At 42.5% G+C, this 139,380-nt stretch overlaps 13 protein-coding genes across 18 annotated transcripts; 6 read left to right on the top strand and 7 right to left on the bottom strand.

Moving 5' to 3' along the window:
* Positions 1 to 1,539: 1,539 nt before the first annotated feature.
* Positions 1,540 to 11,704, bottom strand: tada2a (transcriptional adaptor 2A). The gene is made up of 15 exons (XM_028419604.1): positions 11,587 to 11,704; positions 11,036 to 11,142; positions 10,893 to 10,952; positions 10,722 to 10,813; positions 9,566 to 9,723; positions 9,094 to 9,182; positions 8,756 to 8,828; positions 7,855 to 7,918; positions 6,154 to 6,197; positions 4,043 to 4,153; positions 3,640 to 3,711; positions 3,172 to 3,304; positions 2,776 to 2,819; positions 2,404 to 2,483; positions 1,540 to 1,964 (listed from the first exon to the last, which is right to left on the bottom strand). Exons 1-15 carry the CDS (start codon positions 11,609 to 11,611, stop codon positions 1,779 to 1,781), a joined length of 1,338 nt encoding a protein of 445 aa, XP_028275405.1. The 5' UTR covers positions 11,612 to 11,704; the 3' UTR covers positions 1,540 to 1,778.
* A 27,126-nt stretch (positions 11,705 to 38,830) lies between these two features.
* On the bottom strand, positions 38,831 to 66,864 carry traf4a (tnf receptor-associated factor 4a). The gene is made up of 7 exons (XM_028420433.1): positions 66,722 to 66,864; positions 45,816 to 45,867; positions 43,615 to 43,719; positions 43,356 to 43,517; positions 42,580 to 42,741; positions 41,768 to 41,923; positions 38,831 to 41,156 (listed from the first exon to the last, which is right to left on the bottom strand). Exons 1-7 carry the CDS (start codon positions 66,862 to 66,864, stop codon positions 40,524 to 40,526), a joined length of 1,413 nt encoding a protein of 470 aa, XP_028276234.1. The 3' UTR covers positions 38,831 to 40,523.
* Positions 66,865 to 69,325: 2,461 nt separating this feature from the next.
* Positions 69,326 to 78,062, bottom strand: nek8 (NIMA-related kinase 8). Its single transcript, XM_028419579.1, has 15 exons — positions 77,977 to 78,062; positions 76,614 to 76,819; positions 75,816 to 76,048; positions 75,606 to 75,737; positions 75,017 to 75,225; positions 74,853 to 74,932; positions 74,590 to 74,765; positions 73,517 to 73,664; positions 72,958 to 73,034; positions 72,645 to 72,762; positions 72,368 to 72,518; positions 71,963 to 72,126; positions 71,430 to 71,582; positions 70,021 to 70,179; positions 69,326 to 69,363 (listed from the first exon to the last, which is right to left on the bottom strand). Exons 1-15 carry the CDS (start codon positions 78,021 to 78,023, stop codon positions 69,335 to 69,337), a joined length of 2,082 nt encoding a protein of 693 aa, XP_028275380.1. The 5' UTR covers positions 78,024 to 78,062; the 3' UTR covers positions 69,326 to 69,334.
* Positions 78,063 to 81,566: 3,504 nt separating this feature from the next.
* tlcd1 (TLC domain containing 1) lies at positions 81,567 to 86,260 on the top strand. The gene is made up of 4 exons (XM_028419099.1): positions 81,567 to 82,143; positions 82,840 to 82,922; positions 84,268 to 84,350; positions 84,609 to 86,260. The coding sequence occupies exons 1-4, from the start codon at positions 81,938 to 81,940 to the stop codon at positions 85,011 to 85,013; spliced, it is 777 nt and encodes a 258-aa protein (XP_028274900.1). The 5' UTR covers positions 81,567 to 81,937; the 3' UTR covers positions 85,014 to 86,260.
* Positions 86,261 to 87,491: 1,231 nt separating this feature from the next.
* On the top strand, positions 87,492 to 92,136 carry rab34a (RAB34, member RAS oncogene family a). Of its 3 annotated transcripts, none has more exons than XM_028419097.1 (11): positions 87,492 to 87,699; positions 89,506 to 89,585; positions 89,657 to 89,748; positions 89,835 to 89,903; positions 90,021 to 90,122; positions 90,202 to 90,266; positions 90,339 to 90,390; positions 90,464 to 90,545; positions 91,162 to 91,252; positions 91,325 to 91,432; positions 91,507 to 92,136. In XM_028419097.1, the coding sequence occupies exons 2-11, from the start codon at positions 89,511 to 89,513 to the stop codon at positions 91,572 to 91,574; spliced, it is 804 nt and encodes a 267-aa protein (XP_028274898.1). In that variant the 5' UTR covers positions 87,492 to 87,699; positions 89,506 to 89,510; the 3' UTR covers positions 91,575 to 92,136. The 3 variants fall into 3 exon arrangements, with proteins under 3 accessions (XP_028274898.1, XP_028274899.1, XP_028274897.1); XM_028419098.1 differs by having other exon boundaries at positions 89,489 to 89,585; positions 89,838 to 89,903; XM_028419096.1 differs by having other exon boundaries at positions 89,489 to 89,585.
* On the bottom strand, positions 91,047 to 94,084 carry LOC114444492 (adenine phosphoribosyltransferase). The gene is made up of 5 exons (XM_028419100.1): positions 93,890 to 94,084; positions 93,712 to 93,805; positions 93,304 to 93,450; positions 92,462 to 92,557; positions 91,047 to 92,386 (listed from the first exon to the last, which is right to left on the bottom strand). Exons 1-5 carry the CDS (start codon positions 94,010 to 94,012, stop codon positions 92,244 to 92,246), a joined length of 603 nt encoding a protein of 200 aa, XP_028274901.1. The 5' UTR covers positions 94,013 to 94,084; the 3' UTR covers positions 91,047 to 92,243.
* Positions 94,085 to 97,262: 3,178 nt separating this feature from the next.
* On the top strand, positions 97,263 to 100,583 carry proca1 (protein interacting with cyclin A1). The gene is made up of 4 exons (XM_028420048.1): positions 97,263 to 97,823; positions 97,902 to 98,034; positions 98,573 to 98,707; positions 98,806 to 100,583. The coding sequence occupies exons 1-4, from the start codon at positions 97,298 to 97,300 to the stop codon at positions 100,454 to 100,456; spliced, it is 2,445 nt and encodes an 814-aa protein (XP_028275849.1). The 5' UTR covers positions 97,263 to 97,297; the 3' UTR covers positions 100,457 to 100,583.
* A 4,248-nt stretch (positions 100,584 to 104,831) lies between these two features.
* LOC114444687 (dehydrogenase/reductase SDR family member 11-like) lies at positions 104,832 to 127,822 on the bottom strand. The gene is made up of 8 exons (XM_028419428.1): positions 127,703 to 127,822; positions 107,132 to 107,414; positions 106,031 to 106,240; positions 105,626 to 105,720; positions 105,410 to 105,539; positions 105,239 to 105,331; positions 105,084 to 105,149; positions 104,832 to 104,996 (listed from the first exon to the last, which is right to left on the bottom strand). Exons 2-8 carry the CDS (start codon positions 107,294 to 107,296, stop codon positions 104,955 to 104,957), a joined length of 801 nt encoding a protein of 266 aa, XP_028275229.1. The 5' UTR covers positions 107,297 to 107,414; positions 127,703 to 127,822; the 3' UTR covers positions 104,832 to 104,954.
* On the top strand, positions 107,978 to 110,204 carry ca4b (carbonic anhydrase IV b). The gene is made up of 8 exons (XM_028420085.1): positions 107,978 to 107,999; positions 108,179 to 108,223; positions 108,300 to 108,464; positions 108,645 to 108,790; positions 108,865 to 108,957; positions 109,396 to 109,462; positions 109,693 to 109,856; positions 110,019 to 110,204. The coding sequence occupies exons 1-8, from the start codon at positions 107,978 to 107,980 to the stop codon at positions 110,202 to 110,204; spliced, it is 888 nt and encodes a 295-aa protein (XP_028275886.1).
* On the bottom strand, positions 113,059 to 114,608 carry LOC114444688 (RIMS-binding protein 2). The gene is made up of 5 exons (XM_028419429.1): positions 114,352 to 114,608; positions 113,954 to 114,110; positions 113,693 to 113,814; positions 113,543 to 113,614; positions 113,059 to 113,468 (listed from the first exon to the last, which is right to left on the bottom strand). The coding sequence occupies exons 1-5, from the start codon at positions 114,571 to 114,573 to the stop codon at positions 113,403 to 113,405; spliced, it is 639 nt and encodes a 212-aa protein (XP_028275230.1). The 5' UTR covers positions 114,574 to 114,608; the 3' UTR covers positions 113,059 to 113,402.
* camkk1b (calcium/calmodulin-dependent protein kinase kinase 1, alpha b) lies at positions 114,628 to 135,717 on the bottom strand. Of its 4 annotated transcripts, none has more exons than XR_003671582.1 (17): positions 135,492 to 135,715; positions 134,088 to 134,400; positions 133,956 to 134,003; positions 133,819 to 133,872; positions 133,683 to 133,734; positions 133,472 to 133,605; positions 132,712 to 132,748; positions 132,607 to 132,628; positions 132,446 to 132,534; positions 132,030 to 132,229; positions 131,825 to 131,878; positions 131,668 to 131,741; positions 131,273 to 131,360; positions 131,071 to 131,199; positions 130,777 to 130,880; positions 127,703 to 127,876; positions 114,628 to 114,752 (listed from the first exon to the last, which is right to left on the bottom strand). XR_003671582.1 is itself a non-coding variant. In XM_028419424.1 (17 exons), exons 2-17 carry the CDS (start codon positions 134,331 to 134,333, stop codon positions 128,710 to 128,712), a joined length of 1,461 nt encoding a protein of 486 aa, XP_028275225.1. In that variant the 5' UTR covers positions 134,334 to 134,400; positions 135,492 to 135,717; the 3' UTR covers positions 128,141 to 128,709. The 4 variants fall into 4 exon arrangements, 3 of the variants coding, with proteins under 3 accessions (XP_028275227.1, XP_028275225.1, XP_028275226.1); XM_028419424.1 differs by lacking the exons at positions 114,628 to 114,752; positions 127,703 to 127,876 and adding exons at positions 128,141 to 128,788; positions 129,145 to 129,195 and having other exon boundaries at positions 135,492 to 135,717; XM_028419426.1 differs by lacking the exon at positions 114,628 to 114,752 and having other exon boundaries at positions 124,064 to 127,876.
* Positions 116,993 to 122,336, top strand: ywhag2 (3-monooxygenase/tryptophan 5-monooxygenase activation protein, gamma polypeptide 2). The gene is made up of 2 exons (XM_028419431.1): positions 116,993 to 117,118; positions 119,650 to 122,336. The coding sequence occupies exons 1-2, from the start codon at positions 117,032 to 117,034 to the stop codon at positions 120,304 to 120,306; spliced, it is 744 nt and encodes a 247-aa protein (XP_028275232.1). The 5' UTR covers positions 116,993 to 117,031; the 3' UTR covers positions 120,307 to 122,336.
* Positions 135,718 to 137,742: 2,025 nt separating the features above from the next.
* LOC114445122 (vacuolar protein sorting-associated protein 37D-like) lies at positions 137,743 to 138,961 on the top strand. Its single transcript, XM_028420084.1, has 5 exons — positions 137,743 to 137,765; positions 137,807 to 137,933; positions 138,098 to 138,269; positions 138,347 to 138,420; positions 138,533 to 138,961. The coding sequence occupies exons 1-5, from the start codon at positions 137,743 to 137,745 to the stop codon at positions 138,959 to 138,961; spliced, it is 825 nt and encodes a 274-aa protein (XP_028275885.1).
* Positions 138,962 to 139,380: the final 419 nt, after the last annotated feature.

Genomic DNA, 139,380 nt, shown 5'->3' with positions numbered 1-139,380 from the left:
CATGCAGAGTGTCGACACCGACATCTGCTCCATCTGCTGCCCCTGCCACTTCAGCATAGACTTCACAGAGCGGGGGAGAGAAGGCTGCAACATGTGCCGGGTGAGACGTCTACAGAGCAGCACCTCTGATTATTAACTGTGTGGAGAAAAATATCTGCTCAATACAACATTAGATAAGGTTAAAAAAATAAAAAATAAAAAATGTAGATGTTTTACCTGAAAACTGTCATCTGCTGGTGTCTTCATTTACATCAACAGGTGCATCCTTCACTGCGCCACATATCCCAGGATTCATTGCCTTCAACTGGATCACCTTAGACTTTACATTTTTCCCACTGTTTGCTTTTCTGTCACATTTGTTCATGTGCTTCAGCTGCAGACAAAGCAGCTTTAAAATAAAAGGCGGAGAGGACAGATGTGGTCTGTTGAGGTGGACTGGAACAGTTTTCAGTGAAGCCATGGGGAAAAGGGTTTCACTGCTGCTCCTCGTTTGTGTTGTTACATTGATTAGATGAGGCACAGAGGCGTAATAAATAAAAAACACCACCTCCTCCTTCACATATTCTTGAATCCAGCTCCCTGATTTTCAGTGTGTTTCAGCTCAGATGCCTCTCTGGTCGTTGTGCCCTTATCATCAAAGGTTTAATCTGCCTTTATAATCAAGCTGTTAGTGGAGGTTGATGCAGTGACTGTTCTTTGCTCGGTGTTACATTTGTTACAGATTTCCCTCATAACACTGGGCCCACACATTTACAGATGGAAGCGGAGAGATGGAGGATGGAGATGTCTCTAAATGTCTGTGTCACTGGAGAGCCATGTTGTTGTTGTCATTCATTAACCACTTACTCTAAAGGAAGACTGTTTTTAGGATCAAGTTTGTGTTGTCAGAACTCATTTATGAACATGAAATGTGAGATCCTTGGAGCAAGAACATCTTCTAAAAACATTTAAGAATCTTTTCCTCTCTGATCAAAGCACACTTCTGAGGACCTCATACAAACAATTGTTGTTGCTGATAAGGCTGCCAAAGGATACACAACCCTTTTAAAGAGTTTGGATTCCACAAATTCACAGACAGGCTGTGTACCAATGGAAACATTCATTTGAAATAGGAAACATTGTTCTCCAACACTGTACATGAGCTCCTTCACCATTCAGGCTCTGACTGAATCACAGGCACACAACAAGGCAGACCTTTGTCAAAGAACTCTTTCAAATGCAGGCTTCTTCTGCCAGATTGTGAAAGATCCAACAGGTGGGTCATTCAGAACTCAAATATCCAAGGCGCTGTACACCACTTTCTGTGCGGACACAGCCTGAACTTCAGTGTCTGTAAGAATCACTGTGAGAATCGGCTCTGGCAGTTATAGTTGCTAAGCGACAGTAGCAGCACTTCATGACAGCTGGTGATGCAAAAATGAAATATTCTGTTGGCCAGAATGTCTCATTTAACAAGTCTGTTCGACTTTGTTCTATCTTTGTGTAATTTTATAGAAATATTACTGAAAGGGTTTAGATGAAAATATTATAATACATATCGACATGTCCACATTTTTTTAATGACAGAAGAAATAAATACATCCTTGGTTTGATATGAGTCTGTTCTTCTGACAGATAATACAAAGACGCCATTGTTACATTTCAGACTGAAAAACACAACAAATTAAAAATAAGCAGCATTAAACTAAACCTCCTGCAAAACACAGGCGGATGATGTTAGGAGATGTTAAAACAAATGAAATACCAACAAAAGTCCAGCTCCCCCTGTGAGCAGGCTCCTACGCCTTTGTGATGGAGCCCTCTTTGATGAGGAAATCGTAGATTTTGCGCGTCTTGTTGACGTCGATCTTGATCAGAGCTCGGGCCTGCGCCAGCCGCAGCCCACCCTGCCGCCGGCACTCGTTCAGTAAGGCTTGCTTGTACTCCAGGTATGCTCCTGGCACCAGCCGCACCACCTGACACAGCTACAGACACACAAAAATACACAAAGGTTAGCGGCATTTAAACACAATTCGTGCATCACGTATATGCCATATTCTGAATATGCTTAAAACCAGGAGGAGACACTGATAACTAATACAGAGCTGAGGATTTTTCTGTACAATAACTGTGAAGTCACACTTCCTGGCAGCTCCTGTAAGCTATTTTTACACCTGCTTTTCAGAGGTGGGAATTTTTCCAAACACAAATACAGACCTCATTCTACCAGCCTCCGCTTGTTGTTTGCACAATCCTTCCTCACACAGGATCAGGACACAGATACACTTGTTTTTCTTATTTTAACGGCATTTAAACTGCAGCTCCTGCCTGGTGCATCTGTTATGTGTGTTGTTGTGTGAGAAGCCCACAACATGGCCACAGTCTGACATGACCACCTGAAGCCTTCCTGTGTTCACACTGTACCTCCTTCTCCCGCTCGTTCAGCTTCTCTGTACCCGGCAGTCCGGTCAGGTTGAGTGGAGGGGCGCTCCGCCTGCCTGTTGCTGTGCAGCAGGAATACAACAACAGTCATACAGAGACATTCAGATATGATAATAGCAGCCTGACAACATGCAGTTAATTCCTCTGCTTGGAGGAGACAGTGGAACAAATATTTACAGTGTCACAAATTGTGTAAATACAGCCATGTGGGTGGCATTTGTGCTCTGGAGGATGGGGGGGAAGACAGAGAGAGAGGCCCTATTTTTCAAATGTGTATTTATGGAGGCGTGTGTATTTATGACTGTGCCTGGGGCCACGGCAACACAACAGAGAGGACAGAGGGAAGCTTCGTACCTGACACTGTGATTGTTGTGACAGCTGGAGTGATGCCAGCGTCTCTGTAATCAGAAAGAAAAGCATTATTATCTCTGCTGAGTGTTTACACACACACACACACGTTCCACTTACACACAGCATCTCTGGGTTTTGCTCACTAGTCTTACTCCAAGATCATCATCCAAAAAAAGATCATCGCATTCAAGTTTTTTGTTTTTAAAAATAATTAGACTTGGAGAAAACCCAAAGAAATGGAAAAAACAAGAGCAGCTGCACATTAAAGAAGCTAAAAATACAGCAGAGAATGAGGTGGATGCACAAATGTCTGCTTGATTCATCTGCGCATGTGACGACAAGAGGTCAGCGTCTCCAGGGAGCAAGCCTGTCTATTACACAGAAAGTCTGGAGCCTCACATTGCAGCCTGTTTGCTGAGCCACTGCTGACAGGCTCTGCCGTCTGGGATGTACTGCAGCACGTCGCACAACATGGTCCTCTTCCTCCGCTCGTCCTCGCGCATTCGTTTCACCCGCTCATACACCTTTGCACCTGATGAGATGATGCAGAAAGGTCAGCAGAGACATTCAAATCAGTGCTCTGAAGATAATTCCCTTCATTGTTCTGCCGATAAAATGTCAGAAAACAGTGAATGTGGCCTTCAAAATGTCCCACAGCTCAACCTAAAGTCTTTCTTTTTCTGACTAGAAAAACAAATGTATTCTGTTTACTATCAAAGAAAAGCTTCAGGTGAGATATTAATAAGCCACACTGGTCAGACAATAATTACATTATAACTGAACATGATTGCATTTTCCTGCTTAGTCATGCCGCTTTAAAATACGGTTTTGTTGAACAGGGAAGGGAAAAGGTCAAACATGACTCACTGCAGAAAGACCTGATCCCTGCTTTCCTGTACTCCTTCAGCCTGCGGATCTCCCTCCTCAGCTCAAACTCCACTGCAAAGAAAAAACAAGATGGCGGCAGTTTATAGCAGATCTGTACTACACCTGAATATATACATATATAGTATATACATTTAGATCAATAGCTGACAATACTGATACAGAGTAGATACACTTAAAACCAAATAATTGAGGTTGCTTTCTCCTTTGATACAGAAAAACCGAGCATCTATAAGACAGATCAGCAGTCTGACATTAACTTCCTATAAACATTATGAACGATCTCATTCTGAGGCCACAGTCATCAAGACAGTCTGGCCAGAACTGGGTAAATGAATCCTCTGTATCTGTGACAGTTGCACATGATCATCAGCCAAATACTAACGTGCGTGACTTTCGATGAATTTGTCGTGTTCAATTGGTCCAACCACCCTGGCAAAGCGTCTCATGACATCATACAGCTCCTGCACCTCCTTTGGGTAGCACCGCTCCAGCACTGACAGAGAGAGAGAGAGAGTAGAGAAGTGAGTGGGCAGCAGATACAAACAAATATAACACAGAAATATGAAAGAAAAATCCACCCCCTGTAGTTACTTTTAGATGTGAGACATTTGTGTTGTTTGGTGCATTCTAGAAGTAATCTTAGCTTGTTTTGTGAGAACAGCTGTTGACATGCAGCTCTGAAGCTGCTCTGAGCCTACAGGCATGTAAATATTAGTAGCATGTATGACCACATGAAGTGATCTCCTGGGGCTGCAGCACAGACAGAATGTAGCCAGTAGCTATAAGATGGGACATTTTATCCAAATCATTGATCACACCAAAGACTCACTTATTTCTGCACATGTGCTGTACATTAAACCAGTTAGAAGAGTCTAACGCCCTCTGTGAGATGTAGGCAGAGATAACTATAAACCTAAAGGTTGTCATCAGATGGCATTATAGAACAGTTTATAACTTTTAAAGATTGACAAAATGCAGATCCAGTCTGAGCCCCTCACGGATTTCCTGACTTCTCAGAGTTGTGGTGCGGAGGAGAGGCTTCTGTTTGTGAGCTTTTTTCTGATTACAGAAAGTTCACAACTATAGCTGTGAGTAGTCTCAGCTCCCGACACTCTTTAAAGTGCACTTAACACCCCATGGTTCAAACTCATGTCTCAAAGTGTTTGGTTTTACAAGCTTCACATTCAAAGCTTACAGCCATTTTAGTTAGAGAGTTTGTGCCACAGAAACAAAAGCAGAATTCAGCTTAATAAAATCATATCTGTGCTGCATCAAAAAACACGCCTGTCCCTGTGATTTGTCACAGTAACGCTCCGTTGATGTGTATCCAACACACTTAACTCAATCTACAAGCATACACACTCTGAAGAGCTTGTTGTGTTCGTCTGAAAGCACCTGCCGCGTTGCTGAGTAACAGACAAGTGTCAGAGCCAGGGAGGAAAGCTGCTGTGGGGGTGTGGGTGTGAGGATCGGCTGCCAGTGTGTGTGTGTGTGTGTTGGTCAAGTTCCATTATCAAACTCCAGCATGTGAGCGCTAATTAGCGGCTGCCATCCCAGGCCGAAGACATGAAGTCTGGCTCTGAACAAAACCATGGACACGGACACACACAGCCCACTGCTCTCTAAGGACGCACTGGGCCTGTGTGTGGTTTCATAGCAGCACACAAACAACAACACACCTGAATCATTTAGCGAGCTAGAACAGACCGACCTCTGCTACTGGTCATTCTGCCCCCAGCAGAGACATGATACTGTGAGCCTCCAGGGCTCAGATACTGCTTCCATTATTGCATGTGACACAGACACACACAGTTGAGACGCACAATCTTTGACAGTCTCCATGACAACCAGTCTGCGGCTCCACAGCTACTCCGAGCTCCCTTTTGTCTTGAAAGATGGGAGAGATAAGGGAGAGGAGGGAAGAAAGGAGGAGGGCTAACTGGATGCTGGACGGTGCATAAATAAAACATGAGGAGAGAACTCTTCAACTCCCAAAGCACAGACAATTTCAGCGAGCAACATGTGGAGACATAACCGCGTGCTGGGTGGCTGCACGTAGTTCAAGACAGACGGTTTAATTGGACAAATCCATTCATAGCAGCCCTCACCATCTAATGCAAAATAACACGAATCAGATTACTGAGCATACTGAAATCCAGCCGGTAACAGGTGGATCAATAAAAGGACCACCACACGCGCACACACACACGTCACGGCCATTATGGCAGCAGTTCTTGTCACACGGGATTGAAATTATGCTGTGACACACAGCCTCCTCCGATCACACCTCAGACAGACTATTTGCAGCCTCGTAAATACAAGCTCTGTCAGTTGCCACACTTCAGCTACCCGGCGGTTCACAGAGGTTAATGGTGGTTATTACAGTGGAGTTGTTTGCGTGCATCCATAGAAACCTTCAGCTGCGGTGTGGCTGTAACAGATCATGTGCCTCTCTGAGCTGCTATGAATACATATCACACAGAGGGGACTCACTCTGGAATTTCCGAAGGTTGATTAATCCATGGTCTCTGATTATCCTGGAAGAAAAACAAAGATTTATAATTACTGATACATAAAACTTGATTATTTATTAATTATTGTACTCTGAGTATGGTCGCAATATTTTGTGTGAATCATTATCTCGTCTCCTACATAAACGTTAAACGTTAAAACATGACTCTTTCCAGTCTTTCCAGTGTAATACAAAGGGTGACTGTGATAAGTTTGTGGCCTAAGGTAATGGGACAATTTAACATGTTGATTGTGTGCTGGTGATTGTTAGGCCACTATAGCAGCACTAGTGACAACAAAACCAATTGCAGCACAATCAAGTGACAGTGAAAATCAGTTTAGAGATGCAAATTGCTACCCAACATTTACTTACACAGACATTTAAGAACTAACAATACCGAAAACTGTTAAGTAGAAAATTATCTAACAGTTTTATGCCTTCTAAAGTTGACAGGACAGACTGATTTCCAGACCTCTGAGGTTCAGAGAGCTTAGGTTCAGATCCAGAAAGCCTCTCTGACAAGCGTCAAGTTAGTGGACATAAAATAGGAGATACGGACATTCGAGGGAGCTAGAAAACGCACATGCCTGCCCAGCCAGAGATGCCATTCCAGCATGCTCTGAGAGCTGGAAGATGATTTAGTGTTTAATGCTTTGTAGCTTGGGTTTCCTTGGCTGTGCATGAGCTGAGCTAACAGGCTGAAGGAAAATCTCAATGAAAACGGACAAAAACTCCAAAAATCAATGACTGGGAACAAAAATATGAATGTTGGTAATTTTAAGCTGACACTGATGATTGCAGACTGCTTTTTCACAGCCAAATTTTGTTGTTTCAGGTTTAGTTTAGCTGCTGCTTTACTGAGTTGTGAAAGTTTCTATGGTCCACTCCAATCAATGAGCTCATGCCAAAACAGAGAGAGCAAATAAAAGTAAAGACTGTAACAGTGGAAGCAGGATTAACAGCAGGACTGTTATCTGTGTCAGCAGGCTGTACAATCCTGGAAGCTCCTCAGACGGCATACGAGTTAACAGAGATAAAACCGGCAGCATCAAAAGACGTGAAGCAAAGACGCCGTCCTCTCTAAGGTACAACTACATGCTCATTCGATAGGCTTTAAAAGCAAACTCTCCTGCAGAGAGGACTCTCTCTGTGCCAGCTTAAAACTGGGCAAAATGTCAAAAGGTTTGGCCTCCACTCTGGTCGCCAGGGGACAGACACATTTTCCCCTACTCCAAAAATATTCTAGGTTTGAGTTGAAGCTCCTGCAGCTTGTAAATTGCACCTGCAGAACTCCCTGTGGCTTGTAATGAAGGCTCAAAAAGGAGCACTTAAATATATGGTTTAGAAATACACTGCTAGCCCTGTGACAACCCCACCCTCTCAGTACCCGTGTCTCTACTGGGCTTTTAACAAAACAACAATTAAGAGTAAATGTATATGAATATATTGGCATACATTATATTTTTAATATTCTAAGAGGGTTGAACTTATCAGCCTTGTACATTTTAAATTAGTATGAAATGCATTGATTCAACCTCAAAGCATCAACATTTATCATAGAGAATTGACTATTGACAAAATGTTAATAAGGAAGCTTATGGTGCCTCCTGTTGACAGACTGAAGTCATTACATGATACATATCTCATTCTTCATCAATTTATGAATTAAAATAAACTCTTACTTTTTCCTCCTTTGTCTCTCCTTTAATCTTGAATGATATATATCAACAACTGCAAGCTTGAGTGCTGAAAAGAACAATATATAGGTACAGTTACTGAAAAGTCACATAATCAAATGGTAATTAAGACTTAAAGCAGCAAGCAGTATTAATTAAGCCCTCACACCCCTGTGAGCTGTGTATTGGTCACAAAAGTCTGCACACACTGATGACCCTGTTTTATAAATATGCTCTCTCTGTGTCTTGATGGCGCCCTCTATACATTTTTGACAAAGCAGCTTCCAGACTATGATTTTCCTACAGGTATGAAATTCGGTAAGCATATGTATCATTGAAGTATTATATGTGGGATATCTTATTTTATACAGAATAATACAGACCTGATCAAAATCTTTGGCCCAAGGAAACATTACGTAATTACTTAAGTATTTGAATTTTGCTCTGGTGGATGGAAACCAGGTTGCAAGAAGAGCATCAAAATGCAAAAAGAAGAAGCAGGTGAGAAACAAAATCTAGTAGGCTATTTATATTTATTTCATCGTGGAAAGTAGATTCTGACTTTTAAAGGCTATGGTCCTAACATTTTGTTCAGCTGCTGAACAGCCCGTTTCAGTTTCAATTAAATAAAAATAAATTGCCTAAAAAATTAATTTGTCTCCTGCTTCTTTTGCTGTGTACTATATCTGGTGCATGTGGGTCAAATGTGCACCTATTCTAATGGACACTGCTGAGGCATTTAACAAAATCCATTTGTGATAACACTAAAAAACAATTTTTTTGAGACTGAATTTTGAAAACAGTTTAGTGCCCTTAAGTTATTAAAAAAACAAAAAACATAATAATAAATTCTTAAATTTCTGTTTTGGTAGTGGGGCCCTAACAATGTTATTAAAATTCTACTCACCACGTAAAATATCTGAATCATCATCCACAAAGTCAATGTCTTTCAAATCCCACTCTGCATAGTTGTCAAACTCCTGGGTGAGAGGTGAAAAACAATCTCAATACTCTGCTACTTTGACCTAAGTTTACACGAAGCCGATCAATGATAGATTATTAACCAGAAAATCAAACAGTGGTATCAGTCACTCGCTGTGAGACAACAGTGCAATTCCAAGCGCAACAACAGGGACAACTCAGTTTTATAACAACATTTTCGTATCGAGACCTCTAGTGATGGTTCAACAGAATTATTTCTGAACACAGACATGAAAAAGAATGGAATAAATCCATCCCCTTTACCTCCATGAAGTCTGCTCTGGCAGGCATGTATCCAGCCATGTCTCGAGACAGCACAGAATCAAATGTGGGCCGAGGAGGGTCATCAGTAGCTGTGGGTTCAGACGGGTAAATGCTAAATAATTCTGTTGTCTAAAAAAAATGCAGCAACACATAAAAACACCTCCAAACATTTACTGAAAAGATTAAACTCTATAAAAGTTAGTTAGAAATTATTCTGTTTGCACATTTGTCAACTGCTACATGAATATGACAGTGAAGCGTTGAGCGCCCAAACTGCGACAGATGGAGACCTGGAGCTTGTGAGGAATGGTGACAAGTTCCTGACTCACCAACTGCTCCTGCCCAACTGTCAGAGCTAAGAATCTAAATACAGCTTAACGTCTGTAGAGGACAAAATATGTGAAAACTAGAGTTTTGTCTGCGTCTTCTTCCTACTTTAATAGTAAAGAAAAAAAAACTAAGTGACACTCACGTTTGAAAGGAATAGCGCCCTCTGCAAAGTGGGAGTCTTTTGTTTTCCTCAGGCTGAGTAAGGTGGAGGAGAAAAGCGGGTTATTTATGAAATTCTTCATGTAGTGGCTCTCGCATTCCTCTTTGGTTTTACTGCGCATCTGGTACGCCACATCCTGCCTGAGGAAGACAAGCGGGGAAACAGAGGAGACACTGTGTTTGTCTTCTGCAACAGTAGAGAGCAGGTTTGTACAAGTTTTGTGATTGAAACACCGGGTAAATATGGTAAACAGGATTTTTCTAAGTCTTGGACTGTGGGCATCACACTGAACTGTGCACCTCATCTGCACAGTATATTTATGATACAACTGCAATATTTGATACACCAGACATTAAAAAATGATAATATACTGTTTTATGTAACATCACATAAAGGCTGGGTGATTAAATGGTTTACACTGAAATAAAATTAAACAATGATTCTGACCAGTTTTCTTTCTATTTATAGATCTACAAGACAGTCAGGAGCTTGTGTGTTTAAGTACATTTTGTGACATGAAGAGTTTTAGCAGAGCTAGAAGTGATGTAGAAAAACAAAAAACATTTTTTATTGGATCTCTTTTTTGCCCAAATCAGGCATTTGAAGCTTCTCTGTTATCTCAGAACTAATGAATTATATGCTCACTTCTATTTACTGAAGCTCCACTGAAACTGTTCCGAGTTCCTGCTTCTATCTTTAACAATCCTTATCAAACTCAGTGGTTGTTTGACCCATCCTGTGTCTTTCCTCAAAATAAAAATCTAGTGGGCGGCAAAAATTTATTTATTTATTTTTTTTAAATTTAAAGTCAAAGTTTCAAAAGTTTAAAGTCCCATTTTCGATGCAGCCACCCACCAAATCTCTGCAGTTTCTCATATATACTTGAAATTGAGCCAAGAAAGAAAAAAAGGATTAACTAATGAGCAAACAGAAGCAGTTCTTGAGCACAGTGATGCAGAGAGGTGACAAACAAAAGCCGTTTCAACCTCAAGGCTATGAAACTGACTGTAGAGCTAAAACAATACACTTTTTAATCAGTAACTACAGAGAGTGTGGGAAAAGATCTTTCTCAGAATGAATATTAACAGGAAGAAATCACCTGCAGTAGAAACCCACAAAAAAGCGATAAAACACTAACCAGTTCCCAAACCCACAGTCCATCACTGCCTCCAGCAGGGCCATCTCTTCCTGCGCCGTCCATCCAGGCTCCAGCACAGGGAAGTCTGAAGTCTGTGAAACGTGAGGATACATAATGAAATAGTGGACTTGTACGACACAAGAGACCTGCAGATCTTTTTATTTTACGTACCATGATTTCATATTTGTGGTCACTCTGATGCTTCTTGTACTCAAATCCTTTGGTGAAACACTAAAACAAAACAGTGTTTAACTTCACTCAGACTGATGGGTATGGAGAAAAAAGAGCTCTAATCATATTTGTCACATACTAACCTGAAGGCAAAGTAAAAAGGGTGATGGTCCACATTCGGCACACTTGATGTAAGGCTCAGTTAGATAAGAGGAACAGCCTCTGCATGGTGGTTTATCAAAAGGATCATCTGAAATGTTTTAAACTCTTGATTAAAGTCTACTCATCAAGTCAGAAAATGTTGAGAACATTAGAAAACATCGGAACATGCATGCACAAACAACACAAAGGCAACACAGTAACACAGCAAGCCTTGATCAAACAATAATGAGCTGCACATAACGCTAACATTAACATCAACGCTAGATGCGGTAAGGCGCTTTATAAATTACCGTAGCCGCCCCCCGCGAGATTTAAATCACAGTTTGCCTGAAGCTGAAAGACATTAATTAATAAAAGCACTTTAAACTATCACGTCATATCTTGATCTTAATTCTGCTGCTAACGTCGCTAAAGCTAATGTTAGCAAAGCAAAGCAAAGCTAGCTAATGCGTCCGACCACAGATATCTACGGAGAAGATATTAAAACTGAAAAAGCTACGTCACGTATCTATATCATAGTACTAACACATACTTGAAAAAGATGCTAGACGGTCCATATGAGGATGGTTCGACAAAAGTAATGGCAGAATCGATGTTGTTTCGTTTCAATCTATTTTTCAGAGTTCGTAAATAAACCTGATAACGAAGACAAACCTAGTCGATCTCCGAGCGATCGATGGGACCCTCTCATAGCCTCATGTTATGATTTTGACGGCTTTCCCCCAACCCTATTCACATTTTTATTATTACGCACCCAGCAGTGGATACATGATTATAATGTACATGTAGAAGATTTAAGTGACTGAAAGCTAATGTTTCACAAACGGCAATTTTACCATATACAATGGTAAGAAGATAATGGACATACAGTAGCTGCATGTCATTTAATCAATCAGGCATGCCCTAATATTAATATAAGAAACCAATTTTTAAAAAAATATAAAATATTTAATAATGTCACTAAAATAATTAACACATTTTGTGAACTTTATTATTTCCATGTTGCTCAAAGGACAAAATTGACTATGGTCATTCTCCATCTTACCACAGGGTGACAGTCTTGTAACATTTCCTCAATGAAAACAATGAATGCCTTACATGTCTTTGTCCTCCTCTGAGCATTCACAACACCACCTGAGCTTTCTATGTAGGATGACAGCTTCAGCTTCACTTCAGTTACACCCACATACTGTTTTTGCCCTCCACAAAATTCTTCCAGAAGTGCTGCTTGCCCTTGGAATTGCTTAAAAACATCATATAATACACAATGGATACCTGACCATTCCTGTGCCTGTGCTAGCTTTGGCCCCTGAATCAACTCCAGCAACTCAAGGACGCCCCCTGTGGCTGCACATCAGGGGACTTGGCAAAACAATATCCAAAAACCTTGATACATAAAACAGCAACTCTGCATGTGTCAAACCCAATGAAAGTAACAGAGAAAGAAATGTTTTTGTGAATCCAGTGAAGTGACCCCTGATTCAGTACAGATGTGACAGCAGCAGCAGCTGGCTGGAAACAGCACTGGCATCAGGGTAATGGTGTTAAAAGAGGCCTATCACTTTACCTAGGCTGCTAGTTATGAAATTTACAGAGGAATTTATTACCTTTGACACTCTGATTTTATCATACTTGGTGTGCTTCATTTCAGTGTGCACACGGGGTTAAATCTGAGTGTTCTTTCCTCTTATTACCCCGAGCCATCTCTGTGAGGACGATCCACAGTGACAGTGCATTCAGTTGCAGCGTCCCAGCTCCTGACCCCGTGGAGCTGCATTAGACCTCTGGGGAGAGACTCAGTCAGCATGAGAGCCCAGAGCCACGCAGATTCATGAGTAAGGACGAAGTGCTCGCCCCGACAGGCTGCCCATAGCTACACGTTCCCTCTCAGAGAAATTTCCAGCTTAGTGCCAGAGCAGAGTGTGTTTAACGATCTTATGAGAGCGTTATGATTTATTTATCTTTAAAAGGGGAACTTCTCGTTTCTGCGTGACAGTTTGGAGTGTAAGTGGATGATGCCAAGCTTCAGCCCCTCATAACCACTGAACACTTAACCCTTTGTTTTGGCACAATGCACACTATAAAAGTATATGAATGGTCAAACATAAGTCACACTTAACATTGTAAAGTATGTTGCTCAAAGGAGTATGGGACAGCATATAGGTTCACTGTTTATATGTACAAGACCATGTACAGTGCAGGCCAGAATCCCACTCAATGACACATCTACACCACATTTCAGACAGCCTTGGACTTAAATATAAGGAATTAGTCTGAGCTGTGCAACATGACTGATGTCTTGTCATGTTAGGTGATAAGATCTGGTGACATCAGGTCACGCTAAAAATGTGGCATTATTGGAGGCCAGTCAAGATCTCTGTGGACTTAAAGCATGATAAACCAAACAGATGTTTGACTGAGCTCTTGTCATCAAGTTAAATAAATACAAAGACATTTGACGAGGTAGAACTGACATTTCTTGTAGCCCAGTTATGTATGAGGACAGAGCTGTGGTCTCCAATGAATTTAATTAGGCACAATTCTCACTGGAAGCCAGTCTGAAATGCCAGGGTCAGCATATGTGGGAGCATACTGTAAAAAATATCACATCTTGGCAGTAAATATGGGTAGAATTCATTATCCACATGGAGACTAACAAAGAAAATAATGTCAGCTTCGCATTGTGACATGTGTGCTCCCCTACAACGGCTCCTGCTGCAGCATCGCTGCCTGTGGGCAGACAACCTGCTGTCTCTCTAGCCACATGCAACCCCCCACCTACCCACAGTCCTCCTGTCTGTCTCTCTCTGCTGCCTGTGGCTTCACACCCAGAGTAAAAAGGCCTGAAAGACCAGGCGGACCTCCAGCCTCCAGGCCTCACACTGCTCGTGTGGATGAAAGACTGAGAGCCTTGGGGTTTCTCTGTGTTATATAGATGTGTGCCAGATTATACACTGGCCAAACAAATGTACCCCCCCCCCCCTCACCCCCATTACATCTTTAAAAACTCCCCCGGTCTCTGCCCACTCCTTTTTCTCTTACTAAAGCACTTCCCAGCTGCTGTGATTTGAATATGAGGGCCCCGCTGAAGAAAAGAGGGCATCTGGCACACGCCTTAGAGGCCAAGAAAAAAAAAACTGTTAAACTGCTCCTGTCATGGAAATGTTGTGAAACAAGATTAAGGCTCCTTAAAGAGGCAAAGAGGCAAAATGGACACACGCCCTTAAATAAGTGGATAAAAGACAACATGAGGGGACACCTGGCTAATGTCAATACCCGGACTACAGTAGGTCAGTGAATTCTACCAATTTAGAGCTTTGCTTTTGAAACTATAGCATTGAATCATGTCAGCAGAAATTGACTAATAACTCTTTAAAGGGTGCTTTCAACTCAGATTTACTAAACAACCTGCCCCCATCTGTCACTGCTTAGCCCAGCTTCTTCAGAGTGTTCACAAGGACCAGAAAGTGGGCTTTTGTTGCATCATTTAATTCATCTCTTCTCTTTTGAGTGTTTGTGGGTTGCACACTTCAACCAGGAGGAACACGTGGAGAAATATAAGAATATAAAACTGTTATAATGATGAAAATGTGAAGCAAGCAAGGGGAAAAAACCCAAAACAAAAGACCTAATTCACCAAACACCATTGAATTCCATGGACTCCCCTCATTGCATGCTGCCAGAAGTGCAGTATGTTTACATCACCAGTTTCATCCATCCATCGTCAACCGCTTATCCGGGGCCAGGTCGCGGGGGCAGCAGTCTAAGCAGGGACACCCAGACTTCCCTCTCAGACACTTCCTCCAGCTCCTCTGGGGGAATCCCGAGGCGTTCCCAGGCCAGCTGAGAGACATAGTCTCTCCACCGCATCCTGGGTCTTCCCCGGGGCCTCCTCCCAGTTGGACATGCCCGGAACACCTCCCCAGGGTGGCGTCCAGGAGGCATCCGAACCAGATGCCCGAGACACCTCAGCTGGTTCATCACCAGTTTCTACTTCTTATTACTGGTAAGGTAGTGGATCGACTCTACATGTGTAATCATTACAGTATTAACACATGGTCATTTGACAGAAACGAAAAGCAACCTCTTCTGAAGAAAGGGTTTTCAATTCACATATTGATCAGGCGCCGAACCCATAGCGTTGCTGTATTTGCAACATGTTCTTAAATATTTGATTTGTAGTTGCGCCTAATTGCATTGTTCCCATGTCCTCCACATTACTGTCCCCCTGCTGTGTAGTGATGCATTTTATTACTGCTGTTAATCATAAACCGGTCTTTGCAGGGTTTATCACACCACAGTGACCCTAATCTCAACGGAGGGAGCTGCCCTTTGCTGGCAGGAAACTCTCACGTGGTGACTCAGGACAGAAGTATGTGAGAGCTCATGTGTTGATGAAACTCCAGATAAGAATCGTATTTCTCATCGTAGCAGCAGCTGTTAAACTTTATTTTCCTGTTGTGTAGAGTTTTGACTGACATTAAACGACATGCAGGACAGCATGAACCCTGAGGTAATAAACAAATTAAAATTTATGTGCATTCAGTGTCAATAATGATAGAAGCTGACCTGACTTACTTCCTCAGTTCAAGGTGAATAAATTAATTAAAACAGATGACTACCCCACAAATGTGTCATCAGTTAATTTTTCGCTGAATGAGAGGTTCCCTCCTCTCTGTCCTATCCCCACGGCCAAGGTAACACTAAAGAATCAGCACAGTGAGAGTTCAGGAAGGTCAACAAGTGGGTGTGGAATGCAAGTGTTTCCCACGAGGAGTACCTCGACACACAGGCCTGAGAAAACACGTGTTAGGCCTCACACAGCAAACTGGAATTCAAAGAGGTCCAAAAGGGCCGCTGTCTAATAAATCTAAGGAACGGAGAAGGGACACAAGTACACAAATAATTTGTGTTAATAAAAGTACAAAGATATAAAATGATTAATTACATGTAAACACTATGCATTCAAATTCCACTTAAAAACAAAGTGCAGAGGTGTTCTGAAGAAACGTTTCTAATTAACAGGTGATTTTATCATACATTATTAGACGGCTGATACATTGAGGGTGTGATAGCACTAACATTTTCAGATTCACTGAAGACAACATAGATGTATTAAAGTTACTGCAGCATCTTCTGTAATCTAGTCTGTATTTCTGTATTTAGTTGTGTTCCACTGTTTATACTTCTTTTTGTGTGTAAAACTAAAGCTGCAGTTGGGTACAGTTGGGGCTACAACATCAAAAAACTGCTGGTTGAACTTTGACTTTTTGTGCAAACACAGTTTACATTCCACTGTTGTTTCATATTGAAAGTTCTTTCAGTAGCTCAGTCATGTGACATAGCTTCTTTTGTGCAAGGCATTGTGGGCAAGTGAAGCCAAAGCTTAAATCTGACTGCATGTGATATCATCCTGGCACTTTGGGCATGTTGAATCTAACACACCACGATATTGGGACATGCTAATTCTTCTTTTAGCATATGAGATATATAGACATTGTAACACAAGCCCCAGTTTTCTCATCAAAACTACATTACCCACAATGCAATTTTGGTCTACGGTTCTATTAACGTGACATCTGTTACATCTAATGTAAATGACTTCATTGTGAAACTAACTGGCCTTTTTTTCTGCAATTCTATTTTACATGTCACAGTTCAGTGTGTTTTTAAGAGGTTATAACATACACAGGATTAAACAGAAGAAACACAATGTTTTGGTAATTTTTCTGATTTGCTTGCTTCAGTTTTGCAATATTCATTTCAAACAAACTTAAAAGATTAATTGGTCATTTTTTCCAAGAGTTCATAATCTGCATCAACCTGCTAAACTATAATTACTAAACCTGAATTCCAGATTATACAATGTGAAACACATGTGTTAGTTAATAACAAAAAGATTGTGGATTACCTAATGATACCCAGACCCTCACCTCTTAAAGGACGGATTTATAACAAAAAGAAGGATACAGTTTGTAAAACAGACACACACCTCGTGCTACAGCAGAGGCTGGTTTCACTGTGTTATTTTAGCCATCTGACTGAGACGGGGAGGACGGTGTGAGGACTGTCAGCGAGCAGAGGTAGAGTGGTGCGGTTGCCACGGTGAGCATGCTCCATTCCACCAAGGTGGCCTCTGATTGGCTGCAGCCACAACTGAGGGAAAGACATTCTGCCAATTGGAAAGAGTTGATGTTTTGTTGCCGGGCCAAGCTGTCCTGACACAAAGCTGATGTTTATTGGCAGTAGAATTGCTCCTCAGGTTGGAAAAGGTGGCACTTTTTTTTAAACACATGCTAATTTGTGCTGCAGTTTGAAAAGATGCAATTAAAGTGACAGATGATCCAACATCAGAGGTGGAAGATGTAGACCTGTACATTGTGTAACATTGTGTGGTTGATGTAACCATGTCAATTAAAACAATTAACATAAATACATGCACCTCTGCTTTGTGGGCTGGGCTTTATTAAAAGATTTTTTTGTAATTAGTTTGCTATTTTCACTTTAATTCAGCAGTTCTGTCATCCAGGAAAAAAAATCTATGTTTATTTATGAAAAAGCAGACTAATACCGATACTGATACATCTAAAAGTAGTTTCTATCACTTCAGTTTAGTTTTTTCATTGGACTGCTCGAAAATAAAAGAAAGTTCCCAAATTAACACTTATTTTTCTACTTTATGGTGAGCATATTTCAATTTAAAAACCATAGACATACCCTCACTGCAGCTATGCTACAACTAGCTGCCGAGCTGCTGCTCAGCGTGCATGCAAATCAAATGGTAAACATGGCATAGAAACATTCAGGCAGTGCAATATAATAATAGTTTAGGACAACAAGTAATTGCTCTCCAACATACACTACCAGTAAAAACACGAGTTTCTCACAGACCCACCAGAACTGTTCACGTGATTTACTATAAGTCTACTGTAGGCCGACTGCTGAATAAACAAATGGCAGGCCCACTACTGCTTAAACAAAGCCTGTCCATCATTAAAGCTCAAGGGATTAACAGTGATGGTTTGAGTCAAATACAACTGTTGTTACAAATCTGACCGATTCTTTATCAAAGTTATAGAATCTTTCTAAACATACTTTATGACTGCTGAGCAGTTCATACAAACAGATCCTCCCTGTTTTTAATAAAACTTGATTTCAGCTCAGCTGTTTAAAGCGGTGGGACATCACTGAAAAACAATGAGCTCAGTATTCTCTGTGGTGGTTTCTGTTACTGTTAAGTATTCAGAGTTTTTATTGAATCCTTTATAAGCTGGGTGTGAGCAGGAGCACATACTCAGCAAAGATTCTTACACTGTAAAGTTAAGAATAAAAGCCTCTCGAAGTTCAGCTTTGCTGGATCACACACTGAAGTTAAGTGACAAACATCAAAGCCAAAGTGAATCCCCTCTGTTAGAGATGTGATTTCTGTTTTTTGGCTGACGTCAGCATGTGTTGGGCTGTTATTTTGATGACTGACTTGTGTGGAAAGTGAGGCGTGCAGTCATGCAAGGTGGCAGCATGTCCTGATGTCATTCATTAGTCGTGCATCTCTAACAGCCAGACTATAATTGTCAGCTGCACATGAGTAATTGAAAGGGATGGGTGTGCTTAGACAATTGGCTGTAATTACATTACTCTTCTGGACCATGACAACAATTGTCAGGCTGAAATGTGCCCCTTCAGCACTGCTAATTGCATATGTAAATCAGCAATATTTGGCCCCTAACAAGAGGAGAGAGTTAATGTGATAAAGGAATTCCTCCTCTGTGGTTGATTTACAGCTGGTCTGGCAGGCGTCCATGGCTGGAGCCTGAGGCAGACAACAGAGTGTATGTCTGCTTGTTTCTCAACTAAAACATCACAGCATCAATCAAATTAGATGCTTTTAACGTCTTTGTGTGGGACCTCTGAATGGGTCTATACAAAGCTAATTGGAGTGCCATTTTTTTGCAGGTTTAGAATCATATACTGCAAAGTCCCTATTTTAAATACCAACAAAAGAGAGGATGGCACCAATATTTTTTCTTATTCTGTTTAAAAAATGCCTGAAACAGCACATATAGCACATATAACAGCTCCTTAAGCAGCTCCCACAATGGCCAGTTTTTCCAAAGTTGTTCATACATTTTTATTTAAAACTTTATTCTATGGCATCAGTTGTATTTTAGAAATCTAGATAAGTGTCATTAAGAATATTTTCTCAAAACAACAAATGTCAGCCTCATTCAGTATCCTCTTGAGGGCATGAGTGTACATTTTATGGAAATCAATCAGACAGTTGAGATATTTTAGTCACCGTCAGTGCTGTGCAAGCAGAGGGTTAAAAACATGTTAACCTAGCTTATCTATGCACAGATAAAAACACATAAGACATCACTGTTGAACTATGGATTCCCACATGACTACAGTTTTAAGATTTTAGGGTGTTGTCAGTTCAAACTATCCCCCTCCCTAAAAAGATTAATCAGCCAATTGTGTGCCTTTTCCACATATGTAATTACCCATCTGTATGTGGCCTGTATTATTTTCATTCAGCTGGGTAAATCTGAAATAATCACAACTCTGAGCATTTCAGTCGGCCAATCAAGACAATAGTTTCGGATCCCGCAAAACCCAGAAAAATGTAGCTCAGATCTGTCTCAGCATCCCTCATCCCACGAGTCTTAATCAGAAACAGGCAGACTGGATCAGGTCCCACATGTGCAACACTGGATTAGAAAAGCTGTGAACAATTAACGTGCATGAGGGTCTGCCGTACTTCAATAAGAAAAAAAAATGGTATCTACTTATGTTAATTTCTCAGGATTAATTTAAGAAGCTTTTAAGGGCACTTCAGTAGGAGAGATTTTTTTTGCTGAAGTAGGGTGACTCTTTGCCTTGACGTCAAGTACTTTAGTCCCTCTGTTTGAATAAATGACGAGAGAGAAGTGTCTTCGTTGACACCACATGGCATCACATTCTGGGACATTCAGGGACGAGTGTGTTTTTCCTGTACGTGTGTGTGTTTGTGGTGTTTGCTCAGAGATGGGCTGGCGCCATGTTTGGCCCCATGGCTGCAGCTCCAGATGGGCTCTGTCTCTCTGTGAGGGACGGCTCAACACACCCAGAGGAAGAACGGGAGGAGGAGGAGGAGGACATTCTGCAGCAGGAACAAGAGGGAGGAGGGACGCTGCAGGAAAGTGAAACATGACCTCGTCCTCCTCCTCTGCCCCATCATCCTCAACGCTGCCTCCACCGCCCCATGTGACACATAAGTCATTTTCAAACATCTGAGCTTAAAGGCACTGACTAAAAAATGATTTTTGGTTTGATTCAGATTTGGAAATAAATAAAAACATCACTACCAATCTGGACTAAAGAATTACTGGAGAGTGTCAAATTTATTATAAACACAGAAAAATGGTGGATCCCAGCCACTCTGCATTTTTAGCATTGCCAGTAGCTTGGTTCTGTTAATGTTAAATGTGCTAAATGTTAGCATATTAGCATTGTTTTTAGCTTTCCTAAACATCTGCAGAATCACACTTTGGGTTTATCTTTACGTGGCACAAAACTGACAGACAAGTGCATTTAGATGCATCCACTTTACAGTCTAGGTCTGTGACACATAATGGCTGCAAAATCAAATCACAAAACTTAAAAAAATGTTGCAGTGTACAAGAAGAAATACATCTGAACAGAAGCCATAGATTTGGGAAGGAAGTTGTGAGTTCATCTTTGAGCCAGTCATTCATGGTAAGAGTGTAAAAAGGTGATCACGTCCTTTGAACAGGTAATCTATTGATGTCCGGATGGAGTCCCCTGTGGTGTCAAGCTTTACGGTCCCTGCATGCTGGTACGGACCCAGCTGCAGGTCTTGGGGGAGGAGGTTGATGAATATGGTCATTAGGCAGTGCTGCATCGTATTGATGGGTCACTGGGGAGTCCTCCATCACCGTAAGGTCCCCGTGTCTTCTTGTGAGTCTGTTCTCAGTCTGTGTGTCAGGTTTCAAGCACATGGAGTGGATTAAATGGCCAATATGTGGCGCTTAACCAAAATGACATCCACCACACCCTCACTACAGGCAGCGACTGTTCTGTTAGGAGGTCCTGCTTTGTTTTGTCAGTAAACACAAAGTACATTTGAGACTTGTTGTTGCAGGATGGTGCCTTTTTTTACTGCTGTTGTCAAACGGTGTGAGGAATGCTGTTGGAATTTGGTGCCCATTGTAGAGAAGAAAACCAGCTCAGTTTCTCGTGTTAATGTAGGTTTGCCTTTCAAAATATTGAATATCTAAGTCATAGCAAAGTCTTTTCTAAAGGCCAAGGGGAATATCTGGGACATAGAAATGAAGCCCACGTGGACATGTCAAATATGTGCCAATCCCTGCACACCTTCATGTTACAATGCCTGACTTCACAGCAGAAATCATATTTACAGCCAGCGTGGTTCATTGTCACATTTTAAGAACAAAACATTTTCAGTTTTTTTAGTATATGAAGTCTTTTGTGACACTGTTAAAGCTGCTCAGCATGAATCACACATTCCATTTATATAGACGTAGACTTTCACACCCAGAGGAAAGTAAAACATTAAGCCACATTCTACAGTTTGCATCACAAGCAGCCAATAACAAACCACTACAACTATTTATTAGCACAACCTGTTCAAAGAAGGCTGGAATCCAAGAGCTCACAGACAATGGAGCTGAAACTAAAGGGTACTCTCCCACTTTTTATCAACAAGTGTTGGAGTAACATTGGATTCAAAGAAGAAGGGTCCCATGAAACTCCCGTAAAGGAGGAAGGGGGAGGTGAGGGAGCTGCGAGAGCTGTTGACTGTAACACTGGGTGTCCAGTTTCAATGCATTCAGACATGCCTCTAAACACACACAAGACTTTGCCTGGTTAGGTTGAAATCAGTGAACTGTTGCACAAGTGTTTTTGTTTTTAAAGGGCCAGTACACACAATTAATGTAAATTAAAAACAGGAGGAAAAATCAAGCAGGCCTTTAGCGTAATTAACATCATAAATCATTAGCAAAGAACAGAATACGCTGATGACAAATTCCAGAAAGGACCTAGATCACTGACTGCAGTTCCTTGCGTGGCCACTTAAGTTTAATTCCTAAAGTGAGGCGATTCTTTTAGACATCAATGTTATAAAGCCAGATTTTACAGGTTTTAGATGACACTAAATTGTAATAAAAAACTCAAAAATGTTTTCCTTTGGCTGCACGTTTAATCTCTCTTACTGTGCAAATCTTGGTACATTTTTTCTTTTTCATTCTTAAAGTTATATTAGCTATAGAGAAGGCTGCAGGAGAATGTACAAATAATCTAAATTAGGCTTTACCTAAGCATTAAAAAAGGCAACATTATTGTGGTGTTTTGCATTAGTGTTTTGCAACACTAAAAGAGCTGATTACTGTCCAGGATGTGTAATAAGCAGCAGTAAAGAGGAGTTTTGAAAATGTAGCACCCAAACAATGAAAAACTGTGTCACATTCCTGTCTGCAGCCTTCTCCTCCACATCTCCACGCTGCATACATAATAACAGAGTCAGAGCAGCTCGGCAACTGAAAATAGATAATGATGTGTTATCTCAGTCGCTGAGGATGTACAGTATGTAACGGTGCCAGTATCTCGAAGATCACGTCAGCAGGGATGTCTCACTTTTCCATCATGTTGCTTTAGCTGCAGCCAGGCTTCGGTGCAGTAATATTAGTACTGTCTTATCACGTCTTATACGTCTGTGACAGTTTCACACTGACAGGATGCACAGGCAGAGGAGGTCACAGTTAATACATGCTGGCATGGGATCTGCTTCATGAGTGCCTGAAAAAAGGATATCTTTAGTCTGGAAAGTACACATGAAGATGAGCTCATCCAGACTTTTACTTTTGCAGCAGTGAACCTTCGGCAGCATCAAATTTTAAAGGATGTATTCACCCTAATTGTTTGTGGGTAATGCAAACAGGACACTATGAGTACCATAGTCTGTAGACACTGATGTGTTTATGGGTTGTGCTTTATAAATTGCACTCTCCACCTCTCTCTCCACAGGCTGCTTCTTTCCAAAACTACATCATGACAGAGGAGTTGTATAGGATTATAAGTAAAGGTATACCTGATAAATTGGCCTCCAAACTACAGGTAGTATGTTAACCAAGAAGTAAACAAAGTAGTTTTGTGCCTAAACCAAGTCAAAAAGTTATTCACACCAGCTAAAAAGTTCTTTGCGACTCATCTACCTCTAGGTGAAAGCACAAACTTATAAAACTGCAGCTGTGAGAACTTTAAAACTTCAGACTCAGCATGTGTATAAACTGTCCCCCTCTTGCTGTGTTTTATACAGATATGACCTGAGGTTCACTCTCCAGTGACAACAACAGAGTGCATTACACAAAGCACCCACTGTCCTTTGAGACAAGAAAGATCTCCTCTGAGAGATGAATGACTCGTCTTTAAGCCACAAGGTAAAAGGATGTCCTCTTCAGCTCCAACAGGGCCCCTACAACGGGTTTCTCTTAACTATGGGCTCTGAGCATGCTAATCAAACCAGCAAGTCGGGTTTTAAAAGGTGTATAAAGATCCAAGTGATGTCACTAACTGTGTTGTGTTGGGTATAAATCAGCTGGCAGGGCCTTGACACAGCTGAATACAAGAGTGGTGTTCATAGTACTGTAAACTATGTTCAATAGCTTTGAAATAAAGACAGATGATAGGAAGGTGGCTCACTATTCAATCTGTCAGTGCCAGCCACAGACATTCAAATAAACAAGTGAATTAGTTTTTATCAGCACTAAACCTCTCAACAGGAAAACAAACTGAAGAGGGGCAGGAAATATTTTTAAAAACACTGACGTTCCACTGTAAACAAGAAGGCACGTCTGAACAATAGAGGGAGGGCACAGATGGACAGAGGCCTCTGTTAACGCTTCTCTACTCTGACTGGCAGGGAGGGCATTGACCTTTGACCCCAGACTGAAGGCCTAAGGGCTTTCTCCCTGCTGCTGCCTTTTTGACAACATAAGAAAGAAGTCTTTCACCAGGGGAAATGGCCATGTGTCTTACAACAAAGGAAGCACTTCACATCTTCATCTGCTTTGCTCAGGACAGTATTGATCCCTCCCCGAAGACAAAATGTGGATTAGATTTACGTAATGGTAGTCCAGTGGCCACTGACCTCTGCCGATGAATAAATATCACTGTGAGATTCACACCAACCACGCGTCCCTATAATCTGCTGGTAAAATATTGAACAACAGGGTTGGGATTGAGGAGATAATGCCTCAACCTCATAATCCCCACCTGCAATTTAGAAATCCACTCGATTCCAGGAAATCCTGGTTATAATGTGGAGCTGTCTGCACTGCATTCAGCTAATATAGACACAGTTGTTATGTAGTAACCTGTTTTGATCATTCAACCTTAAATTTTCCTCTTAATTTAAGCATTAAGACATATTTACAACACAAAAGTACATTTGTAGTTGTCACAAACTGAAAAATAAAGATTATAGACAGAGATCTATTCATGTGCTGATGGACATGCGCGAACAAATCAAGTCAAGTTTAAGGGAAGTTGCCCACTCAGGGCTGCTGTTTGAGCAAATACCTGATACTTGCTGGACCCTGAAAAACCTCACGTCAGAGCTTGACACTTATTTACTAAACATCGTGGTTACCTCAGGGTTAAATTACCAAAGACATGCAGCATATTAAAAAAAACAGCAACAGAAGAACCTAGGCTCATATTCCCACCAGGAAGAGTTCCAAAATTTGAAAGCAACTTAAACGACCCGTTATCAAAGGGTCTGTTGTGACCCACACTATGATCTTTTATCCTAAACTTTCAGAATTTCATATTTGTTACTAATATCTATGGCAGTTAAACCCAGACTGACCATGTTCCTTCCAGTTTGTGTACTTTGGTGACATTTCTGTGTTTTATGAAGGCCTAAAGCTGCCAGATTACCTCTTCTGTGAAGCACTGCTTCACATGAACTCAGGCCAACCAGCACTCAGTGAATAACATCATCAGTGACACAAACACCTTTCTGCTTGCAGCTCTCACAGTTTTTTTCACTGAACAAGCTTTTTTTTTGCTTTCCACTCTCCTCATCAACCTCCAGTGCTGAATAATTGAGGTGGACACATTTTGGCATGTAGTAAAGGAGTTGTTTTCTCTCCTCTGATACTTTTAACTTGAGTGTTAAAGCATCAGCGGCAGTCATGGCCTCTTCATGAATTAAACATTGTGCCATCAAAGCCCTGAGGGAGTGTTACCTTGCTACGTGCAGCAGCCAAATAACAGCTGTCTGCAGAAGAGTCTGAGAACTTTAAAGTCTGGGAAGCACTTTAGTTGCATCATCTCACCAACTCTATTTATAACTCACTACTGAGCATCCTAAGGCTGATTGAAACATTAGGCTTTATGAGCAGCCTCAGCACTTCTCCCCCCCGATTAACACACAAGATCAGCACTTTTATAACACTCTCCAACTCTTGGCACACTTTCTGTCTGCTCTTTGTTCTCCCAAATGGAGTTTATTGTAGTGGAGGTGGTGCTGTAAGTCCTGATGACCCAAAAACTGTGAGGTCCTCATGATCAGCGTGAGAGATGAACAGAAGCCAAACCAGGAGAGCTCTGTCAACACTGTGGTCATATGTCAGTGTTAATAGATACAGGAGCTGGCACTTAGACAGTGGGGGAGTATGACAAGGAAAGCTTAGAAGGGAAGAGTCAGTTTGAAACTCATCAAAAAGCAGAAGATGGTGTCTAATATTCAAGTCAAAGTAGTGTTTTTAAACTGTTTGTTTTGTTTTAGTATGTGTGTGCCTGTGAATCTCAAGCCCATATTTCTGTCAGGTTGCAGAGCAGATAAGCATGCTGTTGAAAGATTTAGTGCATCCAGGAAATTGTGAGGGAAATCCTTTGGCCTATACAGGAAGCGAGGAAACAGGAAGTGAGAGACGGACTGCAGATCTCGTTAAAACAAGAGGAAAAACTCAGGAGTTCCTCAATCGCCCCGGCACATGGCCGAGCTGTTAGAAAGCTGTTAAACTGTAGGAAACAGAAGTTCTGTGCTTGAGTTAAGGTCAGAAGGTTGTATTATACTGGTTTTTAACAGTCAATGTTATTGTCAGGTTTAACCATTTTCTGCTGTACTGTTTATCAAAGCCACATTATTACATTATGGAACAGAACAAAATGAAGGTAATGAAGGTAGAAATTTACTACAGAGAAACAGGGAATATTTTATCCACAAAATTCCAACAAAAGAAAAGAGAAAAGCCCACATCATTAAAAACTTTTCACCTCCCACCAAGTCCTTAACTCTAAGAGGTCTCATCAATAACCTGATAAAACGACAACACAGCATCTTGTACTGGTAACATAATTTGCAGCCAAAGTTGGATAGATGTGTTATCATCCCACTGTCCACTGTCATGGAGAAGCTGTGTAACTCTCATCAGATCAATGTTCTAATTGCAAATCTACCTTTGAGAAAGGTTGTTTATTTCAGTTCTCTTAGTGAGGTTCATACACTTTGACAATGTCTGCCTCGTTGATAGAGTAGAAGAACCAACCAACCCAGCACTTGTACTAATAGTCACCAGTTCTTGGTGGTCTCTGAGTTGGGACCCCCTGCTGTAGTACAAACAGGTGCTGCCACATTATTTGCTGTCTTGCTGCATCTGTTGCACACAGTCCACCTCTGACTAAAAGTACTGATGGTTCCTACACACGTTTGTTTGTCAGGGTAAAATGTCCAACTGGCTGTGATCACCAAGCAAACCACACTTTAAGAACCTGTAAGGAGATAAATTACTGAGCAATGGCACATAGTGTGTGGAATGTGTCGAAATGCTGTAATACGGGAAAATCAAATCAAAGTTTAGAATTTTGCTGATATATTTTAGTTTATTGTCAAACTTTAAGCTGTAGAAAAGCCTGCCTGACAGACAGGGCTGTGAGTTATACCACTCAGATCAGATCCTTCATTCCTCATATCTAATCAGTAATTAATCTAAGCCGAGACAAATAATGTTAAACTCATTTAATCCGAGACATCTGACAGTTCTTCCTCTGCCCTGTTTTCTTTTTAAACTTCATTTTGATGTTATTTGTGCACTAAACAACTTCCTTTCCGCTTCAAGGACTTGACTGTTTGTGTTTAATTTGGGATATAGTTAAATTTAGTTTTTGCAGCATTTTGCTGAAAAGAGAGCAGTATCCTGAAGAAAGGGCTATCTTTTAGTGTCATTTCATAAAAAGACAGTGAGAGCATCATGAGCTCACTGAATCAACAACTGAGCCAAACCTGCTGATGAGACAAACAGAGAGCCAGGAGGTGGCTGCAGGCTTGTGATAACAGCCAAGCAGTAATCCTCTTGAATTGTAAATACACACATTGTATTAGTACACTTCTCTTTACCCCTTGACATTTAGTGTGTTGGTGGCTGGTGCATTTACCCTCTTGCAGTTGTAATGTGTGTGAAGTCACAGGCTGTTTCTCAGGCCTACAGGCAGACACCTGTGTGTCAGCTTTCTCCCATGTAGGTGATGTCTTCTTTTACCCTCTGTCAGAGAGTTCAGAGGTCAGACTGTCTCTTTTTGCTTGTCTGTCTCTGGTGTCACGTTCCTTTGAAACAAATATAGACAACACAAATGATTAAGTTTCCTCCTCTACACTTTTCCTTCACAGCTGTAGTGGGTCAGAAATAGAAAAGTTGTTCTCAGCTGACAATCAAAGCTCTCCATGGTGCCTCCTAGCCCCTTTTTGTCATCCAGTATATCTGAAAAACCCCTGAAAGCTGACTTGTGCACTATGAACAAGCTAAAGAGCCTAGAACAAAGTTTACAAACAGCAAAACTGATAAAAGTGGAACCAGCAGGCAATAAGATTACAATGTTAGCAAATAATAGTTTTGTAAAAATCTACAAGCATAGACAATAACCCCTAGACAGTAGGGCTGGGCAGTTAACCGAAAATATATCGAAACCGACATTTATGCCCAGTAATCGATGCAATGCAACACGTAGGGATTAATTGTGCGTTTTGTGGCACAGCGGGATTATCAGTAGCTTGGGAGCAACAGGTTGCAGGTTTGAAACTTCGGTGTCCAGACATACACGCACGGCTTTTGGCACCGAGCACAATAACCGACGATCGAGGACAAAGCGTCAATTAATCGTTTTGATTTCAGGCAATATCGCCCAGCCCTACTAGACAGGTTGTGGCATACACAGGTGGACAGAGACAGAAGGAGCCAAATCTCTCTTGGTAGCCCACTATAGAAATAATATAGTACTTATCCATTATGTATTTTTTAAAGTAGGTGTAGATATGGTGCTATATTCTAGATCGATTTAGAATAAACAAAAATGTGACTAAATCTAATGCATGTAAAGTGAATCTGTTGCCATATCAGTGTCCAGGGAAGCAGTATCTTCCAAATCATAATGCACACTCTCCTACTACACTGAGAAGCATAATGAGTTTGAGCATATCTGCAGTGGATGACACAGAGCAGGATATATGTGCATGTCTTTACAGTCTCTCTATAATCAGCATCCTGGCTTCTGGAGATAAGCCCCAGTGCTTCAGTGAGGCTGCTGCTGGCTTTCTGTTAGGGGTCTTCAGGGCAGCACCACAGTGAAACAACACTGTACAGTCTGATCCCTTTTCCCCTCAACCAATGCCTAAACAATTCATCTGAATGTAATACATAAGCCAACAATGACAAAATGCCTTTAGGTCTGTAATTCTCAAACACAGACGCATGTACACTACACATTACTGTGTAGTACTACTAATCCTGGATGAACAGCACTAAAACCACAATAAAAGCAGCCGAGAAGGTAAACATAGTTCAAAAACAAGCAATGGAGAAACATAAATATTGATACATAAATTATGGAAAAGAATCTTTAGCCAGAAGTAGCAGAGAAGGTTCCTTAGTTTCCTGTTAGCTAACAGAAAGCTACATACGTAGCATAACAATTAGTAGTAATTATTATCAGTAAGTTATTAAATAATACGTATATAAGTAATAAGGGTTATCTGGTCTGGCTTTTCCAGTTAACATTTATGGAATTTTGCCATCAGACACACTGTTAAAAACATTTTAACACAAAAAGTGTTTAAATGTGCACAAGAAAAATACTGAAATGTAAACCAGATGTGGACAGTATAAGACAGTTGTTTCTTTACAGAAACTAGGTGCAGCTGCATTTTTTTAGAAGTTGAGGTGTTAGCTAATAGTGGCTCTAAAGAATCTTTTAGCGCCTCTGATTAGTGATCTTTCCAGATGGCTTACGACCTTAATTTACTTTTAATAACATCCATTCTTCTCTGATTGCTGCTGGAACATTAACTCAAGGAGGGCTCTAAGAAAAACAAAGACCCACTCCATTAGATTCATTTCAGGAACAGTGTTGTACTATAAATCAGATCCAAAATCCCTGAGTCAGGGAAAAGACTCTCCATGTGGAAGTACAACATTGCATCAGCCAAAGAGTGGAAAAAAGGTTTTTAACATGCAGAGAGAGCTCTGTGTCGCCGTGTGAGCCAGGGGCCGCTCTTCAACCAGAGCTCGGTCTTTACGAGCCAACAGACACAATCGTACTGGAACATATGGGTTTCATCAGCTCACGTGCAAGAGCAAGGCCAGTTATAGCACCACTACACAACGATCACTCACTATGCTGCTGCAATGAGAACCACATGCCAGTTTAAACTCAAATGCCCTGATCCCAGTCCCTGTTTTGTGTCATGTCCTGTTGTATGGGAACTTTTTCCCACGTCCACAAACAATAGCCTTGTAGTCATGTAACTTTGTTACACAGGGAATTGTTTTCTTATATTTGATAAAATTGGCTCATTTGTTTATCATAAGAAAAATATGATGTACACAAACCTATTACAAAACTAAAAAAAAAAAAAAAAACATCTTTTATACTATAGTGTTTCAGAGATCACAGTCTGTGTTGCTTTGTATGCCTAATTCATCTTTGGCTATTGATATAACCTAACTTGATGAATCTTAATGTTATAAGAGTGGCATGTGAGTGTGCGCGTACCTGGGAGGGGGTGAGCGTGCATGAGTGTGTACGAGATGAGACAGAGGTTGTGTGTTGTGTAAAACAATACAGATGCAAGCCCGATGCGGCCTTATTTTACTGTCTATGAATGCGCGCATGCGACGTAGTCAAGGCGGGAGGCATTTGTTGTCAAGGTGGCTGACCTAACTATAGAGCACTGCGGGAAACCCTGGTTTAGTCACCAAAACATAAGACAGCCTGAAATATAAGAACATTTCAACAGTAATAGAAAAATTAAGTATTAAAGAGTGTTAAAGGATCATGAGGAATTGTTACCTTACAAGAAACAGTTTTTAAAAAATATACTGAGAGTCAGCAAGGAAAAACACTCTTTGTGATGTTGTTAACTGAGGGGAAATCCCCCCACCCAGCAGCAGCTGGTTAATCCCCCTCACAGAATACCCACCCAGACTGAGGTTATAGGTTTCTGCTAGGTAATGAACATAAGAAAGTGGTGAAGCGGACAGGTCGTAACCCTGAACTAGTGGTGGCGTCATTCTGTTGTCAATTGCATTCCTGCTCTGACAGTGGTAGCCATTCATTATGCAGTCATCAGCTCACATTTACCCCTCAAGAGCAGGTGACAACCAAGAATACTTTCACTCTTCCAACAGGCAGCATACCACTGTTAGAGGAGAATATAGTGATGACATGACACATTTTTAGAATGAGGACATTATAGATTAATGTAAGGCCCTCTTACAAATGGGGTCACCAGTCATGCTCTGAGGATATTCTTCTTCTCATAGAAGCAGGAGCTGTAGCTTGAGGGCTCAAGGTCATTTATGCTCTTGCTACAACAGATCAGCCATTTAAAAAAAAAGTTTTCATATTGTCCCGTGTGACCCCCCTCACTGTAATTTCGGTCCATTCTCCCATACACTGCCACAGATAAAGAATAATGCTCATCACTGTTCTTAACCCTGATTAAACTGAGAGGGGATATTTGTGTTAGGGAGCCCTCTCCAGTGGGCTAATACCCAGGTCGGTGGGGAGCAGGACTAAAGCAACAGGCCTGGAGTGTCTCCCCTCCAGAGCTGTGGTGGGAGAGCCTGAGTGTGAAAGCCATCACGGCTCCAGCAGCTGATGTGTTCTGACAGTGTTGTGGTAGATTCGCTCTGCCGTAAGAGGTACATAGAAAGCAATGGTTCACATGGGGATCTCTCCATCCACTGCTTGCCCCTGTGAGTGGAATCCGTATGTGTGCATGCATGAGTGAAGGAGTATGTGTGTTAATGGTTGAGACACCAAAAAAGGAACAGAGGTCATTAATTAATCAGAATACAGCCATAACTAACAAGCCCATGGAAATGAATGGTCTAACAAATTGTTTTCTATGAGCTATTTTAACATCCAGGTCCAGATATCAGCCTCTGTAGACTCAGAAACATACATCGATTTAAATGTATAATTTAAATTGATCTGGTCTGATAAATTTAAAACTTTATGGACTCGACTGCTTACGTTTCTAAACTGCTAAGTAACAGCTCCATGGTCTTTGCCAGTCATCAGATTTCAATCTTCTGCTTTTCAATTCTTGAGTCATTTATTGTCTGTGTAGCCAGGGGAAAACTGATGATTCAGGGCAGTGAAAGGATGGAACTATTATTACCTCCATGTCACCTGATGCCAGTGAAAAGTTGCTACTCACTAGAGATGGTACTGGAGCAGTTTGTGTGGGATATCCAGAATTTTGGCAATAAATGACTCAAGAAGGCAGTGGTCTGTGTTGCTCTCAATCCAGTGGACATAACCTCTAAACTCCAACTCTCCAAACAGGTCTTCAGTAGTCCTGAAGCTTACAGATTTTTCACCTGTGTTAATTAGTCTAGCTTAATGTTATGTGACTGGTGGAACAGAGGAAGCACTGCGGGTGTGGAACAGTTACAATACCAGCACCTTTAGACATATAATTGAAGGACAAGTCAACCCTGTCACCCATATTATGTGCAATCCAAAGTGAAAACTTTTCTAATCAGAGGTGGGCAGAGCTTTTATTCTGAAAGCATACAAAAGAATCCAATAACCAGAGAAGCTTGGAATATACACAACAATGAGTTATTCCTGGCAAATTCAGATATAGGAAAATGTCTTGGAGCAGGAACAGATGTTTTCAAAAGTATATTAACATCCCATAACATCTTTGTTGTGTGCTCTATCACAACACTTTTAATGAGGTTATCTTTGTTTGTCAGGTTAGTTTCAATTGCTCAGGATCAAAAAAGTGAGGCTGTGGAACTTTACCAATGGACACAAGCTTAACGGTTTTCCTGTTAAGGTACCACATTGGGTGACAGGCATGATCTGCAGAAACGGTAGCTTGATTGTTTCAGGACTAGACTCCAACTTTATGTTTGACTTTGACATTAAGAAATTGAAGAGTATAGAACAGATATTGGATGCATTCCTTGTGCATCCAATATCACAGATCACACACATGGACATTTGAAACTGCACAGAGACACACAAATTGCTGCATTCAGCAATAAAAAAATATTTGTGTTCGTTGTTTGTGACGTGGACATTGTTCGAGTTATCTATTACCATATATGAGTTCCAAAAGAACCCTTACAACAGTTGTGGCAGGGCCAAAGGATCAGGGTAATATCCCACATCAGGGGAAGACAACACCAATGCAAAATGCAAAGGTCAACTTCCAGATGGTATGTCTAAATACCAGAATGGTGGCTGTTAAAACAGTAACATTACTGACCGCAAGTGATGGCTACATCTGTGCATGGTCTGTCGCCATAGCCAAGGAAGAACTGATGAGAAAATTCAGGGCAGTGAAAGAGGATGAAACTATTATAAACACAGTGACTGCAGGTTCGGACTGCAATGTTAAACTATGGACAAACACAGGGTTCTTGTAGGCACATAAAACATATAGATGGCCAACCTGTGGAAACAGAGATGGGCAATTTCTGATGTTAAAGGACCTTCAGGAGCCCCAACATTGACACTGAGGAAATATGGTGGTTTAAGGAGACAGAGAAACTATGTATTGAAACAAAACAGATAGTTAATAGAGGAACTGATGGAAGATGAGGTCATTAATGTTTGTTGCAAAAGCATTATTAGGTCAGCTTTAGCAACCTTAAAAATTCTATCAAGAAGTCCACGAAGGTGAAGGTGATTATTATTTCATTAAAACTCCACCACTAAACTGCAGAAAAAGGAAATAAAAATAGGTCAAAGACCAGACATATTCTATTTTGGCCAACAACCTTAAATCCCTTTCTCTGCTCGTGTAATGTAATGTGGCCTTTTAGCATATGGCCAGATTATGGGTTGCATGGATGGTGCCTCAGAAAGCCATTACTTAGGAGCTGAAGGCTAGAGCCAAGATTATCAGTGGGCATTCAGGCTAAAGAGATTTGTTCCCACAAGCACAACACAACAGTGTCTTTTAGTGGTGAGGGGATTCTGGGATGGCAACAGCAAAATCCAAGATTAAGCCAATTCTGGTTGATAAGCACTTTGGTTGAATTTCTGGGGAAATCTAATAAGCCCGTGTGTGTGTAAGTGTGTATAGAAATCACTTCACACTAATGACTGGGTGACAAAAAAAAGCAAGGCACTAACCAATATGTGACTGAACAAAGACACAGCTCCTCCTTTGAAAGGGAATAATAAGAATATGAATGCACATGTTTTTCCTTTAAATGTTAAGCAGCAGATAATTAATGTTATCTTGTGATCACACACTTCAACACAAACACAAAGCAAATTAATAATTTATGTTAGCCAGAACTTGGCTAATATTGGACGTTTTACATCTCCCCAACCATCCCAGATAGTACTAAAGTATTTGAAAAAATAACAAAACTATGTAAAGAGATTCTTATTACTGCAAAATAAAAAATAACATTTAAGAAAAATATCCAATTTGTTTTACACAGAGCTGAACATAGCTATATATATATTTGCAGCATATATATTATTATCATCAATCAACAATCTCATTGACATGTGGGCGAGCACATGGCCTGTGAAAGCCTCCAGGTTCCTCCCCCTCAAGGTCTGGATGTGATTTTCCAGTAATTGATCCAGGCCTGGCAGCAGCGTGTATGGTGCTGGCAGGTAGCCATAGTGGGTCTGACTGACCTATGGCCCTGAGTCTTTTGTTTTTGGTTTTACACGACAGGCTTTGAAAGGAGATGAAATATATCAATTACTCACAGGAAAGAAATACATAAGAGGGTATCCATAAATCAATATACTTTAGCTTCATCTAAAAAATAATACATCATGCAGCTGGCCATACTCTGCGATTATATAACCTGATAATATAAGATGCATCTAATGCAGCAACAGGTGCACAATGACACTTTTAAGGCAGTTTTTTATTAAATTAGCTGAACTTAAAAGAAATGGGTCACACAGAGTATTAAATAATGTAAGCTATTGTTTTAACACACCTGGCTAACTGTTCAACTAGCCTCCTTCCAAAGCTGTCATTGATTCACCAAACTGCAGGATCACAGGCAATCATTACAGACACACTTTGTACACATACAGTTGGTGTAAAGTTTAGCTCAAAGTTAACACTGCTTAACAAATCAATTAGAGTTATATCATAAAGTGCACTAGAAAAGATGATCATTTAAAAAAAAAAGACAGGAATTAATCATTTCTGATCACTCAGTGGGCTAATGCTGTGCTTTGTTTGAGTTCCCAATTAGTTAGTTGGTTAGTTTGCATCATCCTGCAGTGCAGGATCACGGGGGGCTGGAGCCTATCCTAGCTTACTATGGGTGAGAGGCAGGGCACACCCTGGACAGGTCACCAGTCCATCACAGGGCAAGATGTAGACAGACAACCATTCACACTCACACCTACATGCAATTCAGAGTGACCAACTGACCTACACAACCTTTAACACGATCCAGGCCACATGTTACGTGCCGGTACTTGTTGTGTGTATGTCTGTGTCTCTGCTTTCTGTGCAGGTTCCCAATGCTTCCAGTGGACCAAGTGGATGATCCACACCTGAGTCCACTTGGTCCTCATCAGCAGAAGTATATCAGCTGGAGGTGTGCACATGGCCGGGGCCAGTGTGGGCCAACTTGTGGACGCTCACACCATGCGTCTTTGCTCCGTCCAGAGGGACGAGAGCATGATAATCAGCGCTGATCTTTTTAGTTTTGCTTTTGTGTTTGATTTACTATTTTGTTATTCGTTTAAGTTAATAAATTTAATTAATAGTCACTGTTTCCGACTGCTGTCTCTTCCTCAGGCCTGGGGAACATTATTGTTGCTTCCCCTCATCCCCTGGACTAACTGGGGAACGTAACACACACAAATCCAAGTTTAATTAATCACCATAGACAGCACACACACCCTGTTACAGGATGCTGCTAGCCTTAAGTATGACCATTTCTAATTCTGTCCAGTTATTTTCCTTCTCACAACCACCTTTTTTTAAATAACATATTAAAATAAACTGTTAGTAGGGATCTTAATCAGTTTTATGTGATTACTACATACGACCAGTATAATGTTGAATGACAGCTTAAACCTCCTGAATATTTTTAAAAATATGGATTACAGTGTAGGCTGCACAGAAAGAGGCTCCTAGTTCATACAGTTTTTCTGAATATTCTTCCTATTAGACACTTTTTGTACTTTTAATTGCATTTTGCAGTCTTTTTTTAGATAAATCAGTATTTATTAGTCAGACTCCTGTTTGCAGGTCAGAGATAATCCTCCTGCTTCATCGATGAGTTTCTTGTCAGATAGATTTTTCTGACTCATAAGGAAGCTCCTGCTGTGCAGCTCAGATGTTTACTGCTCCTGGGGAGGTTTTTAGTTGCTGTACTAGGACACCATCTCTCTCATGTACCACCCCGGTTGAGTTCAGCTCTGTGAGGCATGATTGTTTGACTTCAGTACAAGGCACGACAGCATGGCACCGCTTCATAAGCCACAGCTTCTCTTTGATGTGTGCTTTTATATGGGTGCGGAAAGCCTCATGGGTTGGGCTCTTCTCCGCCTTCACCACCTCCTCCCTGCTCCTCCTTTAACCCAGCTGGTATCTGACTTTTTAACATACCTCCACCAAAGGTTAAATGAGCTCACTAAGCAGGAGCAGCAATTCATATATGCGTGTATGCAAACAGGGCTGTACCTCTAAATTATTAAACGAGTAAGCGGTGGGTCATCTGAAGCAGAGCAAAGCCAAAGGGCAGCACTATACACCGAGCTGCACGTGACTTGACACTGTATGGGAAAAATGGAGTTCTCTAACATGTAATTAGCTGTTACTATTTTGATTTTGCATTGGCCTGAAGCAGCACAGAGCTGCTGGTTGTGCCAGGAATGTCTGGAAAGGCTGTTGGCTTTTACTTCTATCTATTAACTTTCTGTATGGGTGAGGAGAGGTCCCCCTCCCTGAGATGAATGACCTCTCTCATTTAAAATCCTGAATGAAATATAAGCAGGAATCCAAGTCAAGACCCAGAAGCAAAGAAAGGTTGTGCAGCATTCCTAAAACAGATGCTGTTTTCATTTTAAATGTCAACAGAGAAAGTTCAGATATGGAGGACTTTGACCAGCTATTGTATAGTAAGTGAAAACTGTCCTCCTGAGGGACTTCTCAGTGACTTTGACGTAATGAAAGCTCATTTTCCTCTTCCTAAAATCCTGCTGCACTGAACATATTCCAAACTGCAAACTAATGCAGACCTCTGGCATGGCTTCAAAGCAGGGCTGGTGTGTGCGCCTCACTTCCTCTGCCCCCTTTCCTCTGCTCCTTCACTTCTCTTCCTCTCCAACAGAGTAACTTAAAGAAAGGCAGGACCAAAACCACACTGAAGCCTTTTGCAGATTCATGGGTGAGGAGAAATCAAAATCCTCCCCGGATCAGAAAGTTGGGTTTTTTGTGCTGCAGAAATTATTCTATATTATTGTGGGTTCCATATTAATGAATAGCGTGAACATGACAGTTCCCTAACCTTGAATGCTTAACACCATTTTAGTGTCATTAAAAATTAATATTCACTATAGTGAATAATAATTTTTAATGACGCTAATATATATATATATAATTTTGTGGTCTTTAAGTAAATGCGCATTTTAAATTAAAAGCAAACCAACACAACACATATAAGCCATTTATCCTAAAGAAACCAAGGAGCTGACAAAATGTCCACACAACAGAGAGTTACAGTGTCTCAATAATCTTTTTAGGGTCTGCATAAACAAACAAAAGTGATCTTAAATTGAAAATTCAAAGTTCAAATAAGACTACAATTATTTCAGGAGGTGGTGCTGTATCAAATACTGATTCATGGCCATGCAAAATGAAAGAGAATTGTTATGGTGGTATCCATACAGCTTGTTTGCCAATACACATGCTTCGAACGGTGTCATCACTGGCCTCATACTTATGAAACATTCTTACAATAAAATAAACATATGTACTTCACATTTTAAACTAAACTGAACAACTGTGAAGTATTATTCATTTTTCATGTAATATTACAAGTAGCCTTTAGCTAACTAGCTACTCCTGCTATTACTGTGCACTGCACCGCAGTAAAGAAGTACAACAATAACCTGCAGCAACTGCAACTTACGCACATTCACATTTTTAAAGCAGTGTAAAAATATCTTTAAATTAAATATTGAGCTCTGCATAAAACCCCAGTATATCCCAAAAGCTTCCAACGACAAGTTCACAGGTAATAGCATTATGAGCACACAAGCTAGCCAACACATTCAACATTTTAGCTAAACTCACCAAGACATCGCAAAGAGTTACAAACTCCTGGCTCCTGGACTCTGAATCTTCTCTCACATGACGAATAAACTCCACCTCACAATGTGCTGATTATTTTTGGGGGGCTTTTCATAAACGTTTCTAGCATCTGCTGACCTAATAAAAAAATAGCGCTTGTTTTTCCGTTTTCTCGCTAGTTCCTGAGTGGGCGGAACTATTTTTTCTACCAACCAATCAAAAGGAAGCATTTGCCGATATAACCAATACGAACCACGCGTAGGTGAACTCGTGTGATTGACACATTCTTCAACAAACCAAAGGTAATAATGAAATAAACCGACATAGGTGAGTTCTCTCAAAGTGGATTTAGTGGATCCGTGGATTTAATACAGTGACTGAAAGATATCAATGGTTCTTTTTGCGCCACAGTACAAAACACAAACTGTTAAAACAACTATAATATATGGTATTTTATTTCAGTTAAGAAATTGACAAGAACTCCATCATTCAACATATTAAAACATTTGTGCCATCAGTGTAAGTTCACATGACGGCTCCTTAAAATAAATACTTTTAAGAGGAACTAATACAGACAGAATATGTGAGGCTCAAACCACACAGACAACAAATTATCCAAATGTCCAAGAGACAAAAAGGGTCGGAAAAAATTCCCAAAGTCAAACCCCGACTCTCCAAACGAAACATGTTTGTATAAAACAGTTAAGTATTTTTAAAAATACAGAATCTTACAAAAAGTTTTTTTTTTTAATCTTCTCACTTCTTTAAATCACTGTAAAATATCAGCTGGTATTATGACAGGAAATCAGGACTTAATAAAAAGACAGAATGTGCTTCTGCATTTTTACATTAGTATTCACATACATCATGAGTGAACCGTCCTCCACCCCTCTGATGATCGTGCTGTGTTGGAGACAGGTGTATAAGCGCGGGGCTGCTCCTTTTTTTTCGAGCTGCAGATAGACACTGGTGGCCATGGTAACAAGAAAGGTGCAGTCAGTCCTGCAACACCTACACATGTGCAGGGACCATTAAAAGCCTCCGTACTCCATCCGCGCCCAGGCTACGTATTAACACACTTCACAGCTGAGTGTTCATTGTCCTTATATCACCAACAACGTTCACATTTTCTGTATATAAAAAGCAAAAGAAAACAAAACTTAAAAAACTATTCTTTCTTACAATTTGTCAACTTTCAAATGGTCAAAAAAAGGAGACAGAATAGCCATTAACAGGAGAGGATTTCAAGAATACAGGTTACAGTACAAAAAAAGTGATCCAGGTGGTCGCACATGAAGCATGCATGTGTTTATTTTTGCCCTGCTCACCCTTTAAAACCCTCATGCGAAGACATACTGTATAAAAAGGCCACATGGCTTTTCCTTCACTAGTAAATGCAAGTTTACTCTGACAACTGGCCTCTTTGTCTGCTCTGCTCATTTGAAGACCGGCAAAAGGTGCTTTGTTTTGTTTTTCATCTTACTGTTTGACTCCACAAAAGATTTTTGAAGGTACATTGCTTCTGAAGCTATTTGCATCCGGGTTGAGCTACGAATAAACACAAGACAGTTCCTGTGATGGGAAGATGTTGGTCGATGCATGAAATTAACTTAACTGTTCACCATTTTCTGGGTGGTGAACAGTTTGCAGGACTTTTCTGTATTAGCTAAAAGAAAAAGGTCAGATAGTTCCTTAGCAAGTTAGCCCAGCACAGCAGTAACAGTGGAAGTCAGATAAAAGTTTGCAGGGTTCCCACAACAAACTGCTAAAAGAGATGGATAAATCCAGTGGTTTCTGAAAACTGCTTTAGGAAATCCAGCTGCTGCCATCTTATCAGCACCAGACCCCGCCTCACTCATGGCTGATCAAATAAGGGGCAAAGTGGTGGTATGCTAAGCTAACTGGCTGCTAGTGTAAAAACAGATTAGTATTGATCATCTCGTCTGAACTCTCAGCGATCCTATCTACCAAAAATAATGAGCTATTCCATTAAAACATGAATATTATAATTATTCGATTGTTTGTGTGTGTGTACACAAACCTGGCGAGTAGTTCATACCAGGGGCTGTGTGTTTGTTAAAGGATTAGTGTGTATGAGCATGTAAACAAAAGGCAGTTGGGCTTGAGCGTGAGTCTGCTGAGCTCCCTCGTCTTCAGATCACCCCCAGAATAAAGCAGGATGTATCTACACAGCTTCTAACAATCTCTCATTCTACTCTAAGTGCAGCGGCTCGGTTAAGCCTCTTATTATTATTATATCTTTTACATAATCTTTAACGTCTGTACTGTGGAAACAACAAACAAAAGTATAACTTAAGATAAACTCTCTAGGCACTGTTTGATTTCCAAGGCTTTTTGTTGTAGACTGTGATAAAAGGTCAACAAAAGGATAGAAAAAAAAGAAAACAACATAATAAAAAGAAACAGCAGAGAGTGATGGTTGTGCAGACCAAACACTTTCTCCTCTGTGTCCTCAAGGTCCTCGAATTTAGCTCACACAGCCAAACAGACTCACTTTAAGCTCTGTGGTGGAGAGGCTGCAAGGGCAGAGAGTCTAAAGGGTCAAATATGACGGTTTTCAGTTTCAGTCTATAACCCATCTTCCTCCTTCATTAACAGAAAACAAAAGTTGTATCTTAAGCCATTATCTTCTGGGGAATCTCTATAGAAGCCTTGATGAAGATGCAGTTGTCTCGGATGTAGTTTCTCTTCTTGATCTCCTCATGTGAGATGAACTTGGGGTAGCCGAAGCCCAGGGTGCTCTCGTCCAGCGAGTTGCGGCCGCTGGAGGGTTTCTGGAAGTTCTTCCAGTTGGGGTCGGGGTTGAAGGTCTCGGTGATGTGCTGGGGTTTGGAGAGCGATGGGTCACTCTGGTCCAGGATGGAGAATGTCACCTTGTAGGAGAAGGGCCACTCTAGCAGGTTGTCATACTCGCCGGGCAGCACCCGTATATAGACGGAGAGGTGCGAGCCCTCCCCGCTGCCATTACCGTTCAGGAAGGCCGACACCTGCAGCTTGTAACCGTAGCGGTGAGTGTAGAACGGCGGGCTGAAGAACTCGTGGTTGCTTCTGAGTTTGGCCTCCTGAAGTTTGCGGGAGTAGTCGTTGAGTTTCCAGATGAGGATGCCGTCATGGCTGACGGACAGCTCCTCCATCTCTCTTCGCAGTTCCAGGATCTCCTGCCGCTGGCGACCCACAAGATTACACATCATGGTCAGGTGGGACTTAGTGGTGTCCTCCAGGTGACGGCCGATGGCCAGTTTAGGGCACTGCAGAGATGCAGAAGACATTAATTATGAATAAAAGTACATTGAAAACTTAAAAAAAAACACTCATGATATATGATAAGAAAACAGCTTGTATAAATGGAAAAATATCTATTAACATAAAAACATGAACAGTCCATCATAAGTGATTTGTCCAGATGGCATAGTTTGAACATATGATCTCTTACAAGTGTGAATCAGTAAAATAAACAAAGAATATGAATAGTGTGAAATCAGAGGTTTGTCATTCTGCTGTTGTGGAAACGTGTTCTGCCCGTCATCAGGACATCTGTAAACATTACACATCAAGCGTTCCAGATGCTCTCTAAGTCTTAGCCAGCAGCACAGAGTTTGATCCTCATCTGTCCTCCTTGAGCATGTCCGCATTTCCACAAATTGATGCAAGCTTTATAAATAGACAGAAATGTGCTGTGTCGCTGTCATTAAAAAAAAAACAGACCCCGCAGCCGCAGCACTGTGTGTTTGTAAATAGAAAAATCACTACAGTGACCAAAGAGAAGACAGAACACACATACATCAATAGTACTGTTAACATAGAGTGACTCCTCCAGAGACCGGATCGATCTCGTCAGGTTAAACAAACCAGCTCTCACCCTGTGTTTGCAGCCGGCATCTTTGAAGGGGCAGAGGACGAGCGCGCTGCCGCAGTTGTCCTTCACGTGGTTAGCCAGGTCCTCCCGGGCGATGTTGGGTGTGCCGCACTGGTTCGGGCACTGGACAGGGAAGCGGGGACAGTGATACTGGTGGTTCTGTGGAGGACAGCGTGAGTGATCAGGACACAGACGGCACAGAGGGGAGCACATGGTTTAAGAATGATGATGATGATGATGCATTTGTTTTCTTATTTCAAATTAAAAGTCATTGGTTATAAGACCATGGGCTGAAAAAAAGAGGTCACTGTAGGTGTGATCTGTCATCTTTTCTTGATTTATTATTTAAAATGTTAAAACAAAAGGTTAAATCTTGATAGTATGTCCTATTTTATTTAACCACCAGTCCAATACCCACAAGTATATATTCTATAACAACATAAAACAGGAATATCTTCATTTTTTCATATTATTTGGATTTTTTTTGTCAAAAATTGGTTGAAAATGTATTTTTCTATCTAAATAAAAAATGTAATGCTACAGGAGCTGATAGAAAACAGCTCTTGTGTGTTCTATGACCAAGATTAGGTTTCCACATCTTGGCCCAGAGTGTGGGGGATGGGCAGAGTCGTACAAAGTAATCGGCCTCTGGCCAGATGTGTGCAGAGGCAGGTGCTTTCATATAGAAGCCCAGCAGCTCACACTAACATCCAGCTGTCACCCGCCGGAGACACCATGAATGGAAACTTCACCAGGCTGTGTGTGTGTGTGCCACACGGAGTACAAACAACACAACGCGAAGAATTTAAACAGACCTGGATTGTGTCGAAGACGAACTCTTTGCCACAGTACTTGCAGGGCTGCGTGCGTTTGGGACACTCGGCCATGCTGTGCTGAGAAAGCAGACGACGCATCATCCTGGCACCGCACTTGTTCTCACAGTAAACGCTCTCCTGAGGACACACGCCCTGGTGGTTCTACAGCAGAAAGAAAAGAGGTTACACTCATACCATGATATGAGCATCTGTGCTAATATAGATATAGATATATATATAGAAATAGATCTCACTCATGTAGAAGCACTGCCACTCAAAGCAGATATTAAATACTCATACTCTATGTTTGTAGGTTGTAAAGGTCATTTTAATATGGTGTTATATACAAGTGACTCACGTTTGGAGTCAGCATACAACCAAATATAGTTTATTGCCAGATTACACTGAATCCATCAGGTGTGGGTCCTGCATGAATCTGGGCGAAGACATAATGTCAGTGTAAAGGTGGATTAATGTCCATGTGACTGTGTTCAGAGGGGAGAGCAGGGTAAACAGAGGAGGGGCAGCTGGCAGGACTGACAGAGGTGTCAGTGAGAAGGCTGAGGGGAAACACCTTCAGCAGTCAAAGGCTCTGCTAACACACATGGTATTTTAAACAGGCTCTGAAGGTGCTGACGTATTTTTTCCTACTCCTTTACACAAAGATGTCTTTCATATAATATATAAGAAAATCATGAGTCGTCACTCTGGTTTGTTTATGGCAAAATATGTGTGTGTGTGTAGGGGGGTGTTAAAACAGGTTTGGGAGGTGTTACCTCGTAGGCTTCCCCGGTGAACTCGCTGCCACAGAACTCACACTTGACCTTGCGCTTGGGGCAGTCATGCTGCAGGTGGTCGGGCAGGTCGCGGCGCGTCAGCTTGACGGAGCAGCGGTTGGGGCAGGATATCACATTGAAGGGGCAGGTGGAGAAGTGGCCCTGTAGGGGGGGGGAGACACAGCGACATGTGACGTCAGACACGTGAGCCTAAGGTGAGGGGTAGAGTGAGAGGCATGACAGAACGGATTCTTCTTGCCTGCAGCTGCTTCATCTGGCCCGTCCAGCGGCAGCCCTCTTCACTGTGGATGCAGCGGATGGGCAACGCCAGGATCTGCTGCTCCAGCTCTGGGTCTGGGTAGATCTGAAGAAGAGGGGGAAGAAACTGTCTCAGACATCTTCAGATAAAGTGAGAATATTTGATGCAACTGAGATTGGTGTGAGCAGATAAAGGGTGTGGAAGAAGACATGACATTAGGCAAAAAAAGGCAAAAGGCAGAATATTTAGCTTGAGGCAGAAACTGCAGCACAGTGATTCAGCCGCAGCAGTGATAATGAGTAAGTTTATGGGTTTAAAGGACCTCAGAGAGACTGACAGACAGACTGAGAGAGAGCAGAGGAAAAGATTTATTTATCCTGGGTCATTGAGCGATAGGGATGAGTCAGTTTTCTGCCCAAACACCCCAAATCCTTTCCTACAGTTTGCTGTCCTGAGGATTTACAGCTCTGCTCAGCGTCTCCACTCCCCACCCCCCACCCCCATGCTGTCACACGAGCGGAGCACTGGTCAAACAAGAAAAGCCACTTCCTCAAAATGTCACAACAGCCCTCTAAACAAATAACAGCCCTCTAACAGCCTGACCACGCTCTCACGTGCCTCTGCACAGAAACATGGGAGCTGCTGCAGCCCAGTTAAAGATTAATCTGGAAAAACATGCATGATAATAAAACTCAGTCATCGGTTATAGTTATGTTTTGTTATGAGCTCCGACCAGAGTAGCACACAAGTATATTAAGGTATAGCAGAGAAGTGAGGCACTCTAGATGCCGTTTTGCTGCCATAATCACATTCTCAGTGGAGAAACAAAGAGAGGGAAAAAAAAATCCTCTAACGCGAGCAGAAACACTCTCTCATTGTTCCAGTCTTGGAATCTGCAGGGGGGACGGCAATAATGACCTTTTAATAACTTAGTCCCAGGCAGATCAGGGGGGTTAAGCTCTCTGGAGCTCCAACTTGGGGGTTTATTCTGTCTGCTGTAGCAATTGTTGGCTCGGCACCACCTCCACTACTACAGTGGCAGGAGCAGCACAATCCTCTAATGACTGCAACACTGTTATTCTGCAGGGCTGTGTTGCTGCATGTTTGCTTGGGAGGACACTGTGCAGTGATCCTGACAGGAGACCACCAAGATGGGCTAATTTGCAAGCAACTAGGAGACTTGGTAAATAACAACGTCTGACAGGTGTGCCATAAGCACATCCTTCCCATGGGGAGTCCCTGCTATTACAGGCGCCTCTGTTGCTCTCAGCACGGCGGGCAGACCTGCACTGATCCTGCTCCGGTCCTGGGTTAACCACCAAACCTACATGTTTCACTGTTGCTGGCCCTTTAACTAGTTCATCCTATTCCTTGCAGTGCAGAAATACTGGAGCATTAATGGAATACTTTGTCTTATTGAATTTGCAGCGCCTGACTCAGCAGCAGGTCACTGCTTCAGTGTGTTGTTGCTAAAGCTAACAGCATGCTTGTAGCTGCATGTGCTGCAGTCTCTCGCTCACAGAGACATCCGCTGTCTGAGTGCAGCTATGATTATGATGGTTATTATAATGGGTTTGATAAATTAGCCTCTGTGGAGAAATGGAACCTCCTGACTCTGGATTAAAACAGGGATTACCGTCTTTATATTTCTGGTTTAATTCACCACCCTGCAGCAGCTTCTCTAACTATTTGCCTCTCATGCTAACTATAGCTTGATCTAATGTGGCTGCTTATTTCCTTCCTGATTTGCATGTTTCCTGGTTAGACCGGTACAACTACATTTATTTACATTTTGCAGCACCTGTAAAATGATTTTATGCAAAAATCGTTTCAATTTTTTTATTCATGTTTATTACCTAGTTAGTGTTTATATATGCGCTCTTCGCTGATTTACAATCTTATTTTATGTTCTACTTTAAATTGCTCTGGTAGGCTATTGTCATTATTTAATGACTGTAGTCCAATTGGCAAGTATTAAATTACTGTATTTTCTAATAATATAAGCATATATCTTCTATGCACGAAATATGCTAAAATCAGGTTTAATTAGCACATTTGTGAATGCTAAACTCAATATGAGGACATGATACAAGTTACAACAGCTTGTGAGTACTGTCCCTTTGTGTCTGTTTGTTTACTTTCACCTAAGCCTTTAGTTTAGGATGAGCAGAGAAAAAGAGTGTGCTGTGTGTCGGTGGTACCTTGGCATAGTCTAATGGCAGCTGATCCTCTGGACACTTGAAGACGCCCTCACTGCAACAAAACAGAAGAAAAGTTTTCGTTATGACCAGAATCAAAATCAGAGAGGACAAAACAAGTTCAAGACAAACAGTCAGATATTTTTAAACCGCTGCCCCTCAGCCGGAGCTGCAGGGCTGAACTCTGACGGTCTGTGAGAGCAGCGCTGTGCTGCCCTCAGTTTTACTCATCTCTTCAAACACACTCCTAATATGAGAGGCTCTGTGACTCATCGCACCAACACACACTCACACACACAATAGAGTCAGATCTGTGAGCCGCTGACTTTAATGACATGGGCTCTGTTATCTTCTCCCCCCTCAGAGGACACGTCTGCACAGATTTATATGACCTCAGCAGAAAAAGTAGAAACTTATTTTTGCTGTTTCTCTACAATTCACTGTTTAATTTTCTTGCCTTTGTATCACAGTGTACACAACCAGACTCCACAGTCCTCCATTTTTCTCAGAGTAAAAGTTGCCTTCATGCTGGAGGCTCTTCCTCGGGAAAAAACACAGGACTTTTTGCTGATCTGCTTCTTTCTGTTCTATTCTGCACTTTTCTCCTGGAGTAGTTGAACCCAAAATAAAACCTGAACTCTTGTTTTACTACAAGCTCCCTCCTTGTGCTGTTTTTGTGGCGCCACAGAAGAAGAAGAGGAGTGCCCGCCAGCCTGTTTTAAAGGGCCAGAATGAGCGAGCGCCACGGCTCATTAGGGGCAGAGCAGCGCCGATCATCCCGAGCCTGATGTCATCATGAAATATTCACATGTGTGAATAATGGAGGCAGCAGACGCTAGTGTGTGGTATTGTGAGGTGCACAGCTGCACACCCAGACACTTAAGGGTTAATATATAAAAAAACAACACATAGAAGGAAATCAGTGGCTTATCTCTGTATGACTATGTCTCCAGCCTTTGACAGGCAAAGATGTCCTCTCAGCCCTAACAGGCTGCACTGACTCCTCAACATCTCACAAGAAGCTCCACAGACAACCAGTCACAGGGACATGTTTTGTTCACAGTCAACAGCCCTGAGGCTTGATCTGACCTCCTGTCCTAAGAGACCTACCCAACCACAACCCCCGACCATGCCCTAAATTATGCTTAACCTAATTAAGGGCACAACAGTGTGCAAACGCTCAGCGTTTGCCTTTCAGTGCTTTAATTTGGTCGGCGACGTCACCTGACTGCAGCTCTCAGAGGCACAGGAGCATGTGACAGGATGGGAGTGCATGTGCGCTTCGCCCCCCGTCTACCCAGCTGCTGCGAGCTGAGGCTGGGGGGGGCAGCAGCAGAGGTTAGGGCTGAGAGGGAAGGAGGGGTGATGAAAAGGGGGATGGGGGGGTGGAGAAGGGAGGTTAATGCATGACGAGACAGCAGTAATTCTCCTCCATTAGGGTCAGTGTGTCAGCAGGGAGCTGGAGACCAACTAACGAGCCACAGCGGGCTGTAAAAGAGGGTCAATCGATTACAGTCCCGCAGAGCTCCGTCAGCATCTCATGTACGGTGTGAAATCATTTACAGTAATCTTCACCATCACTGAGGAATCAGCACAGAGAGAGCGCTGCCTGTCCCACAACCATACAGCAAGAGGAGATGGGAGGCGACAGGCTTTCCACTCTGGACAGCGGTGATGTAGGCACAGTTCAGGGGACACAGCCAGAGGCCCCGTCCAGCTCGGGCCCTGCATCTGACACACAGAGAGGCAGACAAGCGAAAAGAGCCTAGTCACAGACTGTCAGGATAATTCCTTCCACGGTCACAGAGGAGTTCCCGCAGCCACGCATTCATGAGTTCAGCCCCGCTAGTGATAATACCGCTCCACTCTCTCGGTCACTCGTGAGTCTCACTGGGCTGCCGCTTTGTGACAGCACATTAGCAATGAAAGGTAAAGGCCGATGTGGAACTCAGTTCAAGTTCAATTCCATCCATCCTCTCTGCCGAACAATCTCTCTGAGCAGTGAGGAATAACTAAAGCATTACTATTCTGTTGCTCAGTTACTTTTATTAACTATGGCAAAAATATGGCATGGCTGTAGACCACTGGTCCTCTAAGAGTGTGTTAAGGTAGATTTTCTCTTTCAGTTAACCATGTGTGGAAGTTTAGCAAGTGGAAGACTTTGCTTCATAAGCTAATGTTAGCTAACAGTCAATCCAAAGCTGAGGAACAATGTAAACATTAGCCGACGTGGTAGCTAAAGTGTTTGTTAGCACTGTCACTGTGAGAGTGTTAGCCAGCTCATGTTTGCATTTAGCTTGTGAAGTAAACACTGTGCGCTGTGTAAACATCAAGGACCGATACTGTGTGATACTGTTAAAAAGCTAACATGCTAAACTAAGCAATAAATAGTCTGGGAAGCTCGTGTTAGCAAGAACTGCTAGCAAGACTGTTGTTTGAATTTTTTTTGGTAGTTTTCACTGCGTTATATAAGATTCAGACTAAAAATATCATCATTCAGCAAAAAAAGTGTTACACAAAGCCCAGTGGGAAACTGCTTTGTGTGCATCTGTGCACGTGGAAACGCGCCTTACAAACCTCTGTTACAAACAAGTTTGTCATTGATGTGTGTATGTGTGTGTGTGTCCTTTGACCACAGTTCACAGTGCAGTCAATGAACATCCAGGGTTAAACACTGATAAACATGGCTTCAGCAGCGTGTTAGGATGTCACAGGGGAGCCGCTTAAGACCAGATCACACACACACACACACACACACACACAATAAAACACAACCACCTCATTAAAATTTCATCACCTCCTTATGTCCGTCTGGCTGCTGCTGCAGCAGAGATGATCATTTTCAAATCACCTCAAATTTACTGCTAGACAATATCATCACACTGCGTTAGCCTGCAGAAAAACCCATTCACCCCTCAGGTGAACTGCCTTGGACCCTAAATCCCTCTCCTCACTAATTGCCCTCTCTCTCTCTCTCTCTCTCTCTCTCTCTCACTCCCCCCATCCTCAAATCTTCTTTCGGCACAGATTAAACAGGCGTCCATTCACCCCACTGATACCGTGAGGACAGCCGTCACAACATGCTTTGTCACTCTGCACGCAGCTCCTGACAGGCAGACGGTGAGGAGTACAAATCCCTCAGGTTTAATCTCACCGGTGCAGAGGACAGCGGACAGGGACCAGGCTGCAAGGCCACACACAGAGAGGGATATGTGGGTGATGGCCTGCCACACAAAAACCAGAGTAACCTTGAAACCTGCTCCGTATTGACTAACAGAGAAACAACCTAAACAACCAGCTCTGTGTTTGCCTTCACTTCGGGCAGGGGTGTGGAGAGGCACTAAACTAAATCCAACTAAAACACAAGAGCTCTGAGGAGCACGAGTCTGTGGCACATTAACTCAGATCGCATCAGGAGCGCTGACTGAGCTGCACACTTATCTCCCAGGTCAGCTAAACCCATTTGTTTTTTCAAGTTATAACCAGCATACATAAAGAAAACCTGAAGTTCCAGCAGAGCCCTCTGTGCAGGCTTTGAGTCTCACAGCTGAAAGCTAACTCCACGCTTCCTCTCAGGAAGTCGAGAGAAAACAGGTCGTTTGTTTTATCTGAGATACAGTTACTGTAATCCTCTAAATCCACCTGGGTTATGTGTGGAAGGAGTCAGGACGTCCTCTCCTGAGCCTCCAGAGTTCACAGACAGAGTGTGTGATGCTTAATAAGCTCACAGTTATGAAGGCAGGTCCATATTTTCATCATATAATAGAGAGAAATCAATCAGCATCATAATTATGATATATGTCTATATGCTTGATTATACCTTGAGTTCAGCCATGACTCTGCTGTTTGCACAGAGCAGCTGGTCTTTACATTGCAGCGAAAGCCAAGCCCTCATTGGCTAAAAATGAACACGCAGCTGGAGTTTAGAGGGTTAATTGATTTAACTAAATGATGTTAAAATGTAAACAACCATACTGTGTCCTCGGTCCTGTCGGTTTTCTGTGCAGCCTCTCGCCTAATGCTCATAATACACTCAGTGCGTGGTATATTTGGACATAAATGGCATTAAGTACAAAGAGAGGAGGAGTCAGTGAACTATGGTGTGTCTTTGGACAGCTACCATCACTTTAATTACGGAAACTTCACAAAGAGCTGAAGCTAAATGTTTTTCCAGAGCTTTCATGCTTTGTTTTGATCTTTTTTTTTCAGCTGTCTGCCCACAGACCACACTTTGTTTTCACTTCTTCTGAATTAGAGCGGCTCAAAGACGGCGTCTCTGCTGCACTACATTGTTAATATCAGCCATATTTAAAACCGACATCCTTCCATACACTCACACAGCAGTCTGCCCTTCACCCTCACAACTAGCTGAAATAATGCCCACTCAGATGTCCCACTCTGCAAACACACTTTAGTGACAGCGCTTCCACCTGGGTGCCGCCTCCACCTGTGGAACCTGATAAGACTTGGCCCACGGCTCATCTGGCTTCCAGCCCAGCTCTCTGCGGTAGGGGGAGGAGCAGCTCCTGCTTTCACAGAGTGTGATGACACACCTGCCCACAGGTGGATCAACGGCTGCTTCACAGGCTTCCTGTGTGGGACATCCACTCAGAATATCGCTGCGACAGCTCCATGTGTGGGATTTAATACCTACAAGATAAGCTGTCAATACATGCTGGAGATTATATGTGGTATAAACCCTCTGACGCTTCTGACACTGCCTCCAACTGAAGGGCAGATCTAATGTCTATTAGCATGCCTAGCTTAGCCTGGAGGCAGAGATTAGATTTATAGAATCTGACACTGAACAAAGCCTGCTGGGTAGTTCTTCCAATATTATTACCTTAAACATGTTTAGACACATGAGTGACGGAACAGGTCGAACATCTGAGAAACCCAAAAGGACAAGAACAGTCTCTTCCTTGTGCTCCTGGTTACCTGCTTTAATTTCAAACCAGGCTTTGAATCGACCACAATGTGAACACACATTACAATCCAGATTAACCCCATCTGTAACAAGCTTCTCTGACATTTTTTGGGAACAGTGGTTGAGGAGCATTCCCAAAAACAGAACCACCAGTTACCTATTCAGCAATCATTGTAACACCGCCTTAAAAGTTAGACTGCTACTGTTGTTTCCTGGTCAGTAAATCAGTCCATTATGTCCAAAAGATCATTTTTAGGGTCAAAAATTAAAACATTTTAATGTTAAAAATAAAATCTAAAGTCTGTATGTTCCTTCTCTTAATGTTAGAAAACCACATATTTGGGAATTAACTACTGTTGTGATGTTGCTGGGCCAACTTCAGCAGCCTTCACTTTAAATTTTTAACCCTCACAAGGACCCTGGTATCATCTAACTTCCTGTAATTTCATATACACACTGGTCCCCCCAATATACTATATATAACACTCCTGAGTAGATATGAGCTGTTAATTCTAGGCTGGTGCAAACAGGACGTTGCTTCCTTTAAAACCATCGTCACGGTCTGTGTTGAGCAGGTGTCAGCAGCCTGAAGCATGCATGCCAGTTCAGAATATGACACCTGTAAAATCTTCTCTGACTTCCACTGCCGGTCACTAACAGCCACTGGCAGCTGGTTCACAGGAAGTAACAATGGCTGACAGCGTGCGGGTCACGCTCATCAGCAGCACTGAAATAAATTACACCTGACTCCGTGTCAGAACAACAGGTGGAGAATTAAACTGTTTCTAAAGTTTGGTTGCACATATGGATGTTGTAGTAGATGTTTAGCTCCCATCTTGTCCACAGAATGACTGTTTCTGCTGTGTTGCTTTGCCAAAGCTGAAAAAAATGATGCAAGTGAAAGAAAGGCACTACTACTACAGAGTGTGTGTGTGTGTATGTGTGGGTGGATGCCTGGCCTCCTTTCCTGGCTTCATCTCCTGGATCCCCATGTAACACACCAAATGTGGACAAAAACCTAAAAAAGCCATCAGAGAGCTGGTTTTACTACGAGCCACACTGACACACAGCCCGACTCAGCACATTCACACACTGCCGGACTCTGTTTGATGAGACGCCTCTCTGCCCGCTGCGGATCAGGACACCTGAGGCCGCCGTCCCTGCTCATGGCGTCACTGCTTATGTAATGATACTCACTTCTCGCCGCGGCTCACTTCACTGTGCTGACAGCCATCTGTGAGCACATTCACACAGCTATGAAGCATCCAAAGGTTAACAAAAATCTCAGTTTGTTTTGGCTTTAATGTCAGCTTTGCAGTGGCACCGGCACCTGATGAAGACCAAGTGTACTGTGCGCCCATACTTAAAGGGCTGAGAGTATTTAAAATCTGACCTGAAAATTACCTGGATATTTTCTGGGATTGCTCATTTATTGCTTAAAACCTGCACATAATCCCGGATTATCTAAGGACTCGAAGAAGGCCTGCTAGGAGCAGGCGTGTGGAGATTGTTCCTTTTTCTTATATAATGACCAAATCTCAAAACTATGACATTACATTAACTTTTAATCCAGGAAATTATATTATTATAATGTCCACATTATTGCATTTGTAAAATCATGAATCCATACATGAAGGTTTGTCAAATAATCTCATCATTTTATTGGTTCATAAAAGCAGATGGACAGAAATATTCACTTCAAGAGGTGAAATCAGATGGTCGGCTTAACTTTATGATTTTATAATTAGGCGTGGATGACTCATCACGCCGCCAGCGGTGCAGTTTAGGCGCCCAGCCATCATAGCAAACTGTGGAGGGAAAAGACACCTGCCAGAGGAAGGGCTGGCTTCAAAAAACGAGCAAGAGGTGAGGAAGGAAGGAAGGATGGATGAATGGATGGATAAATGAGGAGGAGGAGCGGCCATCTGCATGCTAAAGGCAAGCCTGTGAGATGCTATAATCCATACTTAAGTGTATGAGGAGGGGAGACAGTGCTCACGAAGAGTTATAATCCCTCTTGTACTGTCTCCTTCCATCAGCGTGATCGAGCTTTGACATGCAGTCTTTATCATAGAGGGCAGGTTATAACAGGGATTATAATCCAACTCCTCCAGTTTGTTTCTTCTATATGAATTTATGAACTCAGACTTCCTCCCAGCTTGATATCATGACATCAGAGGTTGTTAAATGTTTTGGGAAAAAATTCTGGTATGAGTAAGAGATGAACAGACTGATAGCACCGTCACGTCAGCTTTAACATGCTGCTGAAGCAGGCCGTGAGTTTTTATATTTTTGGAAACACATTTGTGTTTTACTGAGTTTAGATGGCTCTCTCATGTCTGTAGCAACTATTTAGCTTAGCTTAGCTTAGCATAAGACTACTGCTAGACTGCGCTTTACAACAAAAACAGTATATAGACTCAAAAACTAATGTTTTTGCAGATGCTAGTTTGGCACAAAGATTGGTAACAACTGTTGTAAAGGTTCAACAATAAGCCTGCTGTGCAGTCTCATGGGGGGCTGGAGCCTATCCCAGCTATCTACAGGTGAGAGGCGGGGTACACCCTGGACAGGTCACCAGTTCATCACAGGGCAACATACAGACAGACACCATTCACACTCACACCTACGGGCAAGTTAGATTGACCAATTAAGCAAGCCAGAGGACCCGGAGGCAGGCACAGGGAGAACCTTCTTGGCGACAGTGCAGTGGCAGTACAGTGCTAACCACTGCACCACCATAGGACAAAATACCCAACAAATCCAAGCAAAGCCTTTGCCCCTGTATATAGTCAGCTGCAACCTTATATTTATTGTACTAGCCTGAGTGTGGCATCAGTCTTCTCATCCACCTCCTGACAAAAAATCCAATAAACCAATATCTCAAAATGTTAAACTACTAAATGCTTAAAAATCATATGGATTTGCTCTCAGTTTGCTGTGTTTGCTTTATTCTGCTGTGCCTGGCAGGCAAGCAAACAAATAAAACAACAAATATAACAGGATGCTGTAGGATCTTTTGCTTTCCTGGTCGATTTCACACAACACCCCCCCCCCCCTCCCTTCCAGATTATATGCTGTATGCAGGGAGGTGGAGGAAAATCAATCCACTTTCATTAACTGCTGCTGATCTGGGTGCAGGGTGGGGGGTTGAGAGAGAAAAGTCCCATCAATTGTACCAGGAGCTGAGCTCATGCATGCATGAGTGCAGTCTCCCTCACCCACGCAGTACACAGCAAAAAGAGAGAGAGCAAGAGAGAGAGAGACCACCATAACAGAGGCGTTTCCACACAAACGAGGGTCCGCTCTGCCTACATGAAAGGAAAGGAGAGCTTGAAAGGAGACGCTTTACGTTTGATCCGGCTGAAGGGCGGTTTGTGGAGGGGCGGGGTGGGTGGAGGACTGCATCTGGAGATCAATGAAAGTCCTGAGCTTCACCATGTCGCACATGTGAGAAGGACCCACTGCTCCGTGAGAAGCACTAAAAAAAGCTGCTGTCAAAGGTCGCAATAGGTGTGAAACACCTCACTTTCCATTCACTGCCCACTGTCACACAGCGCTGTGAAGAACCAAACAGAGAAAGAGAGCAATCTGTTATTCAGCAACAAATGGAAGCAGTTACATGCTATATATGTGTCTCCAGGCGTGTGTGAATCTTAGCTGTTTTAATCACAGATGGCTGCTCTAATTTTAGCTCAGCTTCACAAGGCAGATATCTGCTCAAAACAGCGATCTGCAAGCGATGGCGGCAGCGGCTGGCTTCGAGGAGCTGCGGCGCTGCTGCCATGCTGATCTCATGGAAAGGCCCGCGCTGGACGGAGGGACCCTGAGACTAAGCCAGATCACTGCCTGTCCCGGCGAAAGACGAGCTGCCTGCTAACTGTATGCATATGGCGTTGGAGAAAGAGCAACAGACAGAGATGCCTCATGTTTTCCTTCAAACAGCATTAATGAATCAGCTATTGGTGTCACAATCATCGAGAAGCACAGCATGAAATCGCAGCGCTAATGCAGATTAAGTGTGGAAGCAGCAGCGCGCTTCCAGCAATTGTACAAGCTGTCTGTCAAAATAAGGGAAGAGGGGATGCGACGCATTTTCAATCTGTGAGTGGAGAAAAAACAAAAACATGATCATGTGAGGACGTGTGAAGTAATTCTGTTTACACAACTCTCACCCACAAGCTATAAACTGTGGCTATACATGCTACATCTGAGGAACTTAGCTTAGCATCAAGCCTGCTAAGGGAGGAAACAGCTAGCCTGTTTCACCTTTCTGTCTGTTAAGGTAGGGTAGGAGATTTCGTTCTGATGCACTTTTTGTTAAATTAGTGTAACTTCTCATTACAATCTGATAGCAACCACTTAGTTCGGCAGTTTCGCATTAAAATGAAGAATATTAATCATCTGTGGAAGCTATAAAACGCTAAAAACATCAGCCAATCCTCCAGGACGACCCTGCGCGGAGAGTTGGCTGGTTGTCACTCTCTTCCTGCTCTGCATGCACCAGAGAGGTACGTGCTTGATGACCGAAGTCACAGACCGCAGCTCGTCTTCTGTGCGTCCATGTGATTGGAGGTGTGGCCTCGGGGTGAGCTCCGAGAGAAAGGGGTGTGTGTTTATTTTCGAAATCTGGCTGACTCTCACTGAGTTTCCAAAATCTCCTACCCTACCTTTAAGTGAAGCTGCAGTCGGCTAACGGGGGTAAACAGCTAGCCCCAAATCAGCTTACTAACACCTCTAAAGCTCACTAAATAACCACACTATTTCTTGTTTGTTTAATCCATATAAAAGCTCTTCACAGAGCTAGGTTAGCTCTGTGTGCCTCCACTAAACAAAGCTTCTAGTGTTAATGTTTAGCTAAGGTGGCCTTTCTTAAAGCTTCAGTGTGTCTTCTTATAAATATCTGACTGAACTCTCATATTGTGGATGGTAGAATATCTGCAGATGGTTAACAGGGAGGTTAGGAGGTTAATGCCCAGTAAATCCAGAGATAAGCATATTCTGCTTTATAAAGCATTCGACTTTTGAACACACTTTCTCTGATTAGTAGATGTGTAATGTGTACTTCACATAAACGGTGGATTAACTCCAGATTTAAATGCCAGGACGGTTCCTGCTCGAGCATTAAAAGGGGAGAGGAAATGTACAAGAACCCCCCCAATATGAAAGATTAAAAAAAAAACGCTCCTGCGTAACGACCTCCTTCTGCTCTCTGTGGGGTTTGTTTTACGAGTTAAAAATACCGAGATTAATTTCACCCAGACCCAAAGCCAAGAGGGACAGTTTCCAGTTTTAAAGAGAATATTCTTCTGCTTTGGCCACCAGAGGCACAGCATCAATCAGAAGCCACTTAGAGCTAACGTTTCACTGTGTAGCACCTATGGACGGCAGCAGAGCAGGCCAGGACGCAGCCTCTGCTTTGCATGTGCTCTTCATAAATCACATTTTATAGCGAGTGGTAAGAGGAGCACTTTGCTTCCTTCCTTTCTTTATGGAGTCGACTCTGAGTGCCAAAGCCTGCAGCAGACAAAGAAGACTGTTGTTTTTTAATGCACACAGATCTGCCCTTCAGTGGGGGTGGCCTCAGAGAAAAGACACAGCTCTCATCACCCTTCTATTAAAACCATTCTTTAACCAACACTCCTTTGAAAAGTTGTAAACAAGCCAAGAAGCAAAAAAAAAACAACACAGCATCAGCAGCCGAACAGACACACACACACACACATCAGCTCCAGGAAGTGAGCGACCGCCTGTCTGCAGCAGGTGGGCGGTGCAGATAATCCCTCTGAACAGTAGCATCGCTCGGACGACAGATCTTTTTTAATTGACATGCACCTGTTCACCTTGTGCCCTGGAAAAGTAAACAATGGGCAAATCAAGCCCATAGATTGTTTGAATGTGTTAACTGTGGGCTGTTCAGTCTGTCATTAGATGATTAAAAACAGAGTATAAACCTGCAAAGATTATTCATCAGCATGAAGACCTGAGATGTTGGCGTGGTACTCTAACACCAGAAAGAGCAGCTCCGCCGTCATTAACCAGCTGTCTTTGTTTCCTGTCAGTCCTTCACAGATAAGTCACACACACACACCTCTTGAGCTGACCTGCTATGTGCGAGCAAGAGATAGCAGGTGTGGGTAAACCATTATCAGCTTTGCAGTGTGAGGGAGTTATTTCAGTCTGATCCCACATGAACACCTTCAGAAAAATGTGAAGTGCCCTCTGTGACACCTCCAGTAATTAGCCAGTGACGGAGGAGTTTGAGCCCACAGAGACAAAATGGCACAATGACTCAAATTCACTGACTAAATGCTGTGAAACTGATCAGCACACTTGTTTTTTGCGTGGCTTAAACTTTGAGCCTGAGAGTGTCTGAGGTCATGACAAACTTAGGATGGTGCAGATGATCAGACACAGGACAACGATTTGGATTCTCCCTCGTCAGTGTGAGCCGCCTCGCTGTGAATCAGTGTTATCACAGCAGCAGAGCGCAGGATATGCAGCCGTGAGTCACTCCTATCACAGAAACATGAACTTTTTTCCTCTCTTTCACATCTTAACTTTCTTCCTTGATGCTGCTGGCCCTCAGAAAGCGGACACCTCACCTTCCTCTCAGATATCCAGGAAGAACATTACATAACTTGAATTTCTGTTTCCGTCACATTTGAATTTTCATTCAGCTGCGAGTGGAAAAGCTCTTTTTCCTGATTTGCCTTTAAGCTGATTCAGGCCTGTGAGGTGTGCACATCACCGGCAGTGACAATTTTAGGTCCTGTGCCTTTTGTGTCCATGGTAACTGGGAGGGAAGGTGAGGGCGTTTTAAGTTAGTGTGTGTGTGTGTGTGTGTGTGTGTGTGTGTGTGTGTGTGTGTGTACTTGATAATGAACACACACAGGAGCATGCACCGATTCACAAAAAACATAAACTGATGCTGCTATCAGCCGCTGTGATCACACCTCAGACGAGACGTGGCTCCTGTTTTTTTCCTTATCTGTCTCCATCTGTGAGGGCTACACGTAGATGCAGACCAAAACAGCGTGGCGTGAACAGGCCCTGCTGTAGACTGAATGTGAGCCCGCTCTGAGCCGGCGGCACGCCTGCAGTTGTCCACTTCTCCGCTGCTGTTTGGTTGCAGTTTCTTTGTTTGGCGAGGCGAGGCGCTGACGTCAAATCGTCTCCTTTGTTTCAAAAACGCCTCGGCTGCATTGTTCGCCTAGAGTGAATTCTTCAACCTGCTTCTGTTGCCGGGAGCAACAATGAGGAAAAATGACATGATTTCTCAATCAGAGCATAAAAGAGAGAGGAGAAAAAAGTGGCAATAAATAGAGATGTCACACGTTAAACTGTTTGTGTTAAAGAGGACTGCAGAGTCAGTGTAAGCAGTAAGGTGTCTAATGAGGAGCGTTTCCCTCAGGTAAAGAGGCGCTCCTGAAGGCCTGATGTCATTTTGTCTCTTCTGACAGAAAACACAACATTTTGTTTTTTGTGCTCCTGGGGACAAACAAGTCCAGCCTTTTCTCCTGCTTAAAGGAACAGTTCACCTCCTAATGATTTAGAAAATCTTTCCTGATTTTGGGCAGTAAGTGTCACCCCTCTTAATCTTCATTTTTTGCCTAATTCAAGTTTGGTGACCTGTGAGTCTCAAAAACAAATGCTCCTTCACCCTGAAGGAGGTGACTGGTCCATCTGGAGGTGCACCAGGTTGAGAGACTTCCTGCACAGGCCATTCATGGCTGGATCTATAGCCGGTGTGTTCAGAGGGAGGGAGGAAGGAGGAGGTTCAGAGCATTGACGCTCTGTTGACATATCTGAAAATGAGCGGTGAGCAGGATCCTGAAGTCACATCACAAGGTGGTCATTGTTGAACTTATTGGTTAAAGGACCACTGAGCTAAACAGAGCAGCTTATGAGAGGAAGATGAAGGAGGTCTTGGCAGGAAGGAAGCCCTTAATGTCCGGGGGCGCAAAGACAGAGGGGCAACTGAGCAATGACCCTAAACACTGACGGAAGCCCCTGTGGATAGACGACTATAATTCGGTGTGTATTCGCTGCAAGTGAAAAGCTTAACTGCTCCGCTGACACCTGTTCTGCTCGACAGAGGAGCCTTTCACTGAGGACAGGTGCCTCGGCAGCGAGCCGCCTTTTTCCCTGCGCCCTCCACTCACAGCTGCTCTGCTTTCAAAACCTCGGACACAGATTCCCCACATGCCTTCCTGTCAACTCAGAAAACACAGCAGAGGCTAAAGACAGATCCCTGATAGGGTGTAGACATAGGCTGGGAGTTAAAGAGCTGTGAATCAGTGAGATTAAAGACAAAATGCTTTAGAGAACCCTCCTCTTCCATTACCACCATCATTGAGTCACACTAAAGGAAAGAACCTGCTGCATCATCACAGTCACTTCTCAGGAATGTTTCTACATTCAGCTATGACAGGGAAACTCCAGGAGTTTTTATCAACCCGTTACTGTCCCAGTCATTTTAATCAATAAAACAGTCATTGTTTTATGTAAAATCCACAATATGGGGTGTCATGATTGACAGGCTAGTCTTTTGAGTCTTGAGATGGCATTTGAAGGTGGGGAGGGAGGTCCTGGGGTAGAGACTTCCATAGACAATGGCAGAGCTGCTGGACCCCACAGACGGGCAGGTGAAGTGAGAGGATGAGAGGAGGGTCTTACTGCTTTGATCACAAAAGGTCTCAAAATAATCTATTCTTGTCCAAATAGTCCACAGTATGACCACATATGACACAGATGAGCAGGAACACATCATAATTCAGACATTTTGAGTATAGTTGCCTTAAATTGTGTAATGTGCCCTAAACGCTGTGGGTGATCTAGATGTGAATAGAGAGGAGAGAAATCATTGTTCTGGAATAATTCATGTGGGAGTCTGAACACGTGTGTTTCTGTGTGCACACTGAGGCTGTCTGTTCACTGACCTGTGCACAAAATAAACACATTTGACAAGAGGCTGGAGGAGGAGGAAGAGGAGGAGGAGGAGGAGGGTGGGTCAGTTTTGTACAATAGTAGGCAAATGAAGCCACTGAGCATCAAAACAAAAAAAAAAAAGTCATAATATCTGCAGGCGAACCCAAAATTAAAGGCAGGACTGCAGGCCTGTGCGAGAACAGGCAGAGAGCATGGGTGTGTTATCATCAATGTACCTCTATCTGGGCTGCTTCGCATAGCATGCATACCCAGGCACGTGTACGCACTAGCCATGCTGTTCATATCTGGGCCAGCTGGCCGTGGTCCAGCAGCAGGGCTGAGGGCTGAGCGGCTCGGCCCCAGCATGCTCCCCGTGCAAGGAGGCAAGGTGCTTCGCTGCATAGTTGGAATGTTTTCCATCTTTGTTTGGCTCATGAGGCAGTGGGGCTCATTTTAAAGGAGCCCTTATAGGAGGGCAAGTTCAGGCATATCTGTCACATGCTCTTATAGGGGTGCAGGAACACTGAGAGCACAGTTTACCACACAAACCAGAGGAGGAGGAATTACATAAAAAATTCACATTTAGTTATTGGTTTCTGCATCCAAAAAGCCACACGCCTCATTTATGCAGAGAACACAGAGTGAGCTCAACAACGACAGGGCTGGTGGTGTTCATAAAACCAGCATCCAGCCATCAGCTGACCTTCGTACAATCCATATGGTCTCAAATGTGATGCTGCGCACAGATGTGTGCAAGTTTTCTGCAGACTGTTGATGCCAACGGAAACCACAAATTATCATAGCATTGTATTCTTCAGTGTTATCCGAGAACACAAAGCAAGCAGAATCCGAAGAGAAAACGGTAAAAGAAGGGTTCACACACATGGGATTGTTCCTGGGTTAACTTTCACCCAGCACAGCATGTGCTGCTGCGATTTGACCTGATGCACAACATGGTTTGTTTGCACAGAGCTAGCTCATAAGTGGAGACACTTTTAAAAAATACATGAGAGGTGACTGGATGAAGCATCTCTCTTCATATCTATGACATTTATTGATTTATGTGTCTGTATTGAACCTTGATTTCACTTGTACACATCAGTGCTTCTGAGAGAGCAGATGATGAAAACTCTACGACCTGAACAGTGATAACCAAGCTGTCATAAACTGATAAACAACCACACCTGTTAAAAAGCTGCAGCTAGTTTCTGTTTCAGCAAACGTGTAGCTATTAAAAGTGTCTGGGAGTTCTTTAGGTGTGTGTCTCTCTAAACCACAAATGACCTTCATCTTAATGTCCACATTCTACAAACAGCAGAAAAAACCCTGTGGGGTCAGACAGTCATGGTTCATGTACGAGTTAACGACGGCTCAGTGTAAGTACTCAGAGCCAGTGTTCCCGCGTGAACTCTCACTGCTGCTCTGCCTCTGAATAAGACAACATCTACTTCATCAACCTCAACATGCCGTCACTAATGAACTCTGTGAGAGCCGTCCCATCACGACGAGAGGCCATGAAAAAACCCACCTAAGAGTTTAAAGTGGTCTCTCCATCATCCGAGCTTCACCCCGGCACAAGCGCCCGCTCTTGTTTCTTTACATCCACACGAGCAGCTGCCACCATACGAGTCCTGTAATGACATCCCCGTCTCTGCAGCTGTGTGAACCGGTCAGGGCGCACTCTCCCAGCGATGTCATCACAGCTGCATCTCTAAAGCCTCTCAGCTTCCTCCCGGGAGACGAGCGGCTCACATCTATCTGTCCGTCTCTGCTGCACTTTGTTTTCTTTATTTCAAACCGTGCCGCGAAGAGTTTGTTTACAAGAGAGAAAGGGGGCATGTAAACAAAAGTCACATGTTTGCTGCGTGCAGATTAACTAAAGGCACTCTCTCTGCTGTTTATGACAAGTAAAAGAAAGAAAAAAACTCACGTTCAAGCATGTTTTGGTTCATGCTCTCCTGCTTAAACATGGGTAATTGGTGGGTATCAGCTGGTAACATCCATTTTCTCACACACATAAAATACTGTGATTTAAGGTAATTTCCTGTTGTTTGTTTTGATTACATTCTCAGACTCTTAGTTTATTTGCAGCCAAGTTGAAAGGCAGAGATAAGATGATAAGTTCTAAAGCTTTATACCTTTCTCAGAAGTAATTCAACACCATTATAAACCATTATAAACCATTCAGTACAACTACAGGAGTCCATATAGTCCTCTTTAAACACTGTCCACACCTGAACATTAGATATAACAATCTATAAATCATTACATTTCAATTACAGTACAGAATCAGTGACTTACAGTGTGACAGAATCTACAGGGTAAAACTCTGAGGATTTAATCATTCTTTTCAGCAGCGTGATGATGTGTAAGGTTCAAGAAAAGTTTGAATCTAAATGACTTCCTGACAGTCACAGATTGGGAGAAACGTGTGGGTGGCACAGCGTCACAGTGGCTGGTGTTACAGGTACATTTATGCAGGAAGCTCTGACTGTTCTTTTCCCACACACACGCCTGCAGCGTCCCTATTTCCTGCCCGTGTCTGTCATCTCTGGGTGAGCGGCTCCTTCTCTGCATTGATGTGTTAAAATTTACTGGGCTGTTTCCAGCTCTGTCACCCTGAGTACATCAGCTCACAGAGCCCTCAGTGCGCCGCTCTATGAGGCCTTCAAAGACCCAAAAGTGCAGAGCAGAGGCCTGAGGGCTTTCACTCAACTAAACACAACATCCCTCTGTGTGCAGCTCACTGACCACCTCTGAGGCGCCCCCCCCCCCCCCCCCCCCCCCCCCAAACTCTCCGGATCTGGACCCAGAATGCCCGTGCAGCCTTCAGACACCTGCGGAGGGGACTGTGAATGTCTCAGTGATGGGACTGAGGGATGGGAATAGCCAAGAACACAAAGTCATTCATCAGCCATCCGTGGCTCTGCGCCCATTCAGATACAGATACCCACTGAGACACAAAGCCCCAGCTGCCTCAAGTGGCTGACTTACACACAACATTGAGCACTAATGCAACACAGCTCCATTTAGTCCTTAAAGAAACGCCCTGTCACAGCGGCCAGAGAGCCTCTCTATACACCCCTCTGCACGGCTGCGCTCACAATGCACACATGTCAGTTTATCACACGTTTAAAGGGGGAGAGAGCTTGTATATAATGTAGATTAGCTAAACCAGCAGAACACATCAGATCACATGTTGTTCAGCATGTTTACCACTTCTAGCAAATGTTTAATGGAAGTTTCTTACAGAGTCACTGTAAGGCACCACTTCTTGCTAGCAGGAAAACTGTAAGACTTCCAACTTTCTAACAGTCCTTGAACGCATTATACTGCATGTGACTTCAGAAAATGTGGCTAAATGACCACTTTGAAACTTTTAGAAGTTAGAAAGACAGTTTCCAGTGCACACAAAGGACACATTTCAGCTCTCTCTACACTGTTTCTGTGGGGTTCAATGGATTAAAGGAACAGTTTGACATTTTAGGAACTCCAACACATTTTGGGACAGCTGAGCAGGAACATTAATAACAATCCACATATGGAAATTTTAACTACTAATTAGCTTCAATTAGTGCAAATACTGGAACCAGCTAGCCTAGCTCAGCATCTCTGCAGCTTTGTAATGAATAATATAGCAACTCGATTAACTGTTTAAGTATTTTAATGAAGCAAAAACTGATAACACGGTTTTGTGCTTCTGATAAGAATTGATGGTGATTTCATGAAGTAAACAGTGGATGATTCATTTGAAAAAATGCTTCGTAAGGTTTAATTTATCCGTTTTTTTTCCACTAAACTTCCCACATATGAAAAACAAAGACAGATGCTGGTGGACGAGGAGTAAGGTATGAGGCTGTAGTACTCATAGAACCGGTGTTCAGACTGTAAGAGTGTAAAGCGTGGGAGAGAAAAAGCGAGTATCGCCTACATCAATGAGGAGAGAAAAGGCTGCGCTGCACGCAGAGGATGTGTCAATCTTAAAATGAATCACATCCCGTTTCCAAAACACACTCCCCTGGCTTTCGGACAGTGAATAATCGAGCTGTGGAAAAATTCTCCCATTAGCCCACTTTGGAGTTTTCTTGTGACTCTGCGGTTGTGCTATACAACTGCACAGAGGCCTGTGAGGAAGGAAGGGGCTCCTGAGCCGAACAAACCAATTACACCCCTGTCAAGGCCGTGGCGCGGCACTGCATCATCCCCACCAGGGCACCGCTGTCACACTGCAAGGCATTACTGCGGCTCAGCAGACCCGCCACTCATGAGCCGCGAGGCCTGGAGTGTGTGGCAGGGCTGTAAGCGCCGCTATTAAGTGTTGATTCTCCTTTATTAGGGAGGCAGTGTAGCTAAAACAAAGGCCTCGCCCTAAGGCATGTGATTCACGTTTGATTGCAGCGAGTGTTAAAGCTGCAGGGCAGGGCTGCTTTTGACTCTGCCGCCAGGCCTGCTGCTGTATTTACACATTCCTCCATGACCGGAAACACAGCCCATTAACATCACATGCTAACAGAGGCACTCAGACATGGTACAGATAGAGCAACCCATGTGTTTCCTCGAGTACCCCGCAGGGAAGTTTTCCCTTTTTTTGTGCGTCTGAAGAGAAAATACAGGAGTGACCTTTTAACTGTAACTCCTCTTCAAAGCTTAAAACTGTAATGTGGTTACACTTATAAGTGTAAAGTGTATAAATGCATACTTGCTTAAAAAAGCTAACATGTGGAATCAAAGTTCAGTGACTTCTTGAGAAAGGATGAGTAAGGCTGCAGCCATGCCATGCAGCAGCATTCTCCCGCGGCTTATTGCGACACAGCGGCGGGCTCAGGAGGCGACGACAGTGTGAAAGTGTGCCGATATGCTGGCAAGCCCGAACTGAATGTGACGCAGCCCCTTCATAATTACACAGAATGGATCAACCTAGTTGCACAATGGGCACAGCATTAGCTAACTACTGTCTGTCAGCCTCAATAAACTTGAACTCTGCACACAAAAGATGCACTCGTTGGACGGCCTGGGCTGCCACGCTCAGTTAATTACAGAGGTGAGAACGGAGCCTGATGACAGCTCAGAGGATTTTTATTATAAAATGTCAGTAACAACAACTTCACTCCTGTCTTAAAAGCTAAAAGGTCACCAATAAAAGGTGGCATCATTAAGTCTGGTGGACATTAATAAGTCAATAAGTAAACAGGCCTTTGGCTTAGTCAGCAGTTCATTCATTCATTGTGTTAAGTCATTAATAACAAGATTTCAATTGTAATAACTTGCCAAAAGTTTTATTGCCTTTTACAAGCCGGATGTTTATTCTTATTGATAACTTTAAACTGATCAATACAGCCACTTATGGCTCCAGTGGAGGGTGCATTATCAGTTCACAGTACAGTAATATGAGAAGAGGCTTCCTGCAGGATTGATCGAGGTCTCTTCAGAGCAGAATCTTCCAGACCAAAAGTTACTCGGCTAAAAACTTTGCCTAGAGTCTGTGGGAGGAAGGGGACGGAGGCGGGCAGCATGAGGCAGACAAAGCGTCGGATAAACTCATTGATCAGCAGGGAGCACTGTTCCTCCTTCGCGCTCTTTGTTCACTGCAGCTTCTGCTTTTTTTCAACCAGATCGCAATTTGCCGCTGTTTAGTAATCCAGAGGAGGCATCGTGATGACTCAAAACTCTGCAAACCAGGAGCTCACGACAAACTGCTTAATGTATTCACAGCATGGCTCCACCTCTGTGCTGCCAGCCGGCATGGAAAGGTCCACTAAATAAAGAAGACGTTTCTCTGTTTACCTGTGTGAGTTCCCCCCTCAGGGTGTCTTCATGTTGCAGCAAGTACAACTAAAGACATGAGGATCTTTTTAGTTTGAGTTTAAAGCAGCGATCAGTCAGACTGAGACCATTTCTCTCAGGAAACCATCGAGAGAAGCATCTTTGTCTTTCTGTATAATCAATGAGTTACAACACTGTATCTCACCATCAGACCTCACTGCTTCCATTCACCATTCATGAATGAGTGAATTCATGTAGCTACTTCTGCCTTCAACATCTTACAACATGTAAGACACAGACAAGCATCAAGAGTCAGAGAGGGATCAGCTGTTTAAAAAATGATTATCAATGATTGATTTTCTGGCAAACAACCAATCGATCAATGAGCCAGCTGCTTGACAGCACCGTGAGTCAGACCAGAGGGTCACTAATCACTGACAGAGAAGAGCAAAGTTAACAAACATCACATCAAACAATGAGGTCTCCATCTTTCATAAAACAAGCTAATATCACCAAACATTCAATGCAGATGAATCCATAACCCTGCCTGTACAGAGGTTTACTTCCTGACAGTGGGGACAGTGCAGCAGTGTGTCAGAGGTGTGTGTGTGTGTGTGTGTGTGTGTGTGTGTGTGTGTGTGTGTGTGTGTGTGTGTATGATCTGATGATAATTAGTCTGACACACACACACTCTGACACACTTAAAACAAGGAGTCTGTGTGTAGCAGGCTGAGCAGTTTAAGGAGGTCTGTCTGACCGCTGACCTCTGAGTGAAGGGTCCCCTCAGTGGCCCCGCCGTGCCAAAGACAGACAGTCTAGCCTGATCCTGGACTCACAGCACACAAACACACACAGAGATACTGTGCAAACCGAGCCTCCCCGGGGCAGAGGCACAGACAGGATGAGGAGGCAGGGGCCCTCTGCAGGACACAATCACCACCACCACAACAACACATATTGATAGATCAAATCTGCAAATTAGCCCAAACTAAAGATCATTTGGACCCATTGAAGGAGGATTTGTGCATAATTGTGTAAAGGGGGAACACAGCTGAAGCCACAAGCTCTGTTCAGATGAGACGCTGTTCACCAGGCTTCACAGTGTTGTTGTTGCTGTGCACAAAGACTAACGTTAATGCACAGCCCCGCTGAGGAAAGGTGAGCAGGACACACCTACACATCCTTTATTTACTGCTGCAAGACCGAAACTAGACCAGAGGCTGAGCCCGAGTATCGCCTGCAGAGAGCTGGATCTCTGCACAGACACACACATACAAACACGGCGTACCTCAGGAATTCTTGCAGACAGGTGTCACAGAAGCGATGTCCACAGGTGGACACTTGGACCGGCTCCCTCATGGCCTTGCTGCAGAGCGGACACTGGAAGCGTCTCTTCGGCTTCTCCAGAAACTTGTAGTCGAAGCCGGGCATGGCTGCGGGTTTTCAGTCGGGGCCTTCGGCTGCAGGTTAAAGGTAACAACCGTCCTCTGGGTGGATGGCAGGACGGATCTCCGCCTCTCTCTCTCTCCTTGCTGTGTAGCTGAGCTGCCGTTCAAACCGTTGAGGGGTTCATATCACGCCCCCCCTCTTCCGCCACCGACAGATCGGGCTGTGAGGAGGTCGCGTCCTCCGCGGCTCTCCCCTCCTGCTGCCCGGCCAACAAAGACGCTGCTCAGTCCGCTGCAGGAACGATCCTCCCCTCCGCTCGGGTTTTTGTTTTGGCCGGCTGTGCTCACTGCTGTGCGGCTCCTCTGCTGATGCAGGACTGACACACTGAACACAATGTAAAAAACCCCTCGGTCTGTTTAGGTGCAGAGTCCCGCCTCCTCCTCCTCCTCCTTCTTCCTCCTCCTCCTCCTCCTCCTCCAGGCAGGAGGAGTCAAACAGCTGAAACGCTCTGTTCACACCATTTTATCCCTCTGATCTGCCTTTATGGATCTTTAATTGGGCTTTTGTCCGGCTGCTGTGGCCTTCAATGAGATGCATTGTTTCTACATTTGCACATTTTGTATCTACTATTCATTTCTGTTTTATTTCATGTAAATAAAAACAATTTATTAAAAAAAAATCACAAAAAACAAACATAAACAGATCAGTGTGGTCACATGTGAGGAGGGCTTGTAGTAAAGATATAAATAATATGAACATAATTAGTCTAATGCAGTCAGAGGTGACAGGCGCCCTCTGGTGGTAGAACAACACACTCACTGGTCAGCAGCAGGAGTAGCAGCAGCAGCAGTTTCATGTTAAAATCCTCCACACATGTATTAAAAGAAATAAAAATCCGACTCTTATCATCACACTTACAACAACCAAACATCTGATGTTACACAGCAGCACCGCAGCACATCACCTCACACACATCTGGATCATGTTTCACCTGCTGTGTTGCCACCGGATTACATCACCATTACATCATCACACAGGACAACAATGGCAACAGAGACATCTCCCCAGAAAAAAAGGAAAATACTCACAAACACTGCTCTGCAGTGTCAGAAAAAAACATATGAATTCATAATAATAAGCACAATGATTACGCTGATGCTGCCACAGAGGATTATACATAACAATGAGCATAATAAAGAGGACGGTGGATAATCAGCCTGTCAGTGAGAAGGCTGCTTATTCATTTTAAGCTCATTATTGTGAAAGCACAGTTTTATTTCAGTGTTCACATGCAGCATGTTGTTACTGCTAAAATGACTAATACATCAAAATAAGATAACATGTGCCACATATTCTTAATATGGTGATGTTAAGTCTGACCCTTTTTATTTTCTATAGCATAAAGTTAGAAAATATGATGAACAGTGTGGACATGTCAGCTCACCTGACAGAGACAAGCAGCAAATTTGTTTGCTTACAGAATGATTTTCAGTCACATTGCTTCAAACCAGCTAATTAAACCACAACAACTTTTAATTTTCTAAAAGGATAATGCAGACTTTATATATTCTTATTACTCTACAGTGCTCTCCAACACTGTCTGTATGCTGATCAGTTTTTTATTATATTATTAAAGTTTTAACAAATATTGCATTACACCACACTGCAGAGAATAACATTATGGTTTCATTACATTTATTTTACATTTTGATCATTGATTGAGAATATAATAGAAAAATAAATGATGATATGTGATTGGTTTTTATAGATTAAGCTTCAGGCAGTAAATGGAGTCTTATACAGAGTGAGTATGTTTACATGTGGATCTATTAGTAACAGAGTCATTCAAGGAGTCTTCATAAAACACAAAGGCCGGGTCAGAAACCACTTCTCTTGACTGTAACGTGTACTTCAGAGTGAACTGCTGAGTGTTTTCTAGAGATTAGTGAACGAGTGCTTTCAGAGCTCATCGTTATCTGGTTTGTATCAGAGGAGTAATCCAATAAAACACAAAGTGACCACTGACGTTGTGACAGATTAATATGTTCGTTTAGTGTCAGTGACGAACGCCCGAGCGGCTTCATTCTTTCTGTCTAATTCACCAGTTTGCTTAAGAGAGCTCAGACCAGTTTGACTTTTTCTGGCCTTTCGTGGTTTATCGTGCAAACGCTGCACGTGAGAGCGAGGACAATGGCTCACCACATGGGAGCTGCCTAATGATGTCCTGTAATCCAGCTTCAGTATCAGTGCTGCAGCATTCCTCCCACAGATACACACCCCGCTGCAGCACACAGGTGGTGACACTTGTTCTGCGCTTTGCTCCGTGTTATCAAGTCATCAAAGTGTAGCAGACATTCAACAGATAGAAGAGGAAGAGCAGGGTGAGAGTCTGAGGCTGCAGCTGCTGAAAGAAAGGAAACCTTTTAACAGAGGCACAGGAAGCCGTCCTCCTCCTCGTCCTCCTCCTCCTTCAGCCGCTGCTGGGCTTCACAAGCTTTTTTTTGGGATAAAATTATCGTGGGACAGATTCCTCCAGGAGAGCTGAAAGAAAAAAAAGGAGCATCATTAAACTAGTTATCAAAAATAATCAATTAAATGATTGTGAAAAAAATAACTGGCTGCTTCATATCATCTTTGTTGATTATAACAGTAAACCATCACCACTGCATCTGGATTTGTTAGACTGCTGCTGGAAAAATGCTGTAACAATAACTAAAAAAACTATCAGGATATATCCAGATACGGCCCAAATCCCGCTCTAGCTGGATTGATTTCCCCAGTGTGAACGGAGTCTTATTAAACCTCTCACAGCAGCTGGTCTCCATGTGTTTAGGTCAAACAGCAGCTCTGCAGCCTGAAGATAAGGATTACCGACACCTCTGTTAGTTTATTAAATCTTGATGGGCTTTAATCTTTCCTAATTCTAAACCTGTTTTCGATTTAGGGTGAAATAATCCCACCATCACTAGTTTATGTTCCTCAAATGCAGCCACAACGAACACACATGTAACACCAGTGACCTGGACCTTACTGTGTACTGTACCTACATCATGACTGTGCTGTCTGTGTGGTTTTTACACAGAAAACATGCCTTTATGGCTCCAATATCAGAAGAAGGTTGTCTATTAGTTTTTCATCTGAGGATTAGTTAGATTTCACCACATGTTTGTTATCAGAGGGTAATAAGCAAAATATTACGTTTCACTGCCAGCAGAGTGTTGCCATGACAACAAGCCACCGATGTCACCGCAAAAGGGTGACTCTCGTCGAGCTGCACCGCCTTAGGTATCCCAGAATCCTCTTCCTTTCTTCCGAGTCGGCCGCGGGCCCCCTTTCCCCATGTATACACCTCCCCCTCTGCAAGAAGACAAAGAAGGAGAAGAAGAAGAAGAAGAAGAAGAAGGAAGAGGAGAAGCAGAAGGAGGAGAAGAAGAAGAAGAAGAAGGCGAAACAGGTCACAAAATTCTAAACGACCCCAGAATGCATTAATCCACACAAATCTTTGGCTGACAGCTCTGTCACTCCTGCAGTGGAGGATAATGGCTGTATCTGCAGGAAGTCAGAGCCAAACAAAGACTTTCTCCAACAACAAAAAATATACAAGCACGGCTGGATCCTCCCCAGGCAGCCAGTTGCTGGCACAAAGTGACATTTTGCCGTTTTACCCTCAAACCAAACACAAACACACGTATGCACAGAATACACACATGTGACCCATACGTTCCATGTAGCCATTAGCTACAGTTTCATGTAGCTACTGTTTTAAACTGAGCTCTCATTAACCCCCCCCCCCCTTTCCTAGAATCCTATTTTTGTTCAAAGCTCAGAGGACCTCTGCTGTGTTGCTGATCTGATATATTTTAATGCAGTCACTAATTCATTTCAACCATGTTATCTGCTACACATAGCATAGTCTATAAAAGCAGCAGCCCTGTAATACAGCCACACAGGTGAGTTTAACATATCTGTGCTTCTGATGATGCAGTGAGAGTGAGTTTCTCCTTTCTTTCATTTGTAAGTGAAACAAGAAGAAACAACTCCCTCATCACATCCTTTACTTCAGCGTTCAGCCTGATTGCAGTCAAAATGGCGGCCCTGTCCAATAAGAGAGACTTTCCTCTCATTTAACGATTATCTCATTTCACAACCATCCAAACCCTGTAACAGGAAATAAAACACAGGATCATTTGTAGCTTTGTGGACTGCTGATGTTAGACATACTAGCAATGCTAGTCAAACCAGACATGCCAGGTGGTTTGTTATGTACACAAGGCTATCAACAATGTTGCCCTTGGAAACTGTTTATATGAACTTTCTGCCTGTCTCTGGGTAATCTCATCCAATCAGATCAGATCGTCACAAAAAAATCCACCCTACTGTTGTTTTGACACAAGTGCATAGCTGAAGGCTGCTGTGTGGATGCATGACAGTGTGATGTAGCTGCTTTGCAAGGCAAAGTGTTGGCGCCCATTAAGTTAACCAGCACAAATTGTTCATACTAGATTTGACTGCATCATAATCTATGTGTTTATACAAACACTTTTCTCCTTCACCCGCCTGAACAGACAAATAACTGAGGATCCGCTGTGTTATTTTTGTCTACTCACCAGATCCTATAGCCAAGGTGAAGGCGTCACCACAGGCAGCCATGGTGATGCATTGCAGGCCGGGCACCTGGTAGGGCACACGGCCGCTACGACGGGAACTGCAGCCCATCTGGCCGTGCTGGTTGCTGCCGAAGGTAAAACACTGACCCTGTTCTGGATGACAAACAGAAGGAAGTGCTTTATTTCTCTAATATAATAACAAATTGTAGACACATCTAATACATTAGCAGGCGCTCTTGGAGTTCCCAGTACTGAACAGGCACACAGACATGTGAGTGACTGCAGGTTTTTGCTTATTTGGCTTGAGTTCTCAAGTTATTTATTTATGACAGTCCTTCATGAGCCTGGTGCATCCGGCACACACCCGACAACAGAAACATAAGAAATAATTTGGTGTCCTGCAGTGGAAAAATATTTTTTGACAATATCTTTGAGTTGATCTGGTACTATTACCAAGAAGATACGCCTGACTGTATTGTATTAATTTCTGCTATAAAGTGGCAACATCAGAATGACATATGCAGATACTTAACCTGTAACAGCAACAGAATGAGCTGTCCCGATGTCAATGTACACAATCTTCTCAGTGTTGAGTGGGGCCGACTGGACCGCAGTATAAGAATGAACCTCTTCCACTTGATTTGAGGGATTTGGTTCCTCTCCAGCTGTGATTTTATCCAGGCCAAGCTTATTGAACCTGCATACAAAGAAGCAAGCATTTATCCAAATGTTTTAACACTCTCCTTAAACACACATACACACACACACATACCAAGAAGTGTTACTGAACAGCTGTTACTCCCTTTAACACACACTTCTACATCCTCTAAGACAGGGGATGAACAGTAAACACTGTGTCAGTTTCAGAGAATGCAGTCTCACAGGTTGGCCAGAGGATAAATGAAGCATGTTTCTTGTGTCTGTCAGAGAAAAAGTACCTGTTACTTCCACAGGCAACAATGCTGTGCTGTGTGCTGATGATCATGGAGCAGTCCACTCCACACACCACCCTCTGGGCCTCAAATTCCACAGGTAAACACACCTGCTGTGGACAGTTGTGGGTGTCTTGGGTGCCCAGCCCGAGGCGACCTGTCACACAGAGACTCAACCATCAGGCTGTGTGCTGCTGAGATGCCGCTGCCATAAATCAGCAACATAGACCGAACAGGAAGATAACAAGAGTGAGTCTGACAACAACAGGTTCATTTACTGTACCATTGTCCCCTCTTCCCCAGGCAAATACTTCTCTTTCATTGGTCACAGCGAGGACGTGGGAAGCACCGCAGGATACTTGAACCAGCTCATAGCCGAGGAGCGCTTCCACAATCTTAGGCTGAGAAACAGAGAAACAGGAAAGAGATCATCTGTGTAATTATATGTTTACCAAGACCTGCAGGGGTGAAGCCCTGTGTGGAGGTCTGCTGGTCAAATGTATAGAAAAAAAGCTGCTATAATAAACACTGTATTAGACTAGTTTTAAAGATGCATTTATAATAAACTGTATTCACATTCTCCTTGTAAACGTTACCTGTGTTACATCATTGAAGTTACCGTGTCCCAAGCAGCCATTGCTCCCGCTTCCAAATGTCATGATAATGCCCCTGTCTGCAAATTGAAAGTAAAAAGAAGGGATTAACAGGGCTATTAGCTGATGAGTGTAGGTGTATTCTCCAACAGAATGCTTCTAATCCCTGTCTAGAAAATGCTAATCTGTGTCATTACAGTGAAAAGTGATGAAAGAGGGGCAGCTGAGCTCAGGAGAGGGTCTTTAATCCTGCGCTATCTGCTGTGCAGTGCTGGACGGACTGACGACAGAGAAACAGAGAACAGAAACAGCACTCTCAAACTGCAAGGCAAGCACAGAGGGGTTTATTTTACACGTAGCTTCACACTACCAGGAAAAAGAGCCGGCTGATACACACTCACATATGACTGGGAAATGCTGCCTCTGTGTTTTACAGCCATTTGTTGCAGTGTGTGTGTGGGCAGAAAGCAGAGAATAAATATTGATTTCCTATAGAAGCTCCTCCCTGGACTGACTGTGCGTGACTGTCTGATGGCTATCCGAAGAGAAACAGCCCACCAACCTGTCATGCACGTAGTAAAGAGATCGCCACAGGACACAGACTTGATGGTGACTCCGGACTGACCCTCGAGGAAGCGGGAAATGAACTGTGGCTGCATCTGCTCCACCACGCCAGGAAGACTGGGCTCAGCAGACCCCACCGAAGGAGCCTGTGACAGTAAGTGATCTCTTTATGGCAGCAGCAAGAGAGAGAGATGGCAACTATTTCCTGGAAAATGTATCCTCTGGTGCAGAATTAGAAGCCATCATATATCAATATTGTGTTGTAATGTTTTACTTTCTTAAAGTTCAGAAATGGATGCTGGTACTTGCACTGAAGATTACTGAGGCAACTGCAGCTATGTGCTGCTATGTTGAAGGCGTAGAAAATAACACAGCTGTAAGTTAACAGAGAAAATTCTAATCACCCAGGAAAGTAGTGTATATTAAAGCTGCTCTGATCAGAGTTACAGTACAACACATTCTCACATATGGATGCTTGGTCTGCACTGACACCTGCAACAAACTTCACATGAAGAGGCAGGTGGTGCTGCGATGCCTTGTCACTCAAGTTTGATTCCATTGTGGAGCACTACTTCCTTGCTCCCCTTTTTCCCTTTCGTTTGGTTTAAGCACATGCTTTTGGTCTGTTTATGTTCAACCTCTCTGCCTGAATAGAAGCGACAGTGACTGCACCATCACTCATGGTGTCTATTCCTGATGCTCCCAGATCAACATTGCCTGACACGCCAGATCATTTGTTACACAGAGCAGAATGACAGAGTGGATGCACTACCTCACAGTGAACATCTATCACCTTAAGATGAACAAATCGCTAAAGAGGACACGAGACCCTCGTCTGAAAGCTAGCAAGACAGTAGCCATTTTCTGCTGTCTGCAAGGAAAATGTGCACAGCCATCATCACGCCTACAACTGCCAGTACTTCCTCTCAGGACATTGAATAGTCTAACCGGCCTTTGCATTTAAACGTAACACTCAACCTGATTCATTGCTCGTATGTAACCAGTTGAGTGAGACCACCCCTTAAGAATACAATTAAAAATGTATATGCAAAAACAGCCTTTTTTACAGACCTCCCATGTGATCAGACGTCCTGACTTTGTGACACCCATCTTCTGAGTGCGTCCCAGAGACACCTGAAGCACTTCAGTGTTGAGCATTGGTAGCCGGAGAGGTGTTGAGATCCCACTTCCCCACGTATACACGGAGGACAGCGGGAGTGGATGAACCTTACCTGATCCTGTTCCATCTGTTTCAGCCCAACAACACACACCTTTGTAATTCTAGCATAAAATGAATTTCAAACTGCATCAAACAGTTATATTTACAGCTTCACCTCTAGACCTGTTGGTAGGAACTCTCCCTCCTGGTCTGCCCTGGGGACCAGATTGCACAGTGGACAGCGGTTTCTCAATCCTGTGTATAAACAATTTGCACAAAATCTACTTGCATCAACACAGAATGTGGATTAAATATAAAACGTATGATTCAAGGTCCTACCTGCGCATTTTCACATTTCCTATATCCGTGTACAGATTTAACAGGGGCCTGATGCATATGGGTAGAGCCATGATTTCATTGAGTTGAGGCCGTTTGGATGGATCCAGGTTGAGCATGTTAAGGATCAGCTGTCGGAGTTCTGGGCTGTATCGGTCAGAGATCGGAGCGAAGGTGCCGCTCATGATCTTCAGAACGAGGGCGGGCAAATTCTGCAAGGAAAGTCAAAGAGTGAAATACTAAGATACGTGTTAGAAAACCCAAGGTTCCTGCTAAAGGGATACAGTTTTTTAGAAACCCACAGTGGAACTGGCAGTGAAGACAGATCTAAGTGTAAGCAAAAAGACTCAAATGAATTATTGATTAGTGTGAAAATCAAAAGCTGTAGCAATCTGCTTCATGTTTTAATACTAGACAACCTGCAGGCTTCATATCAAATATTCTGGGAACTGGTAAGAGTCTCCCATGGTGAACAGCTTGGATGGTTTCACTGCCTTTGTACACTACAAGAGCCAATGTATTATGGATAACTGAAAAATCAAACACAATATAATACTATTAAAGTGTTACTACAAAGAAGCTGCTTTCATACAGCAGCCTCGAAGGCTCTCTTCAGGCTTGCTAGCTCATACAGCACACAGCCCAGGGCCCAGATGTCACTCTTCTGGTTGTACGGCTTTCCCTCACACAGCTCAGGGGAGATGTAACACGGAGTACCAACCACCTGTGGAAGGAGAACAAGCGCGCTGTCAATTCATTCTAACACACATGAGCTTTAGTCTTCCAAAGCAAGTTAACACACCGTGTAAGCTTTGCTCTTGCTGACGAGGATCTTGGAGATGCCAAAGTCACCGATTTTGACAATCATCTGGTGCTTGTCGAGAAGAATGTTCTGCGTCTTGAGGTCCCGATGGAGGATGAGCTTGTTGTGCACGTGGTACAGAGCGAGCAGAATCTGCACAAAGAAGTGAAGGATGGTGTCCTCGTCCAGCAGGGAGTTACAGCGCTTCTGTATGTAGTCGGCCAAAGTTCCGCCTGCACAAAAAGAACAAAAAAAAAACAAAAAAAAAACATGAAGAAGTCTGTTTATCAAAACTGTAAAAACAGAAAATACTAGGCAGGGACGAGAAGATATTTTTTTAATAGGCTTCAAGAACACAGCAGGTGCTCACATTGCAAAAGTGAAATCATGTAGATGTGCAAATAAATTTTATGTAAATTATTTTAAATAAATTATGTTATTTCTTTTTATCTGCTAAGATAAAGCAAAAGTCTTAGTGGATTTGAAACAAATAACAAGCTAATGATTAGTACTTCAAGGTCTAAACTAAAACTAAACTCTACACACACACACAAGCAACATTCAGAGATTTACTCTAGAGATGTACTGACATACATCCCTCCCCTGAAAGGCCCGTACATTTGTGGATCAATCTAATATCTAAGTCCTGGCTGACTGATATCAGACATCCTTAGTGTCTTTGCAGACTGGTAATAGGTATGAGAAAAGGTTTGGAGCTATGAGATCCATGGGAAAAGTAAACTGCTTTACAATGAACAATGGGAGGGGTCGTGTAATGAGATATTACAGTGAGCTTACCTGGGGCATACTCCATCGCTATCATGAGGGCCTTGTCCTCCAGGAAGTTCTCATAGTACTCTATAATGTTTGGGTGGTTAAGCAGCTTCAGCACCTGACACTCGTTCTGAGCTGCCAGACGTTCATCTCGTGACATCTGCTCCACTGGGATCTCCTTCAGGATGACAAAAGCCCCGTCGCTGCGTCGGTGGCACAGGTGAACGATTCTGACAGGCGAGGAAAGAGCAGAAAAATGACACATGTTTCCCTGAATAAAGGATCGTAGGATGATTTGTGGCAGATAGATCTAGTGATGTTACGCTTACAGAGCTCTGGCGCTGACTTTGGTACAACAGTCAAGAACTGTGTTACCTTTAGAGGTAAGACGTGTCAAAGTATCAAAAGAAACCACTTCTATCCCAGCGTAGATCAACTTTAAAGGGCTAAGCTCACTGTTCAACACACCACTGCTAGAATATCAGTAGTGCAGAATAACAAGGCATATAACTGACTTAATATCACAACCTATGACGTACACTCTAAACATTTAAAGGTTTCCAGTCCAGTGATACCAATGTGTAGAAACTAACATTTTAGAGGAACAAAGGAAGGTTCTGTAAATACTCATTACCAGTTTTGTGAACATCATTTATGAAGACATTATTGTGTGAACAACCAAAGCTGTGCACCTGAAAGGTACAATTGTTCTGCTGCTGTGGGCCCAAATCAGCTGCTCAGCTGAACCAAATGTTTACAAGCCTGATAGAATTTCTCAGACCGACCTCTTTCTAACTCAAACAACACAGCAGACAACATGATGAAGTGGCTATAAGTACAACTAATTTAGTTTTGTTACTTGTAGCTTCTGCCAAAGCAGAAACTCACATCCTTGCAGTCCTTACAATATAGAGTATGTATCTGAACACAGTATTTTCCACTACATTTTAGATAATACTCTTAACTTTAACTAAACTCTTTTGAGACTAAAACCATCCAGTGTTTATGTCTACATACGTGCAGCTCATACTTTGTACTCAACTTGTACTTTACTTATGGGAGTGTTTAAAGAAGAATACAAATACTTAGGCAAAAGAACCTTATTTCTTCAACTAGCTTACTAGCTAAGTAATGTTAGTCCTAACTCATAGCACTATGATGACGTTACCAAATTAACTCACGTTAAAAAGTCACTTAAAAAATGTTTTTGATAACTTTTTGAAAAGTTCTTCCGGAAGTGGACATTAAACGCATCTCGTCACAGTTTTAGGGAAAAGGATGAAAAACAGGGAGTTCTGAGTTTTTAATTGTCTTAAAACAAAGCCGAATTTTCAGACGGACACTCGTGTGTGACATAAAATAAAGTTGAAGCAAATTCAAAGTTTACCCGAAAGCGCCTCTTCCAACAACTTTGATTTTCTCATACTTCTCCATCGCTGCTGCACCAAAACGCTTCCGCCGTCTCCAAGCAACCCAGCCCCGGCGCTACGGCCAGCGACGAGGGACAAACCATGCGAAAAGAAGAAACTTCGTGAAGGACTTGAAGAAATGCTGTTTGCTTTCACACTTTTTAAATAAATACTTTTAGAGCTTAAGGGGAAAACATAAAAACAAAAACCTTCAAATTTTCTGGGTAAACGTCATACACATGCGTCATGTGTACTCTAAATGTGTCTAAAACAACAACAATCACTGCTTGTATCTGAATCCCTTGTTGCAGGTTAGTTGGGATCTACATATGTTGAAAATATCTACAGTTTTCCCTGACAAGCAGATAAAGGAGAGTATCATTCTATTAAAACATATTTTCTGTTGTCTCATGTCTGAAATAAAAAAATAGTCATAACAGATAACAATGTGAACTCAGGTGAAAAGTGAAATGGAGACAGACGTGATTATGGAGAGTCTGGAGGTTGGACTTCAGCCTTACATCCAGACACCTGATGATTATTGTCTGTTTCAGATAAGCAGGAAGGGGCCCACATGAGCACTGTTTCCTCTCTCTGCTACGATTTGGGATAATAAATGCTTTGTGCTGCAACAAAGCCTGCTCTATGTGGTGCTGAACTACAGCCTCTGCTATCATCATCAATCTGAAATAATGATATATCACCACAAACAGTCATCTACATGTCATTGAATCTTTCCCCTACAATTTGCAGTTTTTAAATAAAGTCTGGTGGCAAGGCAGGTAGGTGAGTGGGTGGTTCAACAAACAATAGTTTGCTCTTTCTCAGGAATATAATATCTCAGCACCTTGAGGAGCCTTGCAGCATATACACCAGCCCTCAGACAGGCTCAGTGACATATTTGGCCTTCCGTCAGCGGCGGATCTGTCTTCTGACAGTCAGTGTGTAGGAATGCACAGCGTAGGTCAGTGAAGTGGCTGCGAAACCTCAGCTATGAAACTGAGCCTGAGGACCATTGTCTGTCTTTAATCTCTGCAGATTTTTTAAGATATGTGACAGGAAGTTGTGGGCGAGGGTGGAGGCTTTAGCACAGAGATGCATATTTATCTTTCATATCTTTGACTTTTCACTCCTGTGTCCTTTACTACAGCAGGATATATGTGAATCATAAAAGCAGCGAGGACCGTCCACACTGAGAAGGCAGAAACTCACTGAACAGAAACTAAGTTATATTTGGCAGCATGGCTCTGCTCGTCCAGTGTCATACATGGAGGTGTATGGTGTAGAGATCAGACTTCTGCCTTTCAGTTCAGAGCAGAGCATGTAGCCGGGAAGGCTCCCTCAATGCTGAACTGTGCAGGCATCAATGACAACATACTGATTAAGTCAGACCAGGGACAGAAAGGAGGAACCAGGATGGATGTGGGTGGAAAAGCAGAAGCAGAGTGAGGCTAAATTAGCTTAATGACGACATATTAGATTTGTATGGGAATACACTGAGCAATCAGCTGCTGCACTGTGGGCTGAGATAGATTTGCTGCTCTGCGTTCTGTGTGTAATTTCATGTTCATTTTCAATTATATTGTTGAGCAAACATTATACAAATTTACAAATAAAAGAATCTTGTCTTGTGGTCTTGGATATTTGGCACCCAGTTCTCCCTGTTCCACCAGGAGCGCTTAAAACATGACAGACTGGCTGATTGTAGGACCTCCATTGTTGTTTTCATGCCTGAAACTAAATCTCTCCCTGATCAAGACGGCCTTTGTTTTGTTTGCCTATACGTTCACTGGAAATCAATTAAGCTCTAGATTTTCTTTCTTAGCGTCCTGAAGCTTTTCAACAGGTCACAAGGGAGAGAAAAATCATCCCAGGATCAATAAGGTTCAGCTCTGAACCACTCACTATCTCAGACATGATACTGAGAGGCCTCAGCAGCAGCAGCGTCTGCGTGAACCCTTTCTGAATCTTTAGAAATCTGAAGCTGTGATAAATTACAGGTTTCTCTGATAAAAACAAACCATTAGAGCTCAAAGGCTCCACTCTCCCACACAGCGACTGAGACGAGGAAACAGAAGCTGCTGTATTAAGTTACATCTCTTACATCTATAGCTGCAGGGTGTTCAGTTACCTGTCCTGCACTCTGTGGATATAAGAAGATTAATAACAGGGTTCATCTTTCATGTGAAAAGTCTCTGAAAAGAAGCTTTGATTGATCCAGATGTTTGTCTCAAATCACTTTCACTGTGCTAGATATGACTCATAACCGTAGCCTTATTATTAACATGGAATATTCTCTTTTTCTTAAACAATTCCACAGAGAAGGTGGGTCCTACTGGAGGTTTGTTGGAATGAGGCGTCCCCAAGTGGACAGATAAAAAAACGTGTGCTGAAAAACAGATTGTGTTTGTGACACGAGGGTTTGCTGCCATCTGGCGGTGTGTTTCTAAACTGCAGCTAATGTCTAGTCTGTGGTGATGGGCTCTTCTCTATAAGCATTATGGGATGGATTTAATGACAGAGGTTAGCAGAAAGTGAAGAAGAAATAATAATTGATCTCAAATGGTGGCAGCCATCACTGTAGATGCTTGCCCTGCAGTGTGTGTCAGCTTCTTAACTCATTTCCTCTGGCTGTCTTTATGGGCTCTTAGTGTCTGTTTAAATACAGACAGAAGAAGAAACCCCTTGTGCGCTGGTTTACACCGCCCCCCACCCACTCTGCACAGAGGCCAGCTGTGGGGCCTCTTCTCTGTGTGTGTTTATGGAAAAAGTTAAGGCGGACATTCCTGTTTAATATACAGGAATTGTTGTTATGCTGCAAACAATATCAAGTAAATCGTGACGTATCAATATTTACAATAACCGTGGACACACGTGACGTGCAGAAGCATTTGATGCTCCAGGTGAGGGTGAACAGGGTGAACAACATAGAGACACATGAAGTAAACAAAGACTTATGTTTAGAAAAAATAAATAAAACATGGAAACAGTTTAACACATTATTGACAGACTTGTAGAGTGGACTCACTATAAATTAAAGGAGAGAACAAATCCAGATCCAGAGCCTCATGTGAGGAGCTTGTTTTATTTCACTTTTTGATTTTCTTTCCTTCTGTTGCACCCTGAGCTCTGTGCTGTTGTTTTATTTTTGTGTGTCTGTCATTTGTTTATTATGAAAGCTGCCACATATTATTATTTATTAATGGGCCAATGGCCTACTTTTAATTAACTAGTTTAAAATCAGCTGTAATTTACATTAGTTCACATTAAATTGCTAATTGAAGTGTTGCTGAATTGTACACAGGGTTAGAGTGCCAAACGGCTTTTACGCACGGTGCGTTCTTTGCGCAGCTGGAGTGAGAGTAAAGAGGCTTTGCTGCAGCTGTTTCGCAGATTTTTTTTATGTCTTTTTCGACAAGATTATAACAAAATGAGATTTCGGCAATCCTCGTTCTGCGATTTGGTTCCTTGCGTAACATGATTGCAGCCCGCGCCCCTCCTTGTTGTTGTGGCTTAGGGAGCAGCAGCACCACCCACCCCGCTGCCTCACTCCACTACCACTCCCCTTCGATCCGCACAGACAAGCGCGCTGATCGAGAGCGACAACGTTACGAGACGCTGCTGCTGCGCAGAGACATACACAGTAAGCGTTGGAATGAGCTGTTACGGGAATCCCCTCCAAGCCCTCCTCTCCCGGGTCGGGACGATGAAAACGTGAGAGGAACGCGGCTGCAGCATCACACATCAGCGCGGCGGAGCTCTGGATCATCTCCTGCAGCAGTCTGCAGACTTCTCGCCTGAACAACACACCCATCACACATATCCGTCCATCATAGGGGCGAGGACACGCTGACGGGGGCGGGAAAAAAAACCTGTCAGGGAGGATAAAAGCAAACGGCCAGAGTGAGCCAGAGGAGCGCCGGGGTGGAGGAGTAGAGGATGGAGGCCCTGCTTCCTGTGCTGAAGAGCCACCCAGGCCCCTCAGTCCTGGTGTGCTCTCTGCTTTTCAGGGTGGTTCACCGACTGTTGCAGAAGCTGCCCGTGCCCAAGGTGGTGAAGCAGGATGACTTCCGCTCCTGGAAGTGGAAGAACCTCTCCGTGTCTCTGGTGCACTCCCTGCTGACCGGAGTCTGGGCCCTGACCTGGTGAGTCCTCTCCATCCACTATAAACATCTGCCTGCTCATCTGTCGGCCCCCTCCGTCCACAGTGGGACACCATTGTCTATTCACAGGCCACATGATGTGTGTGTGTGTGTGTGTGTAGCAGTGACAGCCAGTGGCAGCCAGGAGAAGGAGGGCATGCTCAGACAGGGTGAGGGACACAATGGCATATTTAGGTGCAGGGGAGGGAGAATGTCTCTGCACAAACACCGTGTTGCTTTTTGTGCTACAAGGAAATAAATCCTCTCAATCTCAGCCAGCAGTCTGTCAACTGGAAAAACCTGATGGCCAAACGGCTGTTGTGAAAGCATTTTGAAAAAGTACTAAGCTTGTGACTCATGTGTGAAGAAGTAGAGGCAAGGTCAACCCTTCTTTATACTGTTGCTAAATTTTGTAAATTAGACATTTTTTACATTCAGACTAAAGGAATTCCATCATCTAACAGCTCTGTTATGGTTTGTTTGTTCAAGGTGGGTGACACTGAGAAAGCCTCTGAGGTGTGTCCAGAAAGAACACAAGTACACAAAAGTAGAAAGAAAGAGCAGAAATGTAGCAGGCTGCTGTTTATGTTTCTGCTTAGCCGGGCTTTTCTCTCTAGGAGTGAGCCCATGTTTGTCTGAGTGAGCCCATGGAGCCATCCATCCAATAATAACATGCATCTCCCCTCTCTACTCTCCCAGTGTGCTGGTTTGGCCGGAGACGTTGAGCAACATCCACTCGCACTACAACCCCCTGTCCTACCTGCTTATCTGTGTCTCCACAGGTCAGTGAATGAACACGAAAAGACACATGCAGGTTTTTCTTCTCACCATTAAAATGAACATTTGATTTTTGAACAATCAGAATAGTTTTTCTGTCAGTAGACTCATTTAATGTGTGAGAAAACTGTGTGGGAAAGCTGTTGATTGACAAATATTGTCTGTCTATTGAACCGCTCCTCCTCCTCCTCCTCCTCCTCCCAGGAGCCACCCTTCTCACCTGATTCTGGGTGGCTCCCCTCTCGATTACCAAGGCTGAAGCAGACAATCCTCTCAGGACTCGGTGGTCTATTGTATTGTATGTAGTTTGGTTTTGTGCGTCTTTGTGTTACTATGAAGACACAAATCTGTGGAGATCTGCCCTAACAACCGCAAACAGCTATCGGCTCCGCTGAGAGGCCGTCCACGCCTGATACTGGAGGCCATGTTGTTAAACATAAAGGGGCTGGTTGTGTGTTTCAGCCGTCGCAGCGTGCTGCTCATACCAAGGCACAAAAAGAGGACTCTCAGCTACTGAGACTACCTCCAGCTGAGCGGAGCTGATGCGGTCTAATGGTTTCAGTGACAGTTGTTTAATTCATGCCTCCTTAATGATGGTGGTTATATGTATCACTCAGTGACCCTGCAGTGATAAAGAGGGAGAAATCAAAGCAAATAATTACACGCTCTAACGAAAACACTCGAAAACAAAAGAAACTTCTCAAGAAAACAACAACACCAACAACAGGGCAGGTGTGTCAGAGCCACAATGCTCTGTGTTGATCCTTCAGGGATCATGCACAAAGTTCAAAGATGGTAACTTCTGTCATTTCTGTTGTGGGTGCAGGTCAGGACTGCCTTCGTGCAGCCATACAGGAATGTGGATCAGAATTTATGTAACGCCCCGGGTTTTTTTTTTTTTTGCTTAATCGCAGGGCGTGATGGCTGTGAGTGACAGGCCAGTGTCAACTCACATTACTTCCAACTTGCACAGCCGACTCAGCTGCAGTAGCGCTTCATTTCTTTGCCTGTGTTTGGATTAACCAGCAGTTTAGACAGACTCAGCCACTCGAACAGGATGGTGAAAGCTCAAAACTGCTCTTTAGAAACCTATGACTGACACAAAAGGTTCATTTTTAGAAAAATCATGAAGACTGTTGGCTTCCAGCTGTCCTCTTCTAATGCACATCTATGGGAACTCACAGCTCTTTTCCACACAGACCAGAGATAACCTGTCCTGGTATCAGCTGAATGCAAATATTTCAGCAGCAGTTACCTCATATCACCTTCATTATCGACACAGAGCTTTTCATGTTTGAGCCGATTATGGACTCAAAGGCAATGTCTTAACATATATGTCCTGTCTCTCAGGTTACTTTGTGCAAGATGCGGGTGACATCATTCTGACAGGACATGCAAGAGGATCCTGGGAATTCTTACTCCATCATGCGCTGGTAAGACGACATGCCTGTGGCCATACCTTCATACTTTTTACATCATCGAGGTTGAACTTCTGGTTCAGATGTCTGAGTCACAACAGAAAGTTAAACTGAGGAAGGTGTTATGAAGGTGATTTGCAAAGAGAACCTGTTGTACACATGTCAAACAAATAAGAGATGATGAGAAAGAACTTTGTTTAAAAGGCTGAAAAATCCAACAATCTAATGAATGCTAAACTGTACTTTTAACGTCCTGTAATCTGGTGTCCTCAGGTGATCTGGTGCTTCCTGTACGCCCTCTACACGCAGCTGTACGTAGCCGGTGGGGTGGTCGCGCTCTTTGTTGAGGTCAACAGCATCACTCTGCACATGAGGCTGATGCTGAAGCTGGCGGGTGCTCAGTCCTCCTCCATGTACCACATCAACAAGCTGGTCAACCTCTTCACCTACATCCTGTTTCGTCTCAGCACCCAGTTCTACCTCACCTGGTACATCGTCCAAAACTACTCTTGGCTGGACCACGGTGGATATTTCCTTGTCACCATGATGGTGATGAATATTATGATCCTGATTTATTTCTACCGCCTGCTCCGTGCTGACTTTTTCCCACGCAGCAAGAGGCATGTGGGACAGAACGGGACGCATAACAACAACTCTAAGAAGTTTCTCAGTGATTGATTGTGGAACGTTTACAGGACTACATTATGTTTTTCAATAGGGTACAAATTTACACTTCCAAACGGACATCAGTCCTCACAACGACAGATCCTGTTCTTGTGTCTCACTGCCAAACAACAAAACTTTCCCACAAATTTTGAAAAGTCAGAATTTTTACTTCAAACCCCAACCTCGATTTTACTATTTTTGAAATTAGATTAAAAAAATAGATAATGGTCAAAACCTTAAAGCAATAGGTCAACATTAAGGAAAAATATGCAAAGTGCCCTTCTTGCTGACAGTCAGATGAGAGGATTGACACCACTTTCATGTCTGTACAGTCAGGCTAACCAGCAGCTAGTTAGCTTTTAGCTTAGCATAGTAAATTCACCACTTTGTGTTTTGGTAGCTACACATTTGTTAGTGAGTGTTTACCACTGTTTTATAAAAAGCTAACCAGGCTAACCAGTAAATTTAATAACAGTGAAAATGGTTAATTTAACTCTTAAAAGGTTTGACATTTTGGGTCATTCATTTTTGTAACACCACTTATGTCTGAAATTCCAACATACATCCAGTAGCAGGTAGCTTAAACTATTAGCAGCAGCTAGCAGAAAAGTCCTTAGTTAGCTGTTTCCAATAGTTTTGGTGAACACATTAAACACACAAACCACTGATTAAACCTAAAAGGTTAAGTTGTTAGTGTTTTGCTTACCCTACAGGGAGCCAGGTAGCTAGGTTGCTAAGCTAATTTAGCTGGCTGCTGGGTGCAGCTGAGCTCACATGCAGATACAAGATGTAGCCCATGGATCTTCTCTCCAAGCCTCAGCAAGAAAGCCTGTCCAAAGATAAAACAAGTATAAAAATGGGAAACTGCATTTACCTGGCTACACTGTACATTTCCATATGTTTTAACATTTGCATGCGGGAGCAGTGTTTTTCTGTAGAACACCTCGACCTCGTTTCCTCCTCGCCTGTTGGACTTTAGCAGATTTTAATAACATGTGTCTGCACAGAAAACCGCTCCTTCTGTCTCTATGACGCCGCCTGTGGCCGAGGAGACTCCGGACTGTGACAGAACAGGTTGTCAAGGACCAACTAAAGCAGTAACACACACACACACCAATGCAGGATCATTTATGACATCTTGAGTGAAGCTAAAGCTGGATCTTTCTGCCATCAGACACCTGCTCATCCTCCATGATGAGCAGGGAGCAGCACAATCACCAGTGGTTAAACTGTGTGTGTCTTATATGCTTGTTTGCAAAAAAAAATTAAATTAATAGTTTTACAGATGGGACCCCTTTTTAAAACAGCCGGTGTGTTCTTGCTTCAGATATACAGCACTATGTAAATAAGTGTGTGTTGCTTTTTGATATATTTTAAAAGAAGCACCGCTGCAGACTTTAAAGGCTTATTTCGTAAACATGCCATGAAACAGAATAGTGGATAGCGTTGTTTAAAAACTTCATGACGAGTACATTTCAGTCTATTTCTGCTGATGCCAAGTAAGTCTGAACAGACGTGTGAGGATGCTGATGTAAACGTGTCTGACCTGTGTTGTAGTGCCTTCACCACTGTGCCTTTTAAATAATGTGTGAATAATAAACTGTCGGTATACTGTAGAATGGTGGAGATTTTCCTGTGGCCACAATAATGTAAAATGTTATCTTGTATTGAGTGACATTTTTTGTTGTTGTTTTTTTAGGATCCCTGTATTTTGGATTGTTTAGTGAAACAATGGATTAAAAAGTATTTAAAATCACAGATGAGTGTTTTTTTATTTATTGATCTATTAGTGCTGGTCTACTCTGATGTCTCTAATCATTTTTTCTGTGATATTGGAAAGTCTCAGTCTGTTAGATAGAGGCACCATTCAAAGAGGTTAAAGGTCAAGATGATTTTACACCTTTTTTGTGTCATGTATAGAGAGAAATCTATTAGATATATAAGTCCTTTTTTTACTATGTCTGTAGTTGAATATATTTACACTGACTTATTATTACAAGGTGCTTCACATCATTATACCTAATGTGTCAGATATTTTCAATCTGTTGAGTTTGATCCTCGAGGATCAGGACACAAACAGACACAAAGTGACTTCAATCATTACTTGTATTCATAACACACATATCAAATATGCTGACACGTACTGTCTGTGACCTGGATCAGGAGAGGCCTGTGGCGCCCTCTACAGACTACACACTACTGCCTTTATATTGTTTTATTAAAATTAATACAAACCTTTCTGAAGCAGCTCGTCCTGTAGTACAGGGTCAGGAAGGGGGGGGGGGGGGGGTGAGACATGGACAGGTCACCAGTCAATAAGAAACAGGAAGATTAACCAGACATCAAATGTTTTTTTGTCCTAAAGCATGACATTTCCATAGATAGATAGATAGATAGATAGATAGATAGATAGATTTTCCTGGTCTATGTTCCCAGTTTGTTCCTCATTTCCTCCAGCAGGGGTCTCAGCAGGAAAATGTGGGAGGAATAATAACTGCAGGGATCTGAGTCAGCAGCGGTCTGTCTGTCTGCTGCTCCTCAAACTTCCGTGGACGACTTCAGCTTCACAAACCCTAACATTGAGCCTCTCATTGTTCACGATGCGTGGATTTATTTAACACTGAAAGAAAGCAGATCGAGTCTCTGAGAGGAGAATCTGCAGAGGAGGGAAGTGAAGCGACCATCCGGACTCTCTGAGGTATCCCTAACACCCTAACATCTCCACAGAGCTTTTTATAAGTTTAAAGTTTCTAGAACGACTCGCAGCGTGTTTGATGTATCAGTAAATTCACAGTTTCTCCGTCAGTTTTCAAAGTTTATGTATAAAGTCGCCACGTTTCAGTTTTCTGTCGCATCGAACACGGTAAAGTAGAGTTGTTGTTAAGCTTTGATGAACAATAGGATTAAATGAAGTCCACACAGTAAGTGGATCAGCTCTGATTACAGCTGTCTGACTCTGTGTGACTAAAACACGGCGCTGGGTCTGAGCCTGGAGGCGTCTACACACTGACAGGCCGGCAGGGTAATGTGGGGTGCAGGCTATGTCCTGGAGTCCAGAGGAAGACAGTCAATGAGACCTGAAAGAGAGATGAAGATATTTAGAGTCTTATTAGTTTGATTGCTTCAAGCAAACTCTTGTTATTCACCCTCTTTCCTCTTCTTCTTCCGTACGTTTTTTGGCGCAGCGTATCTTCAGCATACATTGATCGAGTTCAGCCATTCAACTATCAAAATGTTCATCTCACAGAGGACATTCCGGGTCAACTTCAAGGTTTTTTCAAAAAATTATAATTTTTCAAATATTAAGCAATTTCGGTGTCATTTTGAACATGGGAGTGTATGAGAGTGACCTTCAACGAGGATCATCTGCCAAATGTATCTCCTACAACTTTCAAGCTACAGACTCCATTTAGTCTTAAAACGCTCACGAGATGCTGCTCTATCAAACTTGTATTCAGAATTTTCTAATTCCGAATCGTTTCCGCGCGCCAGGCTCTCAAAGTCGGATTGGTTTGTGACGTCTCCTCTGAGTTTAACATCAGTGTGTATTGCGCGGAATGTTGGGAGCCAGAGTGGATGATGTCATCACTCAGAGTGGAGAGAGGCTGAGGAGATGCCTAAAAAAATCTCTCTAACCTGCGCTCAGGCCTGCACCTTCCATCTGACTGGGATACATTTTATATCAGTTCGAAGGAACACTCGTTAGCTTTTTGAAGGTGTGACTCTTAAAACTCCACACCAAACCGTTTTGCCCGTACAGCCAGCTGTTCGGGGAGAGTGCCGGTCATTCTTCCATTAAGACATAATGTAAAACCAAAAACAGAGAAGCAGAGCAGCCATATTTTCTAATTTGCCGCCATCTCCACACCTTTGACATCATAGACATAAAAATGATACTGTGTTGTAGAGCAACTTCTTGCGATTCTCATGGTGTCCATATTTTTTGTCTTAAGGCTTCGGTTTGGACAAAACCAGAAGTTGTTTAGAGGGTGTTTTTACATTGGAAATGCAATAGGAGGGGGACAGAGAGAGTTGATACATTCAGGTTGCCATGGATACAGGCAGGCAGGCAGGGCTGTTACCATGGAGACAGGCTGACACTAGAAGCATACAAAGCAGCCATATGTTTAGTCTTTATCAGACTTTAAGCATTATATCTGTCATATTGATCATCCTTCAGCTGTATACTACTTTTCCACACTCAAATCACATTCTTTAAGGTCAGTGACTTCATACTGTTCTTGTTCTTTTATATTGTCATCAGCTTTTTATCTTTTATATTCAGATTTAAACAGTTAAAATCGTCACATTTATGTTTGATTGCAAATATAGAAATGTCAACATACAGAAAAAGTCCCAACTAATTCAACTTTTCAATATAAGATAACATCTGAAGACATTCGGTGGGATATAATCATTACTTGAATATTAGTTAAATAATCAATAGTTTACCTGATTTTAAACATGATACCTCTGTCTGTCCTCAGTGTTTGTTCCCTTCCAGGCTTCATGTCTGTACGAGTTTCAGCCATGAGTGTCCTTCCTCCGGTCAGACGGGACCGGATCATCGCTCAGCTCCCTCAGGTAAAGACAGCCGTCGCTGTGACCCGGCCCTCTCTTTAACACAGCTCCCATCCTCACAGTCCTGTCTTCAGTGTTTCAGGAAAGAGGCCGCTCTGCACACTAAGGCTGACTTCAACAACAAAGTGAGGACGGCCTGCCAGGAGCAGCGGACGGGCACCGTGGGGCGAGTACACGGACCTGATGTCAGGTTGTGTGGTGTGCTTCAGGTGGCTCGTACTGACTTGTTGCTTCTTGTTTTGTTCTTTTTAGCAGATTCAAAATATCAAAGGTCATTGTGGTGGGTGATCTGGCTGTGGGGAAAACCTGCCTGATTAATAGGTAAGTCACTGTGACAGCAGGCTGAGGAGGGATTCTGGGAAATGAATGACTCAGAGAGCATGCTGCTGCTTAAAGGAGGCACAGTCACTGAGTGTACACCGGTCTTTATCATCTCAGGTTTTGCAAAGACACCTTCGATAAGAACTACAAGGCGACGATCGGCGTTGACTTTGAGATGGAGCGCTTCGAGGTGTTGGGCGTCCCCTACAGCCTGCAGCTGTAAGTCTGATCTGGACTGTTTTTATTCATCCACACTGAAGGGTCGGAAGTCACAGAAGTGTTTCTCTGTGTGTAACAGCTGGGACACTGCGGGCCAGGAGAGGTTCAAGTGCATCGCCTCTACCTACTACAGAGGAGCTCAGGGTGGGTTTCACGTTAAACACAGAGGAGAAAACTGTCCGGCCGGCCGCTCACATATGTTCTTCTCTCCTGCAGTTGTGATCATTGCGTTTGACGTAAACGATGTTGCCTCTTTGGGTCACACAAGGTAAGCTCACTCATCATTCTCCAACTGCTTTCCTTGGCTTTGTGGATTTGATGGCATGTCTTCCTGTGTGCAGGCAGTGGCTGGAAGATGCCCTGAAAGAGAACGACCCCACCGCCGTGCAGCTGTTCCTCGTGGGCACAAAGAAAGACCTGAGCGTATGTCCCTGACTGTTTAAAGAGGACGAGCCTGCAGACGTTTCTGTTGTTTGTACTGGAGTCAGATGTGAAGTGTTTGGGTGAAGGCCAGCAGCACAAAGCGTTTGTGTCCTAGGTTTAAACCTCAGGAATGTTTCTGCTCCTTCACTGAACCACACAGACGGAGACAGGGACATTACTGTGGTCACTTTGGCCAAAAGTTTGTCGTTTTGGAAGTGTCTTATGGACGTTTCTGTGTTTGAATGTCCATCTGTAGCATTTACAGAGACATACATGTATGTACATTGATGTATAGATTAGAAAAGCAGCACATATTCACATTTAGGAAACTGTATGCAGCACATTTTAGACTTTGATTATGCTGAATTGTGGGTAATGTAGTTGCAGAGGAAATAGTTGAAATATTTTACAGTTCTCTTTTTTGACTCTAGTTGTTGTCTGATGTGACAGAAATTTTAGTTACCGCTTGGACAAACTGAGCACCTTAAAGTTCGGAGTCTGGTCTTAAAGTTCACTTTAATGAGCATTTTTTTATTTGGTTCTTTTAAAGCCAGCAGGAAAATGACTAACCTATTAAGTGTAAGCTTTATGTTGAGCTCTGTGGTTTGTCCGACAGTCTCCTGCGCAGTATTCTCAGATCGAACAAGACGCCATCAAACTAGCAGATGAAATCCGAGCAGAGTACTGGGCTGTGTCGTCACTGACAGGTGAGATTCAAAGTGAAGTGGTTTGGGTCTTGGGTTTCTGTTTAGACCCTGACAGATCTGTGTCTCCTGCAGGGGAGAACGTGCGGGAGTTCTTCTTCAGAGTTGCATCGATGGCCTTTGAGACCAACGTTCTGGCCGAGCTGGAGAAAAGTGGATCGAGGAAAATCGGAGACGTTGTCAGTGAGTATCCAACTCAGGGAAATCATCATCTTTGTCTTTACATAGTTTAACAAGCAGCGTTGTGTGTCCGTCAGAAATTAACAGCGCACCAAACAATCTGTACACCACATCTAAGAAGAAACAGCCCAACTGCTGCCAGTAAGGATGAGGAGGAGGAGGAGGAGGAGGATGGCCGTCCAGCTGAAGGGGACGGACTTCTGCGGTTGGGGCAGAAGGAGGGACGCTTCACTTCCTGAGGTGTTTAAACTCAGTTTTTCCTGGCCCAAAAAAGAGTTTTCCTCCCGGGGATGTGTGCTCACTTTGACGTGTAGGGGAGACCCACACAGTGACTGGACTGGTACTGCCCAAATGCCAAAGAACGACCGTGGATACTTTCTTCACAAACTGTAGGGCTAAAGTTTAATCTTCAGCTTTGCTGCTGTAGTTTGTTTTACAATCAAGATTATTCTACAAATAATAATAATACTCTGCTTGTATTACAGGACTGTTTACGTGGTACTTAATATTTTAGGTTTTATTTTTTATGACTTTGTATTTCTGTCCTGTCTCTCCTCCTCTGACCCATCAGAATTACATTTTCCCTCCATTGAAATCAATGACTGATTTTGTGTTTCATACGAAAATTGAAATGTGTCCATGTGAATGTTTACCATTTTTTTAAACATTAAAAAAAGAAAATAAATCCTATCTAAGTGTTTGAATTATTCAAAGTGCCTCTTTTACAGAGTTAGTAATGATTTTGCTGTATTTTGTTAAAAAAGATTTGTGCAGATAAACTCTCAGCTGATGTTTCCTCTTCACTGAATCATGTCTACTTTGGGAAACTTTTGAAGGAGTCCAGATGTTTGCCATCGATTTGGCTCTGCAGCTCTTCAGGGATGCAGTGAGAGAATTTGTAGTTTTCTTTGATCCACTTCCCTCCTTCAGTGTTTTCGATGGCCACGGCTGCCACACCTGTGGCCAGCAGAGGGCGGTGTTAACAGCCTTTGTTAAACTATGCGGTGTAATGATGTTATTGTGTTGACAGACCTATGACTGTGGCTCCCAGCCTTTCTACCAGCTGGATGGCAGCCTTCATTGTGCCTCCGGTCTCGATCCATTGATCCACCAACAACACCCTTACACCTGCAGCAGGACACACACACACACCGTGAACAGAGGCACTCAATGCTCCCATATTATACTCCATTTAACCCCTTATGACATCATAAGGGGCTGTTGTACACACCTGTTCAAGCAGCCTTTTTGGAAAATGAATAAAGCAAAGAAACTAAAGCTACAGACTCTTTTCATATTTTGTGTGTCTGTAAACACACTGAGGAAATCGTGATGTAAAACATTTTAATCAAATTTATGCATATTATGTATTATTGTGGCCATTATGGCTGTGTAGGCCATGCTGACTTTGAACTTAACAGCAGATTTTCTGAGAGAAAAACAGCATTTGTTGTTTCATTGGACTCAAACTGAAATCAGCTGCTTGCCATTTTGCTCATTTACTCATCATCCTGCAGATTAACAACAAATCAACAGCAGGTGGCGCTGTGTCACCAGGAATAAATGGCACCACAGGAGACCTGTAGGTCGGGGATTGTTGAGTCAGATCAGTTGATGGTCAAGGTGGAGTTAATTTTTGTCCTTATTTTAAAGAATTAAATTAAGAATCAGGTTCAGCTTCTCAGCATCACATTTCTGTTTAAAACTAACACAGTGGTGCTTAGACTTCATGTGTTGCTTTTTAGTAAAAACTGAATGTTTCATAAAACTATAACTACATGTGTTAATGTGTATGATGACCCTGAGGTCTCCAAACATTCTTCTTCTTTTCCGGGAAAAGTGTAGCTTGGTTGAAGGTAGAAATAAAGATTAACCTGGTTTTAGCACATCCAGTCTTACTTCCATAGTCTTTTCTCTGCCTGTGTAATCGCTGTAGTTCTGGCTCTGGGTTGCAACACACAGATGACCAGCTTTACGAAAAGCCAGGAAGCCTTTTCCAAGAGTGGTGGCAACGGATGCCCCTGAAAACAAAACATTCATTCACATTCACAAAACAATGACTTAAAGGAGAAACCTACACACTGCCATGCTGTGTCTATGTGTGTGTGTGTGAGAGAGGCAGAGTTCAGAGGAGTCTAACTTAAAATCTAAATTTAGAATCTGATGGGTCAGGTTTCCCAGCTCATGCACAAGCAGAGTAACAACCTCTTAAAATAAAGTTAGTTTGAATCCTGACTGCTCTGAACTCTCCATTTATTTGCTCTCTGAAGATGTTTTTGTACCGAGAATGAATCCCATTGCATCAATCCCGGCAACCAGGTCAATGGTGTCGCTGTGGAACGGACTGAGCAGGTCTTTGACGCAGTCAGCCAGAGCCTGGATCAGGAACAGAGAGGCTGAATCCAAGGTGTGCACAGGATAAACACACACACTGTGTGTAATAGATGAGGTATAGGCTACCTGTGAGTTGCAGTAGAGCCTGGATGGATCCAGCCAGGCGAACTCTGGACCTTTGGCGTTGGGGGCCATCAGGGAAAGGTACCATCCTTTCGGCCTGTCTGCAGGAACGACCAACACGTCCATTAGAAGAGCTGTCTGCGCTGTGAGAGGAACAAACCAGGGTGAATGAACTGGACTGTGAATGAGAGAGTCGCTCAGATCAGGTTCCAGCGGGGTGACCGGTGGGCGGGTGGGGGCTGTTAATAACACTGGACAGAGTTACTGATTCTCCCTGGAGTCTGTGCAGGATTTCTTATCCTCTAAATCAAGTCAGGTAGCTCTCCTGGTAGGGCGGGCTTCGCATGTACTGTACTGAGGCTTGTCATGGCAATTCAGAGATCCTGAAATGATTATTGAAAAGTTATGTTTTATTACATGCATAGGGGGAGAAGTACATCAAACAGGTTTGCCAGTTCTCTGTGGTTCTTCGCTGAGCAGGAAAAAACCTTAATGTGCATCACAAAAGACGAATCTAACCTTACACCTATATCTCATCCTGGGATGTTATCCTCTGCTAGCAAACTTTTATCACACATTGTTTCAGACATCTTGGCTACATGGTGACCTTCTATGAGTGCAAGGCAGACACAGTTCCTCTGTCACAATCACATTTTTCAGTCACATCAGAATAAACATTATACATGGACAGCAATGGATACAGACATGATGGATTCAGTATTTTTCTACTACACTAGTTCTTTAAGTACTGTAATTATCATCAGAATGTGCACAAATAAATGTGATTATGTCAGCTAGCTGGGCTGTCTGCACTTGTGTAATCCCATCCTTTCCCACTATATAGACCATGGAGTCAGTGTATACTGTCAACACTGCCCATATTCTAATGCATATTTAATACAAACAATGTTGGTGTCCAGTACAAAAATCATCAAACAGTTAACCTACTCAATAAGATGTGTGATCAGGCTCTTATAGGCACAGCAACAGTGGCCACATCTATGCAGTACAGAAAAGTGCTACTGTTTCTTCTGATGCCTGTATGCACAATTGTTCCTCACACTGGTTCTTTAATTGGCTTTTAGGTGACAAATATGAACAAAACTACCACAGCACATCACAATTAAAGCAGCAGCATCTCAGTTATTTAACAGACATGGTGAACACTTCAGAAAAAATGCTTTGAGTCACTTTTTACAAACTGCTGCTTTAACTTTCAGGAGGACTGCTGCAGGCACTGGGCTATAATTGATTGACTGACTGAAGTGTGACTAAAGATCCAATAAAAATGTTAATCCTTGCCTCACGCATGCATCACATTGTTATTGTAAATGCTGCTCAGAGGTGCTGTCACCAGAGGATCCGTGTATGAATAAGCTTATGTTAGGATCATATTCACTGCAGGGGAAACATGACTCTGTATTCACAGGAGACTTCCAGGTTCTCAGACTGGAAAAGTTATTAAACAAAATAATATCAGAAATTTCATCTGACATTTGAGCAACACAGTTCAAGCTGAGCTGCAGACCAAGTTTTCCACGTCCTGCCAACATAAAACTTTCTCACAGGCTGGCTGGATGTAAACCCAGTGACCTGACAGTACATGTTGTACCTGTGGGCTGCTGGATCCTCCTCCTGGCCCCTGGTATTTCTTAATAACCTCATACTTCTTGATGGGGGTTACCTCATCTGTCACTGCTGTGTTCTTCTTTTTATTGCCTGTTTCAGTGACTTCTGCTATTGGTGCTGTTAGACCGGGTGCAGGCTGATGGGACTTCTCATCTTTGGGCACTAAAAAAACAATACTGTCAGATCTACTTGCTGCAAAGTAAACTACTTATTGATTCCACTACAGTCATGAGTCAGTTCTCCATAATCATCCTGTGAAAATGAGTTGTATTATCTCATGATGACAGAATGAAAAAAACTCTGTGCTCAGTGCACACTGTTTGAGCTCGTGCTTACATGTGCTAAACTCTTGGGATGAGTTTCACCTAGCAAGAATCAAACACACCTCTCTGTGTGCCCTGTGGAGAGTTAGTGACTCCTCTTGACCAACAGCAGGATTATTAGCCTCATTGTTTTGCCCCAGATCCCTCCTCCGGAGATCACTTTAATTCATGAGAACCTTTTTTTTCTTTTTTTTCCACTCCTCCTAGATGTGGTCGAATGTTGCCTCTGGTGATTTTACATCATTTCTCTCCGCCTTCCTGCAATCGGATTTCAGTGCCTTGAGTAGGCTGGATCTCCGCCTCTAGAGCTCCTAGTAAGACCAGCCATGTGACAAAACACTGGGCTGATTAGAAATGCAACCTGACAAGAGGGATTTCTTTTCTTTCGGGGAAAAGTCAGCAGCTCACAGATGGAGAGGATGGTGCTCTGCATCAGTCTCTGGTGAGGAAGCAGTGAAAAAACATACACATAGTTCAGATATTAGGTATAAAAATCTCACACAGCTAAAACTAACAGCAATGAGAACATAAAGATAATAAATCTATCCTTTTTTTGCACGGAAACTAATCAAGTTTTGTTATGTGCACAACTGAATATTATTTCCATATGTTTTTGCATGCTTCTCTTTTCACTTTACAAAACATATACCAGCTTGCATCAGTCATTTTGGTCTTAAACTTCCCCCTCCTTTATTCGTCACAACAATCAGCAAATATTCACTGCATTAAAATTAGATTTCAAAAATCATATAAATATCTCCTCATATGTACTATGAGGTGCCGCCTTCTGCGGATACCTGGGAGCCGAGCAGTCAGCTGATGCCTCCATTGTTTTAATGAGGTCTATCTGAGTCTACCTTCAGACTTTGAGGCCCTTCTGTCACTCAGTGCGCTTTGCGTGCGACAGAGCCAACCTTTCTCCACATTCCTCAATGAAAGAGTTTTGTCCCTACATTGTGATTTAGGTCATCACCAATTCAGCGCTTGTTTTGTGGCATTTGAAAGATGTCCAATCTCCAGGCTTGGCACACATCACCCCATGCCTGTTACCATGGGAAGTGGAGGCAAACTAGAACCTCCTCCATGCGTGTTCCCAAAGTAAATCTCCACTGTCTGGGGGGTGAGCTAAGGGGGGTTGGGAGGTAACTTTCGGCCATTTCTCTCTCTCTCTCTCTCTCTCCCTCTCTGCGCAGTGAAAGGTGGACGCTCTGCACACCCACAGATTAACTCTCTCCTGCATGGGCTCTGCAGCGAGATACCATACCTGCTCATTGTAGACAAAGATACACGCTGCCCAGGCTAAAGAGGTTAATCCTGCTGGCTCCTCCCAGCAGGGCCATTCATCATGTTAATAATCGCACCACTTGGGCTTCGCCTTAAAAGTAGGAAAGCTGCGCGAGAGCGCCGGAAAACCGCGAGGAGCTGTCTCCGTTACGCGTGGTGCTGAAAGTGCCGCATCATGTGGTCGGTCTTCTTTGTCTTCCTGTCTTATTTGGACAGAAACGTCGTCAGGAGTGACTTCCTGCGCGCGCTGGACGCAGAGAAGGAGAGCAAAGAGATGTTCTCCATGCTCAACAGCACCTTGTGCGCAAAGATGTCCATCGTGGGGGAGAATTTCCTCTACCAGGTGTCTGACGGAGCGGAGGTGGTGCGCTCTGTCGTCAGTCCCGCCGGGAAGCTTGTGGGCTGTTCCGTCATCGTGAACCAGATGCAGGTGAAATCCTTCATGCACGAGTGCAGGTTGGGGCTGAAGGAAAAGAGAGCCACGCGGCAGCTGGAGACGCGTTATGTGCGCATGGATGAAGCCAAGCTGATGTGCCGGGAGTTTAAAGAGAGGTCGGAGCGCAGCGGCAGGGTGAGACAGGGTGACAGCGGTGAGTCAGCGCTGCAGGACAAGACTCTGAAAAGGTCCAAGAGAGGCTTCACTTATCCTGGGACCCTGTGGTGCGGAGCCGGTAACATGGCTGACACATACGACCAGCTGGGTAGGTGGAGCTGATCGATTTTTGTGTTATATAGGTTTGTGTCAAACATCCATGATAACAGTGAGTTCATCTTTGCAGGAGAGTTTGCAGACACTGACAGCTGCTGCCGCACTCACGACCACTGCTCTCATGTCATCCACGCCTTCTCCACCAACTACGGCTACACCAATTTCAAATGGTACCCCATCTGTCACTGTGACTGTGACAACGCGTGAGTAACTATACGTCATATTACTGATGCAATATCACAACAAAGCCCAGGTGTATATGAAGAATAATAGCTTCTGCCCACATATCTGGAGACAGAACTGCTGTTGCAAATGTGTGCAAATTATAGACAGGACCCAAATGTAAAAAAATGCCTCAGAATTACAAATCTGACAAAACCCTGGTAGACAACATCAATACATTTCACAGATATTACTCTGCAGATCTTGCAGACTGTACATCTGTAGTTCTGTGGAGCCTTACTTGAGTCTGCTGGGTAATGTGCACGCTCTTATGCTCATGCATTTGAAATTGGGGCAGAACCAATAGAAGCCAAGAAAATGGCAGAAAAGCTGTTTGAGGTTATGAAACGGTTTTAACCTTAATCACAATCTTTTTCTAAATCTGATCAGTTTGATACAGAACATGAGCCCCAGTCTTCTGGGTGAAACTCTGGTCTTGGTTTACGACCGCCCCCTGGTGACCAACAGTCTCCTTCTGAACGGCTGCACAGATCAAACAGCATCTTTATTTCCTTGCAGGATGAAGGCCTGTCTGAGGAAAGTCAACGACACGTCCTCCAGGGTTGTTGGTCAGGCATTCTTCAATGTCATCGGTGTTCCTTGCTTTGAGCTTGCCTACGAGGAACAGTGTGCAGAGCGCCACTGGTATGGCATGTGAGTATCAGAGTAAACTTAGAGTAAATGGATTAGCTGCTGAGCTTTGTGTTGATTTCTGAATACAAACACCTCCTCCTCTCTGCTCTCCCCCCAAGGTGTAAACGCTATGAGAAGCTCCCTCTCGCTGTCATGCAAAATGCGGTGCCGTATGACTTTGGGGGCATTGATGTCATTGATGAGCTGACTCTGGCTCCTCCCAAGTCAAAAGATTCCAAGAAAAGCAGCGAAGAAGAAAAAACAGAGAGTCCCACTCAGTCTACGATATCAGGCCCTGAAGAACCTTCACTCAGAAATGTTGTCACTGCAGCTGAGGACTTCATCAAGGTTCTCGCTACCGTCTCTACGTCTCAGAGCTCCAGCACTGATTCAGAGAAAGGTGAGGCACAAGGCTCAGAGAAGAAGAAGAGGAAGAACAAAGGGAAGAAGAAGAAACCAGCCAAAAAGCAAAAGGGAAAAGGAAAGGGTAGAAAGAGGAAGCAGAAAGCAGACACAGTGGTTAAATTAGAGGAGGGAGCTGCAGTTTCACCCTCAGCCAGCAAAGCAGAGGAAGTCAACGCTCTGAGTAACTTCATCAGCGAGGTGCACAGACACGACCAGCCGAGCAGAAAACCTAACGGAGTCAGTGACAGCGAATATGACCTGGCAGGCAAAGACGAGCCCAATCAAGTCATGAAAGATGAACAAGCCCCGGATAGGGAGACAGCTCCCATTACAGCAGGCAGGAGGATGCCAGCAAAGTCACACACTGGAGTGAAGACAGAAGGAAACACTCTCTGTCCGAGCATAGAGACTGTCATTCCAAACAGAAGGCAAAGGAAAGGGAGGAGGAGGAAGAAGAGCTGGAAAACTCCTCTTCCCTGTCCTGAAGTGCTTGTTACAAACACGACAGATGACACAAGAGCTGCTTCTGTTGCCAGCATCATTACCATAAGCCCAACAGCACGGCCCGAGCCACAAAGCTTCAGCAGAGACACTGAAAAGCGACCTGTCGTTAGCGCTGCTAGTAGCCCCATTGTAATCCTTAAAGTCAAAAGGAACAGGTCAAAGGAGAGAGGAGACACAGAGGAGAGAAAGAAAAGGAGGAAAGCCAGCTCCGCCACTGCCATTGTCCCCCTGGCCCAACAAAATTCCTCTGTGGACAATCTGAAAGTGATCCCTCCAACCGGGGCTCCCACAGCAGCAGTGTTGATCCCCACCACGGTGAGGCAGCTTTCACACAGGCCGGACGTTTACAGTGGTAGGATCCAAGTTACAACTGTGAACTCTTCTTTTAGTGTTTTGAAAAGGCAGAGGTCAAAAGAGAGAGGACTGAGAAACAGAAGGAGGAAAATGCCTCCTTCCAGTGCCTCTCACAGCAGCTCTGACAATGTGCCCCCTGTTCCCACTACTCCAGACATGACTGTGTCGCTGAACCTCCCTGCTGTGGCAGAAGAAACTGAAACTCCCACTGAATGGAGGCTTTTCACAACAGCTGCCTCTACTATCAGCACAAAGCGCCACTGGCAGAGACCCAGAAAGAAAGCTGCTGTCGTTGGCGGATCGCTTTCTGTCCCCAAACAAACGGTGACACTGACAACCACGCCAGCCAACGTCGCCACCACTCAAGTCCTCAGATCTGAGAAGCCCCGCATCACCACCTCAGCAGCACCCGTCATCAGTCCGCTTCAGATATCTATTGAGAAGGCACGGGCACAGTTCACCAGGAAGAAGAGACGGAAAGCAGCATCATTCAGCAGACAGCAGTGAGCTGTGTGGTGCACATGATGCTAAAGAAAACTTTTAGTCGGCTGTAGCTCCTGCTGATCAGAGAAACACACATCATGATGTCATGGCATTAAATTATTCAGCATGATTTTTTCGGGCTGAGTTAAATCACAGGAATGGAGAAAATCAAGGATCATGCTAATGAAACACTACACTGCATGTCAAAATAAAATTTTGAATGATTTTAACTGTGGTGCTTCATTTTATGTCCTGTTAATAAAGCAAACACAAACTATTTATTTTACTCTACACTAGGGTCCAGATCCCCTTTAAACTGAATTTTCTGAAACAGAAAACATACACTAAGATGTAATTTGTAAAGTACTAAACAGAGCCTGATATACACATAGGTCCTTAATAAGGCCCATACTGATACATGATGGCCAATATTAACTTTTACAGATCAGAATATAGAAAAAAATGTTGGTGGTAACTTAAGAAATCATGTTATCTTACAGTTACAAGTGTTTACTAGAATCCTCTGTATGTTTACAATGAGAAAATAGGCCTATATTAATAGTAACTTGCTAACAGTGCAGGAAAATTGATAAATAATAATTCTCCTGTCTTGTCCCTGACAACCATCATGTTTCTCATGCTGTGTATGTTGTATATATGCATGTACCAGAAAGATTTAAGTTTTCAGACATTAGGATAAAAGAAAATATACCCCTTCACTCAGCATGTTATATTATTAACTGGACTCCACTCAGTGGTTTGTTTGTTAGCTCGTTATTTAGCTACTACGCTAGCAGTGCTTATCTGCAGTCAGCTATGTAGACCACTACCTTAAGTAATATTAGGCCACTGTGCTCTGATCAACCACTTCAACTGTAACTGAGTTAATCCTATTTTGTAGGCTAACACTATAACATGTTCTTCATTACTACCCAACACAACACTGACTTTTTCTAAAGGTTGGATGCAAAAATGATCAACTCAATGATCAGTGGTTACTAAAAACACAATACAAAACACATTAACATTAATGTAAATCTAACCATCTGCATCCATCTGCTAGTGGCAGCTTCAAACCAGGCCTCGAGAGAGAAACATCAACTTGATTTAAATCTGATTTTAGGTTTTTGTGACTTATTTTTTGAAAAGAAAACAGACTTCACGTCCTCTGCTCTCATGTTTGAGGGGACTGAGGACTTTGGTCGTACAGCTGCCACCCCTATGTGTGATTTAAGGTCACATTCTCCACAGGCACTCATTACTTTCACCTCTTACCAATGAGGGTTGTAACACCCAGCGCAGAGGCTGAAATCCTCCAGGTCAGCTGACTATCACATGCATACATAAGACGACTTTCTCTGGATGAGTTTGGAAGTTCGGTGTGTCTGAATTAGACCACATGCACATCTGACACTGCTAAAATGTGATCTGACATGTTCAGGAAAGATTTTTCACCACAGCAGTGAAAAAAAAAACCAGCAGGGGCAACTGTAACAATGCAGACTTTCATGCTACAGCTCAACTTCTCAGATTTTTTGGAAGACATCCAAACATTTAAAGGAGCTTGGCTTTCACACACAATCATTAGCTGAAACGGCAGAGTGGCTAACACAGTCGGATGTGAGATAAAGAGATTTCTCAAAGTGAGGAGGAAAGGGGGGGGGGGGGGGGGGGCAGGAATTTTCCATTTCTTTAGAGTACTTATACAGTAAGTACATATAATTAGATACATATAAAAAGAAGAGAAACAAACATTTTAACATGAAGGCCTAATGTGATGGAGTCTCTTTTAAAGGCAGCCTCAAGTGGCCATTTGAGAAACTGCAGTTGTTTTGTTATGGACATGGCTTCATTTCTGCACAAACTGGAATCTGCGTCTATTTCTATAACTCAGATTCATATTGACTATAATTTGAATCACGGCCTAAAAAGATGATCCAACATTGCTGTAAAATTCAAGCATCTTCCAAACCTTTATGTGCAGCTGGAGCCTGCTCTCCTGGGCTTCAGTTGGACGCCCGCTGTGCAGGGGTCGTGTTTGGGTTGTGACCTCTGATTGCTGCAGCAGCGATGCCTTTGAACATCTTAGAGGGTGCTGATTGATCCGGTCGAGCAGAAAAACACACAAATGTAGTTTAGGAGAGGGTTTGGTAATGAGGACATCACGCTCTGTGGCATTAGAACCCACTAATCCATTATGTTGACCAAATACAGCAGCAAATGTATTACATGAGATTTAAACTGATTGATGCTAGAGAAAGTGGCTGTTCTTGTTCTTACCCGGCACTTAAATACAGATAACACGGTCTGTTCATGGCCATGTTCTGTTCTTGGTAATGGTCTATCTCTAGACAGTATAGTCATTTTATGTTGGTTTTTTGGGTCATTTGTGTCATGTCGGGTCCCCCTGTGGTCATCTAGTGTCTCTTTACTGTCCTATCTCTTTGTGGTAATTTTGAGTCTCTTCACTGTCCTGTTCTGTCTCTTCGTGGTCATTTTACATCTCTTTGCTGTCCTGTTCTGTCTCTGTGGTCATTTTACGTCTCTTTGCTGTCCTGTTCTGTCTCTTTGTGGTCTGTTGTCCAGCGATACACCTCTCTCAGCTTTCACAGTCACGCTAACTAGGTTTATTTTCCCAGGAGATGAACACGGCTGTCCTAATTTTCCCTGACTTACATTTTGTGTTTGGGGGCTTGTAGCTGCGGGCTGGACACAACAGGACATTCTTTACAATGTCCAGTGTGTGCCGACACTCCACCAAGCACTTTGCCAACATTTCCGCATGTATACAACTGAATGAATGGTTGTGGATTAACATGAGAAAGACGCTGGGTGGTGGTTGGCAGTCCTCTTGGCCTCACTCATGGAAACTTTTTTCTCCACATGCTCAGATTAAAGGACCTCCTCCATGTTCAGTCATTCTCTAAAACCTACAGGCTGATTCACAGTTTCCAGGTCTCAGTGCTGATACCACACATAGAAGAGCGCTAGTGCCATCCTGTCAAACACAGAAATGCCCACCTGGCTCAGCTGTGTCAGCGCATGCAGTCGAGAGTTTGTTGCCTTCTTGGAATTTCTGGAAATGTAGAAACATTTTTGCCACTTCACTCTGCAGAGAAATAATGGAAAAAATATTTAAAATAATATATTCTGCTAGATGGTTCACATGTTGTATTTATGAACTATATCCTCCTGTCTTCCTGACAATATATAGAACTGATCTGTCACTACTAATGTTGTTTTTGATGAAGATTCTCAGTCATCCAGTTTCGCTGCTCATCCAAGCAGCTTCATCAGTTCTGTCTGGTGGGGGAACATGGTTTGTATGTGGTGGAGGACCTCATTGGTCTCAGACATCATCTTTCTACCACATACAATGCAGTGCTTCCATCCATTCCCAGGAAGTTTCAACTCCAACTCACATACTCACAGCAAGAACAATGGACCGTCCACCTGTCCCCCTCCAGCAGTCTCACAGTCATTAGCCAGTCGTTAGACACACCAGACACAGTCACAGACCAACGCAGGTAAGTATGGAGACATTTAGTGCTATTGTTTGTGAGTTTCACCCAGACCCACCCACTGAGGTCCTCCACCACATACAAACCATGTTTCCCCACCAGTTAGAACTGATGAAGCTGCTTGGATGAGCAGCGAAACGAAACGAAAACTCTACAAGTCCAGACGCCTTGCTTCAATCGTCTCAATTACTAATGTTGTTCTAGTGACATCTAGTGGACAAAACCCAAAAAAACCCTTCAACCTTCAGCTCATCACACTCTGAGATAATCTAATGACCACAGTGCAGTAATTTTTCATTCAACACAAACCCTCAGGAAGATGACTTTCTTTGTGAGATAGATGTTAATATCAAGTGTTACGTTTACTGGCTGCATTTTATAGATGATCATGTCATGCATTGCTGTCATTCCCTCCACTGATCTAAATTTGTATCCATGCATTATATACTGCGCTCATACTGCGTACTGCACTCTGATTTGCATTTTAGTGACACTCGCATACCATATACTCTGTACTTAACTGCATTTAATGTAACTTGATACCTCTGGCACAAGAATTTCCTTCAGGATTAATCAAGTTTTATCTTATCTTATTTTGCATTAAACACAAAGGTCTACATACATTTTTAGGTATTTTAATAAATAATAAATGGAGAGTTCAAACTTAAACTTACCTAGCGGGAATGGTCACTGTCAATAAAATCCATCCATGTACAACTTTATCTTGAATAAAATCATATTTATTTTCAATGGGTTTTTAAATATTAAAATTAGATTTTCACATTTTTTAGTTATAGATTTAAATTCTTAGGGTTTGTAACATATACTTTCTACTTCACCTTACTGAATAATGTGATTTATTTAAAAAAAATAGTGCATCAAGTTTTATATTTAAATTATTCTGTTATTTATTCAGTGCAAAGTTACCAAACTTCTTAACCAAAGTATTTCCAGGATTTTACTGAGGTATAGTAATTACATCACATCCAGGAGTCACTTCACTATGACACCTGCTCCACCGCTCGCATCTGGATATCTCCTATCTGAAATAAAAGTGGAAATATGTGTAAATGTGTGTAATAAAAGAGAAGAGATACACACCAGAGAAAACGAGAAAGAAAACGACATACCTGGACATGGGGAGGAGCACTCAGGACATAAATAACTGCGTTTGCAACATCTATTGCTTCCAGAGGCTGAAGAAGAGTAAACAAACGTAAAAATACTTTCATTATCCTGCTAATTAAATCAACAGCACTAGTTCTGTAAAACTGATGCATCATACCTTAAATTTAGTGTAGGCAGCAGCAGCTTTGTCTGGGTTCTGGCTGTGCAGCCGCGGAGCAAACTCAGTCTCCACAACACCAGGAGAGATACACTGTAGGAAGAGTAGACACACAGTGAACGTCAACATTTTAAACATGACACCTAAATGCAAACAGTTATGAAGCCTTACTGTGGCTTTAATGTGAGTGTTGGCCTCACGCAGCTCCTGCCTGAGCCCCTCAGTCAGAGCCGTCACTGCGTACTTAGTGGAGCTGTAGAAGTGCACATCAGCAATGGGAAGGACGCGATGTCCACTCAAGCTGCAACAGACAGACACACTGTTAGTCTGTTCAGCACTTACCAACGTACATACTGTATTATTTTATTGTCAGTGAATGAAGAGCACCTGTTGATGTTAATGATGTGTCCGTCATCAACATTTCTCTCTTTCATTGACTGATATGCTTCACGTGTGCAGATACACAGGGCAACAACGTTCACCTGTAAGACAAGAAGAAGTGAGAATGTCAACAAATAACATTTTGTCTCCACTAAACTTGCCACCTGTTGCCACGGTAACTAAACATGGCAGCATATGTCTGACAATTTTTTTTATCTAAAAAAAAAGGAGAGCTAAAGCTAAATGAGTTAGCCGTGCATGCAAATTTTAAGCTGTTATCCTACACCAATTCTTTAAAAGCTAAGATCAGGATAAAAATAATTTATCACAGACATAGACAGACAAGCAGACAGTCTGCAGATAATATTTCAGTGCCATAAGATAGACAACCAACCAAGAGGAGGCTCTCACATCCAGCATGTTCTTCCACCCACTGGTTTTGCCACTTAGCAGCGACTCTGCATGAGCCAAACCAGCGTTGTTGACGCACACGTCCACGCCTTGGTGCTGTGCTCTGATGGCTGAGAACATGGACAGAATCTCTTCCTCGCTGCTCAAATCACACTTGAAAGGCACCAGAACGCCACTGTAGCCGGCGCTCTGACATTCTGATTCAAGTTTCTGAAAAACAAGAGGTCGTTGGTTTTATGGTAAAAACTGTTATTTAAATGTTAAAACACACTTTCTTAAAGGAAAGTTAAGTCAACATTCTTGGGAGGAAAATAACTTGCAGCTTTTCTTTATGCAAAAAGGAGATCTGACTTTAGAGAAACTTGACTGTACTCTTTTATTTCAGGTTGAATCCCAGGTAACTGTTCAGTGGAAGAAGTGAGTCATCCGATCATATCTTCATGTATATATGGCAATAATTTGTGGCCATTGCTGCTTCTTTCCTTTGAAAGGTTAATGTTTGATTTCATAAAACATTTATTACATAACAGTCTAGATACACTCGGTGTGGCTTGATCTAAAGGGCCTGGAGCATCCTCACTACACAAAGATCCCTGCCCTGTTCAGTCAATGGATTACTCTTTACTTCTCTTTACTGAGATTTATAATCATTTCATCCATTACATCACTGACAAACAGATGACAGTCTTGCACAAAGCTAATTTGAGTCAGAATTTTGTGTGTCTGCTGAATTTTAGTAGCTGCAGGTCGTTGGTTTATTGACTTCAGGAATTAATTACTTCCACCAAATCTGGATTACGGTATATAAACATGACACAGCTGATAATAGTCTAACTTTAGACGCCATTGCAGGTCATGCTTTTACAGCTTTATAATGTTGTTTTTAAACGTTGACGACTAAAGTTGCTCCACAAACAAAATTAAATTAAGTTTACAATAAATGTTTCCAGCAACCTTAACTTGTCTCCACTTTCTCTTTTAGAATTACTTTATTTTGGAAGTTTAGCTAGCAAACCTGCAACTAGCTTCTCTGTTAGCATCTCCTCGCTTCGCAGGTGGCCTGTGAATCTCAGATCCGCCTAAAAAGTTGTCAGAGCGGACCTGTATTTTTTCCACATCCCTGGCGCAGCCCACCACCTTCATGCCGCACCGGACCAGCTCTTTAGCTATTGCAGACCCGATCCCGACCGAGGCACCGGTCACCAGAGCCACTCTGCCCCTCCAGCGGTCCATCCCAACATGAGCACCTGCAGGCAACACTGACATCCCCGCACAGACAGCGGCAGCAGTCAGCCCAGAGCTTCTACGAACCAGTGAAGGCACCACGAATAAGGTGGCTCTATATCCGCCAACGTCACTGTGTTGCGTTCAGGAAAGCTGAGAACTGTAGGAAATACGAAAAATATGCCCAATTAAATAAGCAATCCAAGTACAAAGAGTAAAATACAGAATTAGTTGGAATATTGACCAACAACTATTATCAAACGCTTTTAATCTCCTTTAAAATTAACTTAACGTTATCACCCATTCAGTTTGGATAGCTGCAAAAATTCAGATTTCAGGTTTAAACCCTATAATCATTAATTGTGGGTCTACTGCAGAAAAAAGTTTTTTATTTAATTAATTTTTTAAAACATAAAATATTGTTAAGAGCTTCATTTTAATCACAATCTGCATCAGTCCAGGAGTGAGGGTCAGCTCATTATCTTAAAAAAACATTCTTGACATATCAGTTTACTGCATATCAGTGGACACACAAATCATAAAACCCAAGCATGTGGCGTGGGATTGGCTGACAGGTGGGCCTACCTGTCGTTAAACGGGCTATTTAAACTCTGTCTCTGGCATCTTTCTTTAAAACATTCAGCGCTGGCAGAGTCTGACCAACACACAGTAGGTTTTTTTACGATGCTACTCACACATGTTGTGTTTTTGCTTGCGTCTTCCATGAAGATCATCTCAGGGGCAGGTAGGCTCTCTAACAAATAAAAACACTATAGAACTGCACAGATGTGGCATGATGTGGAATATACTTGATCTAATACCAAATAACAGGTGTTTGGGGATGTTAAATACAAAAAACAGAATATCATTTATTTATATTAATGTATATGGATTGTTTGTTTTATTTAAATCTTGTTCTTCCAGATTGGTGCTATGACTCTCAGGTTACCTGCAATCACACCTGCACAGGTAAAACCTAAAGCAGGAACAGTTTAAATGATAGAAGAGAAGATGACTTATGAGCGGCCTGATGTCACCTTCACAGGTCCTGACATCTGGGGGACAGTTTCACAACAGTGCAGCGGCAGATCTCAGTCTCCAGTGAACATCATTACCAGAAAAATACTGCCCGACGAGCGTCTCACTCCTCTTCACTTCATTGGCTATCAAGAAGTTTTTCAAGGTCAACTCATAAACAACGGCCACAGTGGTATGTCTGCACGATACGGACGCTGCAACAGCCGTAAACAGACAATAATCCTAAGAGGTGTCAAAATTGAAACAATAGCAGCAAAGTAATTTAACTAAAACACGCCTCAAAATATGAAATGAGCCAAATGTAGCCAAGTCTAAAAACATTTCTTAACTGCCATTGTTGTCGTTTTTCTAGTTCAGCTGGAATTGCCTTCCAGTATAAAAATCAAAGGAGGAAATCTTCCTTCAACGTACAAGGCTGTTCAGTTTCATCTGCACTGGGGCCAAGATGGAGGACCAGGTTCTGAACACACCGTGGATGGAGAGTATTTTCCTATGGAGGTATGTGAAAAAAGCCACATTATGAACTAGTAAATTGATCCTCAAGTACATTAAAATGATGGATGTCTCTACAGATGCACATTGTCCATATAAAGGAAGAATATGACTCTATAGCTGAGGCTGTGAGAGACCGCACGGGCGTGGCTGTCCTTGGATTCTTCTTTCAGGTGAGTTTATGAATCGTGCAATATGAAATGGTGCAATATAAGAATTTCTAAAGGAAATAAAAACTACAGTGTAGTAATGTGAAAAAAGTGGCCCAAGAATCTCGCCCTGAGGTTCACCAGAAACAATTACACAGAGGAAGCACTGTAGACAAAGCATACTAAAATACTAAAATGCGTGAAGCAAATGTGACGGATATTATGCAACTGTTTTTTTTTCCTGGGAGAGTGATTCCTTAAATGTGAAAGTGACAGTGAACAATAAAACTTTTATAAGGTTACTGTTTAAAGTTAAATCTATTATATTATAGCATAAAAGGTGTTTCGACACTTCAGAGTCAGATTTCCAGGGACTGAGCGTTTGGCCGTCCACATGCTGTGTGTACCACATAAATGTCAGAATTCTTTTTCTTAGTCAATATATTATTGTTTCATTTTTAGGAGTCCAAATCTACAAATAACAAATATGACCCTCTGATTAATGTTCTGAAGGACATCGCTCAACCAAGTAAGTTCTATCAGTTGGAATGATAAAGAAGACAGTTATGGCTCAGCCTCATTGTCTGTGGGCTTCTAAATGTGCACTGATCGTTAAAGCGTTGTGCAATTGTGATGAGATAACATCACGTCATAAAACACCTCAACAATAAGTGACCACATCTGTGACGCTTGAACGTATTTGTTGTTTAGTAATAGCTCTAAGAATGACTCTGTCCTGTTAATGTTTCATGTGAACAGGCACCGCTGTTACACTGACAGGCGTCTCTCTGGACATGTTCATCGCTCCTCAGAAGAATTTAACCAAGTACTTTCGCTACGATGGTTCCCTCACTACGCCCGGTTGTGCCGAGGCTGTAGTCTGGACCCTGTTTGAAAACACCATTCCACTCAGCAAGATGCAGGTAACCCTTTACTCAGGCCCTGGTCAAATGCTAAACTACTTCAAGTTCAGCTGGTGACGTCATCTTTTGTATTATTTTATATATATGATATTATTTGAAGCAGAGCTGAGAGACATCAGATGCAAACACACACTGACCACATCCTGTCCCTTTGTCTCACAGCTTGCTGCCTTCTCCCACCTCCAGTTTCCTGATGGGAAGCGTATGGTCAGAAACTACAGACCGACACAGCCAATGAATGGAAGGCAGGTGTATTATTCTGGAGGAAGTGTTGCTGTGCTTAGCACTGGCTTATTCCTCATGTCAGTGCTTCTATCCATCACATTATGCCTTCAGGCTGGAGGATAACTGTGCTGCATGTGATCATGGTCCAGACATATATATTTAATAATGTGTGTATACTGTCATTTATGTCACAAAGAGAAGCCTCATATTTTAAAAATAAATTGTTTCAACATCTTACATCAGAACTCAATGAGCCACTTTTGTAAATCTACAGTTATAAAGTTTACTGTTGTTATTGATCAAGATACATTCACTGATTTGTGTACTTTATGTGCTGCAGATTATTGATCTCATGTCTTTCACACAGGTAATGTGAACATGTGATGCAAATTAAAAAAGTATAAATTTGATTGCTGCTTTGTAAAGAATAATTTGTGTATTATATTTACAAACTCTTTTTAATGTATGTTTGACTGGTGACATGAATGCATGGTGCAAAATTAAAATAGGCATCAAGGCATAAGGGTCCTGCGTGCAGAGATTTTCATCTGTTTACATCTTAAAATGAACTTTTTTGAGTCTAAATAAAAATCTCTTATCAATCTCTTATTTCTTGGGATTTAGTCATTGTCACCTCCTCTTGCATCCACTATGTGGCAGCACTGAACATGTCTTCTAACAGCTTTACAGTGTACATATGGTGTTGTTTGCATAAACATCCTCAGACACTTCTGGGGGTTCAGTAGAAGCTTCATCTCTCAGTTTGTGACTTTAAATGAAATATGGAGCCCTAATGTGATGAGAAACTAACAACTTTAAGTCAAAGTCCAGTATGGACACAGCTGGTTCATTTTAATAATTTTAATAACATTATGTATATATTGTCATTATCAGTTTGATGTCCTTCAGACATCAGAGGTAAAACATACCTGAATCATTGATCCCTGATGATAATACCTGCTTTTCATTAGGTCATTAGGTGCCGGGCTTGTTTCTGGCACCTTAATGCTATCTATATCACTCTAAGCAGTGGAGGAGATCACTGTCGATATAATCCCATGTTGCACAGGAATAGACACCTGATGCTAGCACAGCCTGTGGTGCAACAGTGCTGAGATAATCTGCATGATGCACAGTCATGCTGGCCTGCAGCAGAGGTTCAACACAAACACAAACTGGACACACTATCACAGAGATACAACCTTTGTGTGCGTCTGTGTGTGTGTGTTGCTTCTAATCCCTTGCAGCTAATTAAACCTTTTAACTATCGTCTTCTGTCTTCTTTTCTAACAAGGACATCTTCTTTTGATTCGAGCTTGCCACCCATCCCCCACTTCCTCTTATTTCACTTGGTGTGACTCTGAGGTTTTGGGTTGTCGTGACAACAGAGGACACAGGCCTGTCGCTATTTGCAAAGTTTCTGTTGCTGCAAGCATATTGCACATTTGCTGCTGGGACAGGGAAGAACCTCATACCACCACTGCTACACCACCAACACCCCACCCACACCTTGTCAAAAAAACATGCACATGTGAATGAGTTCTCAGAAATATAATTGAGATATAAAGCACTTCCTGTAATCTATTTAGCATGGTTTCCAACTCTTGAGGACAGCGCACCAAACTCTATTCAATCAAATGAATGTTGAAAAGCTCTAACATCTCTACAGTCAGCTGAATCAATCAATAAGTCTGCTTAGCAGCTTTGATGGGCTTTGATGTGACATGAGTACTTCAGTCCATCCTCAGCTCACCTAATTTCACATCTGTACTAATTATCATTGGAATACATATCTATGAGACCTCAGAGGTGAAACAGCAGTCGCCCTACGACTACGTATGTACTTAAAAGGCAATAGTGATGCACCCCGCCAAGACATGATGGGTGTAGGCAGGCAATTTGCATCTGTGTCATGTGTTCATTGTGTGTTCTTGTGTGCGTGTCTTCATGTCCACGTGCGCTCATGTGTGTGCCGATGTGGACAGTACTCTTCCTAAAAGTTTAACTTTGAGGTACTTGTATCTTGTGAAACTATGGTTATGCAACATCTTTACTGAGAAGAACCGGACATGTATAAATGACATAATGCACACTCACTACACAACTACACCAGGTGTGTGTGTGTGTGTTAGTTAGGATACAGAAACTACATACCACAGATAAAAATAAAAGTATTTTTTTTTCAACAAATACTTCTTTACTCCTACTGAAGGAACGTGTTCATTACTCTATCCATTATTCGAGTGTGTGTGTGTGTGTGTGTGTGTGTGTGAAAGAGAGAGGCTGTTGCAGCTCTTCCTGTGTGAAACACGTGGCTCAGACGGGGTTAATAAAAAGATCACGCTCACTTCTGGGTTTTCTTTCTTCGCCGGACTCCAAGCGCGGGTAAGACCCCGACAGAAACGACTCTGTCTGAAGTTAAAAATATCTATGCTTTTTATCATTCATATCTAGACTGTAATCAACATTATTAATGAATGCTTGTGTGTTTTTATTTCTGCCTTTATTTGAACTCCAGTACTCCCAACAGAGAGCGACCGGACGGATTGATGTACAGTGTTGTCACCCATAAAGTAGAAAGCACTACTAAACTTCACTACACAGTGTAGTGTTTCCTACTTTATGGATGAGTATACTGTTGGCTGCAGAGGAGAAGGACTGAATCATTTTTAAATCTGTTGAGTTTCTTTGTTGCTTTTGTCATTTGTAATTTGTATTTAATTATTTGTATTATTATTAATTAAATATATGTGTGAAAATCATTTAAATTGATGTAAAATCACATAAACCGGCACAAAGAGAGGTAAGCTTTGTACAAATTCCAGATATTTTTATTTTCAGTATCTTCATTTACAGTTTACAGTTTTAACACTAACTGCTTCTTTTATACAAAGTTTCTGTTTGTACATAAAATTGCTGCAAAACTTACAAACAAAAGTGTTTTTATTAATAGGTAATCATATGAAACTGAGTCATTTATAGAAAATATATAGACAGGTTATAAGGCAAAATGCTATTTAAATACACTATAGTCTGACTAGACTAAAAGTGTATTATTAAGGCTAAATATACGTTGTATATGTTTAAATATATGTGTAATTTTCTGTGTTTTTTGTCAAAGGTTTTCAATAAAGGAATATTCTGCAGCGTCCTAATCGATCATGCTGGGCTCTGACGTTTAATTTCTTAGCAGTCTAAAGCAGGTGCAGAGCCGTTACATAATATAAAATAAAATAAAAATAACATATGTACATAATTAAAAAACACAAGCAGGTTTCTCACTGTGGCTGAGGCTTGGCATTTGTAGCGAACGTATTTCTTCTAATCCCAGGGTAATGCCTGCAGGTAGTTGGACGGAACCAAACCTCGTTGTCCGTGCAGATCTCCCTAAAAAAAAACACAAGATAAAAGTTAAACTTGTGTGCCAGATGTCACCATAACAGTCAAGAGGTGACACTCACAAAGAAAAAGCCATCTTGATCCATGTCACCTAACACATAGATGATGTCTCCTGATCGAAAGCCTAGTTCAGCCTGGAAGCAAAGGACAGTTTGAGACATTGTGATTGTATAAATCAGCAGATTTTATTTATACAGGTAACAGTAACTTACTTCACTGTCCATGTTGGGTGAGTTTTCCCATGGATCATAGTCAAATAAGGCCACCATTCTGCGAACGACCACATCATCAGTGATGCTGGCTACATCGCTCAGATCAGGTGTTAAACACATACCTGCAGGATGAAAACACACCTTTGAATCTTTGTGGATTTTAGGTGATTTTTACTTTGTTTTCATTTGTTGTAATATCTTTTTTAAAACTCCAACAACAAGCAGCTTGATGTCCTGTCTGTAGAAACAGAGGTATGATACCTGTGTTTTCGACAGGGAGGAATCCCTGCTGCATTAGAAGATGCTTCAGGTACTCATCGTCCACCGGGATTTCAGCCACCATGTTGCTCGGCACATAACCCGACAGACCCCCAGACTCACCGTGATAAAACCCGTCTGCATCTGTGTCTCCAAACACCTGAAAATAAAAGTTTTATTTAAGGTTTTGTGAAATGAAAAACATGTATGTGTGTGTTAACAGTAAGAAAAAAGGCGGCAAATCACATCAATCAGATGAAAAACACTGACAGGAAACGATGAGGCACACTCAGCACAAACAGGAAACAGCAGTGTGTTCGCTCAGAGCTTTTTAAGTGAGGAAATGCAACCAGCCACACAGGAGCACTCACATGTGAAATGTCTCAAATGATGCTTTTTACCTTGATTATCTGGCCCGGCACAAAGGGCAACTCTTCGGCTGCTGTCTCATAGTTGGGTGACATGGCAGCAGGGTTGTACGGGTAAAGTGCCACGAAGAGTCGGACAGTGGGTATGGACACCTGGCTCGCTGTCTCCAGCTCCCATTCTCTCAGGTCCTCCGGAGTGGCGACCCTCACTTCATCGGGGTAAATCAAAACATCCAGCTCGAGCCTCGTCTCCATTTACAGCAGCCACAGCGCTCGACTGTCCACCTGGCAGACAGATGGCTGCTGTAGACAGCAGACCTCTCCTTACCCTCATCCTAATTTGAGGTAGCTAAGATAAGCAGGAGGAGCTGTAATCCTCTTTGAAGCAAGTGGATGGATTCATTAGCTTAGCCTCTGCACACTGCAGCATTGTACTGTGCAAAAATAATAAAGGTAATGATTGAAAAATAAAAGTTTTTCAGAGTAGTCATTTACAGTATTGGAATAAAATATGCAAAGAAAATAGAGACCTCCAGTTAAACGCAACATAATGCAAATAACACATAAAAATACCACATTCCTATTTTGTAATATGAGAACAATAGGTAAAACACAGTGTATAGATATATAAGCTATCTTGTGTGTAAGCAGTGTTTTTATCATATGACTCCTCCTCCGCCTCCCCTAACATGACTTGACCCAGTTTACCACTGAAAGTCAACACTTCCTGTCCTGACCTCTGAGGTCAGCAGGTGATCATCTGCTCGAAAACAAAAGGTTAACAATAATCTTTGCTTGTATATAAGATAAAAAGGTTTGGAACGTTTGGTTGAATGTACATATTAGTGTTGAACATTGAAAAAGTGTAGTTTCATATTAAAACTCTCACTACATTATATATTATTTTACGTACACTTTTCTGTTGGTTTCTTCTGTCTTCTATTAATTAGCCAGTTAAATAGTGATCTGTTTTTGTTCTTTTTAGTTTAATGCCATATTTTTTTGTCTTGATTATTTTCTGTATATTAATGTTAATATTTATATCTTTTGGATATTTATTCATTGATGAATCACATTTTAAAACTCCATCTTAGAGGACAGTTCACTGCAGAACATCCTCATCCATCCCCCCCACTGTCCACATCTTAATTTCCGCTTTTGTCCAGAAGAGGGCGATGTTAGCAGCTCATGTTTTTAATAAAGTCACCACTGAACCAGGGAAAAGCAATTGACAGTGTGACTCGTTCATGTGACGTCCAGCTGCATTTATAAATGCAATGATATAGAAGCTGCTGTTTAAATAACAGTACAAAGTGTACACCTGAAAATACTCAAGTACAAAGTCAAAATTTGACATGTATAATGTGACCAAATCAGAATGATAAAATATTTACAATAAACCAAGAGCAAAGTGTGGATTTATCAGTGTCACTCATTGTGTGTAAGTTTACATTAATTACGGTTTTCATAATCAAATAAATATAATAAAGTGCTAATATGTCAAAAGTGTAGTTTGTTATGGTTTTCTCAGTAAATACTGATTTCCCACCAAAACAAAGCACGTTCTGCTGTCACTTTGTTTTCTATTGAAGCTCAGCTGCACAGATTCCCCCTCAGTCTTTGACCTTTGCATTACAGCCACAAAAGGACAGGAAACACGTAGATCTCAGATTACAGCTCAGGGGCGCCACGTAAACCGTGACAAAGTCGTGACTGATGAATACTGATGTGAAGTGGTGGGATGTAGGGAGCAGGTTGTGACCTCTGATACACCTGATAAACCCTGTGCAATGAAGGCATTCACCAGAGGTATAGAGAGATTAGCAGCCCTCTCCTAGTTTAGGATTAGACCATTAAAACTGTAGCCATCAACAGTTCATTTAAATAACTGTCTAATTAACACAGAACGCTTAGTTATTTAAGTATCAGCCAGTTTTGCTAACAAAGAAAAACAACATTTTGGTGGAAGGCGGACAGCTCCAGTACCTGAAGTGCAAAATGCTAATCATGCTAACACATTTTCTGAATGTAATTAAGAAAAGACAATGATCAGATGGTAACGAGTGGGTATAAAAAACAAACTACAAAGGTGGTAAAGAAGAATAAATGTCAAATTGATGTCATGTCATCAATCATGTGGCTCTTTTACAGCCCTATTAGCTGATATCTATTGGATATCTGATACTAACTTCCGGTTCGCCTGGTGACTCGTCCCTGTTTGTTGCATAACACTTTTTAAGGAGAACATTATTGATCTCTATAGAAACGATACTTGCCGTTGTAGGATTCATCGATCAGTTTGACGATGTCTTTTGCTTCAGGGCACAGCCACTAAAGAGGACTCCATTTCCCAGAAGGCCTTTCAGCTCAGCGCTGCCTGCTCCCGTTGATCCCACAGGCCCGGTCTTCTGGTTCCCATGTATGGAGTGTTACATCATCGGCACCGACTCCCACCTTTCCGTGTGATGACGCAGCCCAGGGAAAGTGTGTGAGGAGGAGGAGGAGGAGGAGAAGGAGGAGGAAGGCAGGGAGGGGAGGGAGAAAGAAGAGAGGAGAGGGTGTCCCGTCTGCACGGAGCTCAGACAGACAGCAGGGAACAGCTGCAGCGTTAGGTTCGCATAGGATTTCACTGCATTGCGATTTAAATATCACACATTTTATCCCCAAAACCCGCGCAGAGCAGCTCGACACAGCGACCACATATCATCTAAACATGGTTGACCGCGAGCAGCTGGTGCAGAAAGCCAGGCTGGCTGAACAGGCTGAGAGATATGATGATATGGCAGCTGCTATGAAATCGGTAAGTCCATTCAAAAATAAGAATCAAAAAAATGATGGCTCTGGATGTGTCAGTGTGTGTAAGTGTGTGTGTGTGTGTGTGTGAATACACGTTGGTGTGGCTGCTCCTTACGCGTAAAGGCGCGTCCCGCAATCTGGACTGCTGTAAATGTGCGGTCACAGGCTCGGTATTACTGCACCGACAACCCAGACACCGTCATGACAGTTTAATATGATGTGTGTGTGTTGCCTGGTCCTCAGTTCAGCCACAGCTCAGAGATCCCTGTTTTTTCTGAGTCCAGTCCAAATGGTCCGGTCCTTGGGCGGTGCCTTTCTGCCCGTTCAATGAAGGGACATTACAATGAAAGGCAAGGCAGGCCCTGTGGCTTTACGTCTCTGCTGGTAACACTGTCATATGCAGACTGTAGCTTATTGCATTTGCTGCTTTATTTCACCACCTTCCCCTCTCTCCATTATGCTGAATTTACAAGAGCTGCTGCTGCTGCTGCTGGGAACCATGTGAGGCTGCTTCGAACCCCCCCCCCCCCCCACCGCCTTATCACATAAATTAAAATTATCATGTATTTTTAGTTTTGAATTTTTTTTAAAGGCTTGTTTTAAAAGGAAGTGCTGTTTGAGGATGGCTGCTGTGGAAAAATGCTCTAAGAAAAAAAAGGAGCAGCTCTTTCCTCTAAACAAACGTAGGAGGCGGCAGAATCTCTCTAGAATATTCTTTGTCATATTGCAGTGAATCAATATGATCAGATTTGATTAGTCTTCACTGTCCTCCCTCTTCAGTGTGTGCATGTGCAGTTTGTGTGTCAGGGGCTGACAGCCAGCAGCATTTCCAAGTCATTTTGGGTTAACGACCCTGATAAAGTGCTGTAATCTGTGATGTGAAGAGGATGACATGGCTGGCCTGCCTCACAATAGCTTCCTCAGCTCTTATTGGCCGGTGCTGAGGACAGAGTCTTTGTCTGCCTTTCTTTCCCCCCCTGTGCGTCTCTCTCTCTCTCTCTCTCTCTATTTGGCCCCCTTAAGAGATTCTGGGAAGTGGATCCACTGCTGGGTTAAAAAAAAAAAAACTGCTGTGTCACACCAGCTCTCGCACTGGAACCAGCAGCATCCTGGGGGTCAGAGCCGATTCAAACCAATGGCTTCAAACAAGCAGGAACATTTTGTCGTGTGTTCCTCAGGAGAGACGGAGAGACACCCCCCACCCCACTGTGGATAGTTTGTCGTCAGGGGTTTCTGGTTGCAGGAGGTGGGATGATGTGCGTGGAGGGAGGGATTCCTTTCCCTTTAAACAATCTGCCGTGTCAGTGCGGTCCAAACTGGGCCCATTTTTTGCCGGGGTGTGTGCTCTCTCTCTCTCTCTCTCTCTCTCTCTCTCTCCCTAATCAAAAGGGAATCCCTTGCTGCTGCAGCCAGATACACTGGCACCCCTGTGTTCCTCATGACACACACACTGACATATATATATATATATATATATATATGTGTGTGGCTTTACACTTCATTATTCAGTATAACTCTGGGTTGTGCAGTTTAACACTGAGGAACTGAAGGCCATTCTGCCCCTTTACACTTTGAGCCTCGCTGCTCTCCATCCACTTGCTGTGATCATGACGCCACCTTTCTGCTCCTCCGCCTGAACAGAGGACGTCAAAGTGCAAACAGCTCTGTTTCCTTTCAGGGTGAAATAAATAACTTCATTAAACCTGAAGGACATGTTTTCTTTATGAGCTCAGGTGAGCAAAGACACCGTGCTCCAGCGATAGGCTTCAATAAAAACCCACTTTATAGCCTGTTTGACGACTACCAAACTCTCATCCTGAGCCATCAGTCTAAATTTAACAGCCTGACTCTGTGATGTCACGCCGTGGTGTTTTAGACAGGTAAAAAGGTCAGTGTGAAGCGCAGAGAAGGTCACTGGGACATGTGAACCGCCTGTGTGCAGTGATAGTTTTCACTTACAGTGCAGCTGCCCCCACCGAACATTTTAGCCATCCTTCCCCCAACCCCCAACCAATCGCCGCCAACTATCTCCAATATCATCTCTCACTAACTAGCATTAGCTGTCCACGTGGCAGCTGGAGCTACTGGTGCACTAAATGAACAGATTGCCATGGAAACTGGGAGCTGCACATGACAAATGAAATATTGCTCATCTCCTGTGCCGTGGACAACACAGCGAGTCCAGATCGTCTGTTGATTTGTGGTGTTTTTCAAACCTGATTCATCTCACTGTCATTTGCTTGACTTAATAATTTCAGTACATTTTCATGAGCAGTGACAGGGAGAAAGGAAAAAATGAGATGTAATGTGTCAGGGCTGACTCTCCATGATGTCATCCATCGGTTTCTGAGGAGCACCTCTGACTCTGTGTGGGAGGCTCCAGCTAGTGCCATCTTAGTAGTGTCTGACATAATCCAAAAACCACCAAAGAGGTGGAGCGTGAATGAGGCTGAGGTGGTTGTGTAAGCTGGGATGTTTCTGTGTAAGTCAGAGATACTGCTGGTGATTAAACCCTCCATCTTCTCTTCCGTCCAGGTAACGGAGCTGAACGAGGCCCTGTCCAATGAGGAGAGGAACCTCCTCTCTGTGGCCTACAAGAACGTGGTCGGCGCCCGCCGTTCCTCCTGGAGGGTGATCTCCAGTATTGAGCAGAAGACTTCGGCTGACGGTAATGAGAAGAAGATTGAGATGGTGCGGGCCTACCGGGAGAAGATTGAGAAGGAGCTGGAGGCTGTGTGCCAGGACGTGCTCAACCTCCTGGACAACTTCCTGATCAAAAACTGCAGCGAGACGCAGCACGAGAGCAAGGTGTTCTACCTGAAGATGAAGGGCGACTACTACCGGTACCTGGCTGAGGTGGCCACGGGCGAGAAGAGGGCCACCGTGGTGGAGTCATCGGAGAAGGCATACAACGAGGCCCACGAGATCAGCAAGGAGCACATGCAGCCCACCCACCCGATCCGCCTGGGCTTAGCTCTCAACTACTCTGTGTTTTACTACGAGATCCAGAACGCCCCGGAGCAGGCCTGTCATCTGGCCAAGACCGCCTTCGACGACGCCATCGCCGAGCTCGACACCCTCAACGAGGACTCCTACAAAGACTCCACTCTCATCATGCAGCTGCTCCGAGACAACTTGACACTGTGGACAAGTGACCAGCAGGATGACGAGGGAGGGGAGGGCAACAATTAAAGAGAAGCCACACTTCGACAAAAAAAAATTAATGAAGGGCCGGTGGACTTTGGCAGCCGCTTTTGCCGATGATACTACCGCAGCAGCAGTTCTTTATTTTTCCATGTGTTAAAAGAATCAAAAGAGAGGTGTGAGAGTGGAGGTTAAATCTTAGTTTAAATATATATATAGAAATATATATACAGTTGAAAGGGGCCTCCGTCTTCTTGATTTTCTCTTTGACATTTGCCAAAACCACTGATGTGTCAGTCAATCAGCCTGAAGTGGTTGTTGTTGGATTGAAATGGCGGCCTCACACTGGCATAGGAACTGATCTTGTTCTGTCAAGATAAGCTGCTTAAGTTAAGTTTTTGCGTGATGTAGGGATGCATTTAAGTTACCTGAGAGAGAAAAATGCCTCACAAAACTAGTTTGCATCGGTTCCAGTGGTAGTCTATAAACGAGAATGGGCCCTGAAAGCTATTGAGACACACACACACACACACAAATGACGTTTTAATGCTACCCTCCCTTCCCTGAAAAAACAAATATGTTGGCGCCACAGGAGTTGAAATGAGGACTGGTTATTAGACTAAATTAATTAATGCATCTGGCTGATTAGTCACTGGAACCATTGATTCTTTTGGAGGTGAAGATTACTAAAGGCAGAGACTTAACAACGTAACACTAAAAAAAAAAACACTAAAAAAAAAGACAAAAAATAAATAAACAGCAGCTTCAGAGTTTGTGGTTTACTTCTGTGTTTGTTTTATTAAATGCACTTGCCTACTATACTGTTTCTTCAGTGTAAGATGATGACAACAATAATATCGATAATTCAATATTGTGCATGCTGGTGATGTATTTATATACAGTAGCTTGACTTTATTAACTTATACTGTGGGTGTTAAGTATTCATACGATTGAGAAAAAAAACAGGCTTTGTCTGATGTTGATTTCTAATTTATTTCTTTTTGTTTGTTTGTTTACTTTTTTGATTTGCTATACCAAAATGGTGATCGTAAAAATTGACCTGTAATGGGCGTTGCTATAGTGACATGCAATATGTGTATTTAATTTGTTTCATAAAAGAAGAAGAAGAAGAAGAAAAAACCCCACCAGTGATCACTTAACCTTCTGGGCTGGTGTTTGTCACATTGAAGTGTGATATTTTGAACAGTATATTTAAGTACTTTTTTCTGTCATGCTTTGAAATAATGGTGACGTTTTTTTCCAGGCTTCACAAACATGGACCATATTTATTTCTGACAGTATACATATATATTTTGTTTGTTTTTATACCTTTTAGCTGTTCCTGAGTGACAAAATATCTTGAATGTGAGTCATTATGTAGCAGTTGCACAAGAACCGAAATAATAATAACAATAATAGCTATGATAATAATAAAAAAAAGAATATGACTAAATTATAACATGCACCATTTCCGTGGTGGTCCAGTGTATTGTTGTATTGTCACCCATGAAGTAAATTTGTTTTTAAAGGGACGCCATGTTTTTTTTTGTTTGTTTGTTTTGAGTGCAGTTCTGAGGCTTTCTGTTTGTGCCTGTATTATTTAATATGCCTCATTTGCAAGTTGACTTATAAGAGAGAAAAAAAGGATTTATCTGCCAGTATTATAAGTTCCTGCAAGCATGTGTCAACGGTTCCTCACCTTCTACATGTTTCTGCACCTAGATGTGAAACTAATTCACCTCTACACACACAAAAGGAAGCTGCTGAACGGATCTATCGCTGCTAGTTCTATAGATGATGACGTTATTACTATATTGATACAGATGGCAGATTATTTTTTCTTAATAGATGGCGGTTTTATTGATTATTTTATTTCACTTGTGATGGCTTAAGAGAGGAAAACCAAAAGCCTTAAGGTCAGTCACACAACCTTTGCTCGTGTATTATGCCAATTGTGTCAGCGTCATGACTCGGCCTCCGTCAGCTCACACTGTATGTCACAGCTGCTTCGATTTATTTTGAACATACTCGATGGTCTTTGAAGGCTCGCCAGACAAACGGCATGAAATCCTAATCTGCACAAATGCTCACACAGCTTATAAATATTACAACAGATACTTTCTCTGTGTGTGGTTTTGTTGTTTTTGTTTTGGTTGAATAATTTTTGACTGGAGATGTTCACTCATTGCCAAGAATACATACATTGTGTTCCTTTATAATTCATTTTGATTTGTGGTTTTTGTTTTTTAGTTCCTTTGTTTAGATCCTTGTTTCTGTGACATGAAAACATGCAAATATAAGATCTACAAGTCATGAATTGGATTAAAAGAAGCGCTGACCTGCTGGACATCAGCAGCAGTGGTACACTGATGGTTGAGAAATGACATTCAAACTGTATCCTCTGAAGTATTTTTGGTTGCCATCTGTTGCCCATTAAAGTTATTTGTTTATCTGTACTATTCTATATTTTTTCATTTCTGTCTGTGAACGAGTCATTTACAGTCATACCAGCAACACCATTCCTCCTCATTACATACACGTTGATACAGGAAGTCAGAATGATGTGTAATCGTATATCTGCTGTGATGTGTTTGCATCATATCTGTGTGTGGAGTGTATGAGAGTGTGTATCAGAGCTCACACAGCTACAACAGACTGTCTAAAATGAGGCTTTTTAAGGCCACTTTACTAATCTTTACCTAAATTAGGCCGTAGATCAAAGAACATTTCTCCTAAAGACAACAGCGTTATGGCCTCAGCAGAGCAGTGCAATGAAAATCAAACCCTGCGTCTTGTGATGGACAGTGGATGAGAAGAGTCAGCATCTCCTTTAAATTCACCTGCCTGCTGTATGCTGTAAGTTTATGTGACTGATGAGCTGGAGTGGGGAGCTGCTGGATCGCCCGCCCTCACACTGCTGCAGCCTCTTGCTGCAGCTTGCTGCACTGAACCTTTCATGAGATGAAATTCTGTGCTTTGAAAGGTCTTCCTCACCAGCCAATGGCTGACAGGCTCACTCTCCAGCAGCCACCAATCCCCTTCCTGTTGCTAGGGCTATAATAAGTCTCCTCACTATCAGCCTGGCTCCTTGCTGCACTGCTCAGACACCTATTGCATCCTGTAAAAAAATGAAAGCTCAAAGCACACAGGAGACATTAGGATTCAGCACCAACCTGTCTTCAAGCTGGTGTTTTAATGCACTGCTACACTTTCAGGGACGTGAGCATCATGGTTGTTGCTAAAAGCTGGCGACAGTTTACGTCCTAAAATGCACTGATGAATGTGTAATAGAATTTCTAGCAGCTAGAAATTCAACTCATTCAGCACTTTTATGACAAAATTCCAAAATAGGCATTCCTGCTGTTTGCACTCATCAGTTCAGCTAAACTGCTTATTTAATTGGTGTAACCTACATCCCCAGAGAAGATTACTTTTATAAAGGTCACATCCAAAGGAAAAATCATTCAGCCGTGCTTCACATCCGGGTACACAGTAACAGCTCTGTCTGAACGCTTTCATCACACAAAGCATGATTTCCTTTGAGGGGAGGCGAAGATGACAACGCACAAGTTAATATCGAACTGTAATGATGTCACTCAGGAGGCAAATGCCTCCAAATCCAAATCACTGAATCCGATTCCTCGTTAGCAGACGATAGACACAGCGTCTGAGTGAAAAAGCTCCCGGTGATATTAAAGAACGCACATCTTTGATGGCAGATTAAAAATAAACTGTGGAAAGCCGAGTCTCTGTTAACAATCGTACAGAACGTTATTTTTGGTCCTCTTTGAACACAACACCTCCGTTTCAAGAGCAGGGACAGATTTAATGAAAAGGAAATATGAATACACAATACGTTTTACACTTTAACCCTTATGTGCTTTCTTACTTTGATGACCTTTTAATGTCTGGACATCATGTCCATCTCTTTCACTAGCAGTGGAACTAAGTTAAACACAGATTACATGAGCACAAAGTAATACAGTGTGTACAGTATGCACTATAATACAGCCACACTCTGTTCTTAAGCCATTTTTGTAGTTTTCACATGTTTACAGCCATGCTAGTGTCCTGATAGCCCTGTATATACATGCATGGGATTTGGTCTACCACATTAGCCCAGAGTAAAACATCTTTTATAATGGTGATGTATGGTTTGTATGGCCATGCTAGCGGCCAGATGCTAGAGCTGTTAGCATGGCTCTCATTGTCATTTTTGTAGCATTTGTTGCCGTGGAGAAATTGCTGCACTACAAAGTGTTTAACCTCCTGTCCTCACAGTCGCTGTCAACCAATCCATCATCAACCAAACCACCAGGCTGTCATTGCTAGTTTTGGGACTCGGGGGAAAAAGTGGCAGCTTCATGAACTCACAGTAACAAGCGCACAAACAGCCTGAAGACTGACACAAGTAATTACAATTTCCCTGAAAGAACACAGAATGGATAAAGATCGATGGCTGTGTGTGTGTGTGTGTGTGTTATATAGGTCCGGCGCTGAAACATGGCAGCTTATGACTAATCAGGTGTATAAATAAATAAAACCTTGAATTAATGTTGAATTGAATGGCACAGTAATGAGACACAATGAGAATATATGTGTCTCTGAGCAGCTCACCACAGAGCCACGTAGCATTTTGAAAAGTTTATGATCCTGTGATATGCACCTCAAAGATGCAAAGATAATAGCTGCACAGCTCCAGAAATATCAACCTATTAGAAGTGGGGAAGAAGAGAGAAAAGAGAGATGGAGAAAAAGAGGGGACCGATGTAAAGGCAGAGAACAGAAACAGATCTATAAATAGGCCTCCCTGCAGCCTGAGAGTAGACAGTGAGTAGACCAGAGACATCAATGTGACAGCCTCTCCACTATAGAGACTATCTGCCTCTGCATGGGTTGTGAGAGTTCATATCTTTGGTTAAGAGTGTGATTCATCAGTTCTTCTTGTGAGGACACACAGGAGGAATTACACATACAATACAAATCTGCTGTTTGCTTGATCCTACTGTCTTATTATTATTTTTCGCAGCTTTATGATAAGACAGAGAAGGCTGCTGACTCTTTCAAGCAGAAAGACAGCTGTTAGGCTTGGCTGTTGCCAAATGAATTATTCAGGCTAACATTTAGACCTTGTATTATTTATAAAAAAAAAAGTGCCACAGTGCTCAGCTGAAGGTTTTAAAAGACTATTTTAGGGAGCACTCGTCCCAAAACATTCCTGAATTCATTGCATCACTCCATCCGGCAGAGCTGCACGCTACAGTCTTATCTCTTCAATAATTAGCTCGCATGCTATTTTCCCCTCTTTTTTATGCCATTTTGATTACCAAAGTGATATTATTCATAGCTACAGAGACTTCTGTGATGAACACAAGTTTGCAAAAGGTGATTCTAAAATTAAGTCGGCCCCACACGCCCCTCCTTTTTTCAATTACGTCACTCTGCAAGTTCTTTCAGGGCCACCCATTATAAGGGGACACTGCTGTGCTCAAACTTCATTAATCTTGCATATTTTTTAGTTTTTGAAAAAATAAGCTATCTAGCTACATATTAGATATTTATGTTCACATGGAGATTATAGTTTGGAACATCAACATGTATTTTTTTAGCATTTCTTTGGTGTGAAGTTCTGGAATTAATAGATATTTAAAGCTAAATAGCAAACTAATGCTAATCTAACAAGGAGAACATGGTATAAAGATCTGCTAAACAACAGCATGTTAATGATCACTGTGGCCTACAGAGCATGTTATACCCATGTGGGGCTGCCAATAGTTCATGTTTAAACTAGCCATACTGTTTAGCATTTAGCAGAACCTGCTGCTCTGTTCTCCTCATCCTGATTTAAGTAATGTTTGAATGTGTTGTACAGTCGGAGGATCCTCCACCGTCAGCACTTTGTCAGAGGAGGTGACCTATCTGTGTGACCTCCTCTGGCAGGGAGCTGACTGGGAGGCCATCTACAGTGAGGAAGCCACACACACACACACACAGAAACAGATTACACCTAATGTTGTGCTATATTTAGCTCCATCTGCTACATTAGAAAGTTTTTTAGGCTCGTCATGGATGTATTTACAACAGGAGAAGTGAGAATGAAAAAACTTGTCTGGCAAGCTATGGTGTGAATAACGACGCAGAAGCTATTTTGGACGTTTGAAATCGCACCACAGGCAGGCGTCATGTGATAATTAACCATTGATTAAAGTTTAGCATGAATAAAAGAGCTGAAAGAGTCAGCAGCCTCGTCTCTGCTTCATGCATTCTTTTACCTTAACAGTGTCTAGCCAGTCATGCTTTGTTTTTACAATTAGTTGTTCAGGTGCCAACTGGTGCCTGATGTCTGAGCTGGTGACTCATTATGTATGTGGGCACAGGGGATTCCCCACAGTGCAGGAAGGAAGAAGTAGAAAAGAAAAAAAAAGAAAAACCGTCCACCACTTTGCAGCCTTTAGGGGATGTACAGTTCAGTTGACAGTGGGCCATTGGGGTCAGTCATGGTGAATAACAGGCAAAGAGAGGGCTGGTGACGTGGAACCGGCTGAGGCTGAGGGCAATGAAATGTGGTGTGGAGGCAGCATAGAGGGGTTAACAGTGAGAGCCAAGGGTTAGTATTTAGCTAAATATCCGAGGCAGAACTGTAACTGGCTCTGAACGTGGAAATAGAAGGGAGTCTGGGTGTGGAGGCAGATGCTGAAGCAAAGTTTCCTCTGACCAATGATTAACGGTGACACCATCACTACACTCCCAGAATAAATACTGTCATATGCATCTGAAAATACAGTAGAACAAAACAGGACGGAACAGAATACAATGCTGCACTGCCGCTCAGGCAGCGAGCAGAGGAAAAAGAGCAGTCATACAGTGAAGTTAATACTCTGTATGAACGCAGTATTGTGCTGTTGCATGGCAACAGTTTCCACAGAAATCTGTGCTCAGAAACACTCCTCTTTGGTTTTCACATAACTGCAGCGAGCTGAAAAACGGGCAGACTGCAGGAATACAAATCAACCATTTCAGCTTGCAGGGGCTAAAGACTGGTTTTTATGTTATCAGAACGCATTCAGCACAAATTTATGACACGGTTGTTTTATTACTATGTACTTCATTTCCACTGCATATCACAATCAGAGTCTTTTCAGGTTTATGGCTATACTGTAACCACTCCAGGACTCAAAATATTGATCTGAGTCAAAACTGAAAAAAGAAACTATAAAGTAGAAAGAGTTAGAAGATGAGTGGCTCTTATTTAACTTTTTTTTAATTTGTTTTGGTTACTTTTTTTGGCACTGGTTTTGGAGTACATGCTAGATGTTTCTGTTGTAGTTTCATGAATACATACTGTTTACTGTCTTGATGGCACTGCATGCTCTCTATATTTTAGCCTTCTGCTCTGTCACAGACCATCATTTAAAATAAACATGGCTCCACTCACTGTGCTTACCTCCAGACCAGCCTTGAGCCCACTCTGCCTCTCCTAAACAGCTCAGTGTGATGAACCTGAGGTTTGTGCTGATCAGGGCACTCTGCTGACAGTGACCGGCGGTGGAACTATACTGCCATAGGATTTTACATTTTGCAGCATCACGCCTCCTCCTCATCCTCAGTATTGATACATCTATTTTTGCAGAACGATCAAAGGACAAAAGATGCTTGTTAGCAATGGTATTAATTTAAAAACTGCACTTGCTTTATCCACCACATTAATTTTACCTGATGGTCTGGTGGAAAATAATTTTACAAAGCAAAAAAAAAAATCTGCCACTTTTTATTATTCATGACCAAACCACATATTACTCAGACTAAGATAACATACAGGTATTCCTAATCATGTTCTCCAATCAATGAGTCCCTGGAAGTGACAGATGTTGATTTGTTTTGCTTAAAGGCACTGTGGCTTTACTGTTAGAGCATTGCTGCCCTCTACTGGTCTGGAGAATTAAGTGCAGCCAATGTTAAAAAAAAAGGTTTTAGAAGCTGGATTTTGGGAGAGGTGGAGAGATGACTATATGTACAGTGTATTAAAACGGATTATTTTTTTGTTACCACTGAAAACAAAATAGATATGCTGTAATAATGACACAATAAGAAAAGATCAATTTCTTTACAACACTGCCATCTAGTGTTTCTCAGAGATAACTGTTGTGTGACTGCTGTCAACAAGAACATCATTCATTGCTGCTCTTTAATTGTTTTATTATCTCCAACAGCTGTAGGAAAATGTAAAAATATCTTTTTTTGGAGCATATTTACATTTTGAAGTAAATAAATCACTTTGCATTCAATAACAGTGCCTGCCATCAATCACAGCAACTGTAATCATTTTCTTTTTATTGTTCTATAACTGTCATTTTTTTTTAACTATTCTGAAATGTCTTTTGCACTACAGTGACAAAAAACTGAGCGCATATGAGTGCAGCCATAGTCTTTAAGCTGTCTGCATGGGCCAGTTTAATCGTTACTCTCTGTAAATTCATCTTCGTACAAGTCCTCCAGCTCTCCTTCTCTGCTCCCCTCATGGCTGACTTTCCTGTGGGCGACAAATGCTCGATCATGTTGTTGAACATACTTAGTGAGATTGCAGATGAGGAGGGAGGAGGACCAGGGGAAGTGACACTAGACTAAAACAGTCGGCGAGCACGCGTCCTTCACAGTGCAGCTCATCACTTTTTATCCACATCAACCTCAAGAGGACAGAAGGGACAGGAGAGCCAACACAGAGCACTCATCAACAACCCTTTGTGTGCTTTTATTTTTGGTACAGCTCGTTGCTGAGAGCTTTGTGTTGTCTTGTCCCTCTTAAATCCACTTAAGGTGGAACAACTGATGAGCTGCGCTAAGTATGAAGCATATGAGCTCAACCTAAAGGCTTTTTAAAAAATTTACCTCAAGGAAGGATGAGGCACAGGCGAGGACCCCATTATGCCATAAGTGCCACTGCAAGAAGGAGATGTGATGTAAGAGGCCAGATTTTACACTGTTAGCTCACACAGTTTACTACAAACACAGGTTTGACTGCATCACAGTCAGACATCCTGGGAAATAAGCTCATTAGATTTTTTCGAGTTAGATAATTAAATGCATGGCGCTTTATGTTTGCACTGTAAATATGAAGATACAAATAGCAACAAGCTAGCTTAGCTTAGCATTAAGTCTGGAAGCAGGATGAGCCACCCTGCTATCCTCACTTTAACAAATCAGTTTTCTTATTGCTATTTGGTTTTTAAAAAGCTAGGAGGCTAGCTCTGTTTACTGTGTACTTATGCTAAGGTAAGCTACCCTGCTACTGCCTGCAGTGCTACAAAGTGAGGTGAAGATCCAACTCTTAAATGGGACCTACAGAAAAAAAATACTTAAGATGGTTAATGTCAAGTGACAAACCATTTTTAATTCATTTAAACCATTCCATAATGTATATGTTAATTTTAAAGATTATTCTGTAACTTTAAAAAAAAGTGGGGCAGGACTTTACCCCTCTTTGTATTTGACTGACAGGCATGAGTGCGGCATCCATTTTCTTATCTAACCTTACAATGAAAGCATATTTCCCATGTGTCATTTCTCTTAACTTCATTGGGAATCTATTTATTTTAGTTTATTGTGGTAATATTATAAATATACTGGCCAATAATCATTGGAATAAATAGGCATGAAGGTATGCTCATGATTTAAATTTAATTAAATTTCATCCTTGTTCTTTTCACAGCAACAAAGTCTACTTTTAAAATTTTGATATTTTTACTTTTGTCAATTAAAAATAAACAGAGCAGTATGATACAGTATTTCAATCACATATAAAAGAAAATATGTGCCCTATTTTTCTATTACAACAAAACAAATACTACAATAAAGTTATTTTTTAGAACGTTGGGAAAAAATTGCTAATATTGGTGATATTCCATATTTAGTCGAGTATATTTGATGATTATTTTACATTGAACTCATTGGGTCTGCATCAAATGTCGGCCCTTGGATTAAATTGTCTCTACAGCAGTGAAGTGTAAACTGGAACACAACGCCACAACACATCATCCCTCCAAGAAGATCAAAACGTCTTCTTTATGCCAGCTGTAGCACCAATCTACACCCTGTAGGAATAATCTTTCATTTGATTTTTTAAGACTCAGCACACCTGTAATCAGCTTTAAAACTCACCAGCTGCATTCAGCGGACTTTACCATTCACACAATGAGGGGGAGGCTGCAGCTCTGTGTGCTGTAAGCATGGAGGAGGAGGATAAAGCTGCAGCCCCCCCACCACACACAAACACACACACAGACAGGACTGGCTTGTTAATGTAAAACTTCTCAGTGGAGGAAAAATGCTTTTATCAGCCTGAGTGTGCTGCTAATTTAAGGACCAAAAATGATCTGTAATAGGTGAGAGAGACACTACATATGAAGTGATCTATTTTTATCCGAAGCATCTGCTCGCTGCTTTGTTTTGTTAGAGGCCTAATCGCAGAGCTGGCAGTTTGGCAGAGCAGAGCAGGCAGGATTTGCAGAGTAGGCTACTTACGTAAGAAGACCTCCAGGGAGAGACATGGACCTTTCTGCCCGCCGGCCCTGATCCTCAAAGGGATTACCGAACGAGCGCTTCCTCAGCATGGACTTCACCAGAATCTGCAGACAATGGACATCAGAGAGCGTCTCAGTCAAATCACAAAGGGAAAAGATACAGTCTATATATCTAATATTTTAATGTCTTCTGTGGTGTGCCTGGTTTTGGTGTTATGGTCATCTACACACCTTGAAATGTAAAGTAGTTGAACACACTGTGGTCTTTGTTAAACAGAGACTATGAGCGACTCACCACAGCAGAAAGGCTGGGGATGAGTTTGACGCTGTTCTGCACCTCCTCCTCAGTGACCTCCAGTGCTGTGCAGTGCTCCTCCTCCAGGGGCAGAGGATTCAATCCATTCTCTGTCACCCACGGATGGAGCTGCAACAACAAACGTAAATCAACATAAAACATATTCATTGTGAACATGTGCATATCTCCGGAAAACTCTTACCTTAACTTCAGGGATGGTGATTCTTGTTTCAGGTTTTTTATCTAGCATCCTTTCAGTGAGCTCTCTCAGTTCATTACTTATAACAGGCCTGTTAAAAGAGTCACATACACCACAAACATTAAGGGCATTAGCATGCTGTGGGAATAAACCTACCTCCAAACAACAGTGTCTGAGCAGCTCACTTCCCATGAGGGTCTTTTAAAGCTAGCAAGTAGCAGTTAGCATGTTGAAATTTTGTGAGAATCCAGCTGTCTCAAGAACTGCTAAGATGAGAATGGCCAGCGCCACCATCCTGATCTCAGTGTCTGGTTTAAACACTTCACTATAGCTTCATGTATCCTACACAAACATCAAATGTGACTATAATAAGGTTTGTGCTCTGTATGAATTCTTACGTCTCTGGAAACTCCACAGCTTTGTTCTTGATTTTGTTGTGCAGAGAAACAATGTACTCATCATAAAAAGGGCACTAGACAAGAACAACACAGTGTTTTCAGTTGTCACACTGACTTCTGATTGTACACACACACAACTTGCAGAGGACTTGGTTACCTTCCCGAAGACAAAACAGTACAGAGTGACTCCCATCGCCCACACGTCTAATGCCTGGTAAACAAACAGACTAATTATCAAGATGTGTCATCATTGAAAGCCTCCCTGTGGGCGGCTGAACAAATCACAATTAAACACTGCAGCTTGATATGAGTCACATCAAAGACATATGTAATCGATTGAACAGGAAGACATTTGGATTCACCTTCCCGCTGAAGCTCTGCTCGTGTTCGGTCATTGTCTCAGGGGCCATGAAAGCCGGTGTCCCCGCCGTACTGGACAGGAGGGCGTCTGTCCCTTCAAACTCGTTGCTCACTCCAAAGTCTGCGATCTTGACGTGACCGTCGTCACCCAGCAGCAGGTTGGAGGGTTTGATGTCTCTATGGATGATCTTGTGGTAGTGCACTGAAAAAAAAACGTTTTTATTTATTTACTTCTATTATGATCAAATTACGATTCGGATGGATGTTTGTTAGGGCCACAGTAACCATTGCCCTTTGACCACCAGTCTGTAAACAACGGAGGCTGAGGGAATCTTTGTAAAACATGGGAATGAATTCTGAACATGTTGTTCAAGATGGATGATGGAATGCAAATACATAAATATGATGTGATACTTACGATACTCTATTCCCAACACAACATCTCTGAAGTAGAAGCGAGCCTGCTCCTCTGTGAAAGGGTCGTCTGTTGGCACCTCCATCACCGGCCTGTCCAACATGATAGAAACATGTAAATGTTGCACTCAGCTTCACAGAACACACACATGAACACAAACATACCCTTTTGTCATCAATTCGAAGGCTTGAGGACAAATAATCAGATTTTAATTAACATCTTTGTTCTGACATTATACTGTTACAGTGAACAGATGAGTGATACCGTACCCATGTGTAGTCCGTCCTCATCAGGATCATCCAGCACCTAAAGGAGCAGATAATTTAGTCTCTTGATTTATTTTGTTAATATCAGCCTTTTTTCCTATAGCTCATCCTGCTGCCATCTCTTCTGCAGGGAAAAAAGACATACTACACCACCGGCCATCCATGGAAAGTAAAAGATAGAAGAACAACTCTGATAAATCTCACTATTACCCATGTTTAAGTTGTGTTGCTTGCATGCCTGTAGAGCTGTTTTACAGGTTTAACCACTTTAAAGTAGGGCTGGACGATATTGCCCGAAATCAATACCGCGATTGATTGGCGCTTTGTCCTCGATCATCAGTTATTGTGCACCAAAAGTGAGAGAGAGTGTGAGAGTGTGTGTGTGTGTGTGTGTGTCGCCGGAGATTCGAACTCTTGGTCCCAAGCCACTGCTAATCCTGCGGCGCAACAAAACACCCGCTTAATCGTCACGCGGTTCATTGCATCGGTTACTGTGCACAAATGTCGGTTTCGATATATTTTCGGTAAATTGCCCAGCCCCACTTTAAAGCCTCTCAAATTAGGCTTTACTTAGATTCAACCATCTTCATTTGCAAAGAATATATCTCATATTATCACTGGTGCCTTTGTAATGAGCTCATTTTAATTTTAATGTAGTGGCTAATAATCACACTACTTGTTGGGTGACTACTGAGGCCTAATGATGCACAATACAGAAAAAAACAACAAAAAAACATACAAGGTACAAGAAGTTCAATCATACCTCCACTAGTTTAACAACATTATGATGGTCCAGTTTCTTCAAGATGGCGATCTCCTTGTACACTCTCTCCAGAGGCAACACAGCTTTAGGGAACGGATCCTGCTGCACGTTCGATCCTGAAGGAGGCAGACGGCCTGGAAGAACACGAGCACATAGAAAATCACCCATCACAGAAGAGGACTTAATGGAAACTCTTCTAAATGGAACTCACGCAGAAATCCACCCTGCTTCATCAGCCTCTTCTTTGAAACCACCTTCATTGCCTGAATAAACAAGATACACAAACATTATCAGGGGAAATGATGAGCCTGACATTTAAACACTTCAATATAGGAGCTTCAGCTTACATAATATTGTTCAGAATCCTGATCATAAGCTAATTTTACCACTCCATATGAACCCTAATAAAAACAAAGACAAAATGTTTAGAATTCAGTCCATCACCTGTGAACGACTACAATGAAACATCAAACTGATTGATCACCTTTCCAATCTCATTCTTCAGTTTATACTGGTTGAGCTGGACACAGTCCTGCAGACATTTAAGTGAGACATTCATAAGCTCTAAAGTAAAATCCTGAGTAAAGTGACACTAAATCAGATTCAGACCCCTCACATCAGCATCTGTGATGGACACGCGTTTGGTCTCGATGGTCGGCTGCCGGGCCATGCGGGACCCTCTCTCCTGCAGAGACAGCTTCCTGTCTGAAAGGCGAGGCCTGGTTGTCCTCGGAGGACCCGTCCTGTAGCCATTAGGAGGGGTGAGCCGGTTCGCGGCCACATTCATGGCTGCTACCAAATCAGCCAACTCGACGTCGTTCTCAGAGTCTGGCTCTGGCCGGCAGGCAGTGTCAGCACTCATGGTGCTGGTGCTAGTTTACTCAAAGTCCCACAGATGGATTGTGTGGCCCTGAGGAGACATCACTGCACTGAGAACACAAATGGAGACATGAAAATAGGACACACATTTCAGAGCTTTCTCTAAGTGTTGAGAGACAAAAGAGGGGTCCACCAAACAATGTACTTTTTAAAATTAAGAACAAAAGACAATCTTTAATGCTTACGAATCTTAAACTTCAAACCTAAAATTTAAAGAATACTGGACAAAAATATCTGGTAACTGACCAACAGTGTCATAGCAGTAAAAATCTGCAGAGGTCTCAGTATAATAAAAAAAATGATGTAGTCATTATCAAATAATACACTCTGGGAATGCATCAGCTAGCATCTTACATGTTAGCTTGTGGGGTCAATAGTCAATGTTTAAGGAACTCCAGGCTAACCAACAGATATGCAGACTTGAAACATGTAAATGAAAGAACATCTATTACTGTTCAGTTTATACTGAGTTACCACTTTAACAAACACAACATGAGAGCTTGTTGACAGAGTATATACAAAAGGAAACTATAAAGCTTCCTGTACCAACATCTTGTTACTAATCTACAGATTATTAAGACATCTGTATCAATTGTTCTTGTAAACCAGCCTCCTGGGCCACCACAGCATACTCCTGCAGAGTCACTTGCTGCATGTAAACAACCAGTGTACTTTCCTGTAAGTAGCAGGTCTGTGGTAAAAATGGTTTGTAAGCTGAACATGTCAGCCTCTTTGGGCTTTGTAAAATATGTAACTAGCACTGATCTGACTGTTTGAGGGCAGAGGAAAGATGAAATAAAAACAAAGACACAGGAAATGAAACAGCTCACAACAGGTAGCATGAGCTCCTCGTGAGCAAGACTCTCTGTTGCCTAAAATACAATTCAGACAAATGAAAAGCTTCTTATGTAACAGAGTGAGAGCTTTAACAGGCAAGTAAATTCACTTCTCACAGCACTGAATAAGGACACACAGATCTGTAAAACCCATCCTACTGCAACATGTAATACAATAAAGCATGGATATTATAATTCATATTGTGCTAATGCAGCAAAAAAATCTAAAAATCTAACACATCCGTCTTATAACATATAGTTTTAAATATTCCTTTATGATAGGTTTATTTGAGATATTTACTCACACACTGGAGGTGTCCTGTGTCCTGGGCTGCTGTGGTAAATCTGCATGTTGTCAGGAGATGAAGCTCCTCTCAGTGTCAGGGCAGGGCTGTCACTGGCGAGCAGGGAGGGACATCAGCAGCACCCGTCTTAAGGATTAGCTCAGGCTACATATAGCAGAGTTATTCTGAGAGCTGCAGTGGTCATGTTGACAGGCTGGTCACTACAGGATGAGCACACCCACACAGGACAGAGCCAGAGTGAGGAAACCCCAGACAAGATGTCAACAACTCCTTCACAGGGCAGTCTGTGAAGAAAAATATAGGTTTATTTGATTTTATTAGTGACATAAAAATCACAATACATGATTGGAAGTTTAAGAAACATTTCATAAACATTTATGCAATGACATTTTAAAATACAGACAAATTATCCGAATAAAGTCAAAGGTGGTTGAAGAAAGTGCTGATAGCGGGCTTGATTCTTCCATTGGTTTAAGATAACCCTCAAGTAAGAAGTACATTCTCTGCTTAGGTAATAATTGATAAGTCTAAATTCCCAGTAGTGCTCAGACACACTAAACTAGTATGTGCTAACCTCATCTAATCTCAGGTAGGGGTGCACATAAACCAGGTGAGCGGTACCTACCTGAAAGTTGTTCTTAAAAAGAGTTATTAAAACACAGAAACTCACAAATTGTCTGAACATTTCCCCACAAGAAAAGGACACAGGTCCTTGCACTGCCTGTTGTGTTTCAGGTGAACATTTGTGAACAGCGACCTAGCTAAAATGTTAGCACGGTTGACAGGAAAGCTAGTTAGCATAGTAGCTAAGCAGGTCTAGCACACAATATAACACCTATTTGAGATGCTAGCCGATTTACAGTTTAAACTGTTTTATTATATACATACATGGTATATTAATTTTATATAATTTTGGTTTTAAGCGGTCGAAAAACAACTCAGAAAACAAAACATTGGGTCTTTTTCCTTCTTACCAGACAAAACGTAACCACTACGTTATGCTAGTTTATTTTCTCGGAAGTTTTCTAATCGTGTCCTACCTAGGGGTGGGCGAATCGATCTAAATATCGATAGTATCGATACCAAAGTTGGGATCAGTAATTACTCGATACTAGCGTGATGAGATCGATATTTCTGTGGAAGTTTCTCTTCTAGACAGCGCTCCTCTCTCTCTCTGCGCAGTGCGCAGGCACACCCCGCCCCTCCCCCTCCTTCTCCACTCTGCTGGAGCAGACGGAGCTCCTGATTGGCTGTAAAGTACGGCTAGCATCATGGAGACAGCAGAGAGGAAGAGGAGCGCTGTTTGGAGTTATTTCACAGCGACAGACGAGAAGAACAAACTGCTACTTGTGAGGTGTGCAGGAAAGCGACCTGCCACTGTGGAAACACAACTCATTTACACAAACATAAAGCAGCAGAGCCCAAAGCGGAGCTGCAGAGTAAACAGAGGGAGGAGGAAGAGGCAGATCCCCAAACATGAACCAGAGACAGTGGTCACTGACAAAGGCTTTACTGCACAACACTCATGAAGATCCAGGTAGATGATTTAAAGAAGTGAAGGTTTAGATTGAGTAATCTGCAGCATGAATTAATGGTGTCTTTCTGAGTGCAGTGATAAGACATGCAGTTTTAGCAGAATGACTGAACTGTCATATCACCAGCTGAAATAAATCTTGTTTTTCTCGAATTCCAAAATACATCTAATAATGTAATTATATAAGTTTATATAATGATATGTATTTCAGTGTGATTAATATAATTATGCTTTGGTGATAACTGTTGAAGGATCTTTATACTTCATATTTAGGCTCCATGCAGGTAGGTGTTAAACTTTTATAAAAGTATCTTAGTCATGCTGTTTCACCTACATGATTCACAAAGAGCCATGGCTGTCACAAGGAGCATTGCTGACATGATTGTGAAGTTAAAATTTCAAACTTCTACAGTTCTGCACTTTTGTTTGCAGCTTGATTTACTTAACAAATGTTTCTTGTGTATTATTATTCTGCTAATCACGATAATCTATTTAAAGGCAAAAAAAGAAGGCAAAAAAATAATTATTTATGATCATGAAATTTCAAAGTAAAAGTATCGGTATCGGTATTGGTATCGGCGATACTGGCCCTGGATTTACTTGGTATCGGATCGATACTGAAATCTTCAGTATCGCCCACCCCTATCGTCAAACATCATCACCTACGTCACCCTGCTCCTTATTGACAGCATGTCAGTAATTTCCCACAGTCCGTGAATGCAGCATCTGCAGCTCCACAGGTGACAGGCTGAGCTGGTGAGAGGAGCATCCAGAGGCGCAGGAGGAGGAGGAGGGTCAGCATGTCTGCACCGGAGCAGCTTCAGCTCGCTGTGTGGAGGACCAGAGAGCTGCGAGAGCTGCTGGAGGACGAAGATCAGATAAAATATATCGTCACATGCAGCGAGAAGGTCAGAGACAATTCAATAATTTGTGGTAGAGGAATTAGTAATTAGGCCCCTAAAGTAATCTATCCACTAGAAATAATACCTTTTTAAATAATATGGAATAATCTGCTGAAAGTATTTTTCAGTATTTTTTCATTGATTGATAGATTGGTTGTTTTGACTTACAGTTACAACAGCTGCAGCGAGCTGCAGAGAAGATGCTGCTTTCAAATCAAACCCTGGCAAAAACCAATCTGTCTCAAAAGCCTAAACTTAGAGACACAAAGCTGCTTCTTTCAGTGAGGTACAAGGAGCTGGAAAAACTCCAAAGCATCATCCAGGCTAAACGTGAACAGTTGGGTGAGTTTTGATCAATAGTTGGGCAATATTTTGCTGAAATCTGATTAACTATTAATATATTTCTATCTCATTTCTAGTGGAAAAGCACACTATCCACTATGCTCGGCGGAGTCTCATTAAAAAGGTCAATCAGTCAGAGGAGGACTTTGAGGTAATCTATGTTCTTTTAAGCTCCCATAATGCATGTGATGCCAAACAAACTTCCATCTTTCCTGTACAATAGAGCTAAAGATGACTCAAACAGGTCAGCGGCTTCTTTTCAGCTGCTCTTTCAGAAGTTTGCAGGAGGAAACGTGGCCCTGCCAGATTTCTTGGACTCCTCTCTCAGTGCTCGGAGGCTCTACCACATCAGGTCGGTGCTGCTGAAGAAGCTCCCTGAGACGGTCACCGAACAAACGCTCAGCCAGGTTCAGTTCCTCTCACTGGGCTTTCCTGATCACATCCAGCCGCTCTGCAGTCTGACCGCAGCCGTCGTCTTACCCGCCTGCTTCCAGCCTCCTTTCCTGCTGCCACTCGGCCTCCAGGTACACGCTGCCCATCGTCTGCAGCTTTCAGCGTTTTGTTCTAATGATGATGATGATGATGATGATGAAGAGCCCCTGCAGGCAGGCAGAAGAGGTGTCAGATGGCCTGTGAGACCTGTCCGTCTTCAGCCACTGAAGGGGCGACACAGAAGGCAACAACAACACTGATACAGATCTATCTAAGATACAGGTTTCTGTTCAAGGTATGAACATTGGAAATGTACTGAAGGTCAGTGAATGTGTCATCCCTGTTAATGTGTTCTTTATAAGAGTCCTCCTGGGGCTGCTCCCACAACAGCTAAAGACCTTCCTAACCAGTGAGTCCTGCAGGTCGACTTGCTGATAAAGTTTGAAAAAAGTGAAAAAGTGTAATCAGAAAGACTCCATAACAATGACTGCAGATCAAGCTGCAAGCTGTCAATAGAACCACTAATGACGCCCATGTTTCACCTGAACCAGCTGGTGACACATCAGTGTTTCCTCTGCAGTGCACTTGAACTGCTCACTGACATTCAATATCTCAGGTCACCTGTGCACAGAGACTCCTGCTAAGGTCAGCCAAGGAGCAGCATCCTGCTCAGTCCATC

This window comes from Parambassis ranga, chromosome 13 (genome assembly GCF_900634625.1).
Source record: "Parambassis ranga chromosome 13, fParRan2.1, whole genome shotgun sequence".
NCBI lineage: Eukaryota > Metazoa > Chordata > Actinopteri > Ambassidae > Parambassis > Parambassis ranga.
This window is presented reverse-complemented; position numbering and strand designations above follow the sequence as displayed.

What these genes read in the sequence shown, in the direction of transcription:
- tada2a (XM_028419604.1), bottom strand. Translation starts at nt 11,611, where the DNA reads ATGGACCGTCTAGCATCTTTTTCAA. An exon ending in CAACCTTCGGAAATTCCAGA is followed by an intron (nt 4,154 to 6,153) that starts GTGAGTCCCCTC and finishes TCTCTCTGTCAG; the next exon opens with TGCTGGAGCGGTGCTACCCA. An exon ending in CACAACAATCACAGTGTCAG is followed by an intron (nt 2,484 to 2,775) that starts GTACGAAGCTTC and finishes CCTGCTGCACAG; the next exon opens with CAACAGGCAGGCGGAGCGCC.
- traf4a (XM_028420433.1), bottom strand. Translation starts at nt 66,864, where the DNA reads ATGCCCGGCTTCGACTACAAGTTTCTGGAGAAGCCGAAGAGACGCTTC. An exon ending in GCCAGATGAAGCAGCTGCAG is followed by an intron (nt 43,518 to 43,614) that starts GCAAGAAGAATC and finishes CCCCCCCTACAG; the next exon opens with GGCCACTTCTCCACCTGCCC. An exon ending in TCGTCTTCGACACAATCCAG is followed by an intron (nt 41,924 to 42,579) that starts GTCTGTTTAAAT and finishes TGTCCTCCACAG; the next exon opens with AACCACCAGTATCACTGTCC.
- nek8 (XM_028419579.1), bottom strand. Translation starts at nt 78,023, where the DNA reads ATGGAGAAGTATGAGAAAATCAAAGTTGTTGGAAGAGGCGCTTTCGG. An exon ending in AGAGAGCCTTCGAGGCTGCT is followed by an intron (nt 75,226 to 75,605) that starts GTATGAAAGCAG and finishes CTTTCCTTGCAG; the next exon opens with AATTTGCCCGCCCTCGTTCT. An exon ending in GACGTCTGATCACATGGGAG is followed by an intron (nt 73,665 to 74,589) that starts GTCTGTAAAAAA and finishes TTACTGTCACAG; the next exon opens with GCTCCTTCGGTGGGGTCTGC.
- tlcd1 (XM_028419099.1), top strand. Translation starts at nt 81,938, where the DNA reads ATGGAGGCCCTGCTTCCTGTGCTGAAGAGCCACCCAGGCCCCTCAGTC. An exon ending in GCTTATCTGTGTCTCCACAG is followed by an intron (nt 82,923 to 84,267) that starts GTCAGTGAATGA and finishes CCTGTCTCTCAG; the next exon opens with GTTACTTTGTGCAAGATGCG. An exon ending in TCTTACTCCATCATGCGCTG is followed by an intron (nt 84,351 to 84,608) that starts GTAAGACGACAT and finishes TGGTGTCCTCAG; the next exon opens with GTGATCTGGTGCTTCCTGTA.
- rab34a (XM_028419097.1), top strand. Translation starts at nt 89,511, where the DNA reads ATGTCTGTACGAGTTTCAGCCATGAGTGTCCTTCCTCCGGTCAGACGG. An exon ending in CAGCGGACGGGCACCGTGGG is followed by an intron (nt 89,749 to 89,834) that starts GCGAGTACACGG and finishes TGTTCTTTTTAG; the next exon opens with CAGATTCAAAATATCAAAGG. An exon ending in GCACAAAGAAAGACCTGAGC is followed by an intron (nt 90,546 to 91,161) that starts GTATGTCCCTGA and finishes TTTGTCCGACAG; the next exon opens with TCTCCTGCGCAGTATTCTCA.
- LOC114444492 (XM_028419100.1), bottom strand. Translation starts at nt 94,012, where the DNA reads ATGGACGTGTTGGTCGTTCCTGCAGACAGGCCGAAAGGATGGTACCTT. An exon ending in GGCTCTACTGCAACTCACAG is followed by an intron (nt 93,806 to 93,889) that starts GTAGCCTATACC and finishes TTCCTGATCCAG; the next exon opens with GCTCTGGCTGACTGCGTCAA. An exon ending in TGCAATGGGATTCATTCTCG is followed by an intron (nt 93,451 to 93,711) that starts GTACAAAAACAT and finishes TTTTGTTTTCAG; the next exon opens with GGGCATCCGTTGCCACCACT.
- proca1 (XM_028420048.1), top strand. Translation starts at nt 97,298, where the DNA reads ATGTGGTCGGTCTTCTTTGTCTTCCTGTCTTATTTGGACAGAAACGTC. An exon ending in TGACACATACGACCAGCTGG is followed by an intron (nt 97,824 to 97,901) that starts GTAGGTGGAGCT and finishes TCATCTTTGCAG; the next exon opens with GAGAGTTTGCAGACACTGAC. An exon ending in CACTGTGACTGTGACAACGC is followed by an intron (nt 98,035 to 98,572) that starts GTGAGTAACTAT and finishes ATTTCCTTGCAG; the next exon opens with GATGAAGGCCTGTCTGAGGA.
- LOC114444687 (XM_028419428.1), bottom strand. Translation starts at nt 107,296, where the DNA reads ATGTCAGTGTTGCCTGCAGGTGCTCATGTTGGGATGGACCGCTGGAGG. An exon ending in GGTGGAAGAACATGCTGGAT is followed by an intron (nt 105,721 to 106,030) that starts GTGAGAGCCTCC and finishes CTTGTCTTACAG; the next exon opens with GTGAACGTTGTTGCCCTGTG. An exon ending in GTGCTCCTCCCCATGTCCAG is followed by an intron (nt 104,997 to 105,083) that starts GTATGTCGTTTT and finishes CTTTTATTTCAG; the next exon opens with ATAGGAGATATCCAGATGCG.
- ca4b (XM_028420085.1), top strand. Translation starts at nt 107,978, where the DNA reads ATGAAGATCATCTCAGGGGCAG. An exon ending in CATAAACAACGGCCACAGTG is followed by an intron (nt 108,465 to 108,644) that starts GTATGTCTGCAC and finishes TCGTTTTTCTAG; the next exon opens with TTCAGCTGGAATTGCCTTCC. An exon ending in TCCTTGGATTCTTCTTTCAG is followed by an intron (nt 108,958 to 109,395) that starts GTGAGTTTATGA and finishes TTTCATTTTTAG; the next exon opens with GAGTCCAAATCTACAAATAA.
- LOC114444688 (XM_028419429.1), bottom strand. Translation starts at nt 114,573, where the DNA reads ATGGAGACGAGGCTCGAGCTGGATGTTTTGATTTACCCCGATGAAGTG. An exon ending in TGCCGGGCCAGATAATCAAG is followed by an intron (nt 114,111 to 114,351) that starts GTAAAAAGCATC and finishes TTTTATTTTCAG; the next exon opens with GTGTTTGGAGACACAGATGC. An exon ending in CACCCAACATGGACAGTGAA is followed by an intron (nt 113,615 to 113,692) that starts GTAAGTTACTGT and finishes CTTTGCTTCCAG; the next exon opens with GCTGAACTAGGCTTTCGATC.
- ywhag2 (XM_028419431.1), top strand. Translation starts at nt 117,032, where the DNA reads ATGGTTGACCGCGAGCAGCTGGTGCAGAAAGCCAGGCTGGCTGAACAG. An exon ending in TGGCAGCTGCTATGAAATCG is followed by an intron (nt 117,119 to 119,649) that starts GTAAGTCCATTC and finishes TCTTCCGTCCAG; the next exon opens with GTAACGGAGCTGAACGAGGC.
- camkk1b (XM_028419424.1), bottom strand. Translation starts at nt 134,333, where the DNA reads ATGAGTGCTGACACTGCCTGCCGGCCAGAGCCAGACTCTGAGAACGAC. An exon ending in ATGTTGTTAAACTAGTGGAG is followed by an intron (nt 132,749 to 133,471) that starts GTATGATTGAAC and finishes CTGCTCCTTTAG; the next exon opens with GTGCTGGATGATCCTGATGA. An exon ending in TTCGAATTGATGACAAAAGG is followed by an intron (nt 132,535 to 132,606) that starts GTATGTTTGTGT and finishes CATGTTGGACAG; the next exon opens with GCCGGTGATGGAGGTGCCAA.
- LOC114445122 (XM_028420084.1), top strand. Translation starts at nt 137,743, where the DNA reads ATGCAGCATCTGCAGCTCCACAG. An exon ending in CAGCATCTGCAGCTCCACAG is followed by an intron (nt 137,766 to 137,806) that starts GTGACAGGCTGA and finishes CCAGAGGCGCAG; the next exon opens with GAGGAGGAGGAGGGTCAGCA. An exon ending in TCGTCACATGCAGCGAGAAG is followed by an intron (nt 137,934 to 138,097) that starts GTCAGAGACAAT and finishes TTTGACTTACAG; the next exon opens with TTACAACAGCTGCAGCGAGC.